The following is a 144,179-nucleotide window of genomic DNA, read 5'->3' on the forward strand; positions in this document are numbered from 1 at the left end:
AATTTCCCCTGACCAACCATGCCCATTTGACCATATGTGTGGGGTCACGCTCCATACCATAGCAAATGTGTCTTGCATGCCAACACACGTGGGGGAACCATACCTGGCTACTTGTCCCCCACAGGCACTCACAAATCACCAAAGGCATCCGAGGAGGAAGAGGAGGTAGCAGGCCCATCAGGGAGCGGCACATTCATGCCCTCAAAGTTGGCCACCACCACCACACAGGCCACACCAAGGCAGATGTCCCACCGCATAATGATGCAACAGAGATGGGCCACGCCAACACCCACACCACAGACCACCAGGAGCAGTGCCAGGTACGCTGCACCCACACCTGCAGCCGGAGGCACAGACACTGAGGCCACATTGCTGTCAGTGCAACTGAGGAGCCACAGGCAGACACCACCCAAGTGTCACCACCTGTCGAAGAGCCACAGATCCCGGAGAGCCCTCCACGCTGCCAGCATCAACACTCCCCTGAGAGCCCTCCACGCCACCAGCATGCAGAAACACCTGAGCTTGACATTGATACACCCTCATATAGCTCTCCTAAATTCAGCCCTGAGACAGTGCAGAGCCCCTCACTCACACAGCACATGCTAACACGCAGCATGCTGTTGTGCAGGCTAGAGGACACAGAGATGGAGGAGATTGGCCACATGCACTCCAGACACCTACAGCCTATTAGGGACAGCATCCGTGGGGCTACCCGCAGGATTGTGTATGTCATTGCACAAAACAGGGCCTAGACGACAGCCAACTCGGCTGCCCTGACACTGCACATTCAGTGTGTCATGGAGATGACAGACGGCAGAGGCCATCCGGCAGAGCACAGAGGTGCAATGCCAGCAACACTTGGGGACAGGCTCTGTCCCTTCCACCTCAACCACAACCACAGAGTGGCCACAGCAGGGCATGCTGCAGTGACAGTCACAGGGCCTTCTGCACCCAGAATCACGAGGAGCCAGCGGGGAGGAAGGCACGGGTGTAAAGGACTGTGAGACACTGATTGCCATGAGTGGCCATTCTGAGGAGTTGGTGGTGGGAGGGGCAAGGGGATAGTGTAATGGGAAGTTGGTGGTGTGGGGGTAGTTGAGGCACTTCATTACATAAAACCTTTGAACTTCATCAATGCGAGGACATTCCTGATTGTGTCATTGTCGTGTTCATTGATTCAGGTGGTGTCGCACAGCCGTGCATGGCTTGTGCCATGTGAAAGTGTCAAAAGATATTGTCTATCAGTCCCTGGCATGTCAATCTCACATCCCTCACGTCAGCTCTGGCGATGCGTGCATTTGCCTCATCCTCAAGCACTTCATCCTCATCCTCAGGGGGTGGCATGTCCACGTCAGGGTGCAGTGGAACAGTTCTCCTCAGGCAGATATTGTGCAGCATAGAACACACAAGCATAATTGTACCCACTTTCTCTGGACCATACATCAGGGCTCCACCGGTACGGTCGAGGCAGCGGAAACAGGCCTTAGGGAGGCCGAATGTACGCTCAATGCACACATGGGTCCTGCTGTTCACGTGGTTGTAGGCAGTCTCCTGTGGTGTTTGTGGATCACACACAGGGGTCATAAACCATGGCAGCAGTGGAGTCACTTGCATGAGGGAGGCACAGACATTAGACACAGTGTAAGGTGTGGGGGTGGACCTAGACAATATTAGGTCAATGGACAACTTGTGCATGCACATGGACCTTCATATCATGGCATGTGTCTATTCTGTGTCTGTGCATGCAGTGTCACTGGTGTAATGCATTGTTTGTGCTTAACATGCACCCTGTTCCCTTGCTGCATTTATTATGTTATGGGTCTGTCAGTGACATGTGCCGCAGACATGGTGGCTGTCACGTGGCAGTACAGTTCCACCATGCATGTGGCAAGCTAGGTTTCCCATGAGCCCTTCCGGGGCATCTGGTGCCAACGGATGGGCATTGTTGGCTTCACACACATGGGTGCATGTTTGTGGTACTGGAAGGGTTGCTGTTGTGTGAGGCAATATGTCCATTTGCCAGCATTAATTTGGTAAGTGCATGTTGCATTGCGGTACCTGTAGTCATGTTGGTGAATATGGTTGCTACTGTGTGCAACTACTTCTTCATGCAGGCAAGTCTGACATGTTCATGCTCCCTGGCCTATACTGTGACAATGGTGCGGGAGGTGGTGAAATACAGATTTCGCATTTGCATGTCATGCTATCCATTGTGTAGTCATTCGCACCCCCTCTCATTTGGGCATATGCTTCGCGGTGCATGTGTGCTGACTTTTCTACTCACCCACAATCCAGGACCATTGTCCTCTGTGCCGCTCCTTTTTTACAGGCAGTGTGCTGTTACGTAGGACCATGGCATCATGGGTGGAACCAGGGTAACTGGCACAGCAGTGGGTGATGTACAGGTTGGGGTAACAGGTCACCTGCACATTCAGGGAGTGGTAGTGCTTGTGGTTTCAGTACACTGCTTGGTGGGCCTTGGGAGCCACCAGCGCAACATGCGTACAGTCCAGGGCAGCAATCACACTTGGCATTTGGGCAATGGCATAGAACTCTGCCTTCATGGCATTGATCTGGGCTGGGGTGGTAGGCAGTGAGATGGGGCATTGCACTTACGCATGAGGACTTCAAGCACCCTTCATGACACTGCACACATTTTGGACTGTGCCATGCCGTGCATCATGGCACAGAGTGCTGAAAAGTGGCAGTTCCAAGAAATTGTAGGACAGATGTAGGGGCAAAGCAGTCCAGATGTTGATCCTGCTCCCTATATCGTCCTGTATTGTGGTGAACAGCACTGTTATGTTCTCCCTGTTGAGGCGGTGCAGGGTGACCAACTGGCTGTCAGTGAGGGTCCAGGGTGAGGTCCTAACCCTGGGGTTTGGTGCACCCCTTGCTTCGCCTCTCCTCCTCCTCCTCCTCCTCCCACCCCCTGTATTCCCTGTGCCCTAGTCTGGTTGTCCTGCCTCTATATTTCCAGGCGCACCATGGGCAGCTGCCTTTCCCATCTCACAGTTGCTAGTGGAAGCATGGTTTTGTAAACAGTGTTTGCAGTAGGGGTGTGCTTTATGTAGCCCTCTGGGGTGGATTGGGATCACCTGTGTTTTCATTTCAGGCACCTGTGTTAATTTAACTCCAGCTGGAAGCTGGAGGTAGCTGCACTGTGTTTTCGGCAGTATTAGAACTGGTTTTGCGACGGACATGGACTTGTGATGCAGCTGTGTTTGTGGCTCGTGTGGCCGGCTGTAATAGCACCGGCTGCTTTTAAAGTCTGTGATATTTGCACTGGCTCATGTTCCGGCAGAGCGGTATTGGTGGCACTAATTCCATTCCCGCCACTTTTAAGGGTTCCTGCTGGACTTGTGATGAGGCCCTTCATTATTTGTGATGTTTAACCTAAATTCCTTTATAAAAAAATATTTTTTCAAATAATTTCTACTTTTATTTACAGTTGCGTGATTATTCATTTTGAGTGTTTGTTGTAATACTAGCATGTGCTGTAAGAGCATGTAGTATACGTGTTTGTGTGTGGCATAAGAGCATGTTGCATAACAGCGCTTGGTGAAAGTATGTGTCGTAAGTGCATGTGTTGTAAGTTTCTGCATTGTAAGAGCATGTGTCACAAGATTGTAAAAGGGTGTGCACATGTTTTAGGAACCTGTGTGGTAGGAGTATGTGTTGTAAGAGTATGTGTTATAGGACAATGTGGTGTTGTAGGAGCTCATGTTGTAGGATCATCAATGGTAGGAGCATGTGTTGAAGGAGTGTGTGTGTAGTAGGAGCATGTGTAGTATCTGCAAGCACCATAGGGGTGCATGTTGAAGAAGTGTGTACAAAAAGAATGTGCCATACTATTGGATGGTAAGTGTGCATCATAATAGTGTGCATTGTCCCATGCTTGTCCTTACTTCTACAGAATAATAGGGTGAATGGGATTTGGCCAACTCAGTAGTGTTCAATGTAAAGTTAAGGTGACAATAAAGCCTTTCTGCAGCTCCCTTGCCCAAGTATAAGGCACTCAGGATTATAAAGTTCCACAAGTCTCTCAGGTTTCACTTGGCACAGAAAAGTTCACTTGGCACAATGTTCACTTGGCAAAAAGTTAACTTGGCAAAATAACTTCACTGAACCTCTTCTTGATGAGTTCTTTAGACTTCCCCAGATCTCATTTCCATGAAGCCAGAAGCCCTCTAGTTCACACTATCATGCAGCTCCTTGCTTTCAATTGGGCTCCTCTGGTCATGGCGCAGTTGTAAGACTGCACGGTCTGCCCATTACAGGTCACACAACCAGGTGCCTTAATCTTAATAGAGTTCTCGTTTCCTTATACTGGGGTCTCTGCAGCCAACCTGTATCAATCTCGTGCCTGGTGGCCACCCTGATGCTTTTCCAACACTCTTTGTTCATTCTGGGGTTTCTGCGTCCAAACTGGCTCAATCTTCCGCTACCAGAGAAGACCTCAGAGTGCTACGATATAACAAACAAATGAACATAGAACATAAAATGGACAGAAAAATAACAGGGGTGAAACAGGTCAATTAAATTACAATCCTTAAATTCGTGTTGGATGACATTTTACCCAGCTCATTAGAGTTATTTAAAAAGGAAGGAACATTACTCCGGCCACAACCAATGACAATACTGTCTGAGCCATTCGAGGACCACTTCTTAATTTGGACGCAGGAATCTAAGGTCCATAGTTCTAATACATATTTCTCCGATTTTAGATCGTAGCCAAGCCAGCACTTTGTTCTGCAGCGCTTCCATTTGTTCCGGTTTTTCCATTTTATTAACATTAATGATGACCATATTCTTACGGTCTGCAGCCAGTTCCTTTAAAACAGGGTCCATGATCTCTGGCATCGAAGATTTCCTAATACATAAGTCGCGACTTAATGAGGAACAGAACAGCTTGTTGTGTGTGGTCATGATAATGAGGTGAGGGTGGGTTATGGGGTGAGTGTGTATGTTGTGTGTGGTCATGATAATGGGGTGCGTGTGCATGTTATGGGGTTTGTTTGTATGTTGTATGTGGTCGTGATAAAGAGGGGTAAGGGTGAATATGATGTGGAGAGTGTGTATGTTGTCTGTGGTCATGATAATGGGGTGAGTGTGCATGCTGTGTGTGGTCATGATAATGGGGTGAGTATGTTTGTTGTGTGTGTTCATGATAATGGGGTGAGTGTGTATGTTGTCATTATAATGTCGGCTGTATATTGTTGCTTTAATTATGTATTTCCTTGCATGAGTCTAAGGGTCTCATTACGAGGATGGCGATAGCCGTGCCTGTAATGCAGGCACAGCTGCCGCCGGTAATCCTTTTTTTCCAGTGCCCAGAAATGGGCAATTACTGTGTCATTATGACCTTACCGGACCCGGTATTTGCCCATTCCTGGGCGCCAGAGAAAATTCTTCCCCATTCCCATTGAGCCCAGTAGGGCTCAATGGGAATGGGGAGGTCGGATGCACCGGCACCGTTTACAACGGTGCCGGTGCATCTGACATGCTGTGCTTGGGGGTGCCTTTCATTCCACCAGGTCAGACCTGGCGGAATGAAAGGCACCCGCGAGCACAACTCAGAGTTTGCCGGTCCGGATACAACGGTACCGGCAAGCTTACCAGTACCATTGTATCCGGACCGGCAAGCTCGCATTGAGGCCCTATGTTTGCAATGTCTACACAGTGCGGCTGAGTGTGTAAATTGTGTGTGGTCATGATAATCACATTAGGTTGTATGTTATGGGTGAGTGTGTATATTTTGTGTGGTCATGATAATGGGGGGATTGTGTTTGTTGTGTGTGTTCATGATAATAGGGTGAGAGTGTATGTTGTGTATGGTCCTGATAATAGGGTGAGTGTGTATGTTGTGTGTGGTCATGAAAATGGGGTGAGTATGTTGTGTGTGATCATGATAATGTGGTGATTGTGTATGTTGTGTGTGGTCATGATAATGAGGTGAGTGTGTATTATGGGTTGAGAGTGTCTATTATGTGTGGTCATGATAATGGGATGAATGTTTATGTTGTGTGTGGTCATGATATTGGGGTGAGTGTGTATGCTGTGAGTGGTCACTGTAATGTTGGCTACATATTGTTGCTTGAATTATGTATTTCGTTGCATGAGTGTTTGTTTGTAATGTGTACACAGTGGGGGTGACTGTGTATGTTTGGTGTGGTCATGATAATGAGGTGAGTGTGTATGTTGTGTGGTGAGTGTGTATGTTGTGTTTGGTCATGATAATGGGGTAAGTTTGTATGTTGTGTGTGGTCAGTATACGTTTGGTTTCACATTGTTGCTTGATTTATGTATCTTCTTGTTTGATGGTATGTGTGTACAGTGTATGCAGTGGGATTGAGTGTGTATGTTGTGTGTGGTCATGATAATGTCTGCATATTGTTGCTTGAATTATGTATTTCCTTGCTTACACCATGTTTGTAATATGTACGCAGTGGAGGTGAGTGTGTATCCTGTTTGTAGGCGGGTAATGTTTGCTTCAAATTGTTGCTTGATTATGTATTTCCTTGCTTCACTCTATGTTGGAACATTTACAATGCAGTGGGAGTGGGTGCATATTCTGGGGGCAATTATAACTGTTGTGTGTACGGGTGTCGTGTTTATTTTGTTTTAAATATTTCTGTACTTCACTTTATGTTGGAACGTGTTCAACAAAATGGTGGTAAGTACATATTCTGGGTGTCGTTATAGGTGCTGTGCATATGGTTAGCGTGGTTACTGAGCGGATGTCTTTTGTGTATTTTTAACTTATTTAATATTTTTTCACTAGAAAACTTGGTTATCAGTATTTTTTCCAAAACATTTTCAGTGCAACAATTCCAGCTAAAATGTAGGCACCTGCAAGAAATGTGTCAAATGGAAGCAGCCAATTTTGTATTACTTGGGCTGAACAATCTTCTTTTTTTTCCTATGGGAAAACCCCATGTTAAAAGCTGTTCAAATACGATCAAAGTAAACATTTTTGAAACTATGAAGCCATTAATGTAGACATTTGAAAGAATGCATGCACAGGTGTCTGCCTCAAAATATTACTCTGGGATATGTTCAGAATTCTTCATGCAAGCATTTGAAAGTTTTTTGGGAAAAGTCATTTTCTGAAATGCCTCAGAGACTTCTTCTAGCGTGAAGGCATATTAGTACCCGTCGGGGGAGGAGGGGCATCCTCTCAGCCAATGAGAAGGCTCCGAACGGGGGAATTACCAGCATTAATCCTCCTGCTTCAAACCGCTTCACGGCTAGAGGACACCATCTTCCCATCGTTTTCCCTTTCCCGGCAGTGATTTTTTAAACATTTTCTTTTTCTGTTTCGAAACACCAGAGCGTTTCAGAACAGAAACAAAAATGCTTTAATTACCCCAGTCTTATGGGCCGGGTACTAATAGCAATAAACCCCTTGTAGGGGGGAAATTATCACTTCAGGTAATGCCCGGGGCCTTCATTAAGGCCCTCGCCTGTGGTAGCGACCCTGTCGTTATGGTCAAGTTTCTCAACTCATAGGAAGAGCACTTTTTGGGTGACTTATAACTTCGCACCCCCTGGACGACTCCCCATCAAACCAGAATGATTTTGCAAGGTTTGGTGCGTTTTTTTCCGTGTGTGGAAATCTTCATAGACACATTGGAAAAAAAATGTTGTTTGCTCACACCTACAGCCCAAACCGTTGTACGGATGTTCACCAAATTTGCGCCAGGAGTGGTGGCTTGGTCCTAACAGTGTGCTTTTGTAAATTTGGTGTAAATCCATTCAGTGTTTTTTAAAAAATACGGCCAAAAAGTAAGCAGAAAGAAATTTAGTGATATCTTGGTCCAGTCCGCAGGCTCTCTTCCCGATTCTGGCGTGATGTCCGCGGACATCGTACACGCCCGCTGGTTCATTCATTTTTAAACGTGAGGTGTGTCAAAACTTTTGAAACTTTTGAAATGGACGCTATGTTGGATTCACGAACAGCGACCGTTTGTGATGAAATCTTTGATGTCCTGGTTGTTAGTCTTAGCCTTAGCCTTAAGGGAAGTTATGGTCACAAGTTATATATATATATATATGAATATACTAGCAAAAAATGCCCATTCTCTGAACAGGTTCTGTGAACAGACATGACAACACTCTCATCAATTGTTGAAAATCACTGTTCCGATTTGCTTCTTGCTTGATGTGCCTTGCACTCTGAAGTAAACTGCACTAAGAATGGGCGTGTGTGGCTGGCTGACTTAACCCAGAGCAGACATTGGGGGGAGGCAAATGTTGCTGTGCTCTTGCTCACTCGGACCTCCTGTGCTCTCTCCCCACCTGTTGCCTCATCCTGACGTGGTGCAGTTGCTGTGCATTGCAGTGCAAATGTCCGGGAAACCGTGCATTTTAAAGTTGAGTACCGGTCGATTTCAGACAACCGTCTCATGTGGGAAGGTGCTGAAATACAAGGAAAGGCGTGGGGTGTCCACATGTTATGTAGCCAGTCATGTCTGGTGTGTCCTAACAAGTAACTATGCAAAATTTGGTGCAGACTGGTGAAACAGTGTGGAATTTCATAACGAACAACTTGTGCTGACTTACGGGGAAAGGGGTGTGTGACCACATGTCATGTGGCCAGTAATGCCTGGAAGGTCCTAACAGGTAACTATGCAAAATATGGTGTAGATTGTTGAAATGGTGTGGAATTGTAATAGGAACAATGCTTTGCCAAGCCACAAACCCTCAAACAAATTTTGACGTGTGCTGAAATATGGGGAACATGGTGGGGTGTACAAATGTCATGTAGCCTTTATTGTTTTTAGGGTCCTAGCAGTTAACTTTGCAAAAGTTGGTGCAGATTGATGACATTGTGTGGAATTGTATAGGAACAATACTTTGCCACACACCCACCCACCCACAAATGTTCAAGAGATTCAAAATGCAATGATGGACAAACTTTCATCTCATCAGTCGTACATTAGGAAGACACAATCCATGCATGGATGTCTGGCTTCCATTTTAGGATCTACCGCTCCGATATTACTGGAAGGTTCTCCTCGCTTCATCTTCAGGCAGGCGTGGGAAACTGAAGTTTATAACAGCATTAAAGGCATGAAACCTGCATCCTGCAATGGTGATAACTGACTGGCAAATATTGTTGAAGAACCCTTAGATGTTTTACTTCCTTTAATTACCAAGCTGGTTAATGCATAATTTCTAGCATATACCATCCCTGCTACTCTGAAGGAAGCTTGGATTACTCCAGTTATGGCACTGAAGTGGCGAACAACTATCTTCCAATAACTAATGTACCAATCCTTCTGAAGATATTGTATTGTATTGCCTATATTCAGGTCCAGGAATTTCCTGAGACAAATAGCCTCCTGGGTCAACGACAATCAGGCTTCCATGCCAAGCATGGCACTGAAACCCCTCTGCTTGATTTTAAATCCAGCATTTCTGGAATTATAGAAAGCGGTAATACAGATCTGCCTATGTTGTTGCAATCTCTCAGTGCCCTTTGTCCTGTTTGATCATATAATACTTCATTAAGTAGCTTTTGGAGGCAGCTAACATCTACCGGGATGCAGCAGCTCGGGTTGACTCATTTTTGAGTGATTGTATTGATAGCGTTTTTGCTGATGACGGCATGGCCAATCCTGTTCTATTAATGTGTGGTGCCACAAAGGGCTCATGACAATCACTGATGTTGCACACGCCTCCTCTTTGATCGCCTTGATAAGCAGGTTGTTAGCTATAAGAACTATGTGGATGAAACCCAAGTTATGGTGCAACTCAAAGGTGACCATGTCACTGATATTGAGACTATCAACTACATGTATTCCTCCATTCAGTCTTGGATGGCAGCTAATTCGCTGGATGTCAATGGCAGCCCAACTAAGCTTTTGATTCTTGGTTTAGGCCTTCACTTACAAAAACCTCTGAGGTATAAGCAATTCAAAAGGGCAAACACGGTAAAGTTCTAACGGAGACTAAAATGAAAGCGACGGGCCTTTGTCTTATTTGTTCTATGTCGTGTCTCTGTTTGTTTTATTATTCATAAAAAGATGGATGTTGCTTGTTTTGATGATGGAGGAAGGAACTATGTTGAGTATTTTTGTAAAACGATTTGTTAAAAAACTAATACAATAAATAAAAATAAAAAATAAACAATTTGTGATAGCTAACTGTCTCATTCATGTGGTTGACCATGTTAAAACAAGGTGTATATTTGACTCCCAGATGAACACGCAGAGGCATGTGAACTACTTAAGAGCCTCATGCTCTTACACTCTCAAATCTTTATGGCAAATTAGGCCATATTTATCTGAAAGAACAGTCCCAATCTAGCCTGTGCCCTTGTTAACTCGAGATTATACTATTGTAATAGTGTTTTTTGCTGGTGTCTCTGTTTCCAATATTCAAAAGTGTGAACCCATTCAGAATGATTCTATTAGGGCAATTTATAGCTTAAAAAGAAGAGTGCAGATCACCCCTTCCAGGAATGTACTCCACTGGCTTCCTGTTATGTACCGGTTACTGCATGAAATCCTCACTTTAGTTCTCAAATAAAGGACTGGGAAGGCTGCACATTATTTTTCCACACATCTTCAGACAGCCCTGATCAGAAGGATCCTATGTTCAAATGATGCCAACAAACACGTTTTAATCTTCAGAAATACAGTGACACAATGGTTGAAAATGTGGCGCCAAGTGCCTGGAATTCTCTACCTGTTGGCCTCAGGACAATCCTGCAGCTATTCCTGTTTGAACAAGCCCTGAAGACTCAGCTTTAAAGTTTTAATTGACATTTCAACATTGATTGATTGGTCTTCCTGGTCCAGGAGAAATTTGACCATCCACACGGCGGGTGTTCGCTCGCCTGGGCTTTTTTAAAGTTTTGTATTAAATGGAATGATTGCAGACTAACCTCAGGAAAATGTATGGAGCTAATCCACACACATTTTTCTATGCTCACACCATGACAAACACATAGACCTGTGTACTTTGTGTGGACACAGCCTACAGACAGAATCCGCCCTATATGGTATATGACAGCCAGGAGTACACCATGTCATCTCCAGAAAAGGTGAGATTCAACCTTTCCCCTTCCACAACTTGTCTGATTAACTAACGAAGGCTCCCTGGATCCGCCCAGCTCTTTTGTTGGGTCCTGCAGCTGGTGGCAGTGGTTCTCATACTAATAGAGTGTACTTCAAATAGGCACACATGGGGCCTGGCTGCAGAGGTTACCAATGGAGACAGGAAACCACAACAACCTTTTATGCTTAACTGTGTCAACCTGAAGCTAGCTCCCGCCCTCAGAGTCATTGGCAATGATCTGTCATGTCTGGGGCTCCGTATTTATTGTAAGTCTCCCGATAAGGGGACACCATTCATCAGGTATGAGAATGCGGTTTGCAGGAGCTAAAGAGTCTGGTCTCGCCACAGCTTCAAGGGAGGCCTGCCACTTTAAACACGAACCACAGAGAGACCCATTAACCATGGAGACTCTTTGATCAACAACAGACAGGTGGATGGGTGGGACTCAGTATAACATGTGTTCACCCCTTTACTTTTCTTGTTGCAAAGCACTCTGGTTATGACCTCATGCATACAGGTGATTGCTGGTGGGGACCCACAGATTGGTTAATTAACGTGGGCTAAGCCTACATCACTCACTGAGCCCCATTTGGCTTTAAAAGAGGGCTGAGCCCCTCTTTTGGCAGATCATCTGAATACTTCACAAGGAGTAGCAACAATAACTCATAATTGGACCCTGGCTGAAGGTACAGTCTGACATACAACTTCTACCAGGGACGGAAGGCCAGGATTTCGAAATAGGGAAGCAAGATCCCTTCTCTAAACATCTCCCTGGGAACATAGGGAGATTCAGAATCTAGAGGACCCTCCAGCCACTCCAGAACAGGTACTCAGCCAGCACACAGCGTGCTCTGCTGGGCTCTGCTGCAAGCGTCCTAAGCAACAAAGGACAAGGCCGCTTCCTGCAACACACTCCTCAGCTTTGGGCCACCCCCCTTAAAGGATGACACAAGCCCTCGCAAAGTGCCTTGACAAGCATCTACCGACGTACACTTTAAAGGACATTTTCGAGCCAGTCGAGTTCCTCGAGCCACAACCGACTGCAATGCTGACTGTTGTCAAGCTGCAGTTGCTTAAAGACATCTGAGACATCTCAGTGTTTCAGACCCACTGAACAGCACTGAGATGATTCCTGACCCAGAGGAGACGTGCATACCTCCCTTCAACCATACATCCAGCTTCGCCCGCCAAACTGCTTTGCCGCCTGACACCCGCAGCTGACTCCCGAGCTAACTCGGTCACAGAAGCCTGAAAAGCACCCTGTAGCCAACTCAACCTTGTCGAGCACCAAAGACATCTACAGTACAAGGTACATAGTGGTTCTATCCGCCTGGTCCTTACCAGAACACCCCTAGAGATATTTTAAGACCCATTGCTCCCTTTGTGCTAAAGTCACGAAACCGTAAACTGTTGTGGTTATTGACTTTACAGACTGCCCTCCTGTAAGTATCCAGAGTGCATCCCTTTTCCTTCTTTGGAACTGTTTGTCATCTGCGTTCCTTTACAGGGTGGCTTTTATTTTGTAGTGTTACTAGAACTGTCTGTTGTGGTATAAATAATGTAGATTTTTTTGATACAACCTTGACTGCACAGTCTCTTTTATCATTGGGTAATAATTGTATTTCCGCTGTGTTGCAACTAACCAACGATCCACAACCTTTCGGAGATAAGCCTGCCGATCTGTCCACGTTACCAACAATTGGACAAGGAGGTTTATCATTTTTTGTTTTTCCAATCTGTTTGAATCCCTTCTGGTGTACTAGAGTTGTGGGGCTGATTGATGGATTAGAAACCAATATTCAACCCTGGGCCACTGGTGCCACGGAAGTTTATTCATCACAAACGCTATATGTTGACATTGCTGATTGCCCCAATATCTGCCTTTGTCTGTTCTGCTTTGTTTGACTTGTTTGATGTTTTTTGTGTGTCCTGAGTTGTGGGCATGTGGTGCTATATGAAAATTAAATAAATAAAAATAAATGCAATACATTCTAGGTTCTGATAATGTACATTTTGCTCAGTATGGCAATTGTAATATTATTATTAAGACAAAAATGTATAATGCAAGTGTGTGATATATTGACCCACTCAACAGTATTTCTCCAAATCACCAAGCTGCAATTGCGCAGATACAGCAAAATGGCGGTGCAGGGTCCTGTGAGCGCCATGGCCTCAAAACTGCATTTTGCAGCAACAAAAGAAATGGCTGCACCGTCCCACAAAGCACACATCAGGCAGGATGGAACCAGGGAACACACTTAGTGTGTTCTGACATATACAAAAGGAAGAAAGTGAAAAAGCAGCTTTGATTTGCTGCATTACCCCAAAATCCCCATTGAAAAGGAAACTTTTTCACCTTTATAAAATGCTGCTTTGATGCTAATTCCATCTGTCCTTTCTGAAACCACTGTGATCAATAAGGCCCTGCCATGCCCAGGATATCGCATTGTGCTTCAGCAAAATCAGGCATCATTCCTGATCGACAGGCCCTGTCAAAACAACTCTATGAAAAATCAGCAAGAAACTTCACTTTCTGCCGTGCACGGGAAACACTTTATTTTGTTCTACAAAGTGTCAAAGGAATGAACCCTACAAAAGAAATCATAGCTCTGTGCACATGTCAATTCCAGGAAGAAATTCTGGGACATCAAAGTGCAAAGTGGATAAGGGGCAATAAACCTTCAATCAAGCAGGAAAAACCCATCCTCCCTTTGGGGGAAGTGACAGTTGGTGGTAGCTGAAAAAGAAAATAAAATGGTCCAGTACAGGACAAAGGACTGCCATTTGCTTCCAAAGACTATTTTATAAATAAACTTTAAAGACTTTTATCTCTGCAGCAAGACTTTGTGAAAATGTAAAAATCTCACAGTTGAAAAGTGATCTTATTGGGTAATATGCCACAACTGTACAAATGTGTAAATTCTGTTATGACTGATTTTTGGCAAAAAGGTCTGTGGGAAGTCTTTTCACCTCATAAAACTGAGTCACATCCTAGGGGAGGCAGCCAACATTGATTGCCCAATCCAGTTGGTAGAGGCGTGTTTAGCTGACCCTGCCCAGCCATCTACTTCGATGATGTCACTATGCATTATAAATAAGAGTCCCTGAAAAGACTCTGGACAGATACTCTTCCTGAAGTTCCTGCGCTGCATTCCTGTTCCATTCATCATCCAGAAACCAGACCCCACTACAAGGCCAAAGCATAGCTGACCCTACTCCAGGGCCCACTGCATAACCCAAGCAGTGCTGATCCTATTCCCGGCAAGGCCTCAATTCTGAAAACCCACTAATCTCCCATTAAAAAGGGGAAAATGTGGTACCTTTTGCATCCTGAACCAGTCTGGCTTGCTGCCTACTAACTGCATGCCCGCTGCCATCCTGCCATCCAGCTGACCTTTAGTATCCAGTGACCAGAATTTCCATTCTAGTCCTTGCCATCTGGTGACCAGAACTGCCCAGCTGCTTGCCAGGTGTGCTGCCATGTAGTGACAAGAACCCTTGATGGTCCAAAATCCCAAACTAAAAGTGGACTGTAAGTATAATCCCTACCCCATAGAAATCCATAGTCTACTTGTCTTGAATTTTTCCTTATCCCACTCTCTAAGTCATCCTATCCTTATCCTGATAACTTGTTGTCAGAATTATCCATGCAACCCTGCCCTTGATTTCTAGTACAAGCGCCATCTCTCTTTTCAATTTTGTTTTTTGTAATCCTATGCCATTAGTCATATTTCGAGTGATCGGACTGGTTTCCAGCAAGGTTGGGCACTGGAGTGATAGGGTTGAACTCTCGAATCAACATAGGATCTTACTGTGTCCATCTTTGGTGGTCTAGCCTGAATACTCTAGTTTAAAGTAAAACTGTTCTTGTCACAACTGATTTCCTTTCCTATTTCACAGCTTCATTTTACTTAAAGCGCACATTTTTATAGCTTGTATAACTCCCCCAATTTCCAGCTAGATGCTTACTTTCACTTCCATATTGTCCCTGTGATATACCTCTATCCCGAAGCCCCACTCCAAATCAGTGCATTTCACCCATTTTTATTAAAAACCGTTTGGGCAATTTAAGGCGGGAATTGAAAAAACTCAACTTTTACCCGTGTCATTTGACTGCAATCTGTTTTAAACTTTCCACTCATTTGCGAAATGTATGCTTTTGGTAATCCATTCTTTGTGATTGTTAGTGTCTTTGCATTGTTGCTTTATCGAGGAATTATATTTGCTTCAAGATTTTTAAAACACATTCATTATTGATTTGTTCATTTCCGAGAGTCATTTCATAACATTGCAAGGGGTTTAAAATCTGTTTTTCTCTCTTATTTGGGGAGGAGAGGTCAGATTTGGATTCCGTTTCCTGTTTCTTATTCCTGATTCTCTGCTGCTTTGGTTTATCTACTCAGAATTGATTATTTGTGGGTTGAGGGAACATTGCAGGGGGAAATTCTAACTTGAGTGCTATCTTTCCTAAATCAAAACCTGCTCCTATTCCGCTGTCCTATGTATATGTTCCACTAGAAGGTTAAACCTGGTGCATTGCTCACATTTTCAATGTAATTATCACCCCATTGGTGATTGCTGCCCCATATTAAACAGTGTATGATTTTTTAAAAATGTTTAAAATAAATAAATAAATATTGCTATTTACCATCCAGCCTGGTTCATGTCCATTATGACCCAGGCATTTGAAAAGGGTGTGTGATATGAGTGGTTTACCATCTCAAAATTGAATCTGCATAAAATAAGGAGAAAAGCGTCTCAATGGTGCGCTACATACTAGGCCGAGACAAAGGTGTGTGTCGCTTGATTGAAATCCTTAACAGAAGGGATCATTAAATGACTATTGTTCAATTTCAAAAAGAGCCAGTTTACAATTTCAATACAATGTAATCAGTTATTATTTTTAATAGCTCCAATTGCAATAAAAACACTATCCTTCCACCTGAAGATTTTTTGTTTGTTCTTCATCTGCTCACACAACTGTCTGCAGTGGCTCAGGTGACTTTAACAAATGCCCATCTGAAAATAGGAAAATTATATTTTGGGGAACTAAGCTTTTAAACAAATAAGTTAACAGTTCATGGCTGAATTAGGGTCAGAAACTGGCCTAAAGTAAATGGGATAGCCCTTCAGAAATAATAGTTTAAAGGTCTCTTCCACAGTGTCAGAGATGACACAATAAAACGTGAGGTTTCTACAGGTATACTCCAAACCTGGGGATGAGTATTTCTATAAACAGAAATGTTTCAAATATAATCGTAACAAGTGGCTGTCCATCCAGACACACCCTATGTTATCAAAAAAGTACCAATGTCGGTGGCTCGCAGAGAAGTCCAACTTACTCTACATATGGCCTAGTCTTCATAAGGCATATTTTGATCCAGAGTGACAATCCATGCCCCAGGTACTCACAGGAAAGGAATAATCAAAATACAGGGCCAGGGTTCCATGAGTCTAAATCAGAATGTCTCTCAGTAAATGAACCAATCACCCCCTTCTCAAGATAATTACAAGATTACCCATCCTCCTATGCTTCAGGATAACAGATCTGCGTACCAGAGTAAATGGAGGTCAAGTAATACCTATCCCAGTAAATACCAAAATTATCCTAGAAATTCTTTCAAGAGAGAGAGTTACTCTCCTTTGGAGGAACATAGGTGTAAAATTAGATCTATTTTACATAAAACAGAGTAGGAAGGTGTTCTCTCACCTGGAGTCTCAAGTGAATCAATTGAGAGGAGCATTTGACAAATGCTGATCACTCAACCATTTGCTCCTACAATCAATGGTCCTTGTGATATGACACAAAATTGATCACTGGATCACTGGTTCAAAGTGCACCATGGCTGGAAGAAACCATTAATAATAAAAACACACAAGGGAAAGCGTGAGGAGGAGTATAGTGGAAAGAATACACACACTCCCAGGAGAATCTTTTTCTGTGCTATTTAAACATACCCCTGTGCTTGCTGGCATGCAGGTGAAACCTAACATCGCTACCTCTTTACCCTTTATGCAAATAAAATGAAAATTAGAAAGTTCATTTAAATATAGAGGAAAATATGACAATCACCTTTGATGAGAGAGAAGAAAACATGAATACCACAGGACCTCTTGTTGTGACACGGCTGTTGTATTCTCTTTTCAAAGTGGATTGAAACAAACAAAAGAGAAGTGGACTGAGTATACTGAGGAATCGATTTGCAACCCAGATTAAATATATTAAGAAGGAAACACCTAGAATATAGAGCCTGAAATAAGGATGTTAAATAGATGTTATTGAGGGGCAAAACATGATGATGTATCTTCCTATTTAATGATAATGCATACTGCACTTCAAGAGGGGCCAGACACAGAACAAAAGGAAAATGGTGGTGCACCTGAACCATTCCATATTTCCAAATGTGTTTTTATTCCCACCAAATGCTTGAGAAAAACACCTGAACTTGATCTAAAAAATGTTTTGGTAACAACTGTGAAGATGCTGGTCCAGACAAATTAACTGGTGGAGGATGCGATAGTAACCACAAAAGTGATGGGGGAAGGTTTTGAATTAATCAGAACCACTGGCATTGCTCTGGGCAACCTTCCACATCATCGTTTCTAGCCCTTCTGCGCCATTGGGATCCAAGCTGCACCTCACTGAGGAGCCCCAACAAGGCCGAATGTCTGGGGTTGCTTGTGTTTCCATGCAGAGGGGACCTGGCCTAGCAGTTTGGGCTGGTCTGCTATCATTGGTGGCAGCACCTGACTGATTTGCATATGGCCGAACCCCTTTTGCAATGGCGCGGACGGGCTAAAAAACGGTGGTGTGGAAGGTTGCCCAGAGCAATGCCAGTGGTACATATTCATTCAAAACCTTCCACTCATCACTTTTGTGGACACAGTTTGTCTCACTATGTGAGAGAGATTATGCCCAGACGTGGGTCCCTTGCTCGCTGCGCCATAGGGAACCAAGCTGCACCTCACTGAGGAGGCCCAACAAGGCCGAAACATGTCAGGGGTTGCTTGTGTTTCCATGCAGAGGGGACCTGGCCTAGCAGTTTGGGCTGGGCTGCTACCGTTGGTGGCAGCACCTGACTGATTTGCACATGGCTGGACCCCTTTTGCAATGGCGCAGACGGGCTAAAAAACGGTGGTGTGGAAGGTTGCCCAGAGCAATGCCAGTGGTACAGAGTCATTCAAAACCTTCTACCAATCACTTTTGTGGTCACAGGAGGATTTGATAGGACAACTTCAGGCCCAAATGTATGCAAATACAAATATTTGGCTGATAATTTCTGCCTGAAAAGGACCTTAAGACCCATTTGAGTTTTAAGTATTTTAAGGTCAAATCATTTACAAGACCAAGAACTATTTCTGAGAGGTACAGGATAGGATTAAAAATCTCATGCGTTGGAGAATCCTGCTATACTTTGTATGAACTTATATGATAAAAGGAATTATTTGCACATTATATTTCCAAATGATATTCACAGAAAATAGAGAAGATGCAGATTCAGATCACTTTTGAAATGTGAATTTCAGCTCCAATATGCATTAGCTTTGAAACAATGAAGAACTAATTTCTCCTAAATCTTCCCTTGAATACCCCTGAGAACATATACAAACCAAAACAGTACACAGTGTATGCACCTAGAAATATAGAAACTATATTCTCTTAACAACACCTGAGTTGATTGTTTATTATTCTTTGATGCCCGCCCCTCATCTGATTTCTAATGTTCAGGCATTTGTCAGCTTCAAAAACTCTTCATCTATGACATCAAGCATACAATAAGTGAAGCAAAGTTTCAATGGCAAAGACCCGGCAATTGAGGGTATGCCAGGTTGGGTGGGCCGGAGGGTGGACAGGAGCAGGAGTGTCCGGCAACGCCAAGCACGCACCACCGCTAACTTGTTTTTGGCACCTACTGGCCCCTTTGGCTGCAGGTGGGGGGCCCAAATTGGGCAATAAAAGGGGAGGCCATTGGAGATGTGACCACAGGACTTCACCTCTCCATGGAAGACTGTGCTGCCATGCTTCCCGCCACCATGGGACCTCGACACCTGCCAACATGCTGGTTTAACTTTCTTCACCTTTTCTTCTGGATTCTTCGGCAGACTTTTTCACTGCACCCCGCTCCTCCTTGGAAGCATCCCTTGGTAGATTGTCGGGACTGGGGACGCACGTCAAGGTAAGATGAGGAGGGGTGGTTGTTTGGGAACAGTCAGTGTCGGGTAGGTCGGGTAGGTCGGGCCCATTTGGGTGGGAGAATACAGGAGTGTGTTTTTCATGTCGGGTGGATCTTGGGTGTGATCATAATGTGTACAAAGCTTGCATCTGCACACATTCCCCATTTTGTGCATAGCGGGTTTAGGGATGAAATTTGTTGGGATGGATCCAGCAAAATTGGCGGCCATCATTTTAGCATTACAGGCGAGGGATTTGGATACTGTATTTCAGGGGTCGGTCTGCCGGGGGAAGTGGCTGGGGTACAGGCACTGGACACGGGGCCCCTTCTCCCTGGAAGACCATTGCTCCTAGAGCAGCTGTTCCCCTCCAAAAAGGAGAAGAGGGCACGGGTACAGAGTGTGTAGGCCGTGGGGAAAGAGCAAATTGTCATCTGGGAATACACCCAGAACTGACATAGTGATGGGTCAGGTTGGGGGGCCCACGGCGAAGGCAGTGTGATAGACTTGGAGCCCAAGAGTGGACCGGTTGAGGTGACACCACCATCGGCCCCATCTTGGTCTGGGCTAACCCCACACTAAGTGGCACTGGGTGTACATGCCGGCGGTGTCACAGGAGGTATGATCACAGCCCATTGTGTCATGGCTGAACCCGCATTTCTGGAGCATTGGGGAGCGGCTGGGGGGCCTGCAGTTTTCTGCTTAGGGTCTGAATTCCTGGCAATGGGGTGTTTTACGCAGCAGTGCAGGCTACTGGCCATGGCAAGAGTCAGGGGACATGGTGAGGAGGGACCTACCCGCCAAATGTTGGGTCCCTGGGGGGTTTCTCCCCCAAAGTTGGGTTTAGGGCCAGGGCAAGTGCTTCAAAGTATGGAGAAGGGAAGTCCCACTACCAGCATGGGGGGCACAATATCCAACTGTTTTAGCAATGTTAATCAGGCTGGGTTGAGACCCAAGGGGTTGGTAGTGGTCAGGTGGCTGAGCCAAGGGGGGTTGGCATAGGGGCATCACCAGGCTCAATGTTTCCGGGGGCAACACCTGGTGCAGGGCACAGTGCCCTGGCACCAGGGATATCAGGAACACAGGGCAACGCAGAAAGGGTAATTACAGCAGCTGCGGATATGGCAATGGGGGTGGGAAGGCAGCAGATGCCTCTGCCCCGGGGCAGGGACATGTGTCAGGTATGCTCATGTGGCGTGTGCCGCAGAATACAAAAGAAAAGATATGGAAAGACAAATATATAGACATTCTTTCTCTGCTGGATTATAGAATGGTGGAAGAGGGGAGAGAACAGAAGGGTGAAGGAAAGGAGATGACATTTTATGTGGAAAGGTCTATCACCAATTGGGTAACAGGTTTTACGATATTTTCTGCAAAACTGTTGCAGAAATGTCCTGAACTACATCAGAGGTTGTAATCTTACAATCATCTAGTGCTGTCCATGTATCACAAGTGTGTGCTCGGGGCATGGTTTGCATATGATGAGAGATTTAGGGGTGCCAAGGTAGGGAATGCTCAAATGAATTGGGGAACTAGGGTGATGGATTTATGGGCCAACTGTAGGGCGGCTCGATTGGTACAGAACAAGGGTTTGGGGTACCCTAAGCCGGGTCAGTCCTTTTGGACCAACACAGGGACAAGTGACTTGAGGGTGACGTGCTGGTCATTCAATAAAGCAAAATGCACAAAGTGCTTTTACAGATGTAAACATGTCTGCACCTTCTGTGGATTGTATGGCATGGGAAAGGAAAATGCACCAAGTGTGGTAAAGAGGCACATTACATCGGAGGGGAATCGAACAGACTTGCCTTCACCTGTGTGGATATACGGGCATGGGCATATGGGTATAACAGGACAACAGTAGCAAGGAAGTGTGACATCGAATCAATTTTCGTTTGCTCCCGGTGCACCCTGACAATTTTCGATTGTTGGGCTTCCTGGTAGGAGGGGAAATTTTATTTTGAAATATGTATGCCAATGTGGTGTCCCATCTCGTGCTCCTATTTTAAGAATTTTAGCTCGTTTCTATAGTGGGCAGTCAAAAGAGAGTGCAAGGGGTCAATAATTCAATACTATTTGGAAGATTTTCTGTTCATGGTGAAATAAGGCACAGACCAGTGTGGAGAGGGGTTCCAGGCATTCCAAAGGGTGACAGAGGATTTGGGGTCCCTCTGGCCCAAGAATAAATGGAGGGCCCAACTACGAGACTCAGTTTCCTGGGGATAGAGATAGATTCCGAGCATGGGCAATGTCGTCTTCTGGCTAGTAAGGTGCGCTCATTCAGGGAGGCAGTAGCCGCCTGCTTAAAGGCAAAGAAAGTTACATTAGGTCAACTTCAGAGCTTGGTGGGACAACTCAATTTCACCCTGTGAATAATCCTAGTATGGCGGGCATTCTTGTGCGGTATCTCTAGGGCCATGTCCAGGCTGACAAAGAAGCACCATCACACTAGGTTGTCTAAGGAGGAAAAGCGGGAGTTGGAAATCTGGGACACATTTTGTTCAAAATATAATGGCATTCAGGTATGGCCCATGGAGGTCCCAGCGAACAATTGGGCCTGCATACCAATGCAGCATGATGTGTGGGGTTCGGATGCCATCCTGGGTGACAAGTGGTGTCAGCAACGGTGGCCCCTCTAGTGGGGGGACAGTGGTTTGACTAGGAACGTGACCATTTTGGAGTTGTTTCCTATTGTGGTAGCACTAACTAGCTGGGCTGATGACTTTAAGGGCAGGGGTATGATGTTCTCGTCCAACAGTATGTCTGTGGTGTGTGCCGTGAATAATCAGAGAGTATCCTGTCCAATGGTGTTGAAATTGCTTAAACATTTGGTGTTGACGTGCCTTTGTAGGAATGTGCGTTTTCAAGCTAAGCATTCTTAACAATGCAGCTGATGCTTTATCTCATTTCAAACTACAGGAATTCCGCTGATGCTTGCAGACAGCGGATTATGTGATGCCCCCTTCTCCTGAGACAATCTGGGGGCTTGGTGCCCACTGATTGAGGGAATCACTGTCCAGGAAAACTAAGCTGGTTTATGAGAAGTCATTCAGGTAGATTGGGGAATTTTGTGGGGTGCGGGGTATGGCTGATTTGTTCCACAGGAATGCATTGCTTACATTTCTGGGGCAACTGCATGCACATGGGGTGTCCATTGGGGTGGCTAGGACATGGGTAGCTACTGTGGAATTTCTAGCGGGCCCCAAGATAGGGTGAGTCCGTCCACAGATTTTTCAGTTAGGAAAGTGCTATTGGACTGAAAACGGTTGGAAGGATCACAGAAGGACACGAGACAAGCATTGGATCATACAAAACTGGTTGCCTTCATGGGGATTTGCAGGGATGAGTTTGAGATGGCGTTGTTTAGGGCAGCTTTTGTTGCTGCTTTCTTTGTTGCCTTCCGGACCAGCAAGTTAGTGGTGTCATTGACAAGGTATATCTGCGGAGGGTTTGCTGTATGGTATGTGTCCTTCAAGGTGGGGTCACCTGGTTCACCTATGGTTATGGAGGTCTACGACCAACCAGGAAGGTAAGGGGACCAGAGTAACACTCACGCATCTCGATGATGCAAAGATATGCCCGTGGAGGAGCCTCGAGGAGTTTCCCCTCTGCAGGGGGGAGGGGCAGCCTCCTTTTTATTCACAAGGATGGCTCATGCATGTCCAGGTTTCAGTTTAGGATGATTTTAGAGAGGGTGTTAAGCATGGTGGGGTTGGCAGGACTAGCTTTTGCCCCTCATTCTTTCAGGATTGGGGCTGCCGCCACAGCTGCAGGGTATGGTTTGGAGGTACAGCAGATTAAGGCAGTTGGCTGATGGCGGTCTGGCACCTACAAGGGTACATCAGACCCCACTTGGAATGTTGATGGGGAGCAGCAACAGGAGGTGGAGCACAGGGTATGGTGTGGGGGAAGTGCTTGATTGAAGATGTCGGTTTCTCATGTGCCTCTCGCCCGGCTAGTAACATGTTATTTTTTTCTATCTTTGGTGTAGGTGGCACGGCAAGTGTTTTGGGTGATTGGGTACTCATTTATCTGCCGCATGGAGCAGAGGATGCAGGATCAACCTGTGTTATTGTCGGATACCTCTGTGGACATCTATTGGTTGAGGATAGGGGGAATACGGGTGGACCAGGTCCATCAAGCAGTGAAAGATTTGAGCAGAGGGAAGGGGTTGCCACCCCCAGGGCCTGGTGATACTGCACTTTGGGGGTAACAGCCTGGTCTCCTTGGGCAGAAAGACCCTGAAGGAATCTTTATTGTCTCTGTTTGCCTGGCTGGGTCATTTCTGCTCAGGGGTGCTCCTCACTTGGTCTCAAATAATCCCTTGCAAGAACTGGGGGTTGCAGGTCCCAAAGAACCCATTAAATATCTTGGCTCAAAAGTTGAGCAATTAATTGGCTCAGTTGGCAGCATGCCATGGGCATCTGAGGATGGTGGATAATGGTCTTGTGAGAGAACCTGGTACTTTTCACAGGGACGGGTTCCACGTGTCGGACTTGGAAAAGTAAATGTTGCTGCAACATTTCTTGGCCCTGGTGAGGACATTTGGGCTGTTGGGGGGTTGCGTGGACTGGTGGGTCCTCACCCCTGTGGCAGGTGGGGGAGGACCATGTGGACACGTAGCTGCCCCTTTCGGGGACCTCGGGCTGGAATGGTACTGGGGGAGGGCAAACGATGCCCCCGCTTGATAGAGAAAAGGATTTGCCAGTGGGGGGTCACGGCTGGGAGGGTCTTGGAGGGGGTAGGATCAGGAGGCAATTTGGGCTGGTGATGAGGGGGTGGCCTCCTCGTATCGCACCCTGAAAGGGCATAGGGGAAGGACTGAAGCCTCACTTCCATGCACTGCCCTGAGGGTGGGAGTCAAGGTACCCTGGACCACTTGTCAGTCGTATGTTTTGCTGTGATGTGGTTTTGTTGGGTTGAGTCACATTTCAGGATATGGTACGCCGTTTCATTGAAGTGTTAATAAAATGTGGCCAGAGTGGCATAAATACTTCTGTCAAGTGTGTTTACTTCTGCCTTGTCACTGTCTCGTGCAAAGCCCACAAAGGCAAAGACCCGTCAATTGAGGAGATGCCAGGTTGGGCGGACCAGAGGCGTGCCACCACTAACTGGTTTTCAGCACCCACTGGCCCCTTTTCCTGCTGCCAGGGGGCTGGGTGTTGGGGGGCGTGGTTGGGCAAAATATCCAGTAAAAGGTGAGGCCATTGGAGTGGTGAGCATAGCACTTCACCTCTCCGTGGAAGACTGTGTTGCCATGCTTCTTACCGTCCTGGGCCCTCAACACCTGCTGATGTCTTTGTTAACTTTGCCATCACACCCACCCTGATTTTAGGTTGAGGGAGAGGGTGCGGCAGGTGGGGGAGGACCATGTGGAGACGGAGCTGCCACTTCCGGGGGACTCCGGGGCTGGAATGGTGCTGGGGAGGGCAAAAGGCGCCCTCCTCGATAGAGAAAAGGATTAGTCAGTGGGGTGTTCCCGCTGGGAGTGCTGTGGAGGGGACAGGATCAGTAGGCAACTTGGGCCCGTGACAAGGGAGAAGCCTCCTGGTATTTCCCCCTGCGAAGGCATGGGGGACAGATGCCTCACCTCCATGCACCGCCATGGGGGCAGGAGTCATGGTCCCCTGGACCACTTCTCTGTCGTATGTTTTGGTGAGATGTGTTTTTGTGGGGTTGAGTCACATTCTGGGATATGGTATTACGTTTTCTTGAAGTGTTAACAAAATGTGGCAAGTGGCATCCATACATTGTATCAAGTGTGTTTACTTCTGCCCTGGCACTGCCCCCCTGCAAAGCCCACAATAAGCGTGAAGTGAGGCATGTGAAATGACCATAGGCTTGGTCTAAAACTGACACAATTGTTAGAGCATCGTTGGTCAAAGAACAATGGTTGATTGGCACACAACTTGAAAACCGCATATTCTTAGCGTCATCATGGGAATGCCTCTCACTTCAGCTGTAGTGTTCATCAATGAACCTAAAAATAGGGTAGTCACTGTAGAAGAAGTCCGATTATTCTTTGTGAACACTGGGGACCTGGAAGTTGATATGAAGATCATTGTCTCCTTCCAAAATGTGCCGGTATTTATTGACCCTGATTTAACAGCATGAAAAGAATCAAAACTGGACATTAGCATGAGCCCAGGGAAACAAAAAAAAACAAAAAGTCATATTTTCTGTAAAGGTTATGATTATGCATTTGCTAACACTTATAACTTGTTTATTATTGTGGAGTTCAAATATAACTAATGATGTTTATAAACACTGCCAAATTAGGAAATGCTTTTAGGACACATTAGCAACCACTAGAGGGGAAAGGAGAGCCTTAACCGGTAACATTGGCTGAAGATTGCCCCTTTCATTACTCCCTTACTTTCTGTGCTGGGTGGGCGGTATAGATTTTACATGAATGGATAATAAACATTCTAGCCACGCACCCTTTAAAGTGTAGGAGTCAATATAAACCACTGTTTCTCTGTATAATTGGGGCCAGAACATTCAGAAATTCATGAAGCTGCCAGACAGCTGTGGGGTGGTGTATTACACGGACAATTGTATATATTTCGCAAATCGAGAGAGAACATAAAAGATGCACATTTTTATACAGGAATGTACCTTGAAGTGGAAATGTTAGGTTGAACAGCTGTGGATAGTGTATCTAAAATTGTGGCAATGAACTACATATAATGAAATACTGCATCTCATTTATACTGTTTTCATTAACACACAATGCAAAAGCAATCACGTTATACTCCTGCTTGTGATTTGTGACAATCACCTATGTTAAAATTCATGAACATTTTTTCAATGCACTCTATTGGGCACCTTATTTTGAGATGTCCTCATGTGGTGTAAAAGCCAGATTGGATGAAATGGCTGACAATTTCAAGACCATTAAATTATGAATATCCAGTAAAAGAACACAGTTATGATTGGCATGAGATCTGAAGGCATAGCTCTCAACTCACACGCTTTTGGTTGGTGTCACCCGCTTTGTAAAGGGCTGACTTACCCGCCAAGCCTCCTGCACGCCCATTCATTCCAATGGGCTCTCACCCGCCAAAAACAAAATCGGGTGATTTCATCGGCCTTTGCCACACAAATGGTTGAGAGCTATGTCTGAAGGCAGGTTTTCATTTTTCCTATGAGGAACTGGAGGAGTGTGGCTAGGACTTTACAATGATATGGCACGAGGAAAACTGAATGTTCATGTGCAGAAAAAAAACGGGGACACTTTCAAACAGTTAGTTGAGGTGCCCATGGTGATCAATAACTGGTCCAAAATGAATGGCATACACCTAAAGAGGCATACAATGATCACATTTGTATCTAGACATGAAGAGTAGATATTTTGACTCATGGCATTTCCCCTATTTTTGTGTTATTGCATTTTAAATTGAACAGATTAACAAGAGATATGCTGCAGATGGGTAACATGTCTAATGTGTGCAAAACCTTTTATTAACAAATTAAACGTTTCTAGTAAAAGGTGTAGGATAAAAATGTAGCAGGAAGTGGGATTTTCAAGAACAGAAAACATTTGCCAAGTTACAATTTATAAGGTTGCTCCATAATAGGGATCAGATATGCCTATTATGTTGGTCTCCATGCCGATTCTTCTTTATCCCTGCGCTTCCAAGGCCTTGCAGAGACTATCCAGAGAGAGGAAAAGAGCCCAGCAGAACCGCATTGGCAACTTGAAAGGAAAATCCTGCACACTTGTGAATCAGATTTTTTTAAAAGAAAAATGTTGTTTCAAATGTCAAATGACAGCTTTTGCTTGCCCAGAAATATTATTGAATATGTGGGAGGGGGGTTTGGCGACGTAATGTACATTGTATCTATCCCAACGAGATTTGGTTTCTTAGGAAAAGACTCAGAAACCAGTAAAATAGGGTTTTTTGTCTGAGTTACAAGATTCAAGGGCCAAGCCCTTCCTCCCACTGCAAAGTTGCATCCACAAGTGAACCGGCCCTCCAGGACACATGAAAGGCAAAAAGTGTCAGAATTCACTGCATTGCTTGACTAGCAGGCAGCCCTGCTAGAATGAACAAAGGAAGCCTGTAGGGCTGGCGCATGACCGAGAGGTGTGATTTCCTCCGGTATCCACTCTGAAGGGGGAACTGTCAAAACTTCAAAGGGCATCATAAAAGTTCTTTGTTGCAAGCCGAGCCCAGCAGAGGCAGTTTTTTTTTGTGGATGAATTGCCTCACTTTTTGGCAATCAGATGAACTACACACCCAGGGCTGTGTTTCAATGCAACACACAACGTTGTTATATTTAAAATGAAGACAGAACAAATGCAGGGCCATTTTGAATGCTGTGCACAGCTCTTAGTCTTCAGATGACAGAACAGCAAATGTGGAGCCGTTCTGAATGCAGTCATTTTCTCATAATTCAAATGAAATAAAGCAAAGGCAGAGCCATTCTTTGGGTGGCAATGTTCAAAGCTAGCCACACATGTGCCAAGTAGACAAAAGCACATTCGTCGTTGTGACATTGTTTAAATGCGTTATTTTGTTGTAGGGGAGTTCTGCTTAGGGCCTTAAATGTACCCCAAAAATTACCCCCTGCTCTTCCATGACTTTTTATTGCAGGAGAGTAGGGCAGAGTGAGGTTCATTCAGGGGAATTCTCCTTCATCAGGGAGCAGCACTTCAGGATCTCCTTCCGTTTTTGGGTTGAAGGTTATGGGGTGGCACGCTCTTTCCTTTCTTCCCTTTCAGGTCCCTGGGGTGATCCTTGCCAGGCTAGACGGTAATGATGTTAATTATCTAGTAGAAGATAGATAAAAACAAGTTTTAGTATATTTTACTGACATTGTTCCCAGAAGATTTACAACAGTGGAAACATGATTACCATTTACAATTTTCAGGATATGAATCCATCTATTTTTTTACAATCACACCAAGTAAATTACTCAACAGAACAAGGTCAACAACTTAACTTTTATAACATCGTTTTCTCATTTTTACAATACCACCAAGTAAAAATACTCCCTGTTATATAGATATACCTATGCATCTAAATACTTCCCTTCGCTTTTTCTTTTCCTTTCTTCTCATTCTTGAGATGGTTCCTCTGCTTGGTTTTCCTTTGGCTCATCAATCAGCTGCAAAGCGACTCTGGGGTTACAGCTATTCAGCTGATTGATGTGGACCAATTTTTCTTCTGACAGTTCTCCTTTGGGTATACGGATCTTATAGGTGACTGGGGAAATTTTATCTACAATTTCAAAGGGACCGTGCCAGGAGGGTAGGAATTTCCGCTCCTTGGTCATGTTCCTCAGAAAATTGTTCAAGTAGACCCTGTCTCCTTCTTGATATACTTTTTTAGTAGTCTTTAAATCGTAGTGGGTTATCATCCCCTCTGCCGATTTCTCCAGATTCCGCTGAGTGTAGGCAAAAGCATGCTGAAGGTGTTTTCTCAGATTCTCAACATATTAATGTGTTGTGGATGCGTTAATCAGTGCCTGCTCTTGTGATCTATAGATCAGATGGTGGGGTACCACAATTTCTCATCCAGTCATTAGCTCAAATGGAGACATTTTGGTCAAAGAAGATGGTGTAGATCTGATGGCCATCAGGACAAGCAGTAATCGGATGTCCCGGCGAGGCCCAGAATCCGCCACAAACTTCTTAAGAATGCTCACAGTGGTTTTGTTGTACCTCTCAACTCCCCTACTAGAGGATAGTGGTATGCAATATGGAGTTTTCTCTTCACCCCAAGTATCTCCCACATCTTTGTCATCACTTTGCGGTTGAAGTGACTTCCTCGGTCTGACTCAATCCTTTAGGGAAGGCCAAAACGTGAGAAGATGTGGTTGATCATCAGGGCAGCTGCTGTTTCTGCCTTGCAATTTGGGGCCAGGAGACATTCCACCCATTTGGTAAACAAGCATGTTAATGTTAACATGTACTTGTTCCACATAGAGGAGCGAATCACAGACCCAATGAAATCGACTTGTAAATCGGACCAAGGCAGTGTCATCCCCTTTTCTGGAGGGGAGTTCGGTGTGTGAGTGAACGTGGCTGAAATTGTGCACACACAAGACACCCCTTCACATATCGGTCTAGCTCCTGAACCATATGTGGCCAGTATGCGACCTCTCACAAGATTTCTAGAGTAGTATGAAACCCCAGATAATTGGCTGTGGCCGCGTCATGGGCGTGACTTAGCACCAGAATGAGGAAGGTTCCACCCGTTGGTCACATCCAGAGATGGATCTCCTTACCAACAAACCGTCTTGGATTCAGAACATTTTGGGAAACTTCATCAACACTCAGAGATCCTCTTCCCCAATGTATTCAGTTTCCGTCACAGGAAAGTTTACGGGGTCCTCAATGTGCTGGTAAAATTTCCCAATAATCGTATCCCCTTTTTGTGCCGTGATCAAATCAACATCTGAAGTCTCCATACTCCATTGGGCAGTTGAGAGTTCATTGTGGGCAAGTGTTTGGGACCTGGTGACAGCAGGCTCCAGTTTTGGCTAAATGATCAGCCATGTCATTTCCAGTTTTGTCTGGTCCCTCGATTATGGAACAACCCTTAATCTTTTTCCAGTAGATGGTCATCCCATTAGAGGTGACCAGATCATCAATGTTTTGTATTAATTTACCATGCTTGTGTGGTTTATTATTTGCACACAGCATGCCTCTGGTTTTCCAATTAATCAGTTGCTGCACAAACCCGTTTTGGACATAATCTGAATAATTGATTATGACCAGTTTGTGGAGTCTGTGTTGCACGGCAGTGAGGATGGCCTGGTGAACTACCATCAACTCTGCCACCTGACTACTACAGGGACCGATCTTGTACCCAGCGGAGGGCTCTGGGGCACCATTCCCCAGGCATTCCCAACGCCGGCAACCAGTTCTTTTTCCCCATTGTTGTCAACATGGTAGGAGCACCCATCCACATAAACTGTGGGCATCCACTTGCACGTGTCTTCTTCATAGACTTTGTGCAGGGAATTCAGGTATGCCATGTTGTCTTGGGTTTTGAGACTTTCGTCCTCGAGACAATCATGCAAGTCAGCCAAATCTTGTGTGAGGGGAATCTTCTTGTTTTGCCCATATCTGACCTCCACAGGAAAGCCTTGCATGGACAGAATTCAGGAAGTAATTCTGGAATTACTTACATTCCCTGCCCGGATTCTGTCACCTTGGATATATTGCAAACGATGGTGATGAGTCTCGACGATGATGTGCTCCCCCTGGATGAACAGGCAGTCATTTTTCAATTCCCACACCGTTGCCAGGAGTGCCCTCTCACAATCGTTGAATTTTTCCTCCACAGAGGATAAAGTCTTACTCGCACAGGAGATGACTTTATTGAGCTTGTCATGCTTTTGATATAATACTGCTGTTAAGAATGTATTCGATAACCCTGTCTCCAAGAAGAACTCCTTGTATTTGACGGGGTAAGCTAGACAAGGTGCTTGTGAGAGGCTTCTTTTTAGTTGTTTCACTGTCTCGGCTTGTTCTGGACCCTACTCCCACTTGACTCCCCCTTTAACAAATGGATCAGGGATGTCATGACCTCTGCGTAATCCTCAATGAACTTCCTACTGTAATTAGTCACACCAGAAGGCTCCTTAATTCACTCAGAGTTGTGGGGTTTTTCAGTTTTAGTAGTGCTTCCACTTTCTTTGCCTGGGGACAGAGACGCTCAGTGGTGATTTCATGTCCCAAGATGTTTACATGGGTCCTACACCACTGTGCCTTCTGAAAGGACAGTTTTGCTCCACCAACCTTCAACTGGGTCAGAGCATCGCAGATTTCCACTATGTGTTCCTCCACAGTTGAGCTTTTAATTAGAACATCATCCACATAGGCCAGGTTACCCCTCTCACCCAAGTCAGGCATGGTATTATGCAGAAAGATGTTGAATTCATTGCCAGAGTTTATATATTCGAAGGGAGTTCGGGTCCATGTGTACTGCTGCCCCCCGAAGGTGAAGGCCAGCTTGTTCTAATCTTCCCTACATACGGGTACTGTCCAGTATTAATTGGTCAGGTCAATGGCAGTGTACACCCTTGACCCCTGGATCTGGGCCAGTCCCTGTTCAATGTAGGGAAGAGGCCATTCGGGACATGTGGATCTGTTTGTTCAGCTCCCTAAGGTCTGCACATAGTCTCCATTTGCCATTGGGTTTTAGAATCCCCTGTACCGGATTATTAAAGGTACTGTGGGCTGGACGAATTATCCCACAGGACTCTAGGTTTTTTATGATTTCTGTAAGGGACTCAATAGATGCGAGCAGCAATCGATATTGCCTCAGAGATACGGGAGTCATCCCAGGGTGCGTGGGAATTGAGGTATGATGTATCTCAGTGCGACCACAGTCGTACAAGTCCACAGCAAAGATGTCCTGAAAATCTAAGAACACCTGCTTTAACTTTTGCTTTTGCTCCTCGGTCTCACAGGCATCAGCGAGGTTGACACTTTCTTCAACCATCTGGCTGAAGCCTGGGTAGACCTCAGGTTTTGTGATCTCAGCGGTCTCCTCCAGCTGCGTGGAGAGATCTTTGGTGAGGGAGTTGACCTAAACAGGAGGTTTCAGGTAGGAGATGCAGTCATTGTTGACCTGGAATATCACCATTTACCCCCTTGCCGGGTGAAGATCTTTTCTGGTGGTATGTAATCATCACAGCCATGGCAGTCAAAAAAAGACATTTTTCTCAGCACCCCGAATAAGTAGTAATTTTGAATTATGTCCGTTTTTCATGTGATTTTGAGATAAATGGAAAGAGACCAAGTGCAGGTTTCTAGCACTTGGTGAACTGAAATGGTCCTGAAAGACACATTTCTGGGTGAATTATAAATGACACAAATCTGAAACTAAATGGGAAGATGCTAGATGTTATTGGGAATATATGTAGTTATTTGCAGAATTGTAAATATTATGCATTTCAACAAAATTGCAAAAATGTGCCAAAGGGTGATGCGACTTGCACAAATCAGAGTTCGGATTGTCCAATTTCCTGGGACTTATTGAATCTGCATATCTACTTCTTATGGTGAAGGCTAGTATAAATTTGAAGTTTTGATCAATAACTCATTTCTGGTAAAAAGTAGCTTTGAGAGACAAAGAAAAGTCATAAATGCAAACACACACATGATGTCATTTCCCCTGAACCAATCGGCCCAGGGTAAGGAGGGAGGACTTTTAATTTGCCCTATCCTAAGAGAGGCGTAATTCCAAAGTCCTTCCCCCAGATTGCAAAATTCGATGATGTCATTTTGGCTATAAAAGGGGGAGACAGAGAAACGCAAGGGACTTCAAGACTTCAAGATCCAGGAAAGTAGAGATACATCCATCCATCCAGATCCAGCCACACACAAGAATCCAGGGAGAAAGGAGAGTAGGCAGCAAATCCCATTCAAAAGAGAGCCCAGTGACCAGATCCCTTGCCTAGATGTCCAGCATCCCATCCATCTGTCTGCAGTGACCAGACCTTGCCTAGCTGTCCAGCATCCCATCCAGGAGAGCCAGGTGACCAGATCCCTTGGCCTAGCTGTCCAGAGACCTCGCTGGTTGTCCAGAATCCCAAACTCAGGGTTACATTGTAAGTATCACATCACCCAGTCCCCAAACTGCATATCCTGCTCTTTTGACCATTGAAATCCCATTCAAAATCCCAAATTGCCAGTATAATCGGTTTACCTTTCCGTAGATGAATCTGTAGTAAAGCCTGTGTATGTTGGTGTATTCCTTTGACAAGTTCTCCATAGTCTGTATAAACCTGTGGCATTATTTGCAATTAAATCAATGAATTCCCCAATAAAAGGATTCACAGTGAGCTGGTTGAAGTTCAGAATCAACCCCCTCATGTCAAGTGCCTTTCTTTAGTAATTGTAGCTGTTAAAACATAGCCTCAACAGAACTAGTCTTTGTTTAGCAAAAACCAAATTTACCCATGTATAGTGCTTTCCTACCACTCCCGATTTGCATTCATCCCATAGAAAAACCCAAACTGTAATCCCGTTAAAAGTAATCCCTTTCTATCAGAATCCTCCTATCTGTTCTATACCTTTGTTCCTTATCCTGAAAACAGATTTCTGATTTTGACAGCTCAGCCCTTCTCGTGGCTGCATGTCATCAAAAGTCCCATGTAGAAACAAATTGTCATTCTGATGCGTGTGTTTTCTTTTGCATTTGTCTTTTTCCCAAAATCAATTTTCTTACCTGTGTTCACGTTGCCTTGGGGCCCTGATTAGTAATCTGTAAGCTTTCTGATCACTCGAGTGTAGCAACATGAATTTCCTGCCTAGCTATCCCACCACAGTTTCAAACTGCTATGCAAGTAACAATTGTAATCCGATTATGGCATTTTGCTCATAATTAAGGTTTGCATTTTCGTTTCTGGCCTCCCATCTTGGGGCGGTGGGCTGAATTCTAAATCAGATTTTCCCTCTTCATTCTGACTCTTTGCCACTGCCTTCCATCCAAAAATAATTTAGTCAGCAGAAGCTTGGAGGTCAGTGCTGCAGGGGGAGTGATTAACATGAATGCTATCTGTTATTATGAAAGGTTTCTGTATATATTTGTTAGGAGTTTGAATTAACTGTATTGAGGGAATTTTTGCATTTGTATTGCCACAACAGTAGTGGCTGCTGCGCAATTATTTGATTTTGGTTGTTTTTTCATTGAGCCATAACATTTATAAATATCTTATTGTTGCACACCGGCCTGGTTCCTAGTCCATTGTGACACAGGGTGTTCGTTAAGGTGGGTGTGAGATGGGTTGGGGGACTACTCAAGGAACCCAGGATTGAAAAAAATATAGAAAAGGCATTTTTATTGTGCGCCACATTCATTGTCAGTGGAAGAAGTCCCTGGCTGGACTGTGCCATGTTATAAAACTGTTACAGAAAGCAAGAATGGGTGTTCATACTCGACTATCTTCTTGCACACCAGACATGTTGTTCTTCCTTAATTGCACTGCTTCCCCTTGCTATTTTAATCTTATTTACATCCAAAGAAAGGGATTTTAATTGTAACTTATCCATTTTTAAATTAACATATTTTGACTTTTCTATGTGCCATTTTTACTTATAGCCACCATTAAGAGTCTGGTTTCTTTTCCACACTTATTTTTGTAAAATGCAAAGAAAGACATTTCTTCAAGGCTGTTTGTTTTCATGGCAGACATCTTATGCTTACTTTGTTTTACCCAATAGCCTCACCAATTTCTTGCATTTAACAATCCATTATTACCATTTATTTCTTTGGATATGGCAACCCATGTTTGGTTTTAGTATACTTGCCACATTGATGTGGCATTACTCATGCCAATCTAACAATAACATAATATATGTAGATCAGTTTTCATCTATATAGTCCCAGTGACAGTTATTGTTTCTACTTCTTATACAATGTATTTCATTAGAACACATTTAGTTCATGATCTGTATTTAGACCTAGCTTCATTGACTGGAACCGAAATATTAATGATGCTTCCTATTGTAGGCACATTTCTCTTTTTTCCACCATTTATGTCAATCTCAGTGTATTGTTGCACCCAATGATCTGCTAACAGTTGTCTGATCTTTAATTCGTATACTTCATATATATTCCTATATACACAGCTTCAATATTTTTATGGTGCTTCCTTTATATATTTTTATCAGAAATGCATTGTATGGCATATATTACATATGTACTGCTGCAATTAACAAATGCATCAATCAAACTTTTTTTTTACCTTGTTTATCTGAATACTCCTATATATTGTTCTATGCATATTTTCAGAAACTGCACAGTCCACATTTGAAGAACCGTTTTGGAGAATGAGGCAGCCACAGTTTCCTTTGTCTCTTTCTATTTTGGGTTTTTGAATACTATGCTCTGTTTGTTTTCCAAGAAGTTTACTCATTCTTAGTCAGCCAACAATATGCTCCAAAGTTAGCCTAATATATTGGTCACAATTTTACTTTGGTAAATAAATCTGGTTATAAATAAACATCTTTCGTTTAGATTAGTAGGTTTTGGTTTTGGTGTCAAAAGTTATGTTCTACTTCTATTTTTAGCAGAATTGTTTGCCTCTTTGATTGTTCACATGTTTTCAGTTATCTTACATTGTTCCTCAAACCACAGATTTATACCGAAGTTTCTTCTGGCTCTAATAAATTCCCCCAAAGGGGATTTTGATAATAACACTTTGTTATGATAACTTAATGCTAATAGGGTTGTATATGTTCAGTTATTTTCCAATATATTTTTGTTTCAATTTTGTTGTCAATAATCGTAATTCTCAAATTGAAAAAAATGTATTTCTTAACAGCTATGGCTGCAGGTAAACTTTACCCCAAAGTAATATGAAGTTACAGATCTAAAGAAATGTGTTAGTTCTTTCTCTGTACCATTAAAGATCAGCATTCCTTTGAGAAATTATTGATATACTTTCAAATAGGCAGTAAACCGAAGCAAAACTGAGGTATTGCTTAACAAAGACTCCTCATACTATGAGGCAGTGGTTTCAAAGCTCTCAAATAGCTACTACATGGCACTTTTTAAGGGGGTCGAAATTTAGGGGAATTACGCCTGCCTGTTACAAAACTCCTTTATAGGAATTATGTCACACCTCCATCTCCATCATCTTGCATGACAAATGTGGACCTGAGTTCAGTTTAAAGTTTATTGAAGCACTCTGGGACAGAATTCTCAAAAGTCGTAATGAAGGTTTTACTAAAATGTGTTTGAAAGCAGATGCAGATTGAGGTTGCCTGCTTGGCTTATAAATCCTTGCTTAATTGCAGCTGTTTCTGCCACCTAGTGAGGATGTCTATTGGCATCAGGTGTGTAGAGTGAGGAATGTCATTATGAAGCCACACAATGACCTAGAACTGCCTATTTTGGTTCATATGTGGCCCTTTAGAACACTACTATTTTGGGCTCATCGTTGTGTTTCAGCAGCACCCAGTGATTTACATAGTTTTAATCAAAGGCGGTGTTTTAGTGCCACCATCAGTTTCGGCTCATAAGAGGGTTTATAGCACCACCTAAGGAGACTTCATAGTTTTGGCCCCGAAGGGAGCGCACATTAGTATCTTCATTCGGTTTGGCTGCTGGGATGTGTTAGCATCACTTAGTGATACTGCATAGTTTTGGCTAACAGAGTGCACTTCAGCTTGGCCATTCGCTTTGCCACATGGGTAGTACAGTAGCATTATCTGGTGAGGCTAAAGCTTTGACCTAAGTGGTGGCACTGTAAAACCGCCATTCATTTTGGCTCTTTGGTGGTGCGTTACCACCAGTGAAAGCACAAAATATTGTTAGCAATATAGGGTATTTGACATGCACCACTGCACAATAAAAGGCACGGATGACGGTTCTGTTGCTGTGAGAATGCAGGGCATCTGCACTCCTCTCCAGTGCAGTGGCCCCTTGGCTCTGCCTGAGATCTGTGCGGAAGGAGGAGAGGCGTAGTCGGGATTGTCTAACAAGTAGGGCTTGAAGCTAATGCAGTTGGGCCCACTACAGTGAAATCGACATCTGTAAATGCCCACACAGAACTGTTGAGTGGGCATGTACAGGTTTTGGGTGGGCCTTGCCCACTCAGGCCCTACCCTGTCTACGCCTCTGGGAAGGAGGCATTCCCTTTCCCAAAGCCAACACTGTAGAGTTTGCCAATGTTTTTCCTATGAGCTGCTGCCGTTAGGTCCGACTATACCTTAAACTATTTCAAAATATTTTTGGGATCGGTTTTGTTTTGGAAAATGGCCCAGGTAAAATGTGTTAATATGATCGTGGTAGTAACAAAAGCGATCTTCAGGTTTTCGATGTAATGCTTCTGGCGCATTTATCTTGAAGGCCTACTGGTGTCACGGGCCTGGATGTCAGTTAAGTGCGCACACTGTCAAGGACTGTGCAGCTGGACTGCGTCACAGGGCAGCCCTTCGAATGTTATGCAAAAGGAGGAATGTCTTAACCATAACAAATTATTTTTTCGTTTTACTTCCTAGCGTGTGCCGGGAAAGAGGCCTTAACGCTTTAAAGAGGCAACAATTACTCTACCAAGAACACATTTCCCAATTATTTCAGGGAAAATTGGAATTCCCAGAGAGCCTGTACCTTTTCAGCAGTCTGGCTTGACGACGCAGAAATAGACATAACTATTGCTTTGACAGGTTGTCCGAAGATGCCGTGCACTCAAGCAAAATCCTTTTGCTTTCATTCAACGCTCTTCACTTTGGATAAAAAAACAGCTGTGGACTGACATCTTTCACCAGTTACAATAATAGCTATCTGAATTACGTTCACCTGAGCCCAGGACAATCCGTTTAACAAAGTGTTTTTTTGTATATATTGGCATGTTATGTTGTGTTATCCTATACTGTTTTTTGTTATCCTATGTGTGTTCTATTATGCACACACTGGGGTAGTACCAGAAAGTGACCCATGTCGATACAGTGTCCTCAGTATTTAAATACAATGTCGTTCATGCGAGCAGGGTAAAATATATATTCACGTTGAGTAGAAAAATACATATTCTTGTTGAAAAACAAATGGCAACGATATTGTAGTGTCCAGCACCATCCATGTACAGCAGTTTCCTGCCGGTGTGAGACTTGTCTGAACAAGCTCAATTTTATCAGACTTTGAAATATCTTTTCTCTGTATTTTATAACTTGTTTTTCTTCTGAAGACTGAACAAGCACATTAATAAATGTGCCACACAGTGAACACAACATAAAGACGCACTCGTAGGTAGTAGAAACCCACTCTAATACATTAAAGCGAGCATCCATGTTTCCTGTCTGACGACTGTCATGTATTTTATTAAACCTGCACCCAGTCCTGGCTCCATGCGTGGATGCTGCATCTCAAAGAATGAGCAACGCGAGCCCTCTGGATCCGGGGCGTAGGTGCAGGGGGGCGCCGAAGAACGATGACCAGCTTTAATTCACCGCTGAGTTGGTTTATTGTTCAGGTGGATGACTGTAGTGACATGGCAGCAACAAGCCCAGGTGAATGAGAGTAGAAGGAGCATTGGCTCTCGGTGGATTCATTTTATTTGCAGAGCTCGTAGGTGTTGTATTGATGTTTACTCACTGTCAAGGTTATTTCGGAAAGTAAAAGCAACCTTTCCATTAAAAACATCACGATATTAATATAAAATCAGCAATTAACTACAGTGTACACTATGGAACAACGAATGGATTCTTTTTTTTTTAAACTCTTTATTTCTCATTTTCAACAAGTTACAATAAACAACAGTTCTTAAAACAACAAAGACATGCACAGTCAGATGACTCACAGTAGAACATAGCATACACGTCCAATATAAATCAGACCATAAGAGCTGCAAGCCCATGAACACAGTTGACAATCAAAAGATGAGTCGCAAAAAGCGTAGCATACAAATGGCTCATCATATAGCATACGAAGCAAAACAGAAAGTTAATTCATTGAGGTGGTAATCGATATGTTCCTTTGTGCCAGGCACATTTTAAAAACGTTAAGAGCCAAGGCCACTTTCGGTGAGTTTGTCCATAATAGATGGACAAATGCTGGTCGGTATTGGATAACATCAGTTTCTCTTAATAAGGGAATTAAAGTTGCCTTTCTGATATTAGCGTAAATGGCGCAGAAAAACAAGAAATGTTCCAAGTCCTCTTTTGGTGCTAAGCACAGCGGACAGGATCGGTCCATACTGTTATGGCCTGTCCGAGTCGCGGTAATAGCTCTGAGTGGCACGCAGTTGAATCTAGCCCTTGTTAGAATAAATCTCTGATTTGAGGTGGATGCCCAGAGTAAGCATGTTTGCACATAGAAATCTCGTCTGATTGCATGCCGTCGATTGAACGATTTCTCAAGCTCCACTTGCTCAGGTTTGTCTTGATAAGTGCGACCAAAGCTTTTTTTTTAAAAAAGCTTTCTGCCATTACTCTATTTAAAATGTCCTGTGCTTCAGAAAAGTGCAGTGCATTTATTTCAGTATGTTTCATATTTATAGCATTGAGCCATGAGATGTTTAATGAATTTTCCCTTGTTAATAAAAAGTTGATGAGTTCCTAAGTAAGAGCTGTCTCATGATTCTTTCTCATTCACATTCAATGCAAAGCTGGATCTGCAGATGTGAGCAGGCCATTCCATGTGGCTGCCATAATGTCAGTGTGTCCTACAATGTGATGTGATTTGTATCAGCCTTACCTCCAGAGACTCTCCCCCACTCCCAGGGGAATGTCAATGACCACCCCAGCCAGCGCTGTAGTAGATGTAAGGTTAGGGAAAAGCATGTACCCGTCACTATACAACAGAGGTGAGAGGAGGCAACAACCCCTGCAGTAGGTGGCTGCTCTCAATTGCCAACATAGGATAGGTTTACCAATGTCACATGCATTTGCATTTATATTGATAGTCCACTGCTCACACCATCCATGAACCTTTGGTGTGTATTAAAAGACATGTACCTTGTATAACACATCAATACACATTAGTTCACATAGATGCCCACACTTCATAATCATGTTCTATGTCATCTGATGTCACTCAGTAATGAACACTCAATGTATGTGTCTTAGACTCCCATGTTAAAATATACATCTTTTTAATTATGAGAAGCATGTAATAAAGAAACATCATCATTATTATCATCACTATACACAACACACTTACAATGCAATAAACAATACACGGAAAAGCTGAACCATTGCCATTGCCTCTACCTCAAATCAATCAAAACTAAGACTGATAAACCTTCATCAAGAAATCAAAGTCACCTTAAAAATCAACTACCTGCCTCACCAGGTCATGATAGACAACCTCACAGATCATGAGAGAGGATAGCTCAGAGGCAACGTGTTTGCCTTGGAAGCAAGACAACACAGAGCAACACAGGTTCGATAACCCCTGGTCTGCGCGTAGAAACCACTGGGTATTAAGCGTGTTATAAATAACCACTCATATCATATCATGATAGGCAATTTAGTACCTGCCTCACTGTGAGGAAAGATTTCCATTTCATTTGTAATTTTCCCTCCAGTTGAATACCCCCCAACGTTTTGCTGCTGTTATACACCATAGTCTGACTTTGCCAGAGGAGCACAGCCTTCAGCTGCACTCCCATGGGCTTTTCACTCACTTTATTATAGGGAAACTGACATGCCCTTAAAGACAGTCAGTACTGGGAGACTTTGTATCCCTTAGACCATGTCAATGTTGCAACTTTTCGCAACATGTTGCAAGTGCACAATTTACCTTCCAGTATAGTGCACTTGGGTCTTCCTGTCATTTCTACAGGTCCTAGATACTCTTGAGGGATTTTTATTATGTGCCTTGGACAGGGCCGGTGGCAGCTTATCTTTTTATACATTTTTAACCCTTTCCTTCCAGGTACACCATATTTACTGTGTTTGGCACGAATAGGTGGCCTGGCTCCAAAATGGCCGTGCCACGAGGTTATTTGTCCTGTCCTTTGGCCATCTTGCCACTTCACCTCCCCCAGGTTGAGCTGACCCCAGTCAGTCCTTATTTGGGCATGCATTCTCCCGCGAAACACCAAGCTTTTGCTGACTTCTGCATGCCTTGTGTGTGTGCTTTCAGGATGTGGGTTGGACTGTCTGGTTCCAATACACATCCGGGGTGCCAGAGAGTCTGGTATGCTGTGAATGCCTGGGACCACCATGGTCCATGATTGGTCCATATATGGTGAGCCTGTAGGTTAGCAGATCTCCTATTGGGTCCTCTTCTTTTGACGCAAAGGAGATTCTGGATAAGAGAAGGCTCCAAACACCCATACCATTTTGATCTCTGGAATTCTCACTGAACGAAGGATAGGATCCAAGTATCCTGAAACTAAGAAGCAGAGTCGAGGAACCACTGATGACCTGCTGGAAGGTTTGGCACACTGAGCTTGCTGTTGTCCTGCTGGACCCCTCTGCATCTGATAAAACTAGAAGGTCTGCAAAGGCGCTTTGACCCATTGGAATAGTGGGACTAACTATTCTCAGCACCTTCATCAAACCCTGCAAGTAAGCCTTCTCAGAAGTGTCCCTGGGCCAACCATTTGGGAATCAACGCTGTAACTTTGTAGCTGAAAGCAGCAGAGCCGCCAGATTGCCGCATTTGAACCTGCAACCGAATTGGACTGACAAAGTTTGGCCTGGGGTGCGCCAGGGGTCAGTGAGTAATTTCAACCCTTGCCGGTGGCCCCTAGTGCATACATCCATTTTTATGCACGAGTAGCCCCTGAAGGCACCTCTCCTTTCAACAGATATCCTCAGCTATCAAACTATTCCCAACTCCTGGAACCTGTTCTGCCCTCATGGGGAGACCCTCCACGAATAGTGGGAACCTATTCTGCATCATCTCACCCACATTCCTGAGCTTCTACAGACCCTACAAGAGACCCTGTTTTCGCCTATGTGCACTACCGCATCTGCCAGCATTGCAAGTACATTTGAGTAGTAGGCTCTCCTCTTTTTAGGGACTAGACTGCCTTTCAGTTAGGATTGTGATTACTGCAGAACTGCCTAAAGACTCTGCATTACGTGCTTCCTTCCCTTTTCTAGGATGTGGACCCATTTCGTACATTAACTCTTAGGCCCTTTCGTTTTGTATGTGTATTTTTGTATTTTAGTAGGATTGTGTGGTTTAAAAGTGTTACTGTTAATAACTATTGTGTTGAAACTCAAAGGCCTTGAATAAATGTATTTGTATTTTTAATATATATACACTTGACTGGGAGAGATTTGTAAGTGTCATTTACTCTGTGTGCTCATTGAGGTCTTTCAGTCACCCTCACCCCTCCTGAGACCTAGTCCTGACCGCTGCCAATGCTACCTTGATTGGTCTGGCTTGCCTCAATCAATACTCAATACCTCAATACCTTTCTCAATGTGATATCAAATGCAGGGTAAATAAAGTCTCCTCATACTCTCAAAGGTAGGGAGCTGAAGAGAGCTGGAAAAACTGAATGCCTGGAAAAATGCACAATTCAAAATAAAATTGAAACAATTGAAAAAATGAAAAAGTTGGAAAAAATCCAAATGGACACCTGGTGCTGCAACTTGGCTTTTCATCAAAAATGCATAATAATCGGATTAAATGCTTCAAAAAGAATGTAATATATTCAACAATAATTCAATGTCCATTGGACTTAATGGTGTCAGCATATACCCAACCCAGCATAAGGTGCCTGCTCTTAGGATGTGAGCTGAATAAGGTGCCTTGAGGAAAAATAAAAACAATTCCCCAAACAGCTCAAAAGAAAGCAAAAGAAAGTAGAGTGCTGCTTAAAATAAATCAAAATAGCTAGAACCCAGTTTGAGGCTTCAAAAATCCAGAAAAATATTTAGCAGTGGAATCATCCCTTCCATCAGAGGAAGCCTTTTCTGTACTTTATCTCAGTCCAGGCATATGCGTCTGCCAGCTCCTTCACCTGAACAGCAGTGGACATGGGCTAAACTCACTACCTTATATACCCACTGGGCAGTCCCTATTTTGATGCCTTTCCATGCCTACTGTCTCTTTCCTTCAGAGGCCAATAGGAATTGCAAGTTGGCTGACAACATCTTCCTTTTGCAAACACCAGCCAAGGACAAAGTCCTGTTCTTCAGAGCCCACAAGCAATTTTGCCAGCAATTATATTTTAGATCACTGCACTTTCATGTGCACAGCATAGTGAACGATGTGGATCTGTCTTTCAGCGTAATAGAACAACAGAAGGTCTGCTTTCTGTAGTTCACAGTGTTTGCCACTTATCTATGTTTTGTGTTTTGCGAGAACATTGGCTTCCGTTCCAGAGAGAGCCAACATTGAACTTGACTGTGATGTTTATGCAAGGAGACTGCCCTTTACCCAGCTCAAGGTCATTGGCGCGCACCCCGGGCTATTTAAAAAAAAAACCTTAATGTACATTAGTAAAGCAAAGCTTGCTTTTCACTAAATATATATGTGTTTACATCGCAATTGTGCATTATAGCAAGAAAGCCTGTATTCCAAGTGTCTATCTCGCACTGTGCAGAAGTATTTCTTTTCAAGTGATTATATTGTGCTGTGCATTTCAGCATATACAATAATGTTTTCATCGCGCTGTGCCAAGTAGCAAGGCAGGCCTGTTTGCGGCTCGAATGAGTGGCTAATATGAGCAGACCTAGAAAATACATGTCTCACATCGCCATAAGGCGTAGAACAGGCCTGGAGGCTTTAGAGGAACCACGCGAATAAGAACGAAGAGACAAAAGAGCATGAACAACATGACAGAATACTTATTTTCTAAAATGTATTCACCCAGATTCTTCACTATTTACTAAATGTCAAAACATAAAGATTTAATTCTTAAGATGAGCCAGCTGCTGCAGGTACCGATCATCAGACAATCTTCAGCGCTGATGATCACTGATGAACCAGGCATGTTTGCCACAGAAACAGTTCCAAACAGTTTTCATGTTATTCAGGATACAATTTTGGTGCATTGACAAGTTCACTTCTGCTGGTCATGATGAAGTAAAATGTTGATTATGATCAGAAATAATCCAACTACAAAGATGTGGAGCACAGATTTTTTACCTGTGAATGGGATTTCAAAGCAGTTCATAATCCTTTCCATGGATTGAAGAAAGCAACTGTATTCATCAGCCAGTAGATGGAGTTTTAGATGGAGCTCCCATTTGTTTGGATTATATCTTGCCGACAGGGCATGAATCTTCTTTGGCCATTCTGGTATGCTTCCATTAGGTCACTGGCCAACGGTAATGCTCTTTTCGATTATTCAATGAAAGTCACTGTTGTGCCAGCGCTGTGCATTTCCACATTCATGAGAAATGCCAGTCTCAGTGTTAGTTGTGGGTTCCTCAGTGGCGATAGCTTCACTTTAGGTCAGTTAAATAGCACTACCTCAGTTCGCACTGGTAGATGTAGAACATAATAACTGTGACAGTTCACCACATTTGATACTGTAATCATGCTGGCAATACCCACAGGCACACCACATCATGAGGCATTGACCTGCGCAATGTAGAATCCATTCGATAATAGCAGAGCTTTGCTACTGCAGGTTTGCATTCAAAATCCACTTGGTATGCACTTGGTTGAGTTTGAATTCTGCTCACATCGTCCGATCTTGAGAATGTCCTGGCATCTTATATGGGGTGTTCCCACACATTTCCTCAGGGAATACAGTTGCACTTTAGAGATATCATGACACAAACACCCATGCATGGGTGTAGGGCAACTCACAGAGAGTTTGTATCCATGGCTTCTCTGCTTGTTGCATGGTGCCCATGGACAACAGTTCTTCATACAACAGAGGTAGTTCTGCATTCAGGATCCCATGCAATGCCCACAATAAAAGGATTTTGTCCCACGCCGATATTCTGTACAATATTCTCTTGAGTACACTCAGCAAAGTGTAGGTGGACTCTGAGTGGCCTGTCTCTGAGCATGTCTAGATAGATTCAGTTCTGTCAGCAGCTCTGGCCAAGTATTGATTGACCAGACTAGAACGCCTGTAGAGAGTATGTACAGGAAGTCTGTGATCTTCAGAAGTTTAAAGATTGCTTGTTGTTTACCAAGTCCACTTGGATGATATGCACCGTATTCACTACCACATCCCTTCAGTTTGTAGATTCCCTGCTGCAATGCAATGAAGTTGTCATCGGCTGTAAAAATGGCTCATCTTGATCAGCCGTCTGGCCAGTCCTTGGATTTTCAAGATGATTTTCTTCAAGGTAGGTTTAGCTTCTTTCACCTCCTTTTTTGCCCTAGCCTTTCCTAGATGACATATCCTGCCTAGGATGCTGTCTGCCTGACTCTCCCCATGTTTTTACACTAACAATCCCATGTTAAGGGGTTTGCTTTGCCATCAGTTGACATGCTATGCCTATGCTGATATGAATGACATAGGTTTGTTAAATGTTCAGAAAATGTTTTGGGAAGCACAAGCTAACTAGGGCCCTAAAACTATTGTGTCATATATGACAGTCACTGCCTGCAAGATTCCAGTCTACTGGAAGGCCTGGGGTGTTTGTATTATGTTCGTATTTACCTTCCTGTATTGCTTTGTTAGGCTGTCTAGTTGTCTACAAAAAAATCACCCTCCTTGGCGTCCCAATCGGGAAATGCGGGTAAATGTGTTGGACTACACATTGTCGTAAAATGAGTGTGATTGAGAAAACATCAAATGTGGAAGGCTAAAAGCTACATTTAGCATGTCAGTTCCATTCACTTGCCAAGATTTACCCCCATGACGTGTTAAGAGGGACTGGTTCTTGTCATGTGTTCCCTGCCATTGTGGCATAGAATGCTTCATGTTAGACTATGGAAAGTGTAAATCACATATACTGGCCATCTGTAGGAGGTGGGAGGAATATATATATATATATCCATTTTGCGCTATACGCTCTTCTTTCACTTGGAACTTTGGTATGTAAGGGAAGTGTATCATAAGAGGAACATGACAATGCCCCCAGTAGGTTGAGTCAAACCACTGCATAGGTTTCCCCTAATAGATAAGGAAAGTGTGTAAATATTTCACAAAACATACATGTTCTGCCATGTCATCCAGCTTTTCTAGACCAACAATGCTCCTTGAGCAAAAGCTTCTATCTTGGGTCTTAACAGGTACCTATAGGTGTCGGTGATGTAAATCATAGATTAATCTGTTAACAATAGTGTATGTACCTGAAGTTGCATACTGTGCCAACAATAGGGTTATACTTGCTTGTCCAGAAGTGTCCTAACTCGGTTATAGGTCAAAGGATCGACTGCAAAGGGTCGAATGACAAAAGGTTTGAGTCAATAGTCTCGAAAACAAAAGGTTCAACAACATTTTTTTTTTTAAAATACATTTTTACCTATATGGAAACCCAGAAATAAATATATAAATAAAAAAAACTCAAACTTTAGTTTTCGACCCTATTGACTCTCACCTTTTCCATTCGAGCCTTTTGTAATCGATCCTTTGACTGGACACCTCCTAACTCTAGTTGGTATATGTTCATTTGTTTAGAGCAGGGCTGCACAACTGATTTTGACAGAGGGCCGAAAGGACCTTAAATGATGGCTATAGTGGGCCGAAAAGTAAATGTGGGTGGGGCAGTAGGCACGGTGGGGCAGGAGGCTTTTTCAACCCCCAATTGTTTATTAAACACATGGAAAAAGAATACGTTTTTGAGGTGTAATGATTTTTATTTGTATTTCAAACTTATATTTTGTACCACACATTTTCCATTGTTATTTATTTCGATTTAGTTATTGCATATCGTATGTTTAAGTAAATTATATATATTTTATTGACACTTGGCTGGACATTCCATTATTTTGGACTGCTATACTTTGCTGTTTGGATTGCCCAAGAGGAGGATGGCCTTCGTTGAATCAGGTTTCCACAAAAAGCAAAGGATGTACATCTCCTAACTCTGCCTGTTTTAGCTTTATTTTTGGGTTCACTCTTGGAGTGCGACACTATGCCCCATAGCCCTCACCCCTCAACCAAACACTATGCCCCATGGCTCCCACCCCTCAACCAAACACTATGCCCCATGACACCCACCCCTCACGCAAACACTATGCACCAAGACACCCACCCATCATGCAAACACTAAGCCCCAAGACACCCACCCCTCATGCAAACACTATGCCCCAAGACACCCACCCCTCATGCAAACACAATGCCCCAAGACACCCACCCCTCAAGCAAACACTATACCCCAAGACACCCACCCCTCAGGCAAACACTATGCCCAGAGACACCCACCCCTCAACCAAACACTATGCCCCATGGCACCCACCCCTCATCCAAACACTATGCCCCAAGACACCCACCCCTCATGCAAACACAATGCCCCAAGACACCCACCCCTCAAGCAAACACTATGCCCCATGGTCCCCACCCCTCAACCAAACACTATGACCCACAACACCCACCCCTCAAGCAAACACAATGCCCCAAGACACCCAGCCCTCAAACAAACACTATGCCCCAAGACACCCACCCCTCAAGCAAACACACCCCTCAAGCAAACACTATGCCCCAAGACACCCACCCCTCAAGCAAACACTATGCCCAAGACACCCAACCCTCAAGCAAACACTATGCCCCATGGCCCCCACACCCTGACCTAATACTATGCCCCATGACCCCCACCCCTCATGCATGCACTATGCCCCAAGACACCCACCCCTCAAGCAAACACTATGCCCCAAGACACCCACCCCTCAAGCAAACACTATGCCCCATGGCCCCCACCCCCCAACCAAACACTATGCTCCATAATCATACAGACCCCAACCCCACCACCCCCAACTCAACACACAAACTCACAAGCATACACCATGCACCCATACAGACCCGAACCCCCCACCCCCAACTCAGCACACAAACCCACAAGCACACACCATGCACCCATACAGACCGGAACCCCCCACCCCCAACTCAGCACACAAACTCACAAGCATACACCATGCACCCATACAGACCCGAACTCCCCACCCGCAACTCAGCACACAAACTCACAAGTATACACCATGCACCTATACAGACCCCCACCCCCAACTCACCATACAAACTCACAAGCATACACCATGCACCCATACAGACCCAACCCCCCCACCCCCAACTCAGCACACAAACTCACAAGCATACACCATGCACCCATACAGACTCCCACCCCCAACTCACCATACAAGCTCACAAGCATACACCATGCACCCATACAGACCCAAACCCCCCACCCCCAACTCAGCACACAAACTCACAAGCATACATCAATATACCCTTACAGACCCAAACCCTCAACTCAGCACACAAACACACAAGCATACACTATGCACCCATACGGACCCCCACCCCAACTCACCATACAAACTCACAAGCATACACCATGCATCCATACAGACCTGTACCCCCCACCTCCCAACTCACCAAACAAACTCACAAGCATGCACACATACAGACCCGGACCCCCCACCACCACATCTCAACATACACTGAACGTGCACACAACAACAACAAACATTCAGGCAGGCCCGACACCCCCCACCCCCGCAGCCCCTCCAGCATCTCAACATACACTGCACTTGCACAAAACACATTCAGGCAGACCCGACACTCACCCCACCCCGGCATCTCAACATAAACTGAACTTGCACACAAAAACAAACATTCAGGCAGACCCGACACACACCCCACATCCGCATCTCAGCATGCACTTTCATACAATAACAAACATTCAGGCAGACCCGACACCCCCCTCCCCCCAGCATCTCAACATACACTGCACTTGCACACAAACACATTCAGGCAGACCCGAAACACACCCCACTCCCGCATCTCAACATACACTGAACTTGCACACAAACACATTCAGGCAGACCCGAAACACACCTCACTCCCACATCTCAACCTACACTGAACTTGCACACAAAAACAAAAATTCAGGCAGACCCGACACACACCCCCACCTGCATCTCAACATGCACTTTCACACAACAACAAACATTCAGGCAGACCCGACATCCCCCTCGCCCCCCAGCATCTCAACATATATTGCACTTGCACACAAACACATTCAGGCAGACCCGACACACACCCCCACCTGCATCTCAACATGCACTTTCACACAACAATAAACATTCAGGCAGACCCGACACCCCCCTCCCACCCAACATCTCAACATACACTACACTTGCACACAAACACATTTAGGCAGACCCGACACACACCCCACCCCCGCATCTCAACATACACTGAACTTGCACAGAAAAACAAACTTTCAGGCAGACCCGACACACACCCCACACCCGCATCTCAACATGCACTTTCACACAACAACAAACATTCAGGCAGACCCGACATCCCCCTGCCCCCCAGCATCTCAACATACACTGTACTTGCAAACAAACACATTCAGGCAGACCCCGACACACACACCAACCCCCGCATCTCAACATACACTGAACTTGCACACAAACGCATTCAGGCAGACCCGACGCACACCCCACCCCCGCATCTCAACATACACTGAACGTGCACACAAACACATTCAGGCAGACCCGACACACACCCCTCTGCCACCTCTCAACATGCACTTTCACACAACAACAAACATTCAGGCAGACCCAACATCCCCCTGCCCCCCAGCATCTCAACATACACTGCACTTGCACACAAACACATCCAGGCAGACCCGACACACACACCAACCCCCGCATCTCAACATACACTGAACTTGCACACAAACACATTCAGGCAGACCCGACACACAACCCACACCCGCATCTCAACATGTACTTTCACACACAACAAACATTCAGGCAGACCCGACATCCCCCTGCCCCCCAGCATCTCAACATATACTGCACTTGCACACAAACACATTCAGGCAGCCCCGAAACACACACCAACCCCTGCATCTCAACATACACTGAACTTGCACACAAACACATTCAGGCAGACCCGACGCACACCCCACCCCCGCATCTCAACATACACTGAACTTGCACACAAACACATTCAGGCAGTCCCGACACACACCCCACCCCCGCATCTCAACATACACTAAAATGCACACAAACACATTAAGGCATACCCAACACACACCCCACCCCCGGATATCAACATACACTGAACTTGCACACAAACACATTCAGGCAGACCCGACACACACACCCCCTCTGCATCTAAACACATACTGCACTTGCACACAAACACATTCAAGCATACCCAACACACACCCCACCCCCACATCTCAACACACTCTGCACTTGCACACAAACACATTCAAGCAGACCCGACACACACCCCCCGCCGCATCTCAACATACACTGCAGACATACAAATACAAACACCCATACACACCTGACACACTCCCCACCCCTGCATCTCAACAAACATATAAAAACAAAAAACACAGGACGGACCTGAGACAGACACGCACACAAACATACAGCCCCCCTCCACCACATGTACTTACCAGACGTGCTGGAACGCTGGCGAGGCTTCTGGCACTACGGCTGGCGTGGGCGTGACAAGGCTGAAATGCCTTCGGGCATCAAGCCTCACTGGCCACGCCAGCTGTAGTGCTGGCACTCCATTGGTGCAGCAAACACACACTATGTGGCTCGTAGGAGCTGCATGGTTCGTGTGCACTGAACCAATGAGGGCCAGTGTTTTATCCGGCCGGGAAGACAACAAAGACTTTCCTAATGGAAGGCAGCCGATGCTGCTTGCGGGCCGCCCTCCATTAGGAAAGTCTTTGTTCATGGCCTGCTGGACAAAACAGCATGGTGGGCCGCAACTGGCCCGCGGGCCGTATGTTGTGCACCCATAGTTTAGAGAGTCTTCCCCTATCAGCCTACACTCCCCTCTTATGTATTGGGCCTGGAGTGTGTGTTATTTCTAAGGTTTAAATATTCAACTTTTGGCAGATCATTGGGCTCTTCAGTGGGATTAAAAATTGTCCCAAAGTCAAAAAGACAAAAAAGGTGGGTAGGCTTATCCACAGAAAAAATGAAAAACAGGATCACTGTAGCAACAACGTTTGTACATTTCTGTGCAATTAGATGGTACACAAATGTGTCTTCCTCAAGAAGGACCCTGCACTTGGCTATGTTTCAAGGCCTGTTTCTGGATCTTCAGTTCCCGGACTACAAACATGTTCTCATATGACGTGGAGATTTCTGGAGTTATTGTGAACTTCATATTTTCATCTGTTCTTGCCTGTTTGTCAGGTTGTTTAGGAAAGTGAATCTCCTCTTTCGGGAACAGGCGTGGAACCATCTGGATCTGGCTCAAGGTAGTCGGCGGGTACCTGTCGAGTACCTTTCTCAGGAGTCATGGCTGGTATGACTGCTGTTCTGGAGCCATTATGTTTCAGTAGATTCAGAGGAGGTTGGTAGCACAGTCCAAGTGCTTCTTTGTCATGAATATTCATGTATCTTCTCTATGATTTAATCCCCAGGTTTCAGGATCAGTCAGTCTGTGACCTCTCTTTGTCTTGATGCTGTGGTGCTTCTTCACCATTGATGGAGTCTCTTAGGAGATTTATGGAGAGCAGCTGGCCCAGCCTGTTGAAAGAACACAGAAGAATTGTGCAAATCAGGCATGTACATTGGCACACCAAACAGCACCTCAAAGGGTACTTTACCCTCACATTGAGAAAGGCAAGGTAGATTTGTTATAGTACACTGCACTATAGGAACACAACACACCCAATTAACACCAGACGAACGGATGCATTTAGTCAAGGCTTGCCTTTCTACCCCATTGGCTCTCCTTTGACACCATTAGCTTGTGGGCAAAACGGTTTAGAGATTTGCAGAGTGCAGCCCCAGCTTGACAGGGCCTCTCTTAAGGCTTTGCCTGAAAGGACTGGACCATTGTCAGCTTGGAGCAAATTCGGTGCTGTAATAGCTACTAAGGACAGCAAACCTTTTATGACCTCCTTACAATTTGTCTTCTTCTGAAATTGTGCTAAGTGATCCTTGTGCACCAGTCCACACCAACTAACAAGTATTCAATGGACCTAACTGGTCTATATATATGCATTTAAAAGGCCTTGTTTCCCCTGTAGGTGTGCTTACTGGCAGTTTGCGGGAATTGTCCATTGTTATAAGTAAACCTATGGGGAATCTTGTTATGTACTGTCGTAATTGTTTGCAGAGCCCTGATCACCAGTATCTATTCCGCAAGATTCATGTAGTAGCTGAAATCCCAAAGCAGGTTAAGGCTACACTTGCATGTGCAGTGGAGATTCATTTTAATCTATCCTGTCAAAAGAGTCTCAATTTGCCTTAGGTATGGTGACAATTACTGTATGTAAATTTACAGCATAGTTGACAGTAGTGGGGAATCCTTGAGGGTTAGGAGGGACTGTTTGCATCTTTGTTATGCTTTTCTGTCCTCATCTACGTATGTGGCTGAGCATATTACTGCTACTACCACTTTACACAGTCCACGGTCATACAAACTGATCAGCAAGCACATTGCCTGCACTGTGCACAGAATCAGTTCTGGGTGCATAACCCAGATGAAAGGGCTTGCCTTCCAGATGTCCCATATTATTTGCCAATAATTGGTTGGATTGCCACAGTTAAAGGCAAAATTTATAACCGTGTATTGCATAGTCTGAATCAGACACCATTAGAGTTGGCTTATGTGGATCAATTTGTTTTAGTGCAAGGGGGAGGCCTTGTATCTCACCAATCTGAGCTGAAGCATCCCCTAATTGTTTGGTTTGTGTATCCTGGTGTTCAATCCCAGTGTCATGATTGAATTGCGCCTTTACAACAGCAGGGGCAGAGGAATACTTAGAACATGTCTCAATTGCTGGAACCACATTCTCTTCATAGTATAGTACATTTGCAAACATCCAAAGAAGGGTGTCTGGTACTGCTGCTTCTACGTCTGATCACAGAGACCATTCCAGTGCATACATTTGTTTGTAGCAATTCTGGTTTATATTGCTGCGTTATGTCTGGTGCTGTCTGCGTTGCTTCTGCGCTATCATTTTTACAGCAACCAGAATCTTTTCTTCTAGATTAAGGTTTAACTCTGTAACTGTATAGACATGGGAATGGTATGCTATGGGTTTTGTCTCTCCATTATTATATATTACAAATGTAAGAGTTATTGGGCTAAAACAGTAAAGTTATTTATTAACCCTTGTTTGTATTCCTGTCCTGAAATGAACTACTTTGAGTCATCTGTGGGTATACTTGATGTAGGATGTGTGTGTGCACTCCCTCCCCATCTGTTGGATGAAATTCATGTCTCAACTAGTTATGCTGCATGGTATGCCACCTATGATTGCCCAAAGTTAAGTAGGCCAAGTATGGCGTGCAACTGTTTAAGCACACATGGGCTTTACAAGTGTATACATTTCTCTAGGAATTGTGGAGCAAGTCCCCTTCCCTTATTAGTTTATGAAAGCCCCAGAATTAGGCTTTGTCTATGGGCTATCTATGACTTCTTGAATTTGAAAGATGCAGCCTTTAGCTGCTGGTGTCCTAGTAATTAAGTCCACCTTCTCTAAATGTAAATTTAAGTTATTTTTACCGTACAAGTCATCTACATGTTTCCAACATGTCAGCATGTCTGTATGCCTTCTAATAGAGATTGTATGCTTATGGAGAATAGCCCAGGAGTATATTGTACCCATCTGGGAATCTAGTGATACATGTTGTAGAGGAGCAGCTGTAAACCTCTGCAGGAGAACCCCCCTTAATCCCATATGTTGGAGACATGAGACCGTGCCATTTGACACCAGCCGTTGTGCCAATACGGAAGCATGTGTTCAAAAGAAGATACCCATTGAGACAACCCTACCGAATGTATCCCCGAAGTGATGGCAACCTAAGGGAGGAACTCCCTAAAGGAATATGAAAAGGAGAAAAGAAAAGAAGTTAGTGACATCATAAAAATGATGCACAACGTCCCCAGATACTGACTGATGAGAATATATAGAGCCTAAAGAGACTAATGATGAAGTAAAGAATCAAGTGAATTTTTAGATACAAAGAAGAAGATTGCATATGCACAAAGTGCTGCAGAAATTCAACTATTCACTCAATGTACAGACGCTGAAACACAAGGTAGATTAAGTCATCATAGAAGATGGCTATCCATAGTGAATAGAACGCAGGCAACACCATCATTATATAGAAGCTGGACATCAGTATCATGAATTTAATAAGCCAGGACCCATGAAGCGGGAAGGGAAAACTGTGTCGCAGCAAGAATAAGAAGAATCATGGCGCTGCAAGATGAGGTTGTCTGGCCTGGAGTCAAGACTGAAGCACGCAAAGTCAGCTATCTATTCTGGAAATGAGAGAACGTGCAGAGGATGAATCATCCCTTGTTAAGGTGCAAAACACCAAGAGTGCCAAGTTTAATTCATTTAGAGCATTTAAAACCTGCAAAATGGACAAACTCGTGGCCTCCTGGCATGTGAGCCAAGGATGAAAATAGAGTTTGAACTTGGAGTCCTAGACACAATAGTGAGTGCCCTCACTCCTGTGCATTCTCAAAGACAAGTACAAAGATAATCTTCATGGCAGAAGACATAGGTGATGAGAGATGCTGGGCTAATGGGGTGGGGCGGTAGTGTCATGCTTCATCTCCTTGCACCTGGGTCTTGGCGTACATGCTGCTAAATGAACCGAATCTTCCAGACATGGCACAAGCATGCCAACCAATTATAGTAGTTCATATAACGAAGGACCGTATAATTTGAAGACCAATGAGAGACTGTGCATCTAATGTTTCTGAAGATGACATGTTTTAGAGGTAGGCATATGTTTTCTACCTGATAGTGGGCAGCCAATCACAATCCTAGTTCCTATAGAAAGTATACTTAGATGTTCCCCTTAGCCAATCCCGACACTTGATGGGGTTTTCCTTATTGATACGTAGTATGACGTCACTTCCGAGGTATTTTTTTTATATAAAAACCATGTTTTGTGTAAAGATCACTGAGAAAGAGTTGGTTCGGTTATTTGGACTCTGAATTATTCTGTATGAACCCATCAATTTCATATGCACATTCCTAAAGGGTCCTAAGCTCAAGGTTACTGCCCTTAAAGGGTATAACTGTGTTGCCTAGCTCTCTGAAGCCAGAAGTTGTGTAGGTTGTGTGATAAATTCATTCCCCAGATCCAATACTGTCTTATAATTATATCATTGTATGCTACGCAGAAGACCTGAACTATGCATGTTCTGTACAGCCTCTGTGCTTGTATCCGCATGTAAGATCCTAAAGTCTTTTACCAATGAATATGAACCATCTGGTGTAGATATTGAAATTAATTCTGAAATATAGAGGCTTGCCTGTTGTATCAGGACCTCTTATTCCAATAACTGATTTGCAATTACTTTCAAATACGTAGCACCTGTGCTTTGATTGGCTATTGTGTATGAGGCTTTGGTTTTTGTGTTGCCAACTCTTGACATAATATGTGGAGGGTTATTACTGTCATGTTATGTTATGTCTTACATCAATGTGCTGTACCTAGAACACCCCATGAGGCTGAATAAGAGCTGACTACATTTTCCTTCTATTTCCTTTGGATATTCCCCTACAAAGTGAAGTATAACTATATACACTTTATTGTCCTTACCTACTTCTCCTTTGTGAGTAGTATTCTCTACCTGTTTATTAGTAGGAATATGTTGTAAAAGCTTCTTGTGTTGCTCTTTGAATATGGAGACTTGTTTGCCTAATGTACCACTAACCAATCACTTGGATCTTTAGTCTCTGGCATTATGGGCCTCATCACAAGTGGCGATAACGGAATTAGCGCCACCATTACTGCTCCATCTGATCATGAGCCGGTGCAAATACCACTGACTGCAAAAGCAGCCATGGCTATTACAGCCGATGCTATTACAGCCAGCGCTATCACAGCCAGCGCTATAAGAGCCAGCCACACGATGCGCAAACACAGCTGCATCACAAGTCCATGTCCGGCCCAATTAGTGCCGAAAACCGGCGTTAATACCGCTGAAATCACGGCACAGTTACCGCCAGCTTCCAGCTTGAGGTAAATTAACACAGGTGATTGAAATGAAGCCACAGATGATCCCAATCCACCCACGAAGGCTACATAAGGCACACCTCTACCCCAAACACTGTTTCCAACACCATGCTGCCACTAGCCACTGTGAGCTGGGACAGGCAGTTGCTCAAGTTCCGCCTGGAAGTAGAGAGGCCAGGCCAGGGTACAGGGAACACAGCGGGGGTGGGGAGTAGAGCCCAATCAAGGTGGGAACTGACCCCCAGGGTTAGGCCCTCACAGTGGACCCTCACCGACAGCCAGTTGGTCACAATGTACTGCCTCCACAGGGAGACCATAACAGAGCTTCTCACCACAATACAGGATGACATAGTGAGCAGGATCAACATCCAGACAGCTGTGCCCCTCCTGCTGAAGCTAGTGTATGTCCTACAATTTCTTGGAACTGGCACCTTCCAGCACTCTGTGGCCATGATGCACTGCATGTCACAGCCAACATTCTGTGCAGTGTTGGGCCAGGTGCTTGATGCCCACCTGCGGCAAGTGCAACATTACATCTTACTGCCTACCACCCCAGCCCAGGTAAGTGCCATGAAGGCACAGTTCTATGCCATTGTTCAAATGCCAAATGTGATCACTGCCCCGGACTGTACCCATGTTGCACTGGTGGCCCCCAGTGTACCGAAACCGCAAGCACTATCACTCCCTAAATGTGCAGGAGACCTGTGACCCCACCCTGTTCATCAACCACTGCTGAGCCTGCTACTCTGGTTCCACCCACGATGCCATGGTCCTACGGAACATCACACTGCCAGGATACATGGAGAGGCAGAGGACAACGGACCTGGATAGTGGGTGAGTAAAAAGCCAGCACACATGCGCTGCAAAGCACATGCCCAACTGGAGGGGTCAATACGAATGACTACACAAAGGATGGCATGACAAGCAAATGCAAAGTTTTTACTCCGACACTTCCCGCACCGTCGTCACAGTACAGGCCGGGGAGCATGCAGATGTAAGACTTATCTGCATGGAGAAGCAGTTGTACACATACAGTAGCAACCATATACACCCACATGACTACAGCTACCACAATTCAACATGCACTTACCAAATCAATGTATTTATATATTTTTTGTTCGCTTGTTGGGTCCTTATACGGCATTCAAATTCTGTTTCAAAGCAACCACAGGGCAACAGGGAGGGACATGGGAATGAGAGACATTAATAAACATAAGATAATAAATACAGTGGAGGGGAAAAAGAAATGACTAGCCTACTATGGCTTGTGAGTATTCAAAATGTGCAAGTGCAGAAGGGAGGGGGCAGTTGGAGTAGGTGCGCCATCCACAAATGTCCACATTGCCTCATACAACAACCCTGCCGTTAACACAGCCATACACCCATATGCGGGCTGCCCACATTTCCCCCCTGTTGGCACCAGATGCCCGGGGAGGGGCCCATGTGCAACCCAGCATGCCACATGTATGATGGAAATGCACTGGCACATGACAGCCACCACATATGCTGCAAGGGACAGGGTGCATGTGAAGCACAAACAATGATTAACCCGAGTGACACTGCATGTACAGACATAGAATCGACACCTGCCATGAAATGAAGGTCCATGTGCATGCTCAAGTATTCCATTGACCTGAAATTGTAATTGAAATTGAAAAAGTCCAACCCCACACATTACACCGTGTCTAATGCCTGTGCCTCCCCCCGTGCAGGTGACTTCGATACCCACAGCTGCCCTGGCTAATGGCCTATGTGCGTGATTCACAAACACTGCAGGAGACTGCCTACAACCATGCTCCCAGCAGGACCAGTGTGTGCATCGAGCGTACCTTCGGCTGCCTGAAGGCAAATTTCGACTGTACTGTTGGAGCCCTATTATATGCGCCATAGAAAGTGGGTAGAATTGTGCTTGTGGGTGCCATGCTGCACAATATTTTCCTTTGGAGACATGTTTCACTACCTTCTGACGTGGACAGGCCACCATCTGAGGATGAGGATGAAGTTCTGTGGCTGAGGCAAATGCACACATTTTCAGAGATGACATGTGGCATGGGAGATTGGCACGCCAGGGACTGATAGACAGTTTCTTTTGACACTTTCACATGGCACAAGCCATGCACGACTGTGTGGCACCACCACAATCAATAAACACAACAATGACACAATCAGGAATGTTCTCGCATTGATGAAGTTCAACAGTATTTATGTAATGGAGTGCCCAAACTATCCCCCCTCCCACCACCAACTCCCCATCAAACTATGCACCCTTCCCCTCCCACCGCCAACTCCCCATCACACTATCCCCCAACCACCAACCCCCAATCACGGCCACTCATGGCAATCAATGCCCCAGAGTCCTTCACAACTGTGGCCTCTGCCCCTCCCCTGCTGGCCCCTGGTGATTTTGGGTGCAGAAGGCACAGTGACTGTCTTTGTGGGGTGCCCTGCTGTGACCCCTCTGGGGGTGTTGTGGAGGTGGATGGGACAGAGCCTGTCCCCAGGTTCCGCTGCCATTGCACCTCTGTGCTCTGCCGGATGGCTTCTGCTAGGGCAGAGCCGCCTTCCATCATTTCCCTGACCCGTTGTGCATACAGTGTCAGGGCGAACATGTTGGCTGTCGCCTCGGCCCTGTTCTGTGGCACACACAATGCTGCTGGTAGCCCCACAGATAATGTCCCGAATGGCCTGTAGGTGTGCGGCGTGAGTGTGAGCAATCTGCTCCGTCTCCCGCTATCTGAGCTCTATGTCCTCTAGCATCTGCAACAGAATGCTGAGTGTTGGACTGTGCTATGTGGGTGAGGGGCTCAGCACTGGCCCAGGGATGAAAGCAGGGGAGCCATAGTGGCATGGAGGGCCCTCTGGGGAGTCTGGCTATACAGCAGGTGGTGAATCTGGGCTGGTGTCTCCTTGTGGCTCCTCAGTTGGTGAGGCCTGTGTCAGCCTTTGCTGGTGGTTGCGATGGTGGCAGACCTTGAGGGCCTGGAAGCACCGCTCCCTAATGGGCCTGCATCATCCCCCTCCTCCTCTGAAGCCTCTGGCGATGTGTGAGTGCCTGTAAGGAACATAGGAAATGGCGTCAGGTATGGTTCCCCCACGTGTGTAGACATGCAAGACAAAATTGCTATGGTACAGAGTGTGAACCCACACATATGGGCAAATGGGATTGGTTGGTCATGGAAGGATTCATGTGGGCCCAGTGTCATGGGTTTAGTCATTGGTCTGTGTTTTGGCAGGGCAGGGTGTCCATGCTGTGGCAGCTTATGTCTAACATGCATACTTGTGGTTCTTCATGGCCGCATATCCCCTCCCCGGGTGTCACTACATGGTGGAGGGGTTGGATGGCTTGTTCCATGGCACTGTCATGGCTCTAGGGAGCACTTCTGTGCAGCCAGCAGGGCTGCACTGTGGTGCACAGTGATTCGCAGGTTGGGCACATGTCAGTGTGTGGGACGTGTACTTCCCTGTGGCTTGTCTGCCATGCCATCATGGGGCAGGTCTACTGGGCCTGCAACATGCTGGTATGACTGCTGCACACTGTTGTGGACACTTGTGCACCTCAATCCCGCTGGCATAGGGTGTGCCGATAGGGGTGTGGTGGACATGGCATTGGTTTGGTTCACTTGACTGCCATTGCCACTGCTGTGACACTCAGGGGTGCCCTTGGTTGTCTGCCCCATGGCTGCTGTGGAGGGCGGCTGATGTGCCACCCTGTCACTTTGCCCTGTTAGCAGGCAAAGCTTCTGGGTCTGTCGACTTGTGTCCCTGTCCAATGGGGCATTTTATGCTGGGCTAACATATGTGCATGCATTTGTTGGCAGGGGCTTCACTCACCTACGGCTTCCTGGCTGCTGGCACCCGACTCTGCATTGCCGACTCCTTCTATCCCCTCAAGGTCTAGCACCATGTTACATTTCTCCTCCCTGGTGGTGAGCACCAGTGGCTCTACAGTGGCTCCTCCTGACCGCAAGGGACTCTTGGCGGTGTCGGGACAGCATTCCCCGCACCCTGACCCTGAGGTCGTTCCACAGCTTTCGGCAGCCCTCTCCATCATGGGATATACTTGAGACTGCTTTCACCTTCTAGGAGATGGAGTTCCAGATGGCGGTAGGGTGCTGCCCACTGGTCTTCCTTTGTCAGCTTCCATAGAGTTCCTCAAAGTGGGCAATTACCTCATCTGTGAGGACCACCAGCTCCCACTCACTAAATTTAGGTTTTCGCAGGTGATGTTCGGCCGCCTGGCCTCTTGTCCTCTCCTGGGACATTTTTGCTACTTTCCAGGACCGGATGGCTGCACGAAGTGCAGTTATTTAATGGATTGTATTTTTCAAGATTGGCTCGTCCTTGACAAATAGTGAATTAGACACTTTCAAATATAGACTATAGAAAGGGCTGGGGAGATATCTCAGGGGCAATGTGCTTGTCTTGGAAGCAAGACAATAGAGAGCACAACACAGGTTTGAATCCTGGTCCCATGGTTAGAGACTGGTCTCTGTTAATTAGTGCATTACAAAAGGTTAATTAATACATTTTTCATTCATAGATCCAAGATCTGATCACCAGTAGCGAATCATGGTCTGAAAGCCAATTGAACGGGAGATAAGATGTTACTGGTTACTGTGGAGGAAGGATAGCTTAGGGGCAACATGTTTGTCTTGGAAGCAAGACAATGCAGCGCAACACCCACTCTTCCGTTCTGGCTAAGAGTACCCAACCAAAGATTTTAAACAATGCATCCAATAACACAATTAGACTGTAAGAAGGCAAACTTTCTCTGGGGCCATGTTTTCATAGGGGCTGGATTATTGCAAGGTGCCGAGATGTTGGATTTCATTCCATGTTAATTAGGGCCTTTAAACAGATAGTAAGCAATGGAGCCCATGGTTGCCCCTAGGTGCAAAGCACGTCTGCAAGTATACCATCTGGCCCTCGGCACTGACTTTTCTTTTGGGCATTAATTGCCACAATTACGTTGTTGATAGTAAATACCGAATTGGTGTTGTGTATCTGTTCACGATCATTTGTAAGGGGTTCATTGAAGGAGACCCTTAGTCTCTATGGATTCTTTTTTCTTAGCATACTTATCAAAAGACAACAGTAAACTGCTTCATTCGAAAGTCATAGTGCCTGATTTCCAATGCATTTTTCAACGAAAAACGCATTGGAAATCAGGTCAGTAAAGTAAAAAATAGCTTGTGTGGCATCATTAATAAATGCTTGCTACAGCAGAGTTCTTTAGAGATAATTGGTACTATTGATATTAAGGGCGAATAGAACTTTCGAATAGAATTTAAAATTAAACACATGGTAGACTATACCTCTACCCCAGCAAATAGAAACAGTACAAAGTTTACACAATGGAGGAAGGAGGAAGGTTCCATTGTGATGAAAACGTATGATGCATGAGAGCTAGATTTTAATGACAACCCTCTGTCCTCTCCACTAGGCATTGTCAGGGAAGTATGTAAAAATCCTGAACCACTAGGATTCCCACAGGTTCGACTAATTGAACTTTACAGGTTCCTTGTGAGGCTCGAGAAAAGTGGTTATATTGGGTACAGCCTCATGTCAATAAAAAGGTGATTAGAAACTAGGGACAGTCATGGTTGTAGTTTGAAGTGGCAGGCGCAGCTCAGGCTTATTTAATGAAAGGGAATTACAGATAGTGTATTGTAGGCTAGAGGTGAATTACATTTAGAGTAAGCCCTCGGCAGAGCTAGGGAATTAGGCTAACATTTGTTTGGAGTAATTGGGGTTCTCGTGATTTGTGAATAGTTGTGGGAGTGAACTGAGGGTGAAGGAGCAGTACATCACATCTGCATGCAGTCCTTTAATGGATACACGGTGGACAAGGGTGGAAAAAGAAACGACACACATCGCGTTTCACCCTGGCGGGCTTCGCCAGATTGCCGCCGTTGGCTGACAGTGTGCAGCGTTTTGGTGAAATAATATATATATACCTCCATTAAGATCAATAATAAACGTGTGAATCTGATTTTGTGGTATATGTCCTTAAATGCACATGTAGCAAGTGGTACAGTGGGAGCACCAAATGTAAGATGAAGAAGGTCCGCATTTGCAACATGTTCATGCAATAAGAAATCATGAGGCCACATATCCTATGGCGAAACACGTTTTGGGACACCCATGAGGGAAAACTAGATGGTTTTCCTTCTTTGGGGTACACAGAGTGGTCCTGGGACCTAGAGGAGGTGATCTGGAATGCATGTTACGTCAGCAGGAAACAAGATGCATTGTGGACTTTGAAACCAAGAATCCAATAGGACACAATGCAGACGAAGAGTTGTATACTTTTTAGGCGTATGAAAACCTCGCATGTGTTTAATATTCAGTGGGCGGTGATTGGTAGTTCTCTTAATGTGATCAGTCTTCCAATGAATATTGTGAATTCACCGCATTTTTCTTTCTTTTATTTCCTTTCCTTCTCTTTTTCTTTTGTTTAAGAATCATGTTCTCCCCTTCTCAAATGTGACATGTATATTATTACTTGTTTTTAATCGTTAGCCCTATGTCTGCCTATGATGAACATGTGTGTGTTCAGTATGCCAGAATATTGTGTCATTTCGTGCACGAGGGCGTTGACCTTATAAAGTGATCGTCTAAGTTAGTATTTTGCACTTTAGAACAGGAGGTTCCCACCTGTATTCTTGTATGGTGTGGCAATTTATACCGTAGTCATTGGATTTTGGTGTATTTCCATTAGGGTCACTGGGTAGAGGGAGTACACATGTTCACACGTTGCCCTGATTGTCAGATCCTTTGCAGCCACAATTATGGCATTATTGTACTACGGCTTTTTTTCCGACCTGACAGTACTGTTATGTTGGTTGTGAATCTTGGCCCTATTTGACATGGAGTGGGTTGCCATGAGATATGCACGTGGCACTTTCTAGCCCTGTGTCCCCTCAGGGTGGGGGCATCATCAGGTATGCACCATGCACTTTAGATACCCCTTTAGATACCCCTGTTGGGACATTCGGTATGCACCATGCACTTTAGATACCCCTTTAGATACCCCTGTTGGGACATTCGGTAGGCACCATGCTCTTCAGATACCCCTTTAGATACCCCTGTTGGGACATTCGGTAGGCACCATGCTCTTTTAGCCCTGTCTGTTGTCAGGGTTAGGGCATTATCAGGTATGCACTTTGCACTTTAGGTACCCCCTTTGGGACATCAATTTATAAAATGCATTTTGTCATATTTCAAGTAATGCTGTTACTTTTGGTGGCATTTGGAAATGCATCTCAGTACAAAATGTTCAATTTGTTGACTGCTAGGTAAACGTAGAATGTGTTTGTAATGGATGTTGTCACTAGTGGCAACACCAGGTTAGTCGTGTGAACATTGAGTACTGTAGTAAGGATGTCCACATAGCGCTGCAGCAGTCTGGCTATTTTGGGATGGTCCTTTTATGCCTTATGCACTGAGCACTTGAGAGTAGGCCATTGGCATAATTACGTGTCACTATTCTCGCTGGTTGTATGAGATTTACATCTGACATGCAGCATAATATGGGATTATTTTTGATTGTCCAGTGGCCTTATCAGGGTTTATGACATTGGCAACATTTCAGCGTCACTGAGCGTGAATGGTAGACTCTAGAACGTAATATTGCCACTGTGGATTTAATAAATGCTTCACGAGGATGGACGATAGCTCAAATGTATGATTGTTACCAAGCGCAAAGCCAGGCACTTTGAAATCTATTGTTTGCCTCATTGAATTGTAACAAATGCAGAGAACAAATGAATTATAAATGACAAGATCAGAGAATTGCACGTTACATTTTTTCTTTTGGTGTTAACTAATCTGACGTATACAGCCAATACATAATCCATATTGGATTGAGAATAATGATATTGTGATAACATACCAGAAAACATTTGAGAGAACGTAGCCATCTGTATTTATACCTGGTAGATTACGCATTTGGTTCATTTGTTCATTGACCCTTCTGTATGGCGCCTACTATGGAGCAGACATTAAAAAGGGCCAATTTTTACAATGAACACAAACATGGGACAATTAAACTTGTGTAAAATGACAGACCCGTTTCTCTTTCGACTTTGTTTTGAAAACATGTGTTTTGTTAAATGGGCAGACTAACTAAGACCAAGCTATGTGACCAAGCGACTAGGTGTCACGAAATACATCAGCTTGTATTGCTGCCTCCTGTATACTGCTTTGGAGCTGCATGGTGATTTTAACATGTTGTTAACCTTAATAAAGAAAGGATTTTAACCGCATCCTTTTTGCTTCCATGGTGCTGTTGTTTTCTTTGGGGGTGGCTGCTATATTTTTACATTTTTGGCTGGTGTTAGAGGTGGCGTGGGACCCCCAGGCCTCCCGCATGCACACACACGCTCACACGCATGCATACAGGAACACACACGGGACGCGTGTTGCTGGTACGGGGTCCCGGCTGCAACTGCCGCCCGGGACCTCCTTTATTAACAACGCGCATGCGCGGGCCGGAATGAGGCTCGCGCATGCGCACAATGCGTATGTACTATGCAACATCCCTCCTTTTTCCCCAAACAATGAACAAGTGAAACATGAACAAGTAATACACACAACCTGGGAACACCGGAACAGTTTTCGTCCTCCTAGGAGACCGTGTCCATGATGAATTCCTGGAACCTCTGCGGGTGCTGTCGACCCCAACGGCACGGGTACCTTCAGGACTCCTCTCGAGGTGGTCTTGGTGTCCTTGAGACCTCTGGAGGGTGTTCGTCCCTCGGTGGCGGTCCTGGTTCCGGTCCCGCAGATGACGCCTCCGGCGGCACGGGAGGTGGTGAGGCCTCGATCCGCTTGAAGAACGAGACGTTCCGCCTGATGGTTCCTCTTGCATTGGCCGCCGTGACCATGGACCCCTTGACTTGGGTCACCCCTAGCGGCTGGGCCTCATACGGGAGTGCCAGCTTCCCCTCCGGCCTTCTGTTCCAGACCAGCACAGTGTCCCCTACCACGATCGTCTTCTCTGGCTCGTTCTTGACCGCACGCTCTGCGCATACACAGTTATTGTCAATCACCCCCGGGCAGCGTCCCTCCACTTCCGGCAGCAATCCTCTGGGGCACTGCTTGAATAGGGCCTCGGCCGGCACGACCCCAGTGGACTGATGGGGGGTCGTGCGGTACTCTCGCAGGAATTTACAGAGGTTTTGGCGTAATTCCCCTCCCCCATCCAATGAGATTCGGAAGACCTTATTGAGTGTCCGCATGAAGAGCTCGGCCTCCCCATTCGCCCTGGGCCATAGCGGGGTGACCTTCCAGTGTGTGATCCCTCTTTCTTCACAGTACCTGGTGAATTGCTGACCCTGGAACGGCGGGCCGTTGTCCGAACAAAGTTCAGTGGGGAACCCGTAGGTGGCAAACATCTTCTCCAGTGCCAGGATGGTGTGGTCGCTGGCCGTTGACTAAACCAGCTCCACCTCGGGATACTGTGGCCATTGGTCGACCACTGCAAGAAAGTACAGTCCTCTGCCTGTGGATACGAAGTCGGCGTGCAGCGTCCCCCACGGCTGTTCACTTCTTTCCATTGCTCAGATTGGTGGTTCCCTTTCCACCAGACTGGCCGTTTGGCATGGTACGCATGAGCGCACAAACTCGTCCACCCTTTTCTCCAGGTCTGGGAACCACACCTTCAGTCTTAGGCATGCCTTCGTCTTTGCGGTTCCCTGGTGACCTTTGTGGGCCAGCTGTAGCACTTTCTTCAGCAAAGCTCGCGGGATGACGATCTGGCGCCCTCTCAACAGAAGGTCGTCCTCCGCAACCCAGAGCATGTTGCGCAGTTTCCACAGCACTTGGAGGTCTCTTTGGGCACCTGTCTCCCTCCTGGCGTTGTTGGTGAGCACCTCTCTCCACTCCCCACTGTCCATGGCCTCCTTAATGATTAAAAACATCTCATCTTCATTTGAGCCGTCCGCAATCTGCTGGCACGCCAGGGCCACTGGCAGGGCCGCCTCCATGACATTGTGCACCATTTCGATGCAGTCCACCACCTCGGCCGTGTCTCGGGGGTGCCCGGCCCCTGGATGTCTGGACAGGTAGTCCGCCGGGTTATGGGTACCCGGGCGATACTGCAGCTTGACCCCATATTCTATCAGCGACAGCATCCACCTCTCGATGCTTGGTGGTGGCTTGGAGGAGGCGCCTGCCATGATCGGAATCAGCAGCGTGTGGTCAGTTATCACTACAACCGGTTTACCCAGAATGTAGATCCTGAAGTGCTTGCAGCCCCACAGTATAGCTAGGGTCTCCCGCTCGATCTGGGAGTACCGTTTTTCTGTTCCTGTGAGCGCCTTGCTGGCATATGCGATTGGACGCATGAGGCCCTGAGAGTCTGCTTGCATGAACACCGCACCCAACCCAACTGCGCTGGCATCCACAACTATCTCAGACTCCCTATCTGGGGTAAAGTACGCCATGGTTTCCTGGCCCGACAGAGCATTCTTGATCTCAGAAAATGCCTTTTGTTCCTTAGATGTCCATGCCCATGCAACATCGTTCCTCGTCAGGGCCCGTAAAGGCTCTGACAGTGACGCCAGGTCGCGGATGAACCGTCCACAATAGTTCACCATGCCAAGGAAGCTTCTTATCTCTGCCGGTGACTCGGGTTGGGCCACCTCACGAATGTCTCTCACCTTCTCTGGGTCGGGCGATATGCCCCCGGCATGGAATACGAACCCAAAAAACTCTATACGGTCCTTGAGGAACTCACATTTCTTTCAGTGCAGGGTCAGCCCCAAACTCTTAAGTCTCTCCAAGGCACGTTCCAGTCTCTTCAGTTGTTTAGACTCTGACTGTGCGAAGACCAGGACGTCGTCTGACATGTTTATGACTCCTTTGAGTCCTGCCAGGGCTCCCCAGATGATGTTCTGGAAAACTTCCGCCGCTGACGAGACACCAAAACTCAAGTCTTTTAAACTGATATAGCCCTTCATGGGTTGTAAAGGTGGTAATGTACTGCGACTCTGGGTGGAGTTCCAGCTGGTGGTATCCCGACCTCAGATCAAGCTTGGAGAAGACTTTTGCACCTTGCAACTCGCCCACTATGTCGTCCAGCGTGGGCGTCAGGTGACGCTCCCTCTTAATGGTGGCGTTTGGCAGTCTCATGTCCACGCAGATGCAGACGGCCCCTGGTTGCTTGGGCTTTGGTGCCAACACTATGGGTGAGACCCACGGGGTTGGGCCCTCCACCCTCTCGATAATATCCAAATCGATGAGTGATTGAAGCTCTTTCTCCACCTGCGCCCTCAGGTGCAACGAGATTCTTCGATGCTTGAGGGCCATCGGCCTTACTGACCCATCAATGTGGAGTCTGATGGGGTGGCCCTTCAGCTTTCCTACCCCTTGAAAGATGCTTTCGAACCATTGCAGCAGGCGATCAATGTCTGTGTGGTACACTCCCAGAGTGAAATGCACGATGTCGAGGGCGTTGGAAGCGGCACAACTCAATAGGGAGTGCGGGCTCACACTCGTCACAAAGAACCTGGCCTTGATCTTGTTCAGCCCGTGTGACACCGGGGCTACGAAGACTCCCTGAATCAGCAGCGGCGTGTCCCCTTCGAAGGAGTATATCCGGGCTTTGGACTCCTCCAACTTGAGAGGACCCGGGAGAGCCTCATAGTGTTCAGCAACCAGCACACAGACCGATGCCCCTGTATCTATCAAGACTGGGGTGGGAACATCGCCAATGTTCACCGTGCACATCGGCTGCCTGCTCTGCCTTGACTCGGTAGCTATGCTCGAGATGACAAAGATTTCCTCCTCTTCTTCTTCCTCCCCGGTGTTGTCCAGATCTTGCACGGCCTGCTCAATTGACGACACACCCCTCACTCGCCAGGCATTGCCCCCGACTGACCTTGCTGGCCCCCTCGATGCAGCCACTGGGGTTGAGGCCCTGCACACTCTCGCATAGTGTCCCAGTGTGCCACACCGTCCGCAGACTCTCGTCTTTGCAGGGCACTCCCCCGCGTTTGGCAAGTCATATCCACAGTGCGGACACGACTAGGTATTTCCAGGTGCAGAGGGACTGTCTACTCTTCTGGGAGTCCAGCGCGCCCTACCTTGGGTGGAGCACCCGATGGCGAAGGCGACCTCACCCTTCCCTGGGTGCATTTCTGCGTCCATTTTTGCACCTCTGGACTCCGCCAGATCATACGCTCTCCCAGTGTCAAGAATTTGCAGCAGCGTCAGGCCTGGCTCCTCATCTTTCCAGGGCTGCACCCCTGAATCAGCTGGTTCCTCACGATCTCCTCCTCATTTACCCACTTGCAGGTGCTTGCGAGGTGTCTCAGCCGTGCACAAAACTGGTCCAAAGACTATTCCCCTTGCTGCTTCTTCGCACACATTACAAATCTGTTGAAGTCGAAATTCGCCATGGGGAGGAAGTGGTCTTGGAGGGCCTGTTTCACCGCATCATAGGTGACCACCTGAAGATTCAGCGAGTCATAAATCCTGTGGACCTCCGTGCCAGCTGAATATACCATCGTGGCCACCTTTGCATCATCATCTGTCTCTCCTGAGGCCCTGAAGAACATTTCTAGCTTTTTCACCCACAATAGCCACTTCGGCCCCAGCTTGGATGGTGGGCCTGTGGTGTCGAATTCAGGCATGGGTGTCAAGGTACTGTGCAACCTGCGTGGAATTGGCGCTGGGGCTCCCTCTTCTCCCTCCTCCTCACCCATGGTGGTGACTGGGTTGAGGGTATTGCAGATGGGTCATCCCTGGATTGCCTGCACTGACCTTCAGGAGTCTAGGATGTTGTCCAGGTACCAAAGGCCTTCGATGGAGGTGTGGTGGGCCTGCAGCAGGTGTACGAGGTGCCTTCAGCCTTTATTTTCTTGTTTTGTCTGAGGATGATCTGGATCACAGCCGGCGCACAAGCACCCGTATGGGCCGCAACCACTGTGATCCGCGTGTACCCCAAGATGGCCGCCGGCCACGTACATAGGTTTGCGACCGCGTGCAACCACGTGGGGAAAGAAAGCACTTTCTCCGACTCGGCAGCAGCCGGAGCAATGTCGCGTTCCCCACCATTGCAGTTGCTCGTCGCCAGTGTTAGAGGTGGCATGGGACCCCAGGCCTCCCGCATGCACACACATGCTCACACGCATGCATACAGGAACACACACGGGACGTGTGTTGCTGATACAGGGTCCCGGCTGCAACTGCCGTCCCGGACCTCTTTTATTAACAACGTGCATGCGCGGTCCGGAACGAGGCTCGAGCATGCGCACAATGCGTATGTACTGCACAACATCTGGGAGTGCAATTCAAACTGGCGAGTAAGGATAATATATATATATATATATATATATATATATATATATATATATATATATATATATATATATATATATATATGTATTGCAGTCACCACTACGAAGAATCCTATGGATCCCTCAATGACACCTGCCTAAAGTCTCCACACAGGTTACCAGGGAAAGGCAGATCCTTCCTGATCCTGACCTTGGGGGTGTGTACTGCGGGTGGATCACCTGGGAGGGGACAGGGCCCAGGGTGGTGAACAGATCCCGTAGTATAAAACACTGTATTTGTCCTCTGAAAGAAAGTGCCTTTCTGGATTGCCAAAAAAGGTATGGCATATTGCCATTATAATGTCCCTGGCCCACATATAAGATCTGTGACCCGGGGTATAAATTCTGTTAACCTGAGCAAGCCTCATTAACATAAACATCTTTCAAGGTATCTCAGGATAAACATCCTCCTTGCTCCCATTGGTATAATGTAAAAAATCTAGAGAAATTGCCTTACATCCAATGTCTTCCTCTGTACTAACTGATTCAAACAGCCCGTCTTTTAATAAGTTTAAGGGATATAAATCTACCCTTACAATTTACTCAATTTCTAAAAGAACTAACTTTGCTCAAGGGGACTACAAATCCCATAATCCCAGAAGTACTAGGCTGAGGAAGAGGGCTGAAGAGGCATGCTGTTATATTAATCAGGCAATTAAGCCTTACAGCCCATACCTGAAGTAACCTGCAATGCATAAAAGCCCCCCTCAGGTGCAGGCAATTGGAAGGAGGTGGAATTGTGACTGGAATGTGAGTTGTAGCAGTAGTAGCGGAAGGAACAAGGTACTAGGCTGGAAAACCAAGCAGAAGTAGGAGAACAAGAGGAATGCCAGAACGTGGAGACAATCTCCAGATTTCACCAGCTTGTTCTGAGAGGGTCATGTTCCTCCAAAATCTGAAGTGCAGAGGCTGCATAGCGGAATGCATGCAGAAGAGCTGTCTTTCCCCAACCTGGTTGCTGTGGATGCCGCGCAGTGAGCATGCTGGAGGCCAAGACGAAGAGCATTTCTCAAGCCGTGGCTCTCAGGAGTGAGAGGAGCTCCATAAACATGTGGCTGGACTGGAGACACCTTTACAGGGGAAGGGTATGGGTCCCTAAGAATCCAGACGCAGTAAAAGTTGTGACAGAAGTCGTGGAAGCATTGAGACCCATAGAGCAAGATTTAAAGAAGACGGTGTGTGAAGTCTGCCATTCTAATACCTTGCACTAGCATTGCCGGCAACAGTATCCAGTTCCCTATTCACTCCTGTATCAGTTAAAGCGAATAGAAGTTGAAATATCTAAACAATGGAAATGAAGCACTTGCGTATGCTATGAAATTTCTTTTATTTGCCTACAAAGCAAACATTCCTTAAATCCATTGATAAACCTTTAAAAGACTGTTACTGACTGAAGGAGTGGTTGCATGTTACTAATTGAGAAAAGTGAATGTTGAAAAGACCATGACTACATGACCTTGATAATACCATTGTTGAAACCTTTAAATTGTGAAAATTACATGAAGGAGTGGTTGTGTGTGCCTAATTGTGATTCTCAAGGAGGACTGTACCCATCCTTCACTTTCACACGGGAATACAATTCAATACTAATCTTTACAATCTTTAAACTTTAAAAACTGCATTAAGGAGTGGTTGCATTTGCATAATTTTGATTCCTAAAGAAAGACTGAACTCTATTCTTTACTTTAACGCAGCATAAAATTCATATATAAGAAGTTAAAGTGTATATATTACTGAAGAAGAAAGCCAGCATTGCCCAAGCCACAAGTCTCCCCATACTAACAGTGAAATCAGCCTTTCTCAGAGTTAAAAAGCAATCTAACTATTTATTTTAATTCTTGATATAGTGCCAAATCGCCCGCAGGCATCACGGCGCACGTGAAACAAAAACAGACAGACACTGTCCTGTGAACGTAATAACAGTTCAATTGGCCTAAAATACAAGTGTGCAAGTATTACCTGGAGCTAAGAGAGTGGCACCAAGGCTTTTGGGTAATTATTTGGGCTGATAACTCGCAGAAAGGTGCAGGTAAAGTTGGGGAAGGGATAGTGGCTGCTTGTAAAGACTATTTTGAAGTTGACACAACCGGTGGTGCCGGAGACAGAGAGAAGGGCATCTTAAGACAAACCCAGTTTGTTATTGTGGCAGACATACAGCAGAGGCAAAGAGGCTGCCCATTTTGAAGTGAGATATTGGCCCTCATTACAACTTTGGCGGAGGACCATGGTGCTATTAGCACCATGGTCCATGCCGCTAAGGTTACGATTCCGCCATGGTGGATGGCGGAATTACCGCCCCATTACAAGGTGAGTGGGCAGTAATTCCCCATTCACCAATGGCCCCTTCCCCATTCCCATTTTTGCCCCATAGGGCATAATGGAAATGGGGAAGGTGATAATTACGGCACCGTAAATTACGGTTGCCGTAATTATCGCTAAGGTCCCTTAGCGGGTTGGTTTTTAACGCCTGCAAAAAGCAGGCGTTAAAGTCACCATCCCGCTAAGGGACCTTGTAATCAGGCGGTAAGTGTTTAATGGCGCCGACGCTCTTTACGGCGCCGTTAAACACTTACCGCCTTGCTTGTAATGAGGGCCATTGAGAGGAAGAGGACATTGCCTACTTGATGGTGCTGAAGAGCTTTAAAGTGTATCTTGTTGATGCCTGTCTAGAAGTACAAATCACTGAAGCTGTGGTAGTAGTCCAAAGTACTGAAGTTGTGGTGGTATATTGGGTTGCCAGTAGATGCAAAATTGTAGTAGTCTAAAAAAAAGTGGAGTATTGTGAGACAAAGGTGACTGTTCGCATAGTGAATCAAGTAGAAGTAAGGTTGTTGAAGTGGAAGCAGTTGCATTGCGACGTCATCCTGACAAATATACCATTGTGAACGCTAAAACTGTAACTATGAAAATAGTAATTGTATATCACTGATACTTGTGGATATTTCATTTATTTTGAACTGTGGCAAATCTTCTTGAAGAGGTGACAAAGCAATGTGGCAGGGATTAACATTGGTGCTATTTGGTGGAAGTGGAAACATGGACATTTCACCAAGGAGAAGAGATATGCTATCATTGAAACTTTGGTTAACAGAATTTTATTTTGACTTTGAACCATCAAAAACTGATTTGAGACATTTTTTTCTTTGGTTGAAGACTGTCAGAATTGAACTTGAATCCTGGGGAAGGGAAATTACCCAGGACATTAGAAGGTTATTCAGAAACTGTGGATGTTGTTCATGTTATGTTGTATTGCCATATATATATTCTTTGTGTATTTGTTGCTCAGTTTGAGGGCCAGTTATCCTGTGTTAGAGTGTTTCCCCTTAGCTTTGGTTAGGCTGGGAAGTCCTCAGCAGAGTAAGGATAGTGAGGCATTTTTTAACACAGTTCATTTGAGAATAAAATGCCACATTTTGATAAATCATCAAACAGTTGTCTACTTCGCATTACTGACCCCTCACACCACACTAAATTTAAATTGAGTATTGAGTTCCATAGGATACCCGAAAAATGTGTTGCTAAAAACTTTTGACTCGAATGATGTATTTGGATGAAATTTTGCAAACGAACGTGTATGCATGTGTCCCCCAGACTGCACATTTTGGGAAATATCCGTTAAAAAAATGAAAAAGTTATTAGGAAAGTAAAGAAATGCTGTTTCAACCTATTCCCCATTTATTCTCCCATAGAGAAAAATTCAAATTTTTTATCAAAATCATAACAAAAACCAGTGCATGGAATTGGATCAAGTACAAAACTATTTGGGCATGAACTATTGACTCAATTTACAAAGGGTTCTTGGGTTATTACATCCAGTTATTTTTAATATAATTGACTGAGAAAATGTTGCCCCTTTCTCCCAAAATTATATCTATATCGTTCATGGTGCTTTGCAGAAGAGAGGCTGACTGGATTATCAGAAATGAAAAATCAGCAATTTTCCCCCGTAATTCTATTGCTAATAACTTTTGACATGCTGGATGGATTTGAATAAAATTCTCAAAACAAAAAGTGAGTCAAACCCCCTCCCTCCAAACTACACATTTTGCTAACAATATGTTATCAAATGAAAAAGTTATTAAAAAAAACAAAACACCACAGTTTCATAGGTGTCAGCCCTTTCATTTTCCTGTAGAGATAAAGTGCATTTTTTGAAAAGCTGTAGCATGAAAACTGCTTGGTAGATGTGGACCAAGTGAGAAACAATCAGGGCACACAGTGTGGCCTTATTTTCATTGACTGGTTTGAGGTAACGAGTAGTTTTTAAAATATTCGACAGAGAACATGATGCCCCCTGGATCTTAAAACCTTTATATCGGTATTGGTGCTTTGCAGCAGGGAGGCTGAGAGGGGCTTGTAACTTTTGAATTCCTGGATGGATTTGGATGAAAGTTTTTCAATCAAAAGATTGTTAAGGGCCCCCCAACCTGGAAATTCTGGGCACAATTAATAAAAAAATTAAATAGTAAGAAAAGAAAAAAACACAGTTTCCAGCCTACACCATTTGTTTTCCCATCCAGAAAAATAACAGTTTTTTTAACAGCCGTAGCATGAAAGCCATTTGGCAGATTCTGACCCAGTAGGAAACGTGTTAGACACACAGTGTTGACTTCATTTCCTTGACTGGTTTGGGGTAAATCCACCTGATGTGTAATTTAATGTATAACCATGCTGAATGCAGCATATTTGAGCCCTGGGGCAAAGCCCCGATGGATATTCAGATTCATATTTGATAAATGCTAGAAATGCACATTATATTCAGGCGAGATAGCGATATGAAAGAACTACAAATTATGGAAGGACTACAGAACTTCCAGTGCAGCTTTTTAAAGTGGGTGAAAGGTGTGGTTAGCCTTGTTCTTAAGACAAACAAAACATCTGGGCCTCGCAGGAAAGATGTTAGGCACTGATATTAAGCTTCTTTACTCAATTTCTCGCTGCTGCCCTAATTCTAGCTATAGTAGACGTTAACAGTGAGAGCCCAGAGAATATAAAAAGTGTTAGATTTGAGTTCTGCACAGGGAGATTATTTTGTGTCCACGGACCAGGAGCTGCCAAGAAGACAAAGAGGCAGACAGAGGTCTGAAGAGGAAGCACCACTGGAGCATAAGGGAGGACCGAAGTACCACTCTTTTTCTCCTGGCTGGATTCTAAATCCACTTAATAGAATTGCTGGCTTTTCTGAGGATTTTTAAGTCCCCAGAGGATTTTCCCCATTTACTTTTATTTTTAACAATAGATTTTATTAAGACCAAAAGAAGTACAAGTGTTACATTGTGTGACAAAAGCCAAACAGTACAAGTGAAAGATCTCCAATTTCCTTTTGTATTCCCCCCTCCTCCCTCTCCCTCCCTTTCCACTCCCACAACCCACCACAAAAAACCTTCAAGGAATGAAGCGTGACCAAAAGTCAGTAACAACAAACTCAATTAATAACTTTCAGGCAGATACACATTTGGGGCAGGCAAAGCTTTGATTGACAGTTAGCTCACTGATACGTTCGGGGTTATCACACTTCAGGCTCAACCAGTCGGGGTCGTCACACTTAGGCCCAACCTCGGGTAGGCATCAAGGGTGGCTATGGCTGCTGCGCGCTGTTAGAACCAGGCTTTAGGCTACTAGTTTATTGCTTCCAGAACTCAAGGAAGTGGAGCCACTGCATCTCTATGTGTGAATGTTATTCCTTTAGTGCTGCCACTGCATGTCTATGTGCGAATCTGATTTCATTAGGGTTTCCTTTTCATATACATATTTGGCTTTGCACAGCCATTCTATTATTTATAGTAGTGCGCTTCCCTTCCATATGATAGTAAGACATACTCAAGCTGCTAGGGGAAGGTTCTCGGGCAAGTGGGGGAGGACCAGGTTTTGCTCATCTACTAGTTCGGCCCCAAACAAGACCAGAAGGGGCATCATGGCCCTCTCAATTTCCTCTATGTCATTATCCCACCCCAGGATTTCCTTCCAGTAAATATGGACACTCGGGCAGTGCCATCATTGGTGCCAATATCTACTGATCTGCGCACATCCCTGCCAGCAATAGGGGCTTATACCAGGGTACATCTTTGCAAGACGCTAGGGAGTGAGATGACATTCCATGAGCAGTCTACAGTTGTGCATCTTGTATTGGACTGAAATCGTTGAGTTCAAGACAGCTCTAAATATGGCAGCCGATCCCTCTGGGTTATCTTTCCATCCCATGTCTTCTTCCCATTTTGCTTGTGTGTGGGTGATTGGTAAGTGCCCCATGTCTAATAAGGCGCTGTAGAGTTTTGCAATTAACTCTTCCGAACCCACTTGTGTGTTGAGTATGCATTCCAATGGGATGAGCTGTCTCTGGGGTACAGCGGTCCACCGTGGGTCAGTGAGAACCCCTTTTAGTTGCAGGAATAGGATTGGTTGAATATGTTGTCCCTCTTGTGCACATTTTAATTCCTCCTTCATCAGGAATACTCTGTCTTTCCACATCTGACCCAACCTGACTAGACCCTGTTCATATTGTAGTTGCGAATGGGGTCTATTATGAGATCTCTGATTGGAGGTGCCTAGATGCAGCTTAAGGGGGAGGGCCATGCAGTGACTGCTCTCATGTCTGGTCTCCTTTTCCAAAAGTCCCTCAACCCCTGCAGGATCAGGTGATTAGGCACACGTTACAGCAAGGTTTTCTGGGGGACCCAAAGCCATTCTCCCAATGTGACCAGGGCGAAATAACCGTTGTCCAAGTGAACCCATTGTTTGTCTTCTAACTCCCTGAGGTGATCTAATAACACTCAAAATTGGGCTGCCCTGTAGTATTCATAGAAATCTGAGTATGCCATGCCCCCTTTATTTATTGGGCGAATCATGGTTTTTTCCCTTCCCACAGGAAAGCCTGAAGGGTGTGCTTGATCTCCGCATGGAAGGAGTCTGGGAGTGTAACTGGGAGGGATTGGAAAGGGAAGAGAACACTAGGGAGCACGTTCATCTTTATTGTTGTAAATCTGCCAGTCCACGAAAGCCTCAGTCTTGCCCAATTCTGGATGTCCTTTTCGATTGCCGCCCACAGCAGGGTATAGTTCATTTGATAGAGATCTGTTAGTTGTTTTGTGATGGTTATCCCTAGGTATCGGATGCTGTTGCTAACTACCATTAAACCCCATGACTCTGGGCGTGAGTTTGGGAGTGCATTGCCCTTTCTCAGCGGTATCGCTAGTGTTCTGCTTCTTTTAATGCGAAAGCCTGAGAGGGACCCACATTCCTCTAGTGTGGCCAGGAGCACTGGAACTGTCTGGGAAGGGTGCATTAAATAGACTCGTATGTTGTTTGCAAACTATGCTAATTTGTATTCTCTTCTGAATGTTACAATTCCCGTGAAGCAGGCGTCTTGCTGAATGGTTTGGGCTAGCTGTTCCATTACCAGGGCGAAGACCAGTGGGGACAGGGGGCAGCTTTCCCTGGCCCCACGTGTCAGGGCGAATGAGGGGGATGACACTTCATTAACTACGACCTTTGCCCTCGTGTTGCGGTATAATGCTTGTGCCCCCATTATCCTATGTTAGCTTTCCACAAAACCTGGAGCATGAACTACCACTCCACCCTATCAAAATCTTTTTCTGTGTCAAGCGAGACCAGGGTGGGGTCTGAGACCTTGCTGTTGATTGACGCTATTAGATCTAAAGTTTTACGTATGTTGTCTGAGCCCTGGCACCCTTTTACATATCCAACCTGGTCGTTATGCAACAGCTACGGCAAGACTTCGCTTAGCCTGTTAGTGAGAACACTCGCGTAGACCTTAGCGTCAATGTTTAGCAAAGAGATCAGTATGTATGAGCCACACTCGAGTTTATCTCTGCCTTCTTCAGGGAGCACAATGATTCTAGCCTCCGTGAACGAGGCTGGGCATGCCCAGAGTCTATGATGTTGTTGAACAGGAGGGTCAGACACAGCATCAGGGCACCCTTAAAAGTCTTATAGAAAGCTGGGGTGAAGCTGTCTTGTTCTGGCACCGGTCCCACCTTTAGCTTTGAAATGGCGGCGTCGACTTCCTCTGCTAATATGGGAGTGCTCAGTCTGTCTAAGTCTGGGCTTTGCAGTGGTGGAAATGCAGTGTTTTCCAAGAATGTTTCTATGCTATCTCGGGAGGAAGAACAGCTAGAGGTATTCAGTCTTTAGAAGAACTGGGCAAAACATGTGGTTAAGTCTGCTGGGTTGTCTAGTTGTGCCCTTAGGGGTCTTGATTTTATAGACTGCCCTCTCAGCTCTTTGACCCCTTAGTCTGGCTGCTAACGGGGTGTGGCCTTTATCCCCTTTTTCAAAGAATCTTTGTTTGATGTACCTAATGTGAGTCAGCACCCTCGCACTTCCTAGGTCTTTCAGTTCTTGTATGAGTGCTTTCATTTCTGCTAGCATCTTCCCTGAGTCCCCTCACCCCCCGCTAGGGCAGCATCTTTGTGCCTTATTTCCTCCTTCAGACGGGTTTCCCGTAGGAGTCTGGTTCTCTTCATGAAGGTCCCCTGCGCTATCAACAATCCCCTTGTCAAGGCTTTGGCCGCTTCCACACTGTCACTTGAGGAGGTTCGCCTATGTTGTTTCGCTTGAAAAAAAAACCTGTTTCAGTGTCCAGGGATTCCTTAAAGGCTTGATCTTTAAAAAGAGTGTCACTATAGATCCACCTTTTGTCATTTTTTGTGCTTGGGCCTAGGTCCAGATCAACGGTGGTCATGTCATGGTCTGACCAACCCACCAGTTTGATGGACGCTCGTTTGATAATGTATTCAATGCTGCATCCAAAAAGATGTAATCAATGCGGGTGAAAGTTTTGTGTGAGGGGGAGCAAAATGTGTACGCTTTAGTTTGTGGGTGGTGGGCTCTCCATGTGCCTACCAAGAAATGTAGATGCTGGAATTACCCCTTTTCTTGAGGTGGGACTGCACCCTCCTGTATGATACACAGTCCAATGCCGAGTCCATCACCATGTTAAAATCTCCTTCACAGATCAAGGGTCCACATCTCTCCCTTTCAATCAGGTCAAAAAGCTCTCCACTAAACATCATTTGCTGGCTGTTCGGTGCATGCAGAGTGTGACTTCCCTTGTTCGGATGGTTCCCTTTATGACTGGATGCCTCCCGCCAGTGTCGCTGTGGATGTGGCCATCTGCAGTCCTAAGCATGCACGGTACTAAATGCTGACCACTCCCTTTTTGACTGGGCATGATGCCCAAATGGCCCCTCCTAGTTGTCTACCATTGGAGGCGATTTCTTCACCAGATCTAACTTTGTTTTCCTGCAGAAAAGGTACGTCTAAGTTAGATTGTTTGAATGTATTCATCAACATTGACCTTTTTTGGGGTGAGTTGAGGCCTTTCACGTTTAGTGACCCCATTCATACTAGATCATTCACCATATCTCTGAGATGCTTTGAGACACTGACTGTGTTGCCCCAGTGTCTTTGAATTTATGTTTGAAGCTGTTAATGCCTGCTTGGTGATGCCTCTTTGTGGGTTTGCTGATCACCTAAGTGCACTGCAACCCCTTACGCTGCAAAGTGCTGCTTGTAGTGTATCCCTGAGGTCTGACCCTCCACCCTTCCCTTCTCTTGAATGTGGTCTCCCTCAGAGCACCCTTCGTACCCTGCTCCTCCCTCCCCCTAGAAAACAGGAGAAATGTTATCCCATTAATTCTGGAGGTGCCCTAGAAAAAACATAGGGCCACACAACGGGTGACTCCCCGAAAACCCGTAACTTTTAACTTCAACATGTTAGCGTTTGATTGGCGCATATGCTCAATAACAACATACTTGTCAATTCTGCCCAGTGAGCAGAGATTGGTAGTTGGTGGGGAGGCAGGGCTCCCTGCCCAGACTAATGACTTTCCACCCACCAGTCCTGTCAATGCCTGAGGCAGTGTCCCCCACACTCCTCCCAAACCCCTGCAATCAAATCCTGACGTGTAGATGCCCCACCGTTTCAGGGGATGTTAAACCTCTTGTACTTCCTTGTGCCTTTAGAACATTCTCTCTTAGGACAGGGGCCGATTAGTTTCCTTTGTGGCTCTTAGGACAACAGGAGTTCTTCAATTCCACTCCAGATCGTAAACCTCGTAGGATGCTTTTTGCTTCCTCCCCCGAGACCACTCTGTATTCTTCGTTGCCATGCTCAAACAGGAGTGCAAAGGGGAAGCCCCATCTGTACCAAATGTTCTGCTCACATAGCCAGGAGGTTAGCGGACGGTAGTCTCTCCTTTGTGCGAGGGTGGAAGCCGACAAGTCCTGATAAATTTTGACATACGAGTCCTCAACGTCAATGTATTCCCGCTCTCTGGCTTTCCCTACAATTTCGACTTTGCGTCTACAATGATGACATTTGGCTAACACAGATCTTGGACTGTTTGGGGGGCTTGCGGCTCAATGCACTCTCTTGAATTCCAGGTCTGGTGCCAAGGGAGCATGGAAGAGGGAGCTGATCAGGGCTTTGACTTTTCACTCCAGGCTCGCAGGCATTTCAATCGGCAATTCTTTGAGGCCCTGTATCCGTATGTTGCACCTCCTCTCCCTGTTCTCAAGATCACCGATTTTAGCTGCCAGGTCTGAGTTCTTCTGCTCAAGGTCTATGAAGCAACTCTCCGACCTCATTTCTATGACGGTGGACTGCTGGTAATTTTCAAGTGGCTCTACCTTGTCTTCGATCTTGTGGACTCTTTCCTGGAGGGCGTTCACCGTTGTTGTCATGCTGATACTTAGTGACCTGATTTCATCTAACAGAAGGCGCATGTCCGATTTAGTAGGGGGCTCATGGTCTCCCCCAGGAATAATTGGAGCGTCCTGTGGGGGTTGTGTGGCCATTTTGGGACTTGTGCGGTGGAATTCCTGGAGCTTCTTTCATTCTGTTGCCGGGTTTAGACTAATCTGCATATGGCTTGGGGCCCTCCCTGAACTCTTGGGATGTGTCTGCGAGGTCTTTGCCCACGTTGGTAGCTAACAGTGGTTTTCCTTGCTTGTGGGTGCTGGGTGACGCAGTGAACGTCCCTCCTCTGGTGGGAAGTGCGAAGGCGGGTGTGCTTCGGAGCTAGCACTAATTTGGAACATGTGTGACTCAGCACTCTCAGTGGTGGTACTGCTTTTAGCCCTTTCTGCCTGTTTGTAATGTGGCTGGAAGCTGTGGGCCCTTCTTCCTTCTGTGCCAAAATCAAGGGAGGTGGGGAGTTGTGATGTTTGCCGCTCTCACCTCTGCCCCCAGTACCCTCTTCCAAGCTGCCCTCCCTTGCCTCACTGCGAGCCTCCCCCACTTGAATTATGGTTCAGCACTTCCTCACCAGTGTGCCACTAGCATGTTTGTGACATGAGGGAAGAGGCCCAACTGAACGTTTAATTAGCGTTAGGCATCTGAATTGCCCTCTTGCTTGCCGACTTCGCTTGGATTGCAATGGTGCTCAGTGCCCCCACCAACTGACCCCCTGGGGAGCTTCTGGGGGTTAACAGTTTGAGTGAGTGAGTGTCGGGCTCTCCTCTGTGAGCCGTTTGTGAGGCCCTGCGGGCTGCACCATTAGTTGTTGATCCTTGCAGGCCGTGAGGGACAGCCCTGCCCTCGCGCAGCTCGCTTTCTGCAGCCAGGTGTCACTGGCTTCTCCCTCTATGTGCCAGTGCTTCCGAGGGAGCACACCTCCTCCGACCCCCACTCCTTACCTCGGCACTGATTGATCTCCCTGGACAATCTTCCTGTGGGGTCCTCACAGCCTATTTTCCCACGGCTGTTTGCCGTGTGCCAGTGCTGGTGGGGTAGAAGGCAGATGATGGCCCTCCCCCTTTCGTGGAGGCTTTCCGCAGGATAGCAGCGGCAACTTTCTTCTCCTCTCCTGCTTCCTATGCCCTCTGCTGCTGGTTTCTCCCACCCCACTTATGAAGGTGCCACATGGCTGCTGAAAGGCACCAAGGTTTGCACGGGCTGGGGCCTGGTGTCAAGGCGGCTCCTCTCTTCAGATGGCGTTCGAGGGGAAATCATACCCGATTATTCCCGCAAAAAGGCCTGCTGAGAGCTGGAACCTTCCCTTGCATGCGGGAAAGTTCACTGAAGATCAAGGGCTGAACTGTAGAATGCTGCCATTACTTTATGGGCAGTCGGAGCGACGAATGCTTAGGCGGCCATTTCGCCTGTGCCCCGCTGTTAGTCTCCCCCTGCCAATTGACTTTTGAGCAGAACTATTACATTTTGACTGAGCTGCATGCAGAATATGTTTTACTTTTCCACCCAAGGCAAAACAGCTCACCACCTCAATTCAGATTGGCTGATGCTGGCACCTTGGCTAATTCCAATGGACACAGATGCTTTTTGAAGCATTTTTCCTAATTTTCATGATTTTGGACGAAAAGACCACAGTGATTTGTATTGATGTTTTTTGATATTTTTGGGAATTTTCTTTTAGGCAGTTTTCGTGTTCTGTGTAAATCACTTCATGCTCCTGGCTCCTTCAGCTCTCATCTACCTGCCTTATTTCAGATAGTGTGTATGGAAGGTTTTTATCCTTCATTGTTATCACATTGAGAAAGACATGGGGGTACTGAGTCATCGAAAGGGGGTGCTTTTAAATGCTTCTATGATGATTTCCTAGCAAGACCTGGTGAGGCAGGTTGTTGTTTTTTGAGATGATTATGATATCTTGGAGAAGGTTGATCAATCTCAAGTCTTGAGTAGATGTAAAGGCAATGGGCCTCATTACACGGATGGCGGTAAGGGTTTACCGGTACCGGTATTTTACCGGTACCGGTAAATCCTTACCGCCTTACTACGAGGTCCCTTTGCGGGTTGGGGAATTTAACGCCTGCTTTTTGCAGGTGTTAAAAACCAACCCGCAAATGGGCCAGGGAGCTAATTACGGTACCGCAATTTGCGGTATCGTAATTAGCGCCTTCCCCATTCCCATAGAGCGCGATGGGGCAAAAATGGGAATGGGGAAGGGCAATGGTGGAAGGGGGAATTACCGCCCCGCCAACCTTGAAATAGGGCGGTAATTCCCCTTTCCACCAAGGCGGTGCCGGTATTTTACCGGCAAGAACCATGACGCTAATAGCGCCATGGTTCACCGTCATCCATGTAATGAGGCCCAATGAGAGGTAGTGATAATGATTGATGCTTATTCAATGTTGGCTTTTTGCATTTTAAGTGTGTTTTACATAGTGATCATTATGGTAGCAATGTTTCTTTATTACTTATTTCTCATTATTAAAAGATTGACTTTATACATGAATGCGCAAGAAGCATTCATTGAGTTTTCATTACCGAGTGTCTAGTCAGAAACATTTGAACATGAACTTTAGGAGTTGGGCATCTAAGTAAATCTATTCTGTATTGATGTGTTATAGATGGTACATGTCTGTTAATACACTTATGGAGGGTTACTGGGTGGTATCAGCAGTGGATAAACAACAAAACATGTGACATTAGTAAACCTCTGCTGGGCAGATTAAAGAGATTTGTTGCATACTGCAGGGGTTGTTGTCTTCTTTCTTTATTGATGCACAGTGACAGGTATATGCTCTTCGCTATCTTTATTCCTACCACAGCCCCTGCAGGGGGTTCTTGCACACACCCCTGGGGGAAATCAAGGGGTTCTGGAGATAGGGGTACTAAGAATCACGTCACATCCAGTAATTTTTCAAACATTCAACAGAGAACTGGGGGCCCCCTGCTCTTTAAAACCTTTATATTGGTCTTGGTGCTTAGCAGCAGAGAGGCTGAGAGAGGCTAATAAAATAACCGGGAGGGGTTTGGTGTTATTCTGTCCAGTAGTTGCTACAATTTTTGACGGAGAAGGGGGTGCTCCCTTCTCCCAAAATTATAGCTTTATGTGTCCCATAATGCACCAGCAAGGCCTTTAGAAATAAAAAAAAAGATGCAATTTGTTTTTGTTTGATGCAAGAGATAACCGCATTTATAACAGGTATAACTGGGGTTATCTGAAAAAGACAAGTGGAAAAAATGAAATTTGGAGGAGGAAAAATTCTAAAATGGCATCAGGCTAGAGATGGGAAGGAGGGCAAGAGGACTCCATTTGAAATTGGAGTGTTGGGGGCCTACAGACCAAGTTCAGAGCTTGAACGGTTTCACATAACCGGGTTTATCTGACGGAATAACCGCAGTTATGAGGAGCAAAGGGGGCATGTGATGAGTGCCTGGGAGGGCACGGAAGAGTTTTGGATTTTGTGTGCTTTTGACAGATAACTGTAGTTATTTGTGTGCTTTTACGAATAACCATGGTTATCTGTAGTACATTGATAAGCACGGTTATGCGGCAAACATTGTTTTTAAAAAATAGGGTTAAAAAATGATATTGGAGAGACGTGGCAGAACATTCTCCTCCAATGGCACTATACCCCAAAAAGACTCCACGCAATCTATCCCACCACCAACGAGAACTGCTGGCGAGGCTGCCAGCAATTGGGTGACTGGAGGGACATCTGGTGGCTTTGCCCTGCCATATCTACCTACTGGAAAAAAGTCAAAGAACAAGTAGGGAAAATGGTACACGGAGCAGAAGCCCTAGAAGAGAGGATCTGGCTGGCGGGAATGTGGAACCCGGCTCTGAGAACGCACACCAGAAAGCAACAGAAAGGGATAATGATACTGATCATAGCGACCTGGCTAACTATAGGACAGCACTGGAAGCAAAAAGAACCTCCGACACAACTGCAATGGCTCCAGAAAGTATGGAAATTAATCTTGCTAGAATGGATGACATGCAAAATCCAAGGAAACCCAGAGGAGTTCCAGGCAAACTGTGGAAGCATCCTGACTTACCTACAGAGTGACTATATGCTCCAATGGAGTCCACATAAGATCCGTATCCTGAACATTCTTTGACTCGGGCAAGAATATACCCTATGCACGTATAGACAATCCCCACCATCCAAGAGAAGCGGGGGCAGGGGGAAGGTGGGGGGTTAATTGGTTTGTTGACTGTTATGTTAAGATGTAAAACCAATAAAAATATATATTCAAAAAAATGATATTAAGGCAAAAAAGGTGAATTTTACAGCTACAGAGACGTAGGTGGTAATGGGTGTGGCAGAAGGCTATGGCTACTCGGTTACTTTAAGGAACCGAATGGTGCAATGTGAAAAGTGGCCAACGGCCATGGCTAGTGAGCCCAAAGAAAGTAACTTAGAAGTGTGGCCACGTCAAAAGGCCCTGGCTGGTGAGCTCAAAAGACATGTATAATGGCCATGGCCAAAGGCTGTGGCCACCTAGTGGGTTCAAAAGAAACATATCGGGGAAACATGTACAGTAGATACAGCTGAAGGGTGTGGCCCATAAACAAAAACAATTGTATAACAAAACCCTTGAAATTCACTGAAAAACATTTGTTAAGGTGCAGTTAAGTTTAGCACATTTAATGCAACCAAACCCTTGAAATTCAGCGGATTTAGGAAGTCATGACCAACTCAGCGTGTTACGGTTGCATAGCCCCTGAGCATAAAAATATTAATTAAGGGATTTACAATGACATACAAAATGGCATTATGGGGGACAACACATTGTGGGGGTCATCAACAAGAGCACGCTGAGTTAAGCTGGTCATGACGTTCCACATCCACTGAATTTCAACGCTTTTGCTACGTTAAATCTGTTGAACTGAACTGCACCTTAACTAAAGTTTTTCAGTGAATATTTATATATGTGGTAAGTCTCCGAACATTAGAAACACATAATGTTACAACATAATATACTCTTTATGCAAATACATATATGATACATCAAAATCAAACATCATGGTAAACTCAAATCACCCTGCATTTGTTTTGTAATTATTTGTTTTTGAAATAGAAAGTTCTATAGTTAAAGTGATGTCATGTTTCTTTGGGCATATATGTTTGTATTGAAATAATTAGTTAAGATACATGCCATGATGTACAGTTGTAATGGGTATTATATTACAGATGGTCCTGTTGGTGTTTAGGGTATGTGTTATTTTAATAATGCAATGTTTATCATACCTAATACATTTTGGAGTTATTATATGTAGGTATAATGATTACTGTTTCTCCAATATCTAGAAATTAGTTATTAGAACGTATATACTATTTGTAAAAAATAAATACATACCACACATTGTAATGGTGTACGTATGTTTATGATAGTTTACATTTTTTTTCAAATATGTAATGTGATTATGGTTTATATTTGTGATGTTAATAAATGACATAAGTTTGAATTGTATGTTGTGTTATGTTTATGATGAAATGTTGTTGGTTTTTATTTTTAATTACGTTGACTTCTGTCATGTTGATTTGATATTTATTTTTTCATATTCGTTTTAATGTTTACATTTAATTTACTTTGTCAATGTTGTCACTTCTATAAAAGTATGTTATGCTACAAGAGGAAGCCTATGGGCCTCATTACAACTCCGGCGGTAGCCGTGCTGGTAAAACCAGCAAACCCGCCTGAAAAAACAAAGAAACTCAGCCTCCCCGAAGATTGATGAAGTCATGAAAACGTGCGTTAGGAGGAGAAGCTAAAGACTGGTAACAGAGCGCCTGCCTTCACATCTTTAAACATTGTTCCAGGAGTCCCGGGCTCACAAGGCAGTGCAGCAGGGCCATCATGCCTTACATTGGAGAGCCACAACCATGGCTTTCCCCCTCCCCCCATCAAGGAGAAGATTTGTGCTATGGAGGGAGTTGTTTCCAGTCACCTGCCAGCAAAATCCAGTGCGAAAAATACAAGTACCTGAATCCTCAGAGCTAATTAACTTGTCACACCTGAAACAGAAATGCAGACCCGCCTGAAAAAACAAAGAAACTCAGCCACCCTGAAGATTGATGAAGTCATGAAAACGTGCGTTAGGAGGAGAAGCTAAAGACTGGTAACAGAGTGCCTGCCTTCACATCTTTAAACATTGCCACCGAAGTTGTGACTTTTTCTGGCGCCTGGCTCCACTGAAACACCAGCGGATTATGACCCCAGTGCTCCTGGAAGTCAGGCGCCGGAAAAGTGTAAAACCCCATTCCCATTTGAGTCACATAGGACTCAATGGGAAAGTGGATGACAGAAGCACCGACTCTGTTAATGGCGGTGCCAGTGCCTCACGGAAAGTCTGCAGGCAAGTGCTGTGCTGTTCCGCCCGCAGACTCAGAGTGTGCCGGTCCGGTAAAAATGGTGCCGGTAGGCTGAGGCCCTTAGTGTTTTTGCAAAATATTTCATGTTTTAGGGTGATTTAAATTCACCATGGTACTTAATTTTGATCTAACAGGTTTTTTTCATTTGTATGAAGTGTACATTGTGTTGTAATCTTTACATATGGATTTCTGTTTGTAGACTTTCACTTTTATGTTGGTTTAATTTAAAAAGAAAAATGTGCATATGTGCCACCTGTTATTTTGGTGACATTGTACCATTGCATAATGTGGCAGTGCATTGGCATGAACCTTGTGGAGGAAAGTAGAACCAAATTATTAAGTATTTACAAAGGAGTTACACAAGTGGACCAATACTGGACATATTTGTGTTACATACTGGTGGCAATGATCTAGCTCGGATATACGAAAGGAACTGAACTTAGAAGACAAAGGACGGAAGATGTGTTCATTTATTTCATATGTTTCCAAGATGCCACACAAAACCTGGATGCATGGTAGGGCACCTCAACTTAAAATTAATCGTGCATGACTTGTAGTGAATGAGTTTATGTCCATTTTTCTGTTGGAAAATGGTATGTCTTGTGCATGCCGTTACAGTTTTTAGAATAACAAGAGCAACATATTTGGACCTGATGGAATGCTTTCAAATGATTTGGGGATGTTTTTTTTCTCTAAAATATAGTGAAATAGTATGTAGTGTTTTTGATTAAAGACAACATTTTGTTTTGTGGCCAGTATCTTCAGCACAGCTGTACAACATGGCTGGTTATCATGACATGTTGTTTCTGGAGAGGAGCGCCTGCTACCTTTTTTGAAACATTTGCAAGGAACTTGGGGTTGGTCACCCTGAGTTGCCTGGGGGCAACCAGACGTGGACTCCCTGCTCACTGTGCTCAGAGAGGTTCAGCTTCACCTCACTGATGAGGCCCAACAAGTCTGAAACACGTGTATGGGGTTGCTGTCGGTACTCTTGTTCAGAGAGGAATTGCCATAGCATTTCGGTGCTGGACTGCCCATGTGGGCGGGATCAAGACTGATATGCAAATGGATATTTCCCATCTGTGAAAGGTACAGAGAGCAAAAGGCGTGTGCTGCTAACTCTCATCTCAGAAAATACCATGTTCTTTCTGGAGAGGAGCGCCTGCTACCTTTTTTGAAACATGTGCTGTGTTCATGTTTGCTCTATATCAAGAATGACAAAGTGTACCTGTAAAACCAAAATATATTCTTTGGTTGTTACAGTGTGTTTGTGTGTATGTGTGTTTATATGTTGGATGGGTGTTTGTGACCAACTGTGACTGCCAAATATTTCCCATATGTATGTGGCTGTGTGTGTGTGTGTGTGTGTATGCATGTGTGTGTATGCATGTATGTATGTCACTGTGTCTCTCCTCATGTTTCCTGCAGTATACTGTGGGCACCCAGATGTATTTTTCATTGTATGTCAATTCTGTACTGTATGCATCTGTGTGAGTGCCCATTGTTGTGTATGTGAATATGTGTGTATGTCATTGTGGCGTTCAGCATGATGGCTGCATAGATACTGCTGTATGCAGACATATATGTCTTTGTAAACTGATTATTTCCCATATGTGTGTGTCTGTGTGTATATATGTATGTGTGTGTGTATCTCACAGTGGCCCTCAGCAAGTTTGCTGCATATGCTTTGTTGGAATGCAGATGTCATTTTTATTGTATGCACAATTCTTTCCCATCTGTGTGTTTGCCGGTGTTTGTGTTTGTGTATGTCACTGCATCTCTCCAAGTGTTTGTTTCATACATGCTGTTGTTACGCAGATGCACATTTCATCATATACCACATTTTCTTTTATTTATGTGCCTGTATGTGTGTGGCCATTTGTGTGCATCTGGATGTATTGGTGTGTGCATGTGTGCATGTTTGTGAGTGTTCACCAGCTTATTTGTATATGTGTGTGTTTCTCCCCTCTTCATGGGGGCAACTGTATTTGAGTCTGCATGTCTGCAATAATCTGTCTATGTTTATGTGTACATCTCCATGTGCATATATGCATATGTTGTGAAAATACCTTCCTGCATATATGTGTATATCTGTGTGTTTGTGTTTGTGTGTGTGGTGCACCTGTAGCAGGGTGTGTATATTTGTGTATGTCACTGTGGCTTTCCACATGTATGCTGCATATACGCTGTTGTTATGCAGACATACATTCAGTTGTACGCTAGTTCATTCCCATGTTTGTGTGTATGTGCAAATTGTGTGTGTGTGTACACCTGCACAAACATATATTTGCATTTAGTGTGGATGTTTTTGACTGATACTGCACACCAATTATTTATCTGTGTGTGTGTGTGTGCATTGCTGTGGCATTCCACATGCTTGTTACATTTATGCTGTTGATAAGCAAACATCCTTTTCTGTATGCCAATTATAACCTGTGTATGTGTGCACCCACAGCTGTATGTAGGTCACTGAAGCTGTTTGTGTGTTTGCTACATACCTGCTGTTGGTACTGTGAAAAATCAGAGGATCCCGTACTCAGGGGGGCAGGGAAAGGCCATCGAGGGAGGATCACCTGGGTAGGGGGTCCTCAGTGAGGGGGGGAGAAGCACCCAATGCTGAGACATGGTATCCCCCTTTTTCCACAACCCATCTAATCCCCATCCCTGCTTATTTTATCAGAAACTAGAGCTCCCATAATTCCTCCCCACTTTACATTGACAACAGTACTGAGCCAAGGAAGATGAGGAAAGATGTCAGAAAGATTAACCCATTGACTTGCATTGGCTCTGTCCTTGTAATGAGGCCAGGCAGAGTCCGGCATGTAGTCCTAACAATGCACACCTGCCACTTGTTAACACTCCCTGTGAGAATAAAAGGTGATGCAAGCAGGCATACTCTGAGGGAGGCTGGCCACAAGAAGGAACAGCTATTTCGGGGCATATGTGAACCAGGCTGTGGATGTTGGAAGACCAAAGGGCTGATCTGCAGTTTGCCGGATCGAGAGAGAGCCAGGTGAGAAATCCACATGTTTGTGAAGCCTTACGCATTCTAAGACTGAAACCGAGTGAGCGGAGGAAAGAAACCTTGAAGTTGCATGAAAGCAGACGCGACCCTGGCGGTTGAACAGCAGAGTTGGGGAAGGAGCAGATGAAGCATTGGTAACTGTAGTATAATTTATTGTTATTTGGAGTACAGCTCCAATGAATGTGATAAAATTATTGCCAGCAATAATGTGGCACATATAGCCAGCCCTATGTTGTTAGCATAACATATGGGTATGCAAATGGAGACAGTCTGCAGATTTAAAAGTACACCAGAATATTTTTTTGTCTTTCTCTTTTTCTCTTACTTGAAATGCCTCATTCACAGGAGACTACATTAGCTGTCTAATTGACTGACTTAATTAACAAATACTAATACTAGTACTAACTCAATAACATTATAATGTAATCTCTATGTGGAAAAGAGGCAGAAAGACATGCTTTGAGATTCATTTTAAACGTGCATTTGGATTTTTTTTTCTCTCCCTGTTCACTGTGTTTGCAGGAAGCAACATCTTCTGCATGCCAGGAAATGAGTTTAGCTACAGTTTCTTACTGTAAAGAATTGAGCTATTGTGGAAGGAAGGATGATACGGTTTTTGTAATTTGATTAGTGTAGACTGTCTGCAGTGATTCCACGTAAGCATAGGGGGATGAGACAGAGGTTTTCTGGAAGATTCTGACAGAAAAAAGTTCATTTTTGCTTTTGCTGAGCTGCTGACACGGACCATCAGAGACTGGGCATTCCTAGTCTCACTTAGCACCGGCTTGAGAACTGCAGATGAACTGCATGTTCTCGCTGTGCACTTCAAACTTCAAGATTACGAGGACAACCCTGGACCCATTCCTCGGAGGCGGCGAGCGAAGGGAGGTCGTGTGTGGGAGAGCTACAGATAGCTGGTAATTATCCAAGTGAATTGAGGTTGTGTGCTGTACAGATGACCTTATATAAATATCAGGCAGGGAGAGTAGCAACAGGGAATCCCCTGTGTTTAATTGCCACGCCATAATGTTGCAAAGTGAATATTGTTCTATCGCTGTAATTTTTCCTTCTTATTGTTGCAAATAATGTGGAGTGAATTTCGTTTTATTGCTGCATTTGTTTTCTCTTCTGTTTGTTAGATAAGGTGGCAGCAACAAGGGTGAGGTGTTATTTTGAAATGCAACTGTTTATAATACAAATGCTATGGACACGAACTGTGTAGAGTGTTTTTGCTTTTGTCTTTTCTTGGTGCATTTAGGATAATATTTCAGAGAGGGGGAATATATATATATATTTTTAGGTAATACATGTGTCATGTTTCCCATGCAGATGGAATAATAGCACTAGCAATTATAAGTAGCTGTGTGCATGTTTCCACTCAGTGTGTGGTGTCTGAGTGGAATATAATACAATAGACATTGCTGGGCGTACATGAACCAGCAAAGAGGCCTATGGAAACATAGTTCACTAATGTATATAAATTAGTGATAATACCACAGGTTATTGAGAATGATATATGTGAAGCTGTGGTGTTTCTGAATGTAAGTCTGAGGCCTCTATAGATCACAAGAACAGTCTAAAAAAAAAGAAGAGCTTGTGTATATTGGGGCCCCAAATAAAACAGAAAAAATATGCTCACCAAAAAACCACCAACAATAATATATACCAGTAGCTGATCCCATATAATGTAATAAGGAATGGTCATTGAAAGGAAATAAGGCCAAACCCAATCTAAATGCAAGGAGTAGTCATCGCCAAATTACCATTATTTTTGGCCGCCAGACCCCAAATCTATACAAAATATCCAACATATTTATGGTGCATTGTAGGCTGGGAAAGTGATCATAGAGCACCTGCTGGGCATGGCAAGTGTGTCTCACACTACCATTTGTACATTAGAGGCAACCCATTCCATAATAGCAGTGTGTCACTAAAAACGAATTTCAGAATGTCTCAAATAGAAGCCACATTCTACACTAGTGCAGTATTTAGAGGCAAAGTTATATGCACATGGGACGTGGTCATCGAACAATGCCACAGAATGGCACGACCGCATTTATGGTGAAGTGCAGAAAGAACCACTAGACAACATTTTTGCAGAAGGCAGCATAATTCAGGTCTGCCTTCTGAAATTATTAAATGCAGCTGATAAACATGCAGAGAAAGATTGTCTAATACGGCTATGCGCGAAGACCTGGTTTAATTTGAATAGGTCTCTGCCAATTCAAGAAAATGATACTAAGCTGATTAACAGGTTAAAAGCTGACCTAGATGGGGCAAGTAAAAAGGAGGAAATGTTAGGAGCAGAATTAGAAGGATGTCAAAAAGACATGCAGTTAAAATGTAGAGATCTTGATATTCAGTTGTCCAAAAGCAAGAAACAGTTTGAGGACAGTGAACAAGAATTGGTACACTTAAAAGCATTGGTGGACCACATTAGACAAGATAAAGATTAGATTGTTTCAGAAATGCAGATTTTACAAAAAGAACATTATGAAAAGGAAAGTGATCTCCAAAATGCAGAACAGGAAATGGTTAAAATGTTTCAAGAAAGAGACAAGAGGAACAAAGAATTCAATGAATGTCAAATGCAAATGTGTGACATGCAGGAGGTAATTAATAAAATTAGTGATGAAAACAGCTATTTGCAAAATGAGGCAGACAGGCTCCTTAAGAAGTGTAAGGATTGGAACAGCAAATATGCATTTCCAGGTCCCAGGATAGACGGCAGGGCACCACATTCAATGGAGTTGAGGTGAACTCTATTTCTACCCAAAGAGCTAGTGCCCCAGTGATTGGGCCGGTGACTGAACTTGGTTGGAGCGCACTTGGGGGATTTGATACACCCATTGGGGGCCGCCACCAATCCCATACACCTGGAACCAGGGTTGAATCACCAAGTAGTGCAATTCCATGCATGCATTACAACAAGTAGCCCCATAAAAATAATGAAATCCATCAAAGCCCTGATCAAACCATTTAAAAAGGGAGGGGAAATCTGCATAGAGGATCACTTAGAAGCAGTGCATGACATATTTAAAGCCCTCCAGATACCTAAGGAACACTACAGACAGTATTTTCATTTAACTCTAGATGCTCCCACAGCCAGTATCATAAGGGGATTGAATGAACAGCAGAATATGACATGGGCGGAGTTTGAAAAAGAGATTAGGCGTCATTTTTCTCCTTTCTAGTCAATGCAGGAGGCAAAGAAAGTTGCTTACACAGTCACTGCTGGGCCTAATACATCCCCTTGCCAGTTTTTACAAGACTTAAACAGAGCATTTTCTCACTTTGATGTATCTTTTGACCCCAATTCTAATGAATTTAAAACTGCCTACTTCTATGGGCTACAGAAAGACATCATATCACAGTTGGTCCATGAATTTGATTGTGACAAGTCGGTTGAGTAGATTGTACACCAAAGTACAAAACTATATGTTAGTACTCTATTGTCAGGGTAGAGAAAGTGATAAAATGAAAGACATTAGACCAAAAGTTAAAGAACCCTCAGCAACAGTGATGGAAATCAGGTCAGCCAAAATGTCTCTTCAGTCTGCTCAAAGGCCATGTAAAAATAATTTGACACCTGAACAAAGGGGTAATCAACAAAGGTCGTCACTTCCTGTACCAATGTTTCAATCACATGATCCTAAGAATAGTGAGAGCTACATCAGGACTAGGTACTTAGGAGATAGGCCCCGGGCAGGCTATCAGCCTGATATGTCAGGTATGAACAATAACCAGAGACAAAATCAGGATCAAAGAAATAATGGTCCCTACCAGACAGTGGGGACACAAAGCAGATTTGATCCCAACACCATGATATATGGTAATCAGGATAGACCCCTATATGTGGATCGATTTACTGATAATGGGAATGAACATAGGGCTCAGTATCCACAACATGAGAGACAGGACATGAGGCAGAATATGAATTACGTTCCACGTCAGTACAATGATTCCCCACCAGGGGACTACAACCAAAGGATGCGTGCACCCCGCTCCCCTCCACATATGAATCAAGAGTTCAGGAAAAATCCCAATAGAAATCATTCCCCTGAGAGGTATCAGAATAGATCCAATCAGGGGGAAAACAACCAATATCGATCTAGGCCACAGAGAGAGGATTCTAGAGAGATGGAAAGATTCCAGTGTCTCGAGGCCCAAGTGAAAATGTAAATAGGAAAGCTCTGTACAGCACAAAAACAGTCATCAAAGGAGGGGGCAGAAGGCCAAAGCAATGACCGGGTGGTTTCTGAAAAGTGACTAAGTACTTATAATACCTGCAGTGCCAAGAAAAGAGATTGCTCTGATGTGATTTTCCATAATGACTCTCAGATATATAAGTAATCAAAAATAAAAATACCGGTAAATGAACATGTGACAGAAAGTGCAAATACCCTTATGAAAGAAGTTCGGTTTAACCTAGAGCTAAATCAAACATTGGAGATTTGTACAAATAAAAAAGGAAAACCTGAAATTCCAAAGGAACAAAGAGACAGATTTAAGAAAAATGACTCATGCATGGGGAATACCAGTGAACAGGGAGTGAGTGGAGATGCTATAACTCCTTCCCCCGGCAATCATAATAATAACCAAACACAGGCAGAAAAAAGAAATACTCAAAAGGAGGGACAGGTCAATCACCTGAAGAATTCTTTGAGCCACATATTTTTGAAGAAGTTAAAAGTACTGGTACCATACTAAATAATCACAAATGCACAGAGTTAGACAATGACAAATTGCCAAGTGATGTTATTACACATGTTCAGTTGGAGGTTTGTAATGTGACCTCTGATGATACCTGGATGGATGGGCGAACAGTGGCCACACTCCAAAAAACCTCTGACCATGGAGAAATGAATAAAGTCTCTCACACAGAAATGGGCAAAAAGGAGGGAAAAATGTCTTTCCATGTACCAATGTGCTTAGCCAAAAGTGAAAAAGGCCTGAGAAAGGTGAGCCCTGAAATCAGTAAGAATTCCCACTTCTTATGTATGTTAGAGGAAGTTGAACACAGGTATTATGCTCCCATCACTGTAGAAGAAAAATGCAATACATTTGTAATGATTGACATTGGCGCACAGGCCACAATTATGTCTAAAGAATTGGTAAAGAGTATCAATGAAGGGAGATCCCCACAGAATCAGATCATAGTGAAGGAAAATCAAGGTTGAGTGCATAATTTTAATGGGGAGGAGGTGCCTATTATAGGTGTCACCGAGGTTGACATAAAGATAGGAAAACACAGAATGAAACAATAGGTATTGATCACATCTATTTGTGAAATTCCATTTCTGATGGGAACAGATTGGGCCTCGTTACAACCCAGGCGGTAAGTTCCCTACTTTACCACCATGGTGTAAAACTCTGTTTACACCATGGTGGATGGCGGATTTACCGCCCCATTCCAAGGTGAGTGGGGCGGTAAATCCCCATTCCCCATTTACCCTTCCCCATTCCCATTTTTGCCCCATAGGGCATAATAGGAGTGGGGAAGGCGCTAATTACGGCACCATAAATTACGGTGCCATAATTAGCACCAAGGCGGGTTAGCGCCTTGCATTTTAACGCCTGCTAAAAGCAGGCGTTAAAATGATAATCAGGCGTTAAGGGTTAACGGCGCCGACGGCGCCGTTAAACCCTTAACGCCTGGGTTGTAATGAGGCCCATTGCCTGAAAAGATTGTCTCCGCTCATAGATGGGGTGAATAGAGTACTGTGGTCCTTAACCAAAAAAACATTGATACCCAAGAAACTAACATCACAAAACAGCAATATAAATGAATGTCACACCGTTGCAAAAACAAATGATGCAGTGGAGGTATAGCTCCAGAATAGCTGTATATCTAGCATCACTGTTATCTTGATGTGTCAAGATAAAATGCAGAGTAAAGATGAGAAACAATCTGTAAAAATATATTTAGACCCAAGGAAAAAATGGCAAACTGCCATAGATGAGCACACATTACGTTTTTATTTAAAAGAGAAGACATGCAAACAGAATACTGCTCCTAAAACAGATACAGAAAAACACATCACAACTCTTGCTGAAATACACATGGAAGATGAGCAACCATGGGTTCACATTGGTATAAATGACTATTCTAAAACAATAAAAGCCACTTTACTGCTTGAACAGGAAAGGAGCTTCATTAATGAGAAATTGTTGCAAAAAATAATGGAGAGGGAGGAGATCCCGAAATTTAGAATTAAAAACCAATATGTCTCTGGTTTAGACAGTCCAGACTTTGAAAACCAAATTACAGGCAGATGCATACTGAAGATTAGTATTGGACAAAAAACAATTCACCATAATGTTTGGATAGTGAGCGGGACACAAAATGACTTTTACATGGGCAATGATATCATGCACAGAATGTGTATGGTGTTAGATCTCCTTAATCAAAAAATATGGTCACGCCTAGGTGGGTCGGCACCTGAATTTGAAGATAAAAGAATGGCTTTTCATTGCACACAGCTGGTCCCATATGCAATGGAATTACAGCTGAGGAAGGATACTATTATCCCTGCATTCACCAAGCAGTTTGCAATAACGCTAAAGTGCAAAAATGCACAACTGATGAAGGAACCTGATGCATGTGTGTGTTTGAATGAATCCATAAAACAGCAAGGCATGAATTATGAATACATTCCATTGATAGATGTTGGTGAAGGGTCTGTAAAAATTATGGTGAATAATAAAGGATATCAGGATATTCATTTAGAGGAAAATTCCTAATTAGGAATGGCCATACAAAAATCACATTATACTGCAGATCTAAATAACATGGTGATGGAAATATCCCTAAAAAGTATGTGGATGCCAGGGGTGAGTTGCCAGAATACCTGGATTCTCAGCCCAAAGGAATATTTAAAATTGATTCTGTGTACCCTTATGATTCAAATGAGACAGTGTGCTGTCATCAAGAGGATTGTATAACATTTAACTTAAATGAAAATGAAACAGAAAATCAGCCCATTTAAGTGGAAGCTGATATACCAAAATGTTTAAAAGTGGCAGCATTACAGAGAGACACAGCCACACAGTTAGAAGAAAGCACAGAGATTCCTCCACTGGAAGATTTCCCAAGAATTTTCAAAAATGGTAGAGAAGCAGATTTTATCAGCGGATGCATGCGACAGCGATGAGGATAAAAATGAATTGAGGAGAATATTTATGGAGTTTAAAGATGTCTTTGCAGAGGGTGCTAGAGAGCCACCCAAGATGGCGGCTTCCTGAATAGCTCCTCGCTGCTCCTTAACTAATCCTTATACATCGCTGCTACTGTGGTGATAAATCGCTTTGCACTCTTGATGATCTGAATCCCGCAATTCGTAGGAACATTCTGGGACTAACCTTGTCTCCATTCGTTCCAGATCTGCCGAGATACTATGCCTTCTCTCTGGAACCGCCTGCGGCTATCCGGCAGGGGAGCGGCGGCGCTGGGGCCTGGGCCGGCGCCACAGCAGGAACCCCGCAAAGATCTTATCGGCTCAGAAGAGCTCTCTGGACCGCCACAAGAAGCGAGTGGACATGCGCTGTCGCGGCGCTCTCAGAGATGTGCGGTCTCCGTCCCCGCGGCGGCCTCGTGTCGAGCGGAGGGTCCAGTCTGGCCCCAGGCGAAGTCTGAAATCTGCAACCAGGTAGGAGCTTGGAGACGCACGCGGCCTGAGCGCCAAGCAGCGGGCTGTCCGATGTTATCCAAGGGGGTGAGCCCGGGGAGGAAACAGATCTCTCACACACACCATAAAGGCACCTCTGCCCAGCGACTACACTTTGGGCAGCAGCGCATACCGCCCAGCCCCCCGATTACTTGGGAGAACACACGCCCAAGACTGCGACGAGTCCTGAGGGCAGAGACGCCTATGACCTCACGATGTCATCGTGATCCCTTGTTGATGCGCTGCCGGCGCAAACGTGACCTGGGGAGACCCGTTCCTGGCGGGGGGCGCCAGAGCCGGGGCCTGCTCGCCGCTTCGTCCCCCCTGGACTGGCTGCAGCCCACTCATCTCGCAATCCTGCAGCCACACTCAGCACAGAAGCTGCGTGTACCATCGTGAGGACAACATATTCATATTCTTCCCCCAGCACCCGTGACAGCGCAGCGGCTCGAGGCACCCAAAGTAAGTCTGGATGCGCAGCGCACCGACCACCTGCTGAGTGCCAAAGCTTTCGGTAAAGAAAATCACCAGAAGCACTCCAGTTCCTTAACCAGCACATGAGGTGAGACCTGTCCGCACTTTGCTAGTCCTGCCAATGTCTTAATGCTGACTTCAACATACCAGCTTAAACATAAGCAACATCTCCAACCTACTGGAGCTGAATATCTAGCATAAGTCCAGACTAGTGAGACAGCGCTGCAGCGAACGCCACAAGACAACCCGGTCTGTCTGCCCACCACCCACAACGCGATCGGAACGTCTCCAGGCACTCACCCTATGTAATCCATGCTCAGCTGTGAGGCCAACGCTTAGTCCGGAGAAAGAAGACCACGAGATTGCCTGGCTCCCCGGCTATCAACATCTCATAAGGCCCTCAGTCCCTTTGCCCACGATCATGACGCAGCATCGCAGTGGCATCCATTGAACACGAAAACCGCCAGGCCGTAATCATCCTGGCCCCCCCCACATACCCGCGGTTATAACACGTGGCTGCTACATGGAGACGACCATGATCAGCTGAACGGCTGCCTTTCTGGGGGAACTCTGAGGAGACCCACTGGGTCAGTTAATGACCACTCAAAGACCGAGTCAGCAATAAAATAGTCCTAACTGTGTGGTGGGGCCGCGTCAGCGCGGAGGGCCAGGCCTCCCCACGGACCGGCTGGGGCGGCGGCGGTGCAGCACTGAGAGTGATACCACATGTAGCCCAGCTGGGTGGATTTTGGGACCCCTTGGGCTGCTCCCTTCTAATTCCATGGGCGAAGGAACCCATCCTGCTGACTCATAAATACACCTGACAGTGAGTCACGCCTGACAGCAACAGCCGGCACAGCCTCTACCCACATACCTACAGAATACTGATCCAAAAACAACAATCGGTAAAACGGACAAGTCTCAAAAAAAGCTCAACTTTGAAACCAGCTCTTCTAGCAAACCCCTGCCACCCAGCAGACCAGTATCACCAACGCTTAACACGCCCCCAATGGAACCAGAAACCGTGAGTCTTGACATAAGGGAGATCTTGCTGGATCTGAAGTCTGGCATCGGCCGAATGGGGAGCAAATTGGACAACCTGGCATGCAAGGTAGACCAAATCGAACATCGCTTGGATAAACACGCAGACAGACTAGACGCAGTCGAGCAACGAGTGTCCGACCTTGATGACGGCACGGCAACCCTGAACTCGAGAGTCTCGTCCCTTGAAACCCAAATGAAAGCAGTCTGCGCCAAAAATGAAGACTTAGAGTGGCACTCTCAAAGAAATAATATTAGAATCCTTGGGGTACGAGAACAACAACTTCGGACCAAAATGGAGGACCACATAGAACAAATGTGCATTGAACTGTTTGGAAAAGAGACTTTCTCGCAGCTGTTTATTATTGAGAGAGCGCACAGGATTACAAACACCAGACCAATCCCAGGCTCCAACTATCGGCCAATCATCGCAAAGTTACTAAACTACAAAGACCGCGATGCAATACTCAAAGCGGCCAGGGAGAAAGGGAAACTACAATATGATGGTGATCCAATTCAAATCTTCCCAGACTTCTCCCACTCAGTCCAGACACAACGGCGATCTTACATGGCAGTCAAGCGGAGGCTCCAAGAGAACCAAATACTCTATTCCATGCTCTTCCCAGTGAAACTCTGTATTCAGCAAAAAGGGAAGGTTCAATTCTTCAATACACCCGAAGAAGCTAACGATTACCTGGACAGTGCCGGTTTTAGACCCTCACCCAACATCCTGAGACCGCGACGCAATGACCAAATGAGACAAGACCCACCGTAACCATCGGGAGTACCAACACAATGAGGCGGTTCTACCCCGCCATCAAACCCACAACCAGCTCCCACCACAGAAACAAATATCCTGCCTAACCAGGAGCCTTCTCCCACTTGGAGGGCCACTAGCGCCCCAAGCACAGCAATGTTCACAGTTTTGTTCAGCAGGGTGGGAGCATCATGGTCCAGTTGGGAGTTGCCCATGCAAGGGAGGAAAGTTAGTTCAACAAAAACGCCCATGAAGACGCCATCAACAGATCATTCACACAGCGCAACGTCCATACATCTGATAGCCAGAAAGCTGTGTCCAAACGAGGAGTGTTACCTACACGTACCTGGCCGCCAGACACAGGCGAACACTCCGAAAGAGCCGACGCCCAGTCTTCCCCTCAAAATCCAATGACATTACTTAATATCACCACATGGAACATCCGCGGTGGCAACCACCTGGCAAAAACCAGGAGAATCCTCCAATATCTTCGCAGACACAAAGTCAACATCGCAATTCTACAGGAAACCCATCTCCTCCCAGCCTCTGTACTACACTGGGCTAAGTCCTGGGGATGTCATAGATACTTTTCTTCCTATTCATCCTACGCAAGAGGTGTGGCAATCCTAATCAACAAAATGGCCCAATTTAGCCTGATTGAATCGAGAAGGGACACTGAAGGGAGAGCCTTACTGGTGAAAGGGATACTGGCCGGGAAACAGGTGGTGATAGTGAACTCATATTCCCCAAACACCGACGGACCAAGTCATTTTAACTGGGTGATGACTCAACTTGGGCAAATCAACACCGCAACCATCATCTGGGGGGCAGATCTTAACACAACATTAGACCCCAGAATTGATAAATATCAGAGCACAGGAATGAACCCCTCCAGGGCGTGCCTCCAAGTAAGAGAGATCTGCCGAACGTTTGAGCTATCCGATACGTGGAGGCAGTACAACCAGGACGCACAGGAGTACACCTTCCACTCAGCCGTCCATAACACCAGCTCACGGATAGACTATATTCTGGCATCTACATGTGGCCCATTGAAGTGGGGCGTGAGCCAAATATTGCCGCGTTCCCTTTCAGACCACTCTATGGTGACACTTGAAGTCTCGCTCTCCGGTACCGTGCCACTTGGTCTAAACTGTAGGTTCAAGCCGGGTTCGCTGACAGACACCGTGTTTGCAGAAGAGTTACGCCAAGAAATAACATTGTTCCTCGAAATCAACCATGATTCTGTAACGCCAGCTGGCACTGTATGGGAAATACTAAAATGTTACATACGAGGGGTATGCATGGCAAAGGAATGCGGTACCCTAAAACTAATACGCAGAAAACTATCTGCCAGTGAGCAGTGCTTGAAGGAGCTAGAGAGCGGATACACTAGCACCCTAAAACCTCACGCCCTAGCAGCACTAAAAAAGGAATTACAAGAGTTCAAAGAAACAGCAGATCGAGAACTGAAATTCTTGGGGCATAAACACCAAATCCATCAATACGGACAAGGGCAAAAACCAGGTGCCCTACTTGCGCGTCTTATGAAAACTGACAAAAACCCTCCCAAAGTGGAGTGGGTCAGAGACACACAGGGATCAGCACACTATACGGAAGAAGGAATAGCCAACACATTCCGCAACTTCTATCAGAATCTATACAGCTCCAAAGGCAGCATAAGCCGACTGCAAGACAAGAGTTTTTAAATAATACCGAACTGTATTGGGTGGATAGCCAGTTAAGAGAACCCTTGAATGTACCAGTAGCACTAGAAGAAATCCTAGAGGCCATCAAATCTCTTCCAAACACGAAGGCGCCAGGCCCTGATGGTCTCACGGGAGAATTCTATAAAGCCCATGCGGACATAATAGCCCCTCTCCTTCTCCGCTTATTCAAAGAATCAATAGAGCTAGGGTGCCTTCCCCCTACATTGCATGAAGCCAATGTCATAGTCGTTCACAAAGCAGGTAAACCACCGGAAGAGTGCGTGTCATATAGGCCGATTTCCCTAATCAATCTAGACAATAAACTTTTAGCGAAGATCTTAGCATCACGGCTACTCCCCTTAATGCCAGCCCTAGTAATTGACCAAGCCGGATTCATTCCGGGGCGCAGTACGACTTATGGCATTAGAAGGCTTTTTGGGGTCATAGAAGCCCTCGACCCGACACAACAGGCAATAGCGGTACCACTCAACGCAGAGAAAGCGTTTGATTCGGTGGAATGGCCGTATATTTTTGTGACTCTTGCACACATGGGCTTGGGTAAATTCTTTATTAGGCTAGTGTCCCTATTATAGAACGATCCGATGTCATACATCACCGTTGGTAACACCAGATCTACAAGTATCAGGCTAGAGCGTGGAACCCGACAGGGGTGCCCATTATTAGCTGTTATTTTTGCCCTGTAATGGAACCTCTCGCCTCGCGGCTGAGAGCTGATCATATTCACAGGGGTCTCAAGTTAGGCCCTCACAAACTAATAGTCTCCTTCTACGCTGACGACGTGATGCTATATGTGAGCGACCCACTCAACAACCTTAACCCAATAATACGTGAGTTGATCAAATTTGGTCAAGTGTCCGGCCTCAAAACAAACCACTCGAAGTCGGTAATATTCCTGCTAACACCAAGCACCACCGTGTTCCCAGACGATCACGGTTTTAAATGGGAAAATTCAAAGGTCCGTTACTTGGGCATTTATATGTCCCTCAACCACAACGATATATACAGAGACAACTTTGTAACAACTCTGAGCACATTACAAGAACGTGTTCACAGATGGAAATTGCTACCACTAACGCTGTGGGGTAGAGCTTCACTGACTAAAATGGTCATTCTCCCTAAACTCCTTTATTTATTCATAAACGTGCCATTGCCCCTCCTGAGTTCCTTCTTTCAAAGAGTAAAGAGTCTTATTCTAGAGCTGTTATGGGCAGGGAAACCTGCTAGAGTGGCGTATAGCATGCTGACACTGCCGACTTCTAGTGGAGGCCTGGCACTCTCTGATGTAGAGAAATACTATTGGGCTGCCCAAGCGCAATTTTTAAGCCATTGGTACTCAGCTCAGTTCGTCCGTCCACATGTGCAGGTGGAAAGGGCCCTTGCACCCCCCAACCTGTTAAGAGCCATCATTATCAGTCATATCCCAGTACCTTATAACACGCTTAACACAGTCTTGTCCACGTATGCGATCTGGAGAAAGATCGCTTGTAAATATAATGTCAAAATAAGGTTTTTTCCACTCCTTCTGATTAAATTTATTCCGGGCATACCTCTCACAAACGAGAGAGTATTCCTCTCCTGGGTCGATAAAATCAAAGTTCCGTCCTTTGGTGATCTTTTCCCAGAGGGCACCTTTCTAACCCCGCAGATGGCCAAAGACCGAGGAGGAATCACCTCACTAGACGTATTCCTATACTTCAGGCTACGCCACACTCTATGCAAGCTATTCCCATCATTCCCCACCCAGCCTCCAACATGGGACCTACTACATCACGTAATCCAAGCTCAGGGAGAAGGTAGGCTAGTATCAACACTGTACAAGACTCTCCTTAAAGACACTGTAAAATTGGACCCCCGTGTGAAACAGAAATGGGAAACAGCGATCCAAGAAACAATATCTGTAGAAGATTGGTCCTACGTCCTTCGACAGACCCAAAATGTCACATTGAATACCCGCTACAAACATATTCACTTCAACTTTGTGTACCAAACCTACTATACGCCAGCCAAAAGACACAGGCATCATCCAGAATTATCAGCACGTTCCGAACGTTGCAATGCCGAAGGCGCTGATTTCCTCCACTTGGCTTGGAACTGCCCTGGTGTGTATCGCTTTTGGACTGCGGCCCTGCAAATAATAGCAGACCTTATCGGGGAAACAGTGACACCGCTCCCATTGGGGGCTCTTCTTGGGTTGACCAAATACTTACAACCGGCTACACGCAAGCTGGCATCCCTGCTTTTGGTGTTGGCTCGGAGGAGAATCGCCATGTCTTGGGGGCGAGGCCCTCTTCCTTCAATAGATGCTTGGAAAAAAGACATCCTATGTTGTCAAGATGTGGACAGCGAATTCATAAAGACTTTACCACTCCATGCACGTCCCCCCGACATATGGGGACCATATGTACTGTATCTGCTAAATAGGGCCAAGACGTCAGACTCAGATACCTCAGAATCCTAAACACAGTGGAGGGGACATCAGTTCTTAACAGCATCGTTCAGGAACAACTGCTAGCGTTGAGGCTGTGCATCGGATATGCAGCAGTCTACAAAGGGCATCAGGGGAGGGGGAGGTTTGTTTGGGGTTGTTATATGAGTTAGTACCGTGCTGAGACGCACATGTTTGGTGCATTAGTTTTTGCTTCAGTTGTAAATGCCAAAAATAAAGTTTTAAAAAAAAAATTAAAAAAAATAAGATGAAAAAAGATGTCTTTGCTAAAGATGCTTATGATTGCGGTCTAACTAATTTACATGTGGCCACGCGACCAGAAGGGTGTAGTAGAAGCCCAGTATTTGTGCGCCAGTATAGATTACCACTGACATGTCATTGGCTTAGATAATTAAACATTTTGAGTCTCGGGGAATTATCAGGCCTATTCACAGCACATCCAACACACCTATTTTAGGTGTGTGAAAGCCAAATGGTCAATTGCGGCTATGTGCAGATTTGAAGGAATTAAATAAAAGAGTACCAGTATCCAGATGGCCACTGCCATTCATTGATCAAGGCCTGGCTCAGGTACACGGGTCAAAAGTTTTTAGCACTTTAGATCTCACTTCTGGATATTGGTGCGTGCCATTAGCAGAGGAGATTCAGAATTTATTTTCATTTTCATTTGATAAGACTGAGTACGCATGGGTTAGAGTTCCATTTGGGTATGTTAATAATGGAAGTGAATTTGGAATATTTTTGAGAAAGGCCATGCCTGATGCAGCGGAAAGGGGACCCATAATTTATGTGGATGATGTCCTGATAAAAAATGAAAGCTTGAAAAACCATGTTGATGAAATAAGACATGTCCTTGGCCAATTGCAGAAAGCAGGCGCCAAAGTATCTTTACAAAAAGCACAATGGTGCAAGAAAAAAGTGAATTTTCTAGGCCATGAAGTGACTGAACATGGACTAAACCCACAAAAGAAGAAAGTAGAGGCCATACAAAAACTAAAAGACCCTAAAAGTGTGAAAGGGGTAAAAAGTTTATTAGGAATGACGGGCTATAACAGGAACTTCATTGAAAATTATCCTGAAATTACTCAACTATTGACTAAACTGTTAAAGCTGAATACACCCTGGAAATGGGAAAAAGAGCAGTCTGCGGCAGTGGCTAAATTAAAGGAATGTCTTGTAAAGGCACCATGTTTAGCATAGCCCATAAAGGATAGGGATTTCTTTATAGAAATAGGTTTCTCTGAACATTGTATGTCAGCAGTGTTATCACAAAAAACATGATTTGAATCACAAAACCATTCCCTATGCAAGTAAGTCGTTTTCCCAAGTTGAAATTAAATTCAATGAATGTGAAAAAGCCCTTTTGACCACTGTGTGGGCGCTACAGCATTTCTGCCCCATTGTCCATGGAGAAAAGGTGATTATTGAGACAAATCATCAACCTTTGCAGTTTTTAGAGAGTAAAAGAATTAGGTCAGGTAACCTAGCACAGTCCAGAATGACTTCATGGATGCTGGCATTGCAGGGTTTTCCTGTAGAAGTGAGATATGGCCAGAATAAAAAGAGCCCAGTTGCTCAAGGTTTGGCAGATGTACATGACTGTGCAGCTGAACATGTATCAAACGAAGTAGAAGTGGAATTTAGTTTACAGGAATTTGGGCAATCACCACACTAAGCTTTTGATGAAAAAATGTGCAAGGATTTGCCGACTGTATATGTTGACGGTTGTGCTTTTCACATTGAAAATGACAATAATAAACAATTGGTGTCAGGAATAGGAAATGTCTGGTTGAAATGTGAAGACATCCCCAGTATAGGGATGAGAATTGGAGCTAGGAGCAGTCAAGTAGCGGAATTGGCAGCCATTTATAAAGCAATTACTACTGCAGTTGATAATAAATTTAGTGAAATTGTCCTGGTGATGGATTCTGATTATGCACGGAATAGCTTTGTGGAATATTTACTTGGCTGGAAAGCGAGAGGCATGATTACATACAACAAGAAGCCCCTTAAACATGGAAAAATGATACAAGCCATAGGCAAATTGGTGTCAGAGAGTGATTTGACAATATACTGGAGGAAAATTTGTGGACATTTAAAAACTCTAGGAGAGGATAAGGAGGGGAATGATAAGGCAGATTACTTAGCTAAGATTGGAGCTGCGATGGGAGAGTTGCTACCTACTGAACATTTACTTGGTGAAATACAAATTTATGCAGTAACACATTCTAAAGCGCCAAAAGAGGTGGATCAACCAGTAGTACAATGGAGTTACGATACACCAGATCAATATCCGATTAAGGCACAAAATGATGATCCAATTTTGGGAATATATTATAATCATTTGATAGACCCTGAGCAAAACCCTTTAACAGAAAATGATTGTGTGGGAAAAGAAGAGTTGAGGGTGCTATTAAAGAATAAGAAACGAATTAGACTACAGGATGGGCTCATGATTAGAGAGTCCATAACATGACAAATACAGTGGGTAGTACCCCTTTCACTCAAAGGGCTAATGCTACACCATGCACGTTATGCAATAACTGCAGGCCACAAAGGTTCACAAAAAACATTGGAGATACTGTAAGATTATGCTTACTGGCCACATATGTCCCAAGATGTGGAATTATATACTAGGGGATGTCTAGTATGTGCCCAATTTAAACCTGCTTCACCAATGCATAGAGCCCCATTAATGAAAAGAGGCTTAACTCTTCCATGGTCAGATTTGCAAATAGACTATGTAGGGCCAGTAAAGAGGTCGAGCAGAGGGAACCTGTATATTTTGAGTGTGGTATGTTTGATGTCAAAATGGATAGAGTGTATTCCTGCACTCTGTAGTGCGCAAACAGCAGCTACATTACTGGTGAATCATATATTTTCAAGATTTGGGTTACCACAAAGAATAGAGTCAGACAGAGGAAGTCATTTCACAAGCGCTCTAATGAGTAAGGTATGGCAAATACTGGGAGTGAAAAGAAAATTACACATTGCATATAGGCCCGCTTCTCCTGGGGAAGTTGAACGCTGTAATAGGTCAGTTGTGGATATATTAAAGAAGTTTGTAGCAGAGGCAGGTACCAGCTGGGATTTACGTTTACCTTTGGTTTTGATGGCAATCAGATCAACTCCTGCCAAAGCAACAGTATTAGACCCATGAAGTATTGACAGGTAGGAAAATGATATTGCTGCAACACCTGCTATACAGAACACATGAGCAGACACTTGTAAGCGCATCTACAGTTCATGAATACATGGATGAGCTGAGGAAGCATTTACAACATGCATTTGCTTTTGTGCAGCGGAATCTAGAAAGGGCTGCTGACAGTGCAAAGTCATATTATGATAAAAATACATCAGTGAAAGAGTATTGTGTGGGGGATCAGGTGTATAAATTAAATTTTGGAAAAGGTAACCAGAAAAATTCTAAATTTGTGGCAGCCTGGCAGGGGCCATTTCGAATTATAGATAAGATTTCTCCCGTGGTGTACACATGTTTGAAGACTGAAGGTGAAACAGTAACAGAACAGTTTGTTCACGTAAATCAAATTAAACCCTGGCACCACAAACATGTGGTAAAGAGGCTTGAGCGTGTAGAAACAGATAAAGCCCCTTAAATACATGAAAGAAGATACATGAGTCTATTCATAGGGCAGTGACAGAGAAATAAAAATGGAGGTGATTGTTGTAATAGAATAGATGTGAACAAAAAGACTATCTGTGATGATCATTAAAAGAGGGTTGAAACTAGTTATAGTTTACAAAGTTGAAATATATTAAATGATCAATGATGTTTTATGTATGTTTGTTTTCTCTCTAACATGTGCTTAATTTCAGAAGGTGAGAGGAAAAGGCCAAAATGTTTTACAAAGTGTGTGGATATTTTTTTATTTTTTGTAGTAAAAGGGTAAAATTAGTATTGTGCTATATACTTAATTCATTTCTTTTCTATTTGATTTAGAATACTAACAAATCTTTGGTCGGAGGTCACGGGAGACAATGGAGTCCTGGAGTCCCCTGTATGAAGATCAAGTGTTACCTACCTCCGGGTGGAGGTGAAGACAAAGTAACCGCAATGCCAAAAGAGATGACTCCTATGGAAAAAACATCCAAGGGTGCCAGGATGAAAGAGTGCCCCAAATGAACCAGATGATGGAATGTGGCTGATCAGGACGTCTCAGAGGCAGACAAGAGTAGAAGAACAATGAACTTGCAGCATTGTTGGCGCATGAATTCCGATATGTCCTGGAGTATGGAGTTCCACATCTTTATTGATTTAATTAATTATTTTAATTTGTTATGTTAATTCTTTGTTTTAATTATTTATTTTATTTTATTGTTTAATGATTGACTTCAAGTATAAGAACAAGACTCTGGACTATAAACACCTCGATTGGGAAGATATATGTAAAATATTTTATGGGGACTAATGGACTCAGAGATGAATTCCGATATTACGGTGGTTGAACAGTGATTTATTGTGAAATGTGTGAATATTCATTTATTGCTATGTTTTAAAAGAAGAAAAGGAGCGTGTTTTGAGTTTCTTCCAATTGTGGCTTGGACCACTGCCAAATTCTCAGGAAAAGGAGGGATAATGTAGTATCATTTATTGTGTTTTGGAGTACAGCTCCAATGAATGTGATAACATTATTGACAGCAATAATGTGGCACATATAGCCAGCCCTATGTTGTTTGCATAACATATGGGTATGCAAATGGAGACAGGCTGCAGTTTTAAAAGTACACCAGAATATTTTTTTTTCTCTTTTTCTCTTACATGAAATGCCTCATTCACAGGAGACTACATTAGCTGTCTAATTGACTGACTTAATTAACAAATACTAATACTACTACTAACTCAATAACATTATAATGTAATCTCTATGTGGAAAAGAGGCAGAAAGACATGCTTTGAGATTCATTTTAAACGTGCGTTTGGATTTTCTTTTTCTCTCTCTGTTCACTGTGTTTGCAGGAAGCAAAATCTGCATGCCAGGAAATGATTTTAGCTACAGTTTCTTACTGTAAAAAATTGAGCTATTGTGGAAGGAAGGATGATACGGTTTTTGTAATTTGATTGGTGCAGAGTGTCTGCAGTGATCCCACATAAGCATAGGGGGATGAGACAGAGGTTTGCTGGAAGAGTCTGACAGAAAAAAGTTCATTTTTGTTTTTGCTGAGCTGCTGACACGGACCATCAGAGACTGGGCATTCCTAGTCTCACTTAGCACCGGCTTGAGAACTGCAGATGAACTGCATGTTCTCGCTGTGCACTTCAAACTTCAAAATTACGAGGACAACCCTGGGCCCATTCCTCAGAGGCGGCGAGCGAAGGGAGGTCGCGTGTGAGAGAGCTACAGATAGCTGGTAATTATCCAAGTGAATTGAGGTTGTGTGCTGTACGGATGACCTTCTATAAATATCAGGCAGGGAGAGTAGCAATATGGAATCCCCTGTGTTTAATTGCCATGCTGTAATGTTGCAAAATGAATATTTTTCTATCGCTGTAATTTTTCCTTCTTATTGTTACAAATAATGTGGAGTGAATTTCGTTTTATCGCTGCATTTGTTTTCTCTTCTGTTTGTTAGATAAGGTGGCAGCAAGAAGGGTAAGGTGTTATTTTGAAATGCAACTTTTTATAATACAAATGTTATGGACACGAACCATGTAGAGTGTTTTTGCTTTAGTCTTTTCTTGGTGCATTTAGGATAATATTTCGGGAGAGGGGAAAGATTTTTTATTTTTAGGTAATACATGTGTCATGTTTCCCATGCAGATGGAATAATAGCACTCGCAATTATAAATAGCTGTGTGCGTGTTTCCACTCAGCGTGTGGTGTCCGAGTGGAATTTAATACAATAGACATTGCTGGACGTACATGAACCAGCAAAGAGGCCTATGGAAACATAGTGCACTAATGTATAAAATTAGTGATAATACCATAGGTTATTGAGAATGCTATATGTGAAGCTGTGGTGTTTCTGAATGTAAGTCTGAGGCCACTATAGATCACAAGAACAGTCTAAGAAAAAGAAGAGTTTGTGTATATTGGGGCCACAACTAAAACAGAAAAATTATGCTCACCAAAATACCACCAACAATAATGTATTCCACTAGCTGATCCCATATAATGTAATAAGGAATGGTCACTGAAAGGAAATAAGGCCAAACCCAATCTAAATGCAAGGAGTAGTCATCGCCAAATTACCATTATTTTTGGCGGTAAGAACATACTGCCAGACCCCAAAGATACACAAAATATCCAACATAACTGCTGCCTTGACTGCTACATGAATAAGATGAAAGAAAACCATTTAACTCAACCGGTGAGTTATCGAAGGCAGCAAAAGTCTGGTTTGTGTTAAAAGCAAAAGTAACTCTAATCTGAAAAATTGAAGGTTGGGCATGTGCCGATAAAATGCGAATGAAAAGGACAATTGCTGAATTTTAAAAGTAATGAATACAAAGTAACAGAGTGGTTCTGCGAGGCAAAGTCGCACATTCAAATGTCTCTGTGAAATGTTATGAGAGTTGAAAGATATTACAGCGGGAAACAAAGGAGAGAAAGTAACAGCGATAAGGAAAGAAAGTTGAATAAAATGAAAGCGAGGTATGTGAACTTTGAGTATGACAAGAGGGCAAAGTATATGATCTTTGAAAAGGGCCAAGAGCGCAAAATAAAGAGAATAAGAACTACAAGTACCAAGAGGCATTGGTGAAAAAGAAATACCAAGGTATTTGTGTTGCAAGATGAAAGTACCAAGAGGGGAGAGTAAAGGGAATAAGTGATTACTAATACCAAGAAGTATTGGTGTTGATGAACTTTGAAAAAGGCCAAGATGGCAAACTAAAGAGAATAAGAACTACAAGTACCAAGTATTAAAAGATGAGGAAGATTGTGAATTTGCAAAATTGTTGAAAGAGAGGTTGAAGTGGTCATGCAGAGGTTTATTTAAAATCTTTGCATTTTTGAAAGTCTTCGACAGTGAAAAGATACCTAAGATAAAATGTGGGGAAGGGAACTCCCACAAAGATGAATGGACAGTCTCCAGCTTGGCAGAGGGAAGCCTGTGCAGAACTGTGAGAAATTGAGAAAGAGAATGTGAACAGAGTATTGATGACAAGACGGACAAAGCCTAAGGAAGTGATTGAACCACCAGAAGTTTGAAGACCATGACTGAACTGTTGAATTGTATCAGTAAGCCAAAGTATGCTCGACTGATAGAACTGTGCCTTCCACCTATGCTTTTTAAGGAACTCTCTAAACACTGTGGGGCTCAACGTGGGGAAGGGTGTTGTTACTTAAGACAATCTGACATTTCTTTTGAGACACTATTTTCCTTTTGTATTCCCTTAACAAATTTGTCATTTTTGGAGTATGGCAAGGTTAGATTTTCTTAGTTATAGGCCTTGTTATTTTAACTAGACTTCCTTGGACTTGTCTTGCATTGATTTCTATGAGACACGTTCCTTGTTACAAGGACCAAAGCCGCACCACTTCTCCTCATAGAGCTCTTTACTTAGCTACACAATGTGGCGTACATTAATCACCATGTACTGCATGGTTATGATAGCGTTCTTAATCACCATGGAGTCATCCCCGGCCCTCCGTGTTCTCACGGGGGGGATTCGGGGGGCGGGTGGTGCCCGAGGCGTATGTGCCACAGCCTTCCCGCTGGAGCACAACGCTTCGACCTATCTCCATGGTTACGAATACATGCTCACAGAGTCGGCGCGCACTCGCGAATTCGCGGCTGCGCCCGTTCTCAGAGTGTTTGCTAACTGGCGTATGGTGAGTGCCACCTTTTACAAAGCGTTTTTCCTCTGACATACTGCTTATCACTCGAGATTACAGATTCCACCATTTCCCCATAGGAGCTGCTGTTATCAACGTGTTCTGATCACGATCGAAGCGGTTTCATTAGAGCAATCAGAGGTACGCTTACTACTCCGATTTTTCTAAGTAATATGTAATTTTTAGGAACATTAGCTCAGCTGACATACATTTTCCTCTCTCTCCTATATCTGTATATTGGGACAAACACGGGGACATGGGGCAATTATTGGTATGTCTTTCATTTGATTAGTTTTATCATTGCGCAACATGTATTGCATTGACTGTAACTTTGCTTTCGATTATCAGTTTTTGATGAATGATAATGGTTGCTAATTAGAACATAACACTTTTTATATATGTACAGCCCTGAAGATGGTTTTTACCGAAATTTATTGGCACATGTACATTTAAAGGCCTACTGCTATTATTGCTTTGCCTCATGCAACAGAAGTACTACTTAAAGTACTTACACAGGAATGTGAATAAAACATTTCCTAATATAAACACAAAGAGTCCCAGTGTTTTCCTATAGGGACTTTTCACCCAGAAGTCCTCTTAGGAATCCCAAGAGCACAGTTTTGAAAATAATAAACTTTGAGTTACAAAAGAATTATATCAAGAAATATTGAAAACTTGTGCAGCCCTGTCAGAGGCAAACTGAGAGCACCGGTTGTAATGAGGTGGTGTCACCTTATTTATTATTTTTGTGCAATTTCGGGATCCTTGTGCCATAGGACCTATTTTTTACTGGTTGCTACAGGCTAAAGCTACCATCGCAAATCAAACTACACATTTCTGAAAACATTGAATTCAAAAGATTGATAAACAACGTGGTGCCCACCATTACTCTGCATTCTTTGTTCGCATGTGTAATCCATCATCTGATTGTGTGTGTATGGTGTGTATTTACTCATTTGTAATGCACCGCCTGATTGAGAGTGCATGTTTACATGTGCTAAGTTGTCATTTTGCAGGGCTAGGGTTTGAAGGCAGATCTTGTGAAACAGGGTCTCATTACAAATTACCATTACCACCACTAGAAATGGTGCAAATTCATGCACATTATGAGTATGTTTGCACTGAAATGTGGAGGAATAAGCATCCTCAGCAGCACCACATTAGTATGCCGTCCCATACAAACTCATTGTAAAAGTGGAGGTATTGCCTCTGGTAATTCCTCAACATTTTCAGAAGATTAACATCCATTAGTCAAGAGATTTGCAGTTGTCCAAGCTGTGCAGGTAACAGAATTACTTGCACTTTTTACCATTATCGCCAAGCTCTTAATGAGGCCCATAATCTTATGGAAGAATAGGGAACTGCAAACAAGGGCACACATGTTGGTGACCTACGATCTGAAGGTGTGTTATTTGTGTACAGTTGCGTGAGGATGATAACTCTCGATTTAAATGCTGACTTTTCCAGGTTTAATGGGTGACACTAGGTAATCTCATTATGGTTGAGTATAAAAACGATGGACAATCATCTTTCTTTCGAATACAAGTATGCCTGCAGTTACTTGTTAAGAAAATGTATGCAAACAAATAGAGCTTTAACTCATCAACATGTTGACAGATGGATAACACTGGCTTGAAGATATTGTCTTCTAGCAAAACTCTTTAATAATATTTTATATGACAATAACAAGAATGTTCCCACCCAAACACGAGAGTACTTTGAGTTCCCTGCCATTAGGTGACAGAACGGGAGAACTGTAATAAGATCTGTAAGAAGGAGTGCAGCCAGTTCAGACACAAAACATCTATGGCTATGGAGGGTGCGAGAATGTACATGAGCGCACAGATTGGAAGACACATAAGGACATACATGTAACATTACAATAACCCAATGTCTGAGGACATACACTCCCCTATCACATACAATTGATATATAAAGACACACTGTTTAGTGACAACATATGATGACATAGAATTCATGTTAGATGACACATGAGCGCATGCACTTGTTAGCAGAAGGTGAAAACACAGCTATTGTGTTTGAGATTAAAAACCCAGCTAACGTGTTTGATATTGAATACCCAGCAAATTCCACCTTTGCAACATCATTTGACACTGCATTTTTGGATTGGACAGTGCTTGTGATGGGTTCCCTTCACTTATTCATACACACTAAAGTTCTCCTCTTTGATTCCGTTGGTCCATTCAATGTATCTGTGTCATAAGGGGGTTGTTAGCTATGAGAGCTGTAAGGTAGCACTCCCCTCAGGAATGTTGCATCAACTGGACTGAAATATTAATTGTTCTTATAATTCCTGGTATGGATGTGTGATGTTAATACAAATCATATACTCAGCTTCGCAAGAATATTTTGAGCCCAGCGACATCGCATATGCCTGTGTAACTGCATGCAGAACAGAGGTATTACAATATGCAAGGGTATTCATAATGCATTTTTAATATATCTTTTTATATGCATATGATTTATGTTTCAAATCAGAAAATGGCTCTTAAGTTATCGGTGAAACTCTATTTCCAATGTCACATTTGAATGCATATTTTGGAGAACATTGTACTGTATAAATTTAGCTTCAATTAACATTTGTTGTTTGTCCCTGGTATCATAACAATCATCTGTGGTCTTTAAAACAAAGAAGCATTGTAATAGTTGCTGTAATGGAACAGACACATAGTTCATGAGGCCGTATTGCTCTGCCAGGGTCAGAGGTCGGACATTTGCTTATTTGAGGTTGTGTTAACTGACTGGCAATGCATGTATTAATCTCTTACCAGGGTGGTCTTTCAGATAAGCTTACTAAATAGGAATATGAAAAACCTGATCTCGGGATTCCTTCTGCCTTGATTAGCATATTTTGAAAACATGGCTTTGTTGTTAATAAACACAGATGTGATCAAAGTGATGGATAATCCATTCCTGTTCTCAAGAAGGCTGACATTTGCTAAACATCCCTTTCAGTGTTCAAACTAACTTGGCAATGTTGATCTTACAAGTAAAAACATGTTCTCTTTGTATCATTTCGACTGGTAATGGAAATCAAATAAAGTATAGGTGTATTAACAGATTTAATGCAGAAGTTCCTTTGAGTTACCTTTTCCTTTAATTGCAGCCTAAAACAAAATATGTTTCTGAATATTCTATTTTGTCTTTTTTCACATTTATTTCAGTGTAATGTCACTGTGCACTGTCATTATTTAACGGGCAGAGTTGCATTCCATCAAATTCTTTCTTCGTTATGAATTGCAGCAAGACTGTATGAGATGTTAATGAGAACATTTGGTTAGTCTACCTTTAGTGTATATCGATTAACTTATGGTTACCCACTCAGATTTTGGACAACAGTCATGTTGTATCAATTCCTAGTATTTGCTATGTTTGGGTAAACGTCAAATCACATATCAGAGCCCGGGTGTGATACAAATCAGGACTTGTTGTTCATTTTTAATATTAAATAAAAATGATGAATCAATAAACCCTGAGGTTCAGTGATGTATTTATTTATTTATTTATACATTTGTAGCAGCACGCAAATCCTTAGGCATCTAGGCGCCAGTTACATACCAATGATCAGTGCAGGGAGAAAACAGTGCAGTAGTTAGTTAAAGAGGTGTGTTTTAAGTTTCTTTCTAAACAGAGGGTAAAATGGTTTAGCCGCAAGTGAGGGGGGAGGTTGTTAAAGAGTCTAGATGCACAGAATGCAAAACTGGAGCCTCCTGCCCTTTTACGGTGGAATCTTGGTATGGTCAAACAGTGATTGTCGCAGGTCACTGAGGCCTCAAGGGGGGCAGTCTTTTAATCTACGGGGTGAGGTATGTTGGTGCATGGTTGGATAAGCAGCAGTGGTTGATGGAGAGCATCTTAGATGTAATCCTCTCTTTGATCAGGAGCCAGTGAGCGGATCTTCTAGCCTTGGAGATATGAGCACATTTACCCAGGTCCACCCCTGCCTGAAGGGTGTTGTTCTCTGTGACTTGTAGTTTGTTTGAATTCTTTTCTGAGGTGCTACAGAGTACTGAGTTACAATAGTCCAACTTAGAAACGATGAGTGCTCGGGCGACAGTGAGGCAATTTTCCATGTAGGGGAATGGTTTGCTAGCGCAGATGAGCTTTGTGGAGTGGGCTGAAGTTGCGGCGATGTGGTTGGTCTGCCGTGACATGTCGAGGGAGGCATCCAGGAAGATTGTCTGGTAATAGCCTGGGGCCTGGTGCCCAAGATAATATTCAAGTGAAGAGAGGCCATTAAAATCGGTGCTAAGCCATTGGTTAAGTAGGAAAGAAGGAGGCCAGCAAGATGACAGCGAGCACTGCGGCCGGGAGAGGCAGCACAAAGCTAAGTGGATGTGGCGGGAGTTGGACAAAGTGAGGTGGGGACTGGGGAAGGAGTGAATGGAAATGTTGAAGGTTTTTGGGGGATCACTGAAGGCAGGGGGTTGGGAGGAGAAATTGCAGCATTCCGCTCATCAGGTTGTATTGAGTCCGGGCAGATAGCAGGTGTTAAGCCCCACATTCTGAGCATTCCTGATAGACTCAGAGGCTCAGCCACATCCCCTCTGGACTGATAGAACGTATTACACCAAATGATGGATTCTAATACTATTTCTTGGAATTGAAGCTCGCCAATACGCTTCCCTTACTTAATACGAACCGTTTGATTCGGTGTGAAGCACATTCTTCCAAAAATGGAACTCTGTAGACTCAGATTTAGCCCAACGTTGGTTGTCCAGGATCTCAATAACCCAAGTCAGACCACTGAGATGGTTAATGCACTTGCCACAGAGAGCATTGTGCAACTTGAACGACAAAGGTTGGAATCCCAATGAGTTAGACAAACCTGTATTACCTTGAAGGCTGCATTATTATGAGAAATTCTATTTAACGATAAGAACATATTAATCGGTCTTCAGAGATATCATGGAGTTGTGTTACTCAACCTAATATAGAGATTTTGTTTAGGAGTCCAACAACTGTGTCATAAATAATAATAAAAATTATAACAATTCTGCTGTTTTATAGTCCAGCTGCTACTGGGAATCAAGTTCCATAACACTTGGTAACTGATATTACTTATCCATCATTATTACTCAATGTCTTGACCTGGTGGGGCGAAGGGCTGAGTCGACCTGACAGGTATATCGAACCCATGAGCATTGCACTGGTTCACAAGACATGCACTTGAGCTGCCCCTCCCCCTCTCAACCTCAAAGCCCTCCCCAGTTATAAAGATACATAACATGTATCTACATGTATTGATTGTGTACGATACTTATTAAATACACATATTCTAAACGAACACTTGTGCCAGATACTGAGGTATACATTAAATAATTAAAATAGATTAACTAATCTTAAACAACGCAGCTCTTCCTGGTCAAGAACGGCAGCAATGCCACTCTGCCGTGGTCCTTCTATAGTTTTGGTTCTCAAAAGTTTCAAATCGGCCTCTGACTTTGTAGAGTCATGCTGCAGTGTTCACTAACTCCAGAACACAACAAAACTATCTGATGGACTAAAAATAAAGTGTTGCATACTTTGACCCAGTATGGCGCGTGTTTATTCCTTTCATATGCCAGATTATTATTGGAGCACCCCTCAGAACAAAATGGTGGGGTTGCTGTGCCGGCCTCCAGCGGCAGCATCAAAGCGCTGTTCACGCTCGTGCTGATCCCCTGGCTCATGTAGGCTCAATTTCATGCATCCCAAGGCAACCTGTTTCTCTCCTTTTTTCTTCTCTCCCTTTATTTTCCTGCACGGAAGGGCTCAAGGATAAAGCAATTCGCCGGGACCACTAGGGCCGTAATACGGAAAAGTAGCGCTAATTACCGCAGTTGTACCTCTTTATCCAGCCGAAATGCGGAGACATATTTTGTCCTAATAGGTGCAATAACTTCTTAACCCCTGCCGCGTTTCAGCACCACTTCAGCACGTTCATCACTGCTTCAACTAAAGTTATTTCTTAATGGAAACAACGTCATGATCAGCAAGGATAACTGTAATACGGAACACATTTACACACTTGCCACCTCTTAGACGCTGGGATTTCGGTTAGAAATTGCCTGGCTTCCCTATACAGAGACCTCACTTTAAGATGCCTGACTGTGACAGGATTGTCTTTATTGCAGCAAAACATGTGTCTCTAATTCAAAATGAAAGAACACAACACTGAATTGTGAAGTGAGAGAAGGGTGAGGAGAAAATAACGTAATTTTCAGCTCTGCTTCGGCTATTAATAGAAATGGATGCAGCCCAAACCACAACTATCAGAACAGAAGAATAAAATAACACGTTTGTGTGAGAAAAAAACCGAATTGTCACGCTGCTCTAAATTATGCGCTATAATGTGCCATTTCTAGACATTAGAGAAAAAAGGGGGCGCAAATTACATAAAAAGGGCAAAAACGGAAGCAAAATGTGTTTGCTTAACATGCATGTGCAACCCGGCTCAGATTGCAGCAGTGTGCTGATTCACAAAGAAACCAGTAGCTAACCGCGACACTCAGAAAGTGCGACTGCAGGCCCTAAGCCGGAGATTGTGCTCACATATTGCAAGTCAAAACTGACCAATCGTGTAAAGCTGATGAAACCATGGCTATGAACCACAAAGCACACAATTCCATAAATCCTACAGATATCGCTAGTGCACAGAAATGGCAAGAAATCACTCTACCAAAACACACATCGCAGCACACACACAAAGCACGGCATATTTGAACATCCATGAAATAACTAAAGGCACCAAGTGATCATCTTAAAACACCCACAATAATTGGCAAGACAGACCGGGGTTAATCCTGAGTTAGATGATGCAGTAAAAGCGTGGCGTTAATTCCATTACGTCAGGCCAGCGTCTTTCACCAAACCCACTTTCGAGCAACAGGAAGCCCCTAACAGACATGGGGCCTCTTTACGACTTTGGAGGCAGCCATGCCGCTATTGGCGGCATGGCTGCCTCCAAAATCCAGTCCGGGTTCCCTGAATGGGGAATTACCGGGCCATTTCGAGTAATTCCTCCTACAGGGAACCAGGGCCCGGACCTTCCCCATTCCCATTTGAGCCCACATTGGGCTCAATGGGAATGGGAGAGGGAGCTAACAATGGGCCAATTAGGACCGGCTTGTTGTTAGCTCCCTGGTCCCCTCGCGGGTGGACCTCGTATTAGTGCGGAATGGTGTTAACAGGCCCGCCACCATTAGCGGCGCCCGTTAACCCATTCCGCACAGGTCGTAATGAGGCCTATGGACTTGCGTTGCAGGGGTATGCAGTGCAGCAGCGGCCGAGGATACCAGCCCAGCAAAGGCAAATAAGAGGAGGCCACCCATACCTGGTGCCAGACCCTCCCCCTGGCCAATGACCAATGAGCAGATAATCACACTATCCGTTAAAAAGGAACACCATAGGTGAGCTGCTCACCCTCAATTGGTATACCTCCAGAGCGGGGTCAGCATCAGGAGTACCATCTCACACCTGCTGAAGCTGGTGGCTGTCCTGCACTTCCTAGCTATGGCTATCCACAGCTGCCATGGGGGATGACACCCATCAGAAACCCTGCAACACCACAGGAGGTGGCATACAACAAGGCACACACACAGACCAGGGTGTGCAAAGAGCGCACATTTCGACAGCTTAAGGCAAGATCCCTGTACCTCAAAGGGACTGGCGGAGCACTTATGAACAGCCCTGTGATTGTGGGGAAGATTGTCAAGGTATGTGCAATGCTTGACAACATGTGCATTAGAAGGAATGTTCCCAAACCTGCAGAGGACAACAATCCTCACCCGGACTCCGATGATGAAGATGATGTAGACTACCACAGGCCACCTCAGGGAGGACGTATTGATGGAAGGGAAGGACGCATCATCCGTCAGAAGCTCATTGAGAACTATCTTTGAATTAGACATGATTTGACAATTTTAACCCTGTCTACCTGCCTCCCCCATTCCCAACACCAATGCCCAACCACCACCCCATTCCCAACTCCAATGCCCACCCACCCCTCATTTCCAACATCAATGCCCACCCACCACATTCATTCCCTAATCCAATGTCAATCTACCACCCCTGTCCACAGAACCAATGAGTGTGCTATGTACATCCCTCCTCCATAGGTGCTTGTCATGTCCTGGTGTAGATGGGGGGATGAGACAGTATCCACCGTGAACTCTGCACCAGAGCGTTGAGAACGGAACACTCTGTGGGAGTTGCAGAGTTGGAGCTGATGTTTCCATCCTGATGTGCTGATAGTGTGAGTCTCATGGTTCTTAGAACTGTCTCATTGCTGGCTGGCATGGCATCTATCAGATCTTGCAGCCGTGCACAGAACTGACAAGAAATCACTCCACCAAAACACACATCGCTGCCACACACACATAAAGCACAGCATAGTTGAACATCCATGAAATAACCAAAGGCACCAAGTGATCATCTTAAAACACCCAAAATAATTGGCAAGACAGACCGGGGTTAATTCTGAGTTTGATGATGCAGTAAAAGCGTGGTGCTAATTCCATTATGTGAGGCCGGCGTCTTGCATCAAACCCACTTTCGAGCAACAGGCAGCCCCTAACAGACATGGGCCCTCATTACGACCCTGGCGGAGAGGGGTTTACGCCAGCGTAATGCATGGCGTACCTCTCCGCCAGATTACGACTTTCCGTAGCGCCATGGTGATTTTTACGCCCGGATTTCAGAAACTCTGCAACACCATGGGAGGTGGCATACAAGAAGGCACACACACAGACCAGGGTGTGCAAAAAGCGCACATTTCGACTGCTTGAGGCAAGATCCCGTTACCGGAAAAGGACTGGTGGGGCACTTATGTAAAGCCCTGTGAAGGTGGGGAAGATTGTCATGGTATGTGCAATGCTTGACAACATGTGCGTTAGGAGGAATGTTCCCATGCCTGCAGAGGACAACAATGCTCACCCAGACTCTGATGATGACGATGATGTAGACTACCACAGGCCACCTCAGGGAGGACGTATTGATGGAAGGGAAGGACACATCATCCGTCAGAAGCTCATTGAGAACTATCTTTGAATTAGACATGATTCGACAATTTTACCCCTGTGTACCTGCCTCCCCCATTCCCAACACCAATGCCCAACCACCACCCCATTCCCAACACCAATGTCCAACCGCCAGCCCCATTCCCAACTCCAATGCCCTACCACCTTTCATTCCCAACATCAATGCCCACCCACCGCACTCATCCCCTAATCCAGTGTCAATCTACCACCCCTGTCCACAGAACCAATGACTGTGCTAATCACATCCCTCCTTCATCTGTGCTTGCCATGTCCTGGTATAGATGGGGGGGGGTAAGACACGTTGAGAATGGAACACTCTGTGGGAGTGGCAGGGTTGGAGCGGATGTGTCCCTACTGATGTTCTGATAGTGTGAGTCTCATGGCTCTTAGAACTGTCTCATTGCTGGCTGGCATGGCCTCTATCAGATCTTGCAGCCTTTGACCAACCAGGGTTACAGCAACTGTGCCATCAGCAATGTGCCAGCTCTGACTCTCCATGTCATTTGCCAGACGCCTTGATTCCCCTTGACTGGCACCCCTCATGGCCTGTGATTGCTACCGTTGTTTGTCTGCAATCCTCTTCATGCGCCCCTGCCATTGCTCCATCACATTAGGTCTCTCCCATATTGTTTACAGGGTTTTCTGAGTTACCAGTGATGATAGATTGGGGCCCTGCTCCCTCCCTGATGAATGTGTACTATCCACTCAGGGGCCAGTTCCGGAATAAAAGTCCTGCTCATTGTGTTGATGCAGTACATGGCCACTGGATAAGGGTGAGGGAGCGTTGGGTAAAGGGGACAGGATGGGAGAGGAGTCTGGTGGGTGGATGGCCCTGTTAAACGTGACTGGCACACTTCTCATGTTAGCAGAAACAGGTACAGACTGTGCTGAGATGGTGGTGGCTGTAACCACAGTGGTGGCATTCGCAACTACCACTTGCTGGTCTGTAGTGGTGTTGGTCACTGTAGTGGTTTCAGAACAAGTGTCCCTGATGTCCCTGATGTTTCTGGTGGGTATGGTGCTGGCGGTCAGTGGTACAGGCTCTTTAGATGAAAATGTGGCAAGCACAGGCAAGGAGATGGCTATCAAGACTTGCCTACAGATTTCCTGTTACTGCCAGATCCACGCCCTGCATCCTTATGTGTGTGGTCAGAGAATGGGCTCTGGGGTTGAGGTATCAGATGGTGCAGTCTTTCCACCGAAGGCCAATTCTCAGGAAAAATTACCAATACTAGAGGACTGAAACAGGGCTGTTAATTGGCCTCGGCCTTATTCAACCTCTACTTGTCAGACATTCAGGAGGGACAGGATGCAGTAAATGCCTTCCCTCTAGAATAAATAATCATCCCATCCCATGATATTTTTTTCAGATGATTTAGTCATCCTAGACCAGGCCCAAATTGGACTCCAGCGTTGTCTCCATGAATTGACCAAATATTGTGAACTGAATGGTCTAAAGATCAATGTTAAAAAAACTAAAATAATTATCTTGGAGCATAAAACAGGTAAAAGAGCAAAGAGATTTAGATGGTATGTGGGCAAAGATGTCTTAGAGCAGGTAGACCCATTGCCTTATTTGGGAGATTTAATAAACCATAGAACCTGTGTAAAGCAATGGTTAGAAAACATCAAACTTAAATGCAAGCGGCTCACAACCCAGGGGATTATTCTCCGTAAAAGATTTGGAAAATTCTCCTTGATACCAGAGTTTACCTTCTTTTAACAGAAGGTGACACTTATCTTGACCTATGGAGCCAATATTATAGAAACCTGGCCAAAAACCTCTGGGAAGATAGTGTTATGTCTCCCCAATTCTCTACCGAATGGAATGATCAGGTTTGAATTGGGCATTCAATCAATGCGATCATTGATAGGCCCCCCTCCCTTTTGATATTCTAAAACTTGGAGCAAACTAGGAGGGGGTTGCTTACTTCGATGCTTGGACAGCGAGCTGTAACTCCTGGTTAGGAGATCTAGACCGCTCTCATGAAACCCTGTTAAGAAATCTGGAGAAAGTCAAGAATCAAATATTGCATCAAGACAAGATGACCCAGAGGCTGACATGCAAACTAACATTGAACCTAGCACTGGAAGGTAAAGGCTTGAATTAATTACCAAGATACCTGATTAAATTTCCATGTCAGTGGTATCGCAACCTCTTCTTAAGACTGAGTTTGACTATTCTACCTACTAGCGAAGTACTGGGGCACAGAAAAATGTTGGGTGAGCTTAGCTCTGACTGCAGAGTTTGCGCACAGAGGTTAAGACTTGAATTCCTTGAACATTTGACCATAGACTGTAAGGCCCTAATAGGGATGAGGTTGAAATACTTGGACGACATAACTAAAGAATGCAAGTCCTTGTCACCAAAGGAATGTTTGTCTAAACCCCTAATATTATAATTATAGGGGGAATTGCTTTTTTTGAAGAGTCTTTCAATCTTAGTAATGGAAAGACTATGGTCAGTAGGAAAGAATGAATTTGAAACATTGATCTCGTGGATGTGATTTTACTCTTGGTTTGCTAAGTCTGAGCGATTATTGAGTGATCATAATGTATGATAATTGTTTTTACGTATGTATTTTGTATTTTGGATGGAAATGTTATGAAAGGTTTGAAATAAACCAAACATACATTAAAAAATATATTAGGTGGAATTATCGTTCATTCCTCCAATTTGTACTTGCAGTAACTGTTATTCCACCAAATATTGTATTCAGAATTAACTCTCAGTAGTGGAATTAGCACAATTGTCTCTCGGTAGTGGATTTAGCTTTACTACCAAGTTGATTGTTCCACGGCCATGTGCTTGTAATATGGCAGTAATTCAGCTGGACACATTGGCGGTAACGGTAATACAAACAGTAATACAAACTGTTGGAATTACCACAACATTTACTGCCAAATTCAGAATGAGCTCCAAACATTCAAATTTAAGAAGGGTGCATGCTACCCCACAACATTTTATAGCACAAAACTTTAGAAACATGCAGCCCAAAAAATAATAATGGGCCAGACACAACCTCAGCAAAAGCATGTGGAGAACAGTGTGCCAAATTGCAACAGATGTTTTATTCAGAACATTACAAAAACTGTATGAGAGAGGACAACATCAAAGCAAGGATGTGGTTGTATTCCACATCACTGCAGTGTTATATAGTCCAAGATATTCAAATCTAATCTCTGACTAAAATCTAACTCCCATTTTATTATGCTAACATATATGAATGCAACTCTACAATAACTTTACTGCTCTCACAGAACATGCCTGACACAAATCAAGAACTCAAAACCTCTCCCAACTCTATCACTGACATGTGCCATGTCACCATGACACTATACTTTCCTGCATGTAGGTAAGAGATTCTGGTTTGCGTGATGAATTCAGGGAGTTTGTCAAATCTCCCCAAGGGGAACCATCCCTTTTAGGACAAGCGAGATGAGCGCACTATGCTTAACACCCATTAAGGGATAGCCTAAGCGGGATCCCTCTGGAAGTGACTCACCTTAGGGGACAGGGAATGCTCAGAGAGAGACTTAAGTCACCATCACTTTTCTTCAGAGACTAACATCTTTATGGGTTATTCAGATCCTAATGGCTGGCTCAGCTTCTCACCAAATCTTCATTTTATCCTAGTTAGGGAAAACAGCAGAACAATGGGAACAACAGCCTCCACAAATCACGTCAAGTGAGCAACCAATCAGTAAGGAGTATTTACATGGAGCATAGACTTTAATTAATCCTCACCACACATTGGGAGTGGAAATACTTGGAGAAATAGATGTGCATCTCACCTGGAGGCCCAGACTAGGTGAGGGCAACGCCAGCCAGCAGATGAGAATCTGGAGCCATCAGGTGTGGCAACTAGATCAAGAACAGAGTACCTCAGTGGGATGAGGCAGAGCCTGGAGGAACGGCTCACAATCTCCCGTACCAAGCCAAAACGAACTGGGAGGAGACACCCACAGCATCAGAATCCAGTTAAGGAGTCCCATAAGCAGCTCTGCTGCAAGACGAGAGTCAGTGTCACTACATAGCCCTCCCGGGGTACACCGCTCATGAGATACAGGTACACAGTGGCTTCTGAGGAATGGGTGGTGTCACGGATGTCCCCCTTTCTCACCTGAGTTCGATCCTTGCAGGAATTCTTGGAAGGAGCCTTCTTGCGTACGGATCGGGTTTTGTACAAGCCTGCACAAGCCTCTTCTGGTTCCAGCGTGCGTTCAGCGTCCAGGGGTACTCGGAGTCTCCAGGAAGTCCAGGAAATGAGGGAGGTGTACTCGAAGGCGGTACACGAGAACCGGGAATCAAGGCAGAGTAAGGAGGGAGGAAGGGAAGAGGGGGAATTCAAGGGTCTGGGAACCAGGAAACAAGAGATTAAATACAGCAAACTAAGGAGCACACGTCTAGCCACTGCAAGCCGTAGCATTGAGACGCGCGGGGCCGCGGGGGCATTGTCTCTTTGTAGAATGAGCTACGTCTGACGTGGAGGCTGGTGGAGAGCGTGCCACGTTTGACGGCCATGTTGGAAGTACCAAGGAGTGCAAGCCCGTTGTGACAGAGAGCAGGAAGTCCAAAAGGGACGCGTTCTATGGATCATGACAGCATGCCTCCTCCGAAAACCTGTCCCACCAGGTTTGCCCGGGTGTATGAGATGATATCTTCTGAGCAATCGAGGGGTATTCAGATTTGAAAATAGTTCCCAGGTTCTTTCACTAGGAGGATATCCTTTCCACTCAACCAGGTATTGAAGTTGACCCCGTTTATACCTGCAGTCACATATTCTGGATACTTCATATTCCAGTTGGTCGTCCACAACCACGGGGTTGGGTCTGAAGGACTTCCGGAAGGACTGGACGTAAGGTTTCAATAATGAAGTGTGAAAAACTGGATGAATCTTCTTCCAGGAGTCTGGCAATTTGAGCCGGAATGTCACTGGGTTTATGATTTCCTTTATGGAAAAAGGGCCATAGTACCAGGGAGCCAGTTTGTTTGGTTGTAAATGTCGAGGCAGTAGTTACGAGGACAGCCAGACTTTATCACCGACTGCATAAGAAGGTCCTGGTCTTCTTTTGGAGTCCGCATAACGCTTGGTGTGAGTTCGGGCCTTTTCTAAGTGTTCTTTGGGTTCCTTGTGTACGTTGATGAGAGTTTCAATCCAGGAGTCGACTGTTGGTACTGGTGTGGGAAATGGGAGAATGGAAGGTAGAACCGAAGGGTGGAATCCTTGGCTGCAAAAAAAAGGGCTGGTCTTGACTGCTGAGTGATCAGAATTGGTGTAGGCGAATTCAGCCACAGGTATTAAGAGTGACCAGTCGTCCTGTACCTTGGTGGCGAAACAACAAAGGTATTGCTCCTGGGTCTGGTTCACACGTTCGGTAGCTCTGTTAGTCTGTGGATGATAACCTGAAGAGAGGGCACGTTGGATTCCTAGAATACGGCATAAGTGTTTCCAGAATTGAGAGATGTATTTAGGTCCCCTGTCTGATATGATCTTGGAAAGGAGTCCATGAAGTCGAAATATGTGTTCCAGGAAGATGCCAGTCAGTTCTGAGGACCATGGCAATTTGTACAATGGTGTAAAATGAGCCGTGTGGGTGAATAAATCAATGGTGACCATGATAGTCGTGTTACCTCTGGATGGTGGCAATTCCACAATAAAGTCCGTAGCGATGAATTCCCAGGGCCTAGACGGTAGCGTAGGTCAAAGTAGGAGACCTGCCGGTTGCTTGTTATCATGTTTGTTTTGATTGCAGACTGCACAGGCTTGAATGTATCGTTGAACGTCAATTTTCATTTTAGGCCACCAAAATTGTCTTTGTATGAGACGGAGGGTGATGGTGATGCCACGATGTCCGGAGAGAAGGGTATCGTGACAGAGGTTAATAATCCGTTGTTGTAGTCTCTGTGTGGGAATGACCAGGCCATTATCCTTAAACAGGTCTCTTGTTCTAAGATTCCACTGATTCTTCCCTGTAAATTCATTCGAGATCTCAGAGGACTGGGTTTGCATCCGAATGTCTTCCAGGAGACTGATTGCTTGGGCTACAAAAATTGTGTGAGGGAAACATCTTTGGGAAGGACTGATCTTCAAGAGTTTCATAGTCGGGACGTCGGGATAAGGCGTCAGCAATTATGTTCTGTGATCCGGGGACATGATGGATATGGAACTGGTACTGGGCAAAGAAGAAGGCCCAACGGGTTTGACGGCTATTCCTACATTTCAAAGATTGTAGAACTTGAAGATTTCGATGGTCCGTATGGATCTGAATAGGATGTTTAGCTCCCAGAAGTAGATGATGCCATTCTATGAAGGCTTGACGGATGGCTAACAGCTCCTTTTCCAAGACGGAATAATGAGTCTCGCTGGGAGTCAGGGTTTGTGAAAGGTAAGCAATGGGATGTTCTAATTTGTCCTCGAATTCCTGTTTTAGCACTGCTCCTATGGCATAGTTAGAGGCATCCATCTCCACTAGAAATGGTTGATTAATATCAGGTTGAGCAAGGATGGGGGCTTGAGTAAACTCTGCTTTTAATCGTTGGAACGCCTTATCTTGAGATGATGTCCAGAGAAAGGGAGTATCTTTCTTCAATAATGCAATGATCGGTTGAACTCAGAAAAGGACGGTATGAATTTCCGGTAAAAGTTGGCAAGCCCCAGGAAGGATTGAATCTGTTTCACGTTAGTGGGAACAGGCCAAGATAGTATGGCTTTTACCTTTGAGTGGTCCATTCCAATTCCTTCTGGACTAAGCACAAATCCTAGATAGTGAACAGCAGAGACATGAAAAAGGCATTTCTCTGGTTTAGCTAGGAGTTTGTGTTCACGTAGCCGTTGTAAGACTGCCTTAACATGTTCTTCATGCTTTAGATGGTCCTTGGAGTAAATCAAGATATCGTCCAGGTAAACTATGACAAAGAGGAACAGCATATCAGAAAACACCCGATCCATGAAACGTTGGAAGACCACTGGGGCATTAGCGAGACCGAAGGGCATGACCAGGTATTCAAAGTAACCAAAGGGTGTTCTAAAGGCTGTTTTCCATATGTCTCCTTCCCTGATACGTATCAGATGGTAGGCACCCCTGAGATCCAATTTCGTGAATACTACAGCTCCTCTCACCGCTTCCAGGATATCTGAGATTAAGGGCAATGGGTAGCGGTCCTTGAAGGTGCATTGATTTAATCCAAGATAATCAAGACAAGGCCTAAGCTCTTTAGTGCCTTTCTTGGGAACAAAAAACAACGAAGCTCCAGCTGGAGATTTGGATGGTCTTATGGTGCCATTTCCAAGGTTGGTATCCAAGTATTCTCAGAGGACCCTTTTTTTCTGGTTCGGATAAAATGAACATCCTTCCAAAGGGAATCACTGCTGAAGGTTCTGTATCAATAGCGTAGTCTTCAGGTCTGTGAGGGGATAGGGCCTGGACTATAGCAGTTGAAAACATGTCAGCGTATTCCTGATAGGCCTTAGGAACCTGTATGATATTTGAAACCATGAATGGGCCTTGCTGGTCTGTTGGCGAGCCTTCAGAAGATGTCGAGGAGGAACCCAGGAATAAACAGTGAGACAGGCAATGCTCAGATCCAAGAAACAAGGATCCTGCTGCCCAGTTGATATATGGGTTGTGCTTCCGTAACCAGGGCATACCCAGTACAATTGGGTATTGAGCTGACTTTATGATGTCAAATTTGATCACTTCTTGATGATGGTTTATCGAGAGTTGGATCTCTTTGGTCTGTAAGGTTATGGGTCCTGAAGAAAGAGGTCTTCCGTCGATCGCCTCCACAGGTTGCATGATGCCTCGAGTTTCATATGGAATGTGGTGGCTTAAGACCCAATCTTGATCTATGAATATCCCCATGGCCCCACAATCCACCAAGACCAAAATGGGGTAGTCTCATTGGATGGCGATAGAAAGGCCTGTAGAATCACTAGTTTGTTCTGTCTAGGAGAGTTCAAGGATGGAATAGATGTGGAGCAAACATCTCTCTCCCGAAGCCTTGCTCCATCTAGGATCGGGAGCTGGCATTTCCCAAACTCCGTGGAGGGGCTAGAGGACACTCTCTAACTAGATGTTTATCCGAGGCACAATACATACATAACCCCGTGTTGATCCTTCGCATCCTTTCTTGCGGGGATATGGGTCCATGGAAAGCCCCTAATTGCATGGGTTCTGGATCGTTAACAGAGGCAGGAGTTTAGTTTAGTTTAGTTTATTATTTATAGGGCGCGCCATACCCTGGGGCATCAGGGCGCACAGGACAAGAATATGCTCAACTTAGTAACAGGTACATAATAAGTAGGAACAGTACACGGGTATCATACAATATACAATATACAGTAGGCATATATATGCACGGCCGGAACTAGGTCCAGAAACAACACAGTTTTACAGGTGTGGGTATACTATCGGGAGTATACAATAATATATACAGTAGTAATATACAGGTATCAGGAACATTCCAGTGCAAGAGGAAGTTGATTTAGATAGTCTGGTAGAGGGGTGCCAGTGGAGCTTCAGTTAGTTTGCAAATGGAAACAGTCAGGACAGGGTAGTTAGGCGTTGTTTGCTCTCAGCCAATTGATCAAGTTCTGCCTGAATTTCGCAAAGGGCTTGGGTTCTCTGATGCTAAGGGGTAGTGAGTTCCACAATTGCGCTGCCTTGACTGGGAAGCTCTGTCCTCCTATAGTCGTGAGTTTAAATCGCGGGACTTGTAGGCAGTTAGCATTCGCTGTTCTTGTGGGTCTGGTCGAGGTTCTAGGGTGTAGCCTATCCTTGAGGTATGGTGGTGCTTTGTTGTTGAGGCACTTGTGGGTGAGGGAGGCAATTTTGAGTTGAATTGTATCCTGCGTGGATAGCCATTTATGTTCTCTTCTTACCGAGGATATATGCTTCTTTCTGCTAATCTTGAGAGCTGCTCTCAGGGCATTGTTCTGGAGGACCTGGATTTTATGAATAGTCTGTTTATTAGCCCCAATGTATAGTCCATTGCAATAATCCAGTTTGGATAGTATGAGGGCTCTGGCAAGCGTGATGCAGCTGTCTGTAGAAAGGAATTGTTTGCTCGCTCTGATGAGTTTGCATGTGTATGCGGTAGCTGAGGCTAGGGAGTTAACTTGTTTAGCAAAGTTCAAGGTGGCATCTAGGTAAAAGCCTAGGGTCTTCACTTACTTCGCTACTTTTATGTTGTTCCCATCGATAATGAAATTGGCATAATCCGGGCTGAGTTTGATTATGTATGTCGGGGTGCCTAGGATAATGAGTTCAGTTTTGTCATCGTTCAGGCATAGGCCGCGTGTGGCCATCCATGCCTGAACGATGCTGTAGATTTTATTCACTAAAGCCAGATCCCTGACGTAGTCTCCTGAAAGCGGGAGGAGGATCTGGGTATCGTCTGCGTAATTGGTGTAGGCAATACCCAGATGATCCATTTCGTCAAAGAGTGGCTTTGTGAATACATTGTAGAGGGTGGGTGACATACAGGATCCCTGAGGTACACCACATGCTATGGGGATCGGGTCTGCTGAGGCTGAAGGAGAGAAGGCTCTCATAGTTCTGTTACTCAGGAAAGACTTGATCCATATTATGGCCTCTTTGAAGAAGTGGGCTGCAGAGTGTAGGTGGCTACATAAGACTGTATGGTCGACTAAATCAAAGGCCGCTGAGAGGTCTAGCAGTAGGAGTAGGGCTGCTTGGCCATTGTCTCTACATTGATCTATTTGGGCCTTGAGATCGATTAGGGCTGTCTCAGTCCCATGCTGTGGGCGGAATCCGGATTGTCGTGTTCCAAGTAAAAGGTTGGATTCAAGGAAGTTTTGTATTTGCATGTATGCCACTTTGTCTAAGATTTTTAGAAGAAAGGGCACGGTCCTGATAGGTCTAAAGTTGGTAGGAATGGCCGGGTCAAGGGTTTGCTTCTTTAGGAGTGGCAGTACCCAGGACTCTTTTAGGTTATTCGGTACAGAGCCTGTGGTAAAGGATGAGTTGATGAGTTTGGTTATGAATGGCGATAATTCTCTCACAGCATCCTTGATTAATTGGGAAGGGCATTGATCGCCTTCACAGTTGGATGGTTTAAGTCCCAGGATAACTTTTTCTACCTCAATGGTCGATACCTTAGAGAAGCAGAAAAGTGATTCTTGTTTGGGTTTTAGAGGTGGAACTATAGTCTGTGGGATATGAGGTGTAAGAGATGCTTTTTTGAGGGCAATTTTAGTTTGTAGATTGGCTACTTTGTTGGTTAGGGCCGACTGTATGCTGGAGCACCAATTTTTATCCTTGGTGCAGTTTTCTTGGGGAGCAATAGGAGTTTCCAGTTCTTTAAGGATGCTGAACAATTCTCTGACACTAGATTTAGATTGTGATATTCTGGTGTTTTACGTTTCCTGTTTGGCTAGTAAGATGTCTTTCTTATATTGGGAAGATGCCTTGGCTAGGTTGAGTTTGTTTTCGGCTGAAGGAGAGAGTCTCCAGGTGGTTTCAAGATTTCTTTTGATTAGCCTGAGCTTTTTTAGGTGAGGAGTGAACCATGAGTTGAGATGTTTCTTCGGTTTACTGTTACGTAGCCTGAGCGGAGCTATGTGGTCAAGGGCTGTGTTGATAGTTTCATTAAATTGTTCAACTAGCACATTTGGATCCGTATTCGCTGGCAGCGATTTCAGATGTGGTAGTATGATGGGCAGCAATCTTTCCGCAGTCATACGTTTTTTGTTCCTCGTGGGCATGGGAGGGGCAAGTGGGGACTGAGCCATGGCCGAGTTCGTAGCTACTGTGAATAGTAGTAGATGGTGGTCAGTCCAGATCTGGGGTACAGTATCTGTGATGGTTACTCCACAGTTATGTTCCGCTAACCAGTCAAGGATGCAGCCTTTGTCATGAGTGGGAAGGTTAACTTTCTGGGAGAAACCCAGTTCTTCTAGGATCAGAGCTGTAGCTGTGGACTGGATATCCTTAGCGTCATTATAGCCTAGGTTGAAGTCCCCTAGCACTATTGTTTGGGAGGTGCTTTTTAGGTTGTTGGATATGGTTGTGGATAGATCCTCAGCGAAGGTTCCAGTAGGACCTGGAGGTCTATAGATAAGGATGTGGTTTAGTGTTTGGGAGTTAGCGGTGGCAATTTTGACCGCAAGGCATTCGCAAGATTTTGTAATAGGGGTTGTGGTAATTCTCATGTCAAGACTGAGCTTGGCTATGATAGCTAGACCCCCACCTCGAGAGTTGTGTCTGTCTGCTCGTAAGATGGTATAATTGTCTGGAACTGCTAATGATAGGGCAGGGCCTGCTGCATCATGAAGCCACGATTCTGAGATAGCCAGGAAATCGAGGTTGTCTGCGAGAATGATGTCTGAAATCTCTGTTGCATGTGCTACTAGCGACCTAGCGTTTATGAGCGCACCTTTGAGATGATGTTTGCGACTTTCAGGTTTGGGGTTCGTGGTACTGAGACTAGCAGTGGTGATGGATTTGGAACAGTTTTGTGTGAGTTTTTTGGGATTGCTATCTTTCCTAGTATATTCTACAATTGGCTTCGACAGTAGGTGTTTTTATTTTTGGAGATTGAGTTGTTCAATTTTCTTAGCTGGTAGTTTGTGCAATTTAGGTAGGCGTGCACAAAGTTTAAGGTTTCTGTCTGCGGTACTACAGGGCCTTTGTAAGACAGTATCTTCCTGATATTGGTTCACTATAGGTCCTATGATTTGTTGTGATACCGGCATGGTGTGGTAGGGGTGGTGGGTAGGGAGTGGCCTGGTGCTGTGGGACAATATGCTAACTTTAGGTCAGACTTCGAGGAAGTCTCAATGGAAATCTTCTGGAAGGGCATCTTGGTTTTCTTCTTCTCTGTCTTCCTTTCCTGGATACGAACGTCTATCTTCATAGCAAGATCCATAAGTGCCTGGAATGAACTTGGGCGAGCCACTCTGGCTAGTTCATCTTTGATGTCTTCATTTAGCCCCCTTCGGAAAAGAGTAAAGCATTCTTCTGAGGACCAATCCGCTTCTTTAGCCAATTGTTTAAATCGTGTTACATACGTAAGCATGTCCTGGGAACCTTGCTGGAAATCAAGTAGACGTTCCTGGGCGCTAAAGACCTGTTCTGGGTGGTCAAACATGGTCTTAAGGGCATGTATAAATCCGCCGTAATCATCCAGGAGGGCATCTCCAGAATTGACTAAAGGTGTGGCCCAGGTTAGTTCATTTCGGGAGGGATGCAAAATTATAAAGCCCACCTTAGCCCTGGTGGTAGAAAAGTTCTAGGGCTTAAAAGTAAAGTGGACTAAACAGGAGTCAAGGAATCCACAAAGGGTTTTTGCAGAACCATCGTATTTATCTACAATGCCGCCCAATAGTACGCTTTCCTTTGTAGCGGAATCACAGGACAAAACTAATTGTTTTAATGCAGCATTTTCCACTTTCAGATTCTAAACCTCGGTCATTAATTCTTGCATGCGACGCATGAGATCCTGAACGGCCGCCTCCATTTCCGATTCAACTTTGGTCGTTTGGCATCTCAATCTGTCACGGATTTCCCCCTTTCTCACCTGAGTTCGACCCTTGCAGGAATTCTTGGAAGGAGCCTTCTTGCGTATGGATCGGGTTTTGTACAAGCCCGCCTGAGCCTCTTCTGGTTCCAGCGTGTGTTCAGCGTTCACCGTCCAGGGGTACTCGGAGTCTCTGGGAAGTCCAGGAGACGGGGGAGGTGTACTCGGAGGCGGTACACGAGATCTGGGAATCAAGGCAGAGTAAGGAGGGAGGAAGGGAAGAGGGGCAATTCGAGGGTCCGGGAACCAGTAAACAAGAGATTAGTTACAGCGAACTACGGAGCGCACGTCTAGCCACTGCAAGCGGTAGCGTTAAGATGTGCGGGGCCGCAGGGGCGTGGTCTATTTGTAGAATGAGCTACGTCTGACGTGGAGGCTGGTGGAGAGCGTACCACGTTAGACGGCCATGTTTGAAGTACCAAGGTGTGCAAGTCCCGTTGTGACAGAGACCAGGAAGTCCAAAAGGGACGCATTCTATGGATCATGACAGGTGGTGGGTGACAAAGCCAGATATAGCCCTGGTGTGTTTAAGAACCAGAGAAGCCCTGGTATGGGGAAGAAACATAGAAGCGCCAGAGTGGGTAGAGAAAGAGAGAGGGAAACACTGGGATGGAAAAAGAGCAGAGGAACCCCAAATTGGGGAGAGAAACTGAGCGAAAGATCCTGTCTGGGAAAAAAGCCAAGAAACCCCAGAGCGTGGAGAGAAACAGTAAGAAGCCCTGGAGTGGTTAAACGAGACAAAGAGAAACTTGGTGTGGGTGAACGAACTGAGGGGCCCAGAGAAAGATATGAGCAAGAGCAAGCCCAGAGAGGGAGAAGAGGAGACGGAAAGAACTCCAGTTTGAAGTAAGAGGGAAATATGACAGTCTCCCCAAAGGGAGAAGGACTGCAACACACACTCAAGTTCAAGGAGAACCAGAAAGACTTTCCTGCGTGCAAGGCCCAAAAGTATCTCTTGGTTGTTATACATTTTCGTTTTGAGCAGTAGGCAGAGAAAGAAGGTTAGGGTATGATTTCTGGAAATAGGACTTCATTTCTGTTTGACCATCTTGACAGACTGATGAACACCCTCTTTTTAAATCTTTTTTTTGTATAGAGTGGGGCTTAGTATTAGAGTTAGGGAAAGAATAGGTCTTCCACATCATATGAAAAGCCCCTGTCTCATGTGTCCCACAAAAGGGTATAGGCAGACCTCCGTTCGTGATGACATCCTTGTTCTCAGAGCAGTCCATTGACCTGACACACATAACCAGTTGATTAAATTACATGGAGTGAAAAATCATTGGCCCAGATCCCTGCTGAACAGTCCTATTTTCTGTGCATGCTTGCAAGGTCCACTAGAAAACTAGCAGTCACAAATAAACTGTTGACCATGCATTCGAACCCCAAAGAGTCATCCACAAGGAAAGGAAAAAAATCCAAGGGCTTTACCGACATGATGTGACTAGCGGCATAGCCTATATTTAATTGTTACGTGGGTATACATTTGAAGTTCATGTATTCATTTAATTTTACTTCTTCCTTCTCCCACAATCCCCCCTTTGCACTTACATTCAACCCAATGTAACCATGTAAACATTAAAACTTAAATTTATTTCATGAAAACTCTCGTAAAGCGTGTCCCTCATCTTGTTACAATAAAAGCATGGTTCAGGGAAATCAGCCCTATGCAGACAGGTGTTTATTTCCTCCCTAAATAACAATCGAAATTTGAATATTCATCATGGTATTCATCTCTTTTTCTATTTAATCTTCCTTATAAACCACATCATTCGAAATTATGGTACAGAAGAACATTTGATTTATTTAGAACCTCTGGGTTCTATAGGCAGTTATATTTATACTATTCCCATTAATACTGCATCTACAACAACATTTTAACAAACCTGTCAACAAAGCAGAGACCTGTATCGAATTGACGCCGCGCAGTGGTAACACAAGGTTTTTCTTCAGCACTTTCATTGAAGCAAAATATAACTTCCGAGGAGTTGCACAGCGAGACATACTGGTGTGCTATCTGGAGTTATTTTTCTCGCTGTAAACTATAACCTGCAGTACATGTAATTCATTTTTGACAACTTCAGTTCTTTCTACCTGCAATAATAATTCCATAATGTTTTCAAACCTATGAGAAATAATGCGATCCAATTCTGTTGACTTTTGTGATCTAATCTAACCATCGGGCTGAAAAGTCGATATATTCTGAGGATAGTCACACTGAGAAATCCAACCTCCATCTTGCATCTGTTCTGCTTCTTGTTTCATCATGAAGAATCATCTGCAGGGTTGCAGCATCACTCTGATACCAAAGGCCGGGTGTTGCGTAAAAACCTGGTACGTTGTGGCTCTTGGTAGTAGAGGGTGGGGGGTCATTTTGGACTGTGTGAGATGAGATTGGGGCTTTTGGGAGACAGCAGGGTAGACCTTTGGGGGACATGAATAGGGACCTCTGGGCAAAATTAGCAGGAATTCTGTCCCCAGCCTGACCATTCCCCTGAATACCTGACAAATGCCTTGCCCTGTCTCGGAAGGGCAAAAGTCCCAGCAGGCCACCAAGCATAGAATCTGAGCATGTTAGAGTGAGGATGCAGGCCTCTCGCAGCCTCCTAACCAACATACTAAGGGAGTTTAAATGGGTAACTACGTCTTCAAATTGTAAGCTTCCCTTCAACTGAAACTTAAGTTCTTGCTTCTGTAAGGAAGGCATGGTATCAAACAGTAAGACAGACACAAGTGATCACAGTTCGAGGGAGTTTATTGAACCTAAATTGGGTTTGAAAAATACCTCTGAACATAAGGTCCTTTGAGTAACGTGTCATACAGCGGATGGGAGGCAGAGTAAACTCTTACACCAAATAATCAGACCAACTCAGGAAGATGGGAAAAGTCTTTCTGCTGTTTTATTTTCAATTATCTAAAACAGAGAGTTACAACAGACATCAAAGGACGTTTGATCATGCTCACAGCGTCAATCACATAAACACAGTCTTTTATACTAAATATTTGTCAAAAGTGACGTCATACTATGTGGCATATGAGAAAAACCTACGAGGTTTTGTTCTTGGCTCAAGGTGAACATATAAGTATACTTTCTATGAGGGATACGGTTTTGATGGGTATCTATGATCAGGTGGACAGCTCATGCCCACCCCTAGTCTTCAATAGTTATTAGAAACACAGTACCTTATTGGCTCTCAAACTAAAAGGACCTTCATGATATGTCCCTCTACAATTGGTTGGCACGCTCGTGCCATGTCTGGAACATTTGGTTCACTTAGCAGCATGTAAGCTCATGCCCATGTGCTAGGAGGTGGATCTGACCCTATCTCCCTAACCAATTAGCCTAACATCTCTCAACACCCATGCCTTCTGCCATGACGATTGTCTTTGAATTGGCCTTGCAATGTATTCTCATCGCTGGGAATATAAGGGAGTATGGGCATGCTCTTATCATAGTTCTAGAACTGAATGCCCAGCATTATTTTCATCCTAAACTCACATGACAGGAGACCATGGTCTGGTCCATTTTGCAGTAATTAAATGTCTTTAAATGAATAATCATTTGTCTGTTGGTATAGATTATATATATTGACACCACAGGAAAGGTGGTGAAGAACCCAGACAACAATTACTGGTCCAGATGAAGGCTGTTTTATCTACAGCCATCTAAATAAGCTATAGGCCGAAACACAGTCGTGTCGACTTTTTATAAATACATAGCGTCTGCCATACACACCAGGCTGTCATGCCGTTTGCAAAGAGATTCCCTTGGAGTCTGAGAAACCGATGGCAACTCCGCCGCCATTGATCGTTCCATAGTCTTCCCCCATTTCCTGTTGCTACGCTCTAGTCTTTTTCCGACCTCTTCCTGGTTTTGCTCTTAACCACGCCTCTTTGTTTTGCCCGGCGCTTTGCAACTGAAGCTTTCACGCTCCGTTTCGCTAGCGCTCTCTCTCCAGTTCCTTGCCTGCTTCCTGACCGGTGTTTTTGCCGGTTATCGTCCCTTCCTGCCCTCCTTTGTTGCCTTGCTCCTCCCCGGTACTCTGCCCTCCTTTTCCATATTTGCTATCTTTCCCCCGCACTTACCTGTTTTTTTTCCTTTCCTTTTTCCCTTCCAACTAGCCAACCCGCGGTCTCTATTATCTCTCGAATCCGGATCGAGATTCAACAGCTTGTCTGGGTTACCTGGTTCCTCATCCGGATCGAGATTCAACAGCTTGTCTGGGTTACCTGGCTCCTCATCAGGATCGAGATTCAACAGCTTGTCTGGGTTACCTGGCTCCTCATCAGGATCGAGATTCAACAGCTTGTCTGGGTTACCTGGCTCCTCATCAGGATCAAGATTCAAGAGAGGTTTTTTTTAGCTAACGCTTTTTTCCTCTCCTACGGCTCCTGCGGAAAGGGGGTCCCTTGCTTCCCTGGTTTACTAGTGGGAACAGGGTGGCTTCTAACCGCGGAACACCATATCTCTTCTCTAAAAAGAAATCAACAAGAAAAAAGGGGCGAAGACGCGAGGAGTCTACTGAAGAATCAGGTGAGGAGGAGTGGGTTCTGCATAACGACGATTTTGGTTCCGACGAATCAAGTGATCGGCCTGACATTCATGATAGATTGCAAAGCCTAAATGAACCAACCATGGCTACGGCTGAACAGATACAGGAATTGCTTGCTGCGGTACATAACCTCACACAGGAATTGCAAACTGTCAAGGTAGAGAATACGGCCCTAAAGCAACGTATTGATAATCAAGAAAGAGCTCGTGCAGAATTACCCCCTATGCCCCTGGCAACGGGTAAATATGACGGCTCCCCACAGAAATTCAAAGAGTTCATGGAGGCATGTATAATACATTTTACTTTTAGACCCCAGACTTATGCCTCCGATAATGCCCGCATAGGGTTTCTCATATCCAATCTTACTGGAAACGCACTGGCATGGGCCACCCCATTAGTAACCAGTGCTAGCCCACTGCTGCAAGACTATAGTGGTTTTACGGCACAATTCAAGGAAGCCTTTGAGAGACAAGAAACAGCCCTGATTGCCAGTGAGCAGTTGCTTGACATCCGTCAGGGTAGTTCGGATTTACTATCCTACATTTCCCGTTTTAAGAGGGTTGCCGCCGAATCCGGGTGGCAAGAGGCGGCTCAATACACCGTTTTCCGTCGAGGCCTCAGAGAAGAACTAAAAGATGAATTGGCACGTATGCCCAGACCCGCAACCTTGTCGGAACTATGGTCTACCGTTCTCCAATTGGATTTCCGCCTTTCCGAAAGGCGTACAGAAAGACGAAGAGGTCGTTTCACGCCTATACTCTCCGAGCCTTGTCTACCCACTACCTCCTCCACCCATCAGACCAAGGATGAACCCATGCAGATAGGTACTACCCGAGGGCCCCTTTCGTCGGATGAACGAAGAAGAAGAAAGGACAATAATCTGTGCCTGTATTGTGGTTCCAAGCAACACCTGTTACGCGACTGTCCAGAAGTACCTCCACGATGGTCGGGAAACGCCCCACCTCGGAACTAGTGGGGACAAGTTACCGAGGGGGATTCCCAGGTCCCTACGTCTCAATGTCCGTAACATCCATCTCATCCACAGAAGACACCCGTCTTATGGTTCTAGCAGTACAGCTCACCCTTCATCAAAGATCTTATGAAGTCCTAGCTTTACTGGACTGTGGAGCAGCAGGATGTTTCATGGACATCATGTGGGCTAACCAATCCGGCATAGAACGACTAGAGAAAGATGAAGACCAGAAGGTGGAAGGGGTTGATGGCAAGCCCTTAAGTTCTGGTCTAATTACTCATATCACTCCGCCCATGACGATGAAGCTGTTTCAGCATACAGAGACTATCCAGTTTGACCTAATAAGAGCTGCCCATTTCCCGGTCATACTCGGGGTTTCATGGTTGCGCAAACACAACCCTACCATAAACTGGAGAACCAATCAGATGTCTTTTTCTTCTGATCATTGTCTGAAGAAATGTCTTCCGGAGACCAAACATGCCACCGTCCAAGTCATGTCCGAATTCTGTCCAACCACTGATACCGTGGGAATACATACCATTCCCATCGACCTGGCTAAGTTTAGTGAAGTTTTCCAAGACCAAGAAGTCCAAGAATTACCTCCACATAGACCAGAGGATTGCGGTATCGACCTGGTCCCAGAGGCCCTAGTTCCGTTTGGGCGAATGTTCTCCCTTTCTCTGAGGGAAAAAGAAGTCCTCAAGAAATACCTTGACTCCAATCTCCAAAATGGTCTCATTCAACCCTCACGTTCTCCTGCTGGGGCATCTTTGTTTTTTGTGCCCAAAAAAGATTCGGTGGAACTAAGACCTTGCATCGACTACCGAGGATTGAACAGAATCACCATTAGAGATCGGTATCCGATGCCTTTGATTAAGGATATATTAGAAGCCGTACAAGGTGCCACTGTGTTCTCCAAGATCGACCTTCGTAGAGCCTACCATTTGCTACGCATTCGGTCCGGCGATGAATGGAAGACTGCTTTTAGGACCCCCTTCGGCCATTTTGAGTATAGGGTGATGCCATTTGGTCTGGTCAATGCCCCATCGGTTTTCCAGCGGTTTATGGACCGCACCTTTTCTGACTTGTTGTATAACTGTACCATCATCTACTTGGACGACATTCTGGTGTTTTCCAAATCCCCTGATTTACATGCGCAACATCTTCAGCAAGTCGTCCAAAGACTTAAGGAAGCCCATTTAAAGGCTAATCCAGACAAGTGTGTTTTCCAGGTAGCTAAGGTTCCGTATCTTGGATTTATTTTGTCTGCCGAGGGGATTCAGATGGACCCTCGGAAGGTAGAAGCCGTCTTACAGTGGCCAAGTCCGACTTCTGTAAAGGAAATCCAAAGATTCCTCGGACTAGCAAATTTCTATCGCAAGTTCATTTCTGATTTCTCCGATAAGGTATTGCCCATTACCTGTTTGTTGAAGAAGTCTACTTCTCCCTTTCTTTGGTCCGATGAAGCAGAGGACGCCTTTCTCCAACTTAAAACTGCCTTTTGTTCGGCTCCAGTTCTACGTCAACCTGATCAAGACCTCCCATTCATAATAGAAACTGACGCCTCGTCCGCAGCTTTGGGAGCAGCATTGCTACAAGAACATGATGGCATTGAATTTCCAGTAGCCTATGTGTCAAAGACTCTAACCCCTAGCCAACGGAATTATTCTTTGATAGTGAAGGAGATACTCGCGATGAAGGTGGCATGTGAAGAGTGGCGACATCTCTTACAAGGGGCTTTTTTTCCCTTCGAACTGCGCACGGATCACAAAAATTTAAAGGTCATACAAAGTATGGAGTGTATAAATTCACGACAAGCCCGATGGGCCCACTTTTTTTCCCAATATGACTTCGTCCTTACTTACTTACCCAGAACCCAAAATGTGCTTGCCGACGCATTATCCAGAAAACCCTCTGCCGAATGTTTCCCAGATCAACATCTAAACCTCATGTTGCCCCAGAAAAGGGTGATATGTACGGTTAATGCCTTTCTAGAAGGGGTACGCATGGCCACTGCCAACCTGGACAAACCCCCTTTGGTAAGGGCTTCAGAGGATCTCCTCCTTCAGGATCGCGTATATCTTTGCAAAGGACGTCTTTTTCTACCAGACTCCACCTCCCGTCTACAGGTTATGAAATGGTGTCACAATGACCATGTAGCTGGACATCGAGGAATTAAGAACACTCTGGAACTACTCAGACGTCATTTCTGGTGGTCAGGAATGGGAAAGTTAGTAGAGAAGTATGTATCGACCTGCCCCGTCTGCTCCAGATCTAAGTACAGCACTCAGAAACCGGTTGGATATCTACAACTAGAAGAACCGCCTAGGAGTCCATGGAGAGTAATTTCTACCGATTTCGTAGTCGACTTACCTCCTTCGGATGGTTGCTCCTGCATCATGGTGACCGTGGACTGTTTTTCTAAGATGGCACATTTTTCTCCCTTGGCAGGACTACCAACAGCAGCCGAAATGGCTTCTATCTTTTCTAAGGATATATTCCGGTTACACGGAATTCCAGACAAGATTATATCTGATAGAGGCACCCAGTATACCTCCCGCTTTTGGAAAGAGCTCTGTAAGAGACTTGGTATTGAAAGAGCTATGTCCTCAGGGTTCCATCCGCAAACAAATGGCCAGACAGAACGGTTAAACGCTCTGTTAGAGCAGTATCTTCGTTGTTTTACTAATTCTCAGCAAGATGATTGGGTGGGTCTTCTACCTACAGCCGAGTTTGCTTACAACAACTCCGCCCATAGTGCCACCAAACTAAGTCCTTTTTTTTGTACCTATGGCTTTCATCCCCGTTTCTTGCCAATCAGACCCTTTCCTCCTGGGGATATACCTTCCGTGGATGCCTTGCTTGCCAGTATTTCTAAGGCGCATAAGGCTGCATATATTAGTCTGCGAGCCAGCAAGATCCGCTATAGCACCTCCAGCAATCCACTGCGCCTTCCTTCTCCCCATTGGAAAAAAGGGACCCAAGTTTGGTTATCTACAAAGTACCTTCCGCGCTGGTTGCATTCTTCCAAACTAACACCGCGCTATCTGGGTCCCTATGCCATCTCGGAAAGGATAAACCCGGTGGCATACCGGCTTCTGTTGCCCAACTACATGAAACGTATTCATCCGGTCTTTCATTCCTCTCTTTTGAAAGAATATCGGGAAGACCCCTACAAACGAAGCATACCAAAAGGCCAAAAACCCATAAACTTACCACCAGACGAGTATGAAGTGGCAGCCATCCAAGACTCCAGATATAAGGGAGGCAGACTGGAATATCTTATTCATTGGAAGGGCTACCCACATTCGGATGATTCTTGGGAACCTATTTCCCACATCCATTCGCCTCGTCTGGTGCGGTTGTTTCACAGACTTCACCCCGACAAGCCAGGGGGGGTGCCCCATGGAAGGGGGCATACTGTCATGCCGTTTGCAAAGAGATTCCCTTGGAGTCTGAGAAACCGATGGCAACTCCGCCGCCATTGATCGTTCCATAGTCTTCCCCCATTTCCTGTTGCTACGCTCTAGTCTTTTTCCGACCTCTTCCTGGTTTTGCTCTTAACCACGCCTCTTTGTTTTGCCCGGCGCTTTGCAACTGAAGCTTTCACGCTCCATTTCGCTAGCGCTCTCTCTCCAGTTCCTTGCCTGCTTCCTGACCGGTGTTTTTGCCGGTTATCGTCCCTTCCTGCCCTCCTTTGTTGCCTTGCTCCTCCCCGGTACTCTGCCCTCCTTTTCCATATTTGCTATCTTTCCCCCGCACTTACCTGTTTTTTTTCCTTTCCTTTTTCCCTTCCAACTAGCCAACCCGCGGTCTCTATTATCCCTCGAATCCGGATCGAGATTCAACAGCTTGTCTGGGTTACCTGGTTCCTCATCCGGATCGAGATTCAACAGCTTGTCTGGGTTACCTGGCTCCTCATCAGGATCGAGATTCAACAGCTTGTCTGGGTTACCTGGCTCCTCATCAGGATCGAGATTCAACAGCTTGTCTGGGTTACCTGGCTCCTCATCAGGATCAAGATTCAAGAGAGGTTTTTTTTAGCTAACGCTTTTTTCCTCTCCTACGGCTCCTGCGGAAAGGGGGTCCCTTGCTTCCCTGGTTTACTAGTGGGAACAGGGTGGCTTCTAACCGCGGAAGACCATATCTCTTCTCTAAAAAGAAATCAACAAGAAAAAAGGGGCGAAGACGCGAGGAGTCTACTGAAGAATCAGGTGAGGAGGAGTGGGTTCTGCATAACAACGATTTTGGTTCCGACGAATCAAGTGATCGGCCTGACATTCATGATACAGGCACCTAGTATTTGATGTTTAATTCAACACTGATACCAATCCCCTCTCAAAGTGTAAGGGGTTGTATGTTGTGAGTCATTAGACATTTAAAAAATGTACCAACTATTATTGTGATTAGATACATGGCTGTATATGTTTTGTGTTGGGAATGTGTTGGGTACACTTACCTGTGGCAATAATTTTCTTGTATGTAACACACATTATGAGATTGATGTTATCAATACTACTAAATTGTTCTTGTGTCCTATTGTACAACCAGGGTCGCCCTGATCAATTGTCTTTTTACATTGGGAATTGCCTGGAGAGATTAGGGAATAGCCAGGTGTCCCTCTTTTTCTACACATTTACCCCATCCTAACTCATGGGTTATTTAGGAACTCTACTCCCCGCCTTCTTTTACAACACAAACACGTTCTCAAGGACCAGCTCATATAAGGGAAAACAGACTAACACCCGAGACGTGTAGCTGACATGTCCCAATACTATGGTCAGGCGAGGTCAGGCAATTATCAACAATCGCTCACACTTGACTTCCACTACACTTCCACACATGGATAAAAGGCAGAGCATGAGAGCACACTCTGAGCAAGGCAAAGCACACAAGGAAACAGATGTTTCGAGATGCCAGCTGAACAAGAGGGGAACAACAGCAAAACAGAAGGGGATCACAAGGAGGCAAATTCCCTTGAACCTGCTCATTCACTTCAAAAATAAATGCAACACTCTCATGACTCCAGAAGCCAAAAACTGCAAACAAGTGTGCAACTGGGCCAATGAGATAACAGTGTGAGCCACAAAGAAAATCTCTGAAACAGATGCCTTCTCAGTCATGTCCTTTCTACATCTTAACACTCGTCAGACTTCTATGACATTCTATGATGGGACAAAAAAGACATACTATTCATCACAAAGACCTGTGTAGAGAAGCAGATGTACCCATCACTCATGGAGCCCACCCCCTCACCTCTGTCATATTGGACGAATAGCAAGAAAGCACTGTGTATGACAACTAGAATCATCCCAATACTGCATCGAAGATTGGAAAGACTTTATGCACTCAGACAACCGCATAATATGTACCCTAGAAACCAATTTGGTAGAAAGAAGTCTGCAGACACCAATGGACACGGAAGAACTATAAGCTAAGTCTGACAGGTGTAAAGTGACATCATGAAGAGAAGAGACAAGGACGCTCTGAAATGATATTCAGATACTTAAAGAATGAAGGTGTGACTGAAGTGATAAAGTGAACATACAAGTCAACACAAAGAAATCATATACATTGAGAAGATAAGTGAGGAGGGATGCAGTGGATGTATATACACATGAAAAACGAGGTAGATGAGGCATATAGAAGTGTATTAAACATAGGAAATATAACATGGGTAAAGCAGTCTTGTTGAGAAAATGGATGTCGGTTTTGTATAATAATAAGCGAGAAGCCTGAAGGAGAAACACCAAGGACCCAGGGCTGACAAGCACTGGAATACAAACCTGTGCATGGACAAAGAATATTTGTTTGGCTCAGGATCAAGGATGTTGCAGCAAGAAGCAACTGCAATGCATGAGAGGTGTCGAAGAGGATAAGCAATGTATGCAGAACATATTTCTCTTAGATTACGTAAAGGAGTGAACATTTGTGAGTGCCACGTATTGGTGAATCAAAGATTCAGCAAGCATATGCA

The sequence above is a fragment of the Ambystoma mexicanum genome, chromosome 6q (genome assembly GCF_040938575.1).
Source record: "Ambystoma mexicanum isolate Mex_15411 chromosome 6q, UKY_AmexF1_1, whole genome shotgun sequence".
NCBI classification, from domain to species: Eukaryota; Metazoa; Chordata; class Amphibia; order Caudata; family Ambystomatidae; genus Ambystoma; species Ambystoma mexicanum.